This window comes from Anomaloglossus baeobatrachus, chromosome 3, assembly GCF_048569485.1.
Source record: "Anomaloglossus baeobatrachus isolate aAnoBae1 chromosome 3, aAnoBae1.hap1, whole genome shotgun sequence".
Lineage (NCBI taxonomy): Eukaryota > Metazoa > Chordata > Amphibia > Anura > Aromobatidae > Anomaloglossus > Anomaloglossus baeobatrachus.
The window spans coordinates 88,553,163-88,675,058 of record NC_134355.1 but is presented as its reverse complement, the minus strand read 5'-3'; the positions used below and the strand labels follow the sequence as shown (position 1 = coordinate 88,675,058).

Here is a 121,896-nt window from a genome sequence, read left to right as displayed (position 1 = left end):
CTGAGGAGCCCGTGATGCACGGGGGGGGGTGTATAGGCAGAAGGGGAGGGGTTTACACTTTTAAGTGTAATACTTCGTGTGGCCTCCGGAGGCAGAAGCTATACACCCCAATTGTCTGGGTCTCCCAATGGAGCGACAAAGAAATACTTTTTCTAAACATCTCTTTACCTATGCTAGTGTATACAGGAACGGTTATGCAGGGATGAGCAATATACATCCAGAACGGTTCGTGGTTCTGGATGCATATTGGACCTGAGAGGTAGTTTCGTGATTCATAGTAAAAATCCATACAGCTCACACAATGGATGCCACGGTGCTGTGCAGGTGGTAGGTGCTGGTGCATTTAATACAGAACTAGAATATAATTCACAAGTGATAACAAGCCGTGTGCCGAACAAACATGAATTCCAATATGACAGGTTTTCATACAAAAAAATTTAATAAATATTACTTTCCAAAAATTTGTAGCCTTGAACAACACATCAAAAGAGGCAGGGTTTATATAACACTAATATCACAATACAGGGAATCTTCAGGATCTCTGCGGCCAAAGGTTTTACCTTTTATGTAGATGTATACAACGTTTGTAAGCATGGGAGGAGTAATTACGAATTACACGTTCCTTTAAAGTAACACGGGGGTCCACATATGGAATGTTTTTTGGTCCGGACACACAGGCAACTTCGTGTGATGAGTGGTAACACAATGGGAAAAGGATGACAAAAATTTTGATGTTTTTTTTTCGGGGGGGTGGGGGGTGGGGGTAATGGCAAAATACAAATTTAAAAAAAAAAAGAAAAAGTCAAATCAGAAGTGTTTTTTTGACATGGGGGGGGGGGGGGGGGAATGCCTATAACTTGCGCTTATTCATTTGTGATATGAGTAGCAACCACCATCACCACCTCCAGAATGCCTAGGGTATCATTACATTTAGGGGTCTCTTTAAACAAAAAAAAAAAAAAAAACCCACGTGGCCTTTTTGGAATGGTAGGCAATATGTCATGTGGAAAAGCAACAGTGATCACTGGGTTCCTACTGTTCAAGTATTCAAATATCTAGCTTAATAGAATACTCTGGAGTATCAGCAGATTGCAAAAAATAATAAAAAAAAAATATCTACAAGTGGTTCTTTAGTTACAATTTCAAAAGGTGGAAGAAAAACGGAAGAAAAATCAAAAAATGTACAAAATACAAGACTGCGAAGCTTAGAACTTCACACTGTTTGATTTTAATTTTTTTTGTATTTTTTTTTTTTTTAAACATGAACGCTGACATTCCTTGTACATGGATATCTCTACATAGTTCCTCAGACTGCCTTTTAGCAGAATATCTGCCAGACTTTCTCCTTGTTTTTTTTTTTATATAGTTTTTTTATTTTTAATATCAAAGCCAAAAGCAGCAAAAATGTATTTTTTTCCTAAACTCTACCTCTGAAAACGGTTTCATCCTTAACTTACAAAACATTTAAGTGATGCTTTATAAAGGTATTTAACATCTGACAAATGTACAAAAAAAACAAAGAAAAAAAATGCATTGAGGCATGTGCGCCTTTCCTATTCATAAAAAATAAAACTATTTTTAGAACACCTTAAATTTTGGCATATAGTATAACATGTAAGAAGAAAAATTTGAGGAAAAAAGAAAATTGGAGAAAAGAACAAAAACAAAAATAAACTGAAGCCACAAGCTTACAAAGCTATCAAAAACCTTCAACTCTAAACAAGTACATATAAATAAAAAAGAAAAAAAAAAAAAAGAAAGGAATGATATTTAAGGCTCTTGATTATTAAGTTAATAAATCAAATATACACAGTGATTAATAAAAAATAAAAAAAAGAATAAAAAAAGAAAAAATATTTACAGGTCTATACAAAAACTTCTAAGTGACAATTCTTCATTTTACCAGCAACAGCTGACAGTCTCACCCGCCGCCCCCCAATTCCCGACACAAAATACAATAAAAAAAATAAATAATAAACTTAAATTTCGATAGTTGCTGTGGTTCTGAGCTACAAAGGCACTTTCAAATACAGAACTAGTTGTACATTACTATAAAAACCAATATAACATAAAAAAGGAGACAAATATAAATTAAAAAAAGGTATTAATCTATAGACTGTATTATTGTGGACACCAGTCAAAAAAATAAAAAAAATGAAAAAGAAAAAAAAATAGCTGACTGCAAAGGCAATGCTCGATCTTCTGGGATGTTTCAGCTTCGGCTGAATTTACATTAGGGCACTTTTCACTAGTTTTGCATAGATGTGAAATGCAGCACTTGGTATTCCAGCCAACCACAGCAACTATCTCTGCCAGTGTAAGCCAGCTTGTCAAAACTTAAATTAACATAGGGATTCTAAGTAAATAATAGCCTTAGACTCAAATATTACACAACAGTTTAAGAACTAGAGACTCCCGAGCCCTTATACGCAGACACCAGCTCTGCATGGCAGCGCCTCTGTCCGCTATACGATGTACTCCATCCGGTTTAGACTTTGTGCTGTTTCTAAGTCTCTGTTGTCCTGTTTATTTGTCCAGTTTGGCTGTTTTGTGGGAGTGCCATTAGGCGGCTTTTCATCTCTATCTACCAGCGTGTAAGCTGGCTGCTTCACGTATCGGCTCTTCTGCTGGTGTTTATCCATGTCGTCTTCCTCTACTTCGGAGTTGTGTGTCCTTATTTTAGCATTGATTTTTTTGTTTTCGTAGTCTTTGATGGGAACGCTGTTAGCTGCATGTTTTTCAATAGGGTTTTTAATCTGGTTCAGTTGCTCCCTGACATTGTTGGTGGTGTTGTCGTCGGTGGCCGTGTGACTCTGGCTGTTTGGCTTCCTACGTTTCCAGATGCACCAGTAAAAGGCAGTGATCAGGCAGCAAATCCAGGCCACCGTGAGAATGGAGCTGAGCAAAGGCACAAGGAAGTCTAGAGGGAGTATGAAGAGGGGTTAGTATATGGTTTCAAGACACATGAAGTAGAAGACTGCAATTTGATAAAAATTTAAAAAAAAAAAAAAAAAAAAAAAAGACTCACCACAAAAGAACTGCTCAATCCAAGCAAGGAGCTCAGTGCACCCTTAGGCTGGAGTCACACTTGCGATTCACCCACACGTGACTCATGCAAGTCTCGCAGTGCCTCACCCAACACAGCAGCTGCTCCGAACAGGAGCAGGTCAGCTTCATGTATTTCTTTCTATGTAGCTGAGACGCTCCTGTCCAGAGAGTATGTGGCCGTGCCGGGTGATGCGATGCGAGAGTCGCACATGAGTCAATCGCAAGTGTGACTCCGGCCTTAGCATGACCAAAAACAGCTCAGTATGCCTTTCCATCTATTTCTGCACTTCTCTAGCTCCGGTAAAGCCAGAACGGTCAATTAAGGAAGAGGGGCGTGGAGATAGATTGAAAACAAGTTTCTTTGGAAGATTTTATGCTGACAGACCTGCATTAAAGTACACATTCCAATAGGACACTACTCTAAATTTGTAGCATTATGTGATTTTGTGCACCTTTTCAACACCTGAGCAATTTTCACAAGTGGATTTTCTACCATAAGAACTTTCTTCATATAGAACCCATGTGTACATCCCCTAAAAATATCAATTATCCTAATAATTAGTACTCAGAAGGAATTCTGTGCTTCAAACACTACATACAAGTCAATGTTGGAATGACAAATCTGTATGTTAAGAGTCTTCAAAAGTAAAAATTTACCCATTGTGCCCAGCTACAATGATGGTTATCTTCAATAGAAAATCAGACTAGTATAGTGACACTAGGCTAAGGCTGAGCTGTGTGGCAATAGGAGTACTATGATTTGTGCTACAGTCAAGGCCTCACCAACTCATGGGCGTAGAGATGAGTGAACCTGGAGGTTTGGGTTCTGCCGGTTCAGCCATTCTGGATCCAGGCTCGAGCTGAACCACATTGGATGTCACTACATGAGCAGTTTGGCTCTCCGCCCACATACAGCCAGACATACAGATCACTTTCAGGAAGGGGTGGGTTTTTTTTTGTACACACTACATACAATAATGTTGGTTTTACCCCCGGTGCGAACCAAACACCAAGCGTCTCACAATGGGCTGAGCACTGAGCATACCCAAGCACAGTGATGCTCTCTCCAGTGGTTTGGATACGTAAAATGATCCGAAATCTGAACTTGAACACAGATTTTTATTTTTTTTTCAAAAGTCTGTGTTCAGTATGAACACCAAACTTTAAAGTTCGGGTCCACTCATCTCTAGTAATGGGACCTTGCAATTTTTTTTTCAAACTCATTACATACAAATTACAATGAAATCTTGGTATTTCCACAATGTATGATTTTTACTGAGGCCTAACTTTAATCTATTGTTATTTGACTTTGTGCTCTCCCAAATGGGCTTCTTCAGGTAAGGACTAATTTTTATCTGACATTTAGGTCTAGGTAAAAAAAATGGAGAGATAGAAGCTTGGATCCTTCTCCAAACCACCTGAATAAGGTTATAGGGGATCGAAGCCCTCTCAGATACACAAGTAACCACTATAAATTATGGAATTTATGGGGTATATTCTCACCTGTTCTGTTTTTGGTATGTGTTTGCACTCTAACTTCTGCGACTGATGCGATAAAGGTGTTGTTTCCGTCTCTTTTGCTCACGAGGTCGATTATCTTTTCCGTGATGCTCTGAATGGTGCTTCGTCCATTTCTTGTTTCATCAGCAGACTGGAAGTAACAAAAATAAATTTAAAGAAAAATAATCAAAGATTATGTAAAAAAAAGTCATACAAAAATGACAGCTGTAGACATTGCTAGGACTATAGTTAGTGTGCAATACATATTTAGATTTATCGGGTTGTGTAAAGCCCCATATATCTTACTTACTATAGCAACGTGGATCTCATTGTTTGCTAAAGGAGATGGCTCGCAGGTAACGTAGATTGAATATTTCGCTGAGGCATTCTTCAGGATGTTGAGATTCCTCAGTTCATTGCAAATGCTTTCTGTAGTGAGGCCCTGATCATACAAACACAACAGGTTAGTGACATTAGAAGCAAGTCATAAGACAGTGACAGTTTGTGTCACGGAAGTCTAATAACTAAATCATCAATGCTAAACTTTACATCACACGATTACAGACAGAGCTCAACTATACGGAGATACAAGCAGAGATCAGTCATGCAAAGTGGACTTTTCCTAAACTTTCCGGAAAGTATCATATGACATTTTTAACAAGTGGAATACGAATATATTAGATAGCCTCACTCACCGGGGACATCAGATCCTTGTTGAAGGTGAAAGTGATGTTCACACAGTTATTGTCCTGGTAGCTGGCATTGGCGTTACATTTGGTCTTCACCGGCGGCTGACCGGAGGGCCAACATTCCCCGGCTCCAGTACAGGGAGGGACAAAGCAGTGGTTGTCTTTGATGGGGACACAAGACTGGCCGGCAGGACACTCACTATGACCTTTACTGTGTAAATCACAGCGCTGAGGGCCACACCATACCTAATAAAAAAAATATCAAAATGTTAACATATAGTAAGAAAAAGCAAAAACACATCCATTATATAGGATATAAATACGATATAAGTGATCTATGTAGACAAATTTCTTTAATCCGAATTGGATGCAGGTCAAATATTCCTAATTTCTAGTATAGTTAAAGGGGTTATTCCCTACTTTCACAACTCCTCATTCCCCTTGTTCGCCCCCGTAAAAATAAACATGCCTATACTCACCTCTGGTGCAGACGCGGTTCCAGTGATGTCTGAAGTCGCGTTTCTGGGGCCCACGTGAGATTGTTATGACACACTGGTCCTGGGAGCAATCAGCGCTCAGCTTCTGTCTCCCAACCTTAGGACATTTGATAGGATGTGAGCGCTGCGCTGACTTCCTGCTCAAATATCCGAAGGTGGGAAAAAGGAAGCCGGCGCTGATTGTTATGACACACGGGTCCCGTGACAAATGTTATGTGAGCCCCAGGAACGCAGCTTTAGATATCAGTAGAACCACGGCCGCACCAGAGGCAAATGTAAGCTTATTTTTACGGGGGGTGGGGGGGCAAACAAGTGGAATGAGAAGGGGTTATCCAAGCAGTGGACAACCTCTAAGCAATACAAGTAGAGACTTCCACAAATCTGGAAACAAGAGACTTAATGGTTAAAGGGGAATCTGTCAACAAGTTTAACTCCCCACCCCCTTTAAAATCATATATACTATGCGCATGTGGTCCATTAAAAGATGGTACCTTTACAATGTCAGTCAATTGCCTGAATCTTGGGGGGGAAAATCAACAATTTTAGGGTTAAATAAATGAGTTTGGAGCAGTGGGTGAAGGAATTCATTTGACACCCCATTTGAGAATATAAATGGCACCACCGAGTTCTTCTTTCACTGGGCTACATGTGCATATATTGGAGGGTAAGGGGGGAGCTCTCCTATCTATGGGTTCTTGGACAGTCCAACAATCCACAACATTTGCTAATCAGGACATTCCAATGCAGATATATCGTATACACTGCCATGATACAACGTATACAATGTCTGTAAAAATAAACATATTTTGTGCTTTAGACATTATTATCCACATGTGTGTGATGCATTATGCTGCTGTACAATATGGTATATACACACACATACACAGGACATACCTCGCATAAGTCCTTAGGTTTATGTTCTGCCAAGCGAGGAAACATCTGAGCTCAGACGTAATGCATGATCTCCAAGGATGAAAAGTGAAGTGCATAAAAACTAAGCACAGCATATCTTCAATAAAGCCAGCCATGTGTACAGCACGAACAGTGCGGCCCCATCATTGTGGGTGTATAATTACAAGGTGGAAACAGAACATTTAGGCTTTGTTTAAAGACATGTTTTTCATCAATGAAGAACATGTTGCGATATTAGTCTGTGTGAACAGCTCTCTGGTGTCCGCGAGAAGTATAAGCAGCCGGTCATCGTTAGTCTTACCTTCGAGCAGGAAACCCTTCCGTTCAGACACTGGCACGTGTTGCAGTCCTCGTTCCATTTGGCACCATCGGGCATAACATGTTCATTGATTATACAAGGCCGGCCTGTAACTGCAGAAATAAGAGGGTCTGGCTTAGAGAACATGGTGGGGGACCAAGCATTTCTTCCATTAGGTTACGGTTATAGCTTCCATTGTAGGATATTTAAAGGGATACCATAAACAGGACAGATGGAAACAAGTGAGCGGTGGCCCCACTAACAGTTTACTACCTCCCAAAATGCAAACGGCTAGAAAAACCATAGTCTATGCCAATCAAGCATCCTGCTCATCTGATTGGCCGACTAGAGCCATGTAATAGTAGTCCCAGCACTTTAGTATGGATGGTGCCCTGGATGTGAGCACTCAGCTCAGACCTACTGACTTGTTTAACGTAGATCATCAGATGCCCTGGTCTATACTTCAATGTGGTTTAACACTAGAAGTCCCAGAGAGGGGTCATTTAACATTTCTACCATTGGAACCCTATGGAGCTTGAAATTTCTGGGACTTCTACTGTTAAAGCTGGCAATAGATATTTTGGTAAATATCGACTCCTCTGCCATTTTTTTCAGGTTAATCTCCAACTTTTAAAAATATGATGGTGATAAGTGTATGAAAAGTGCAGGTATGACTGATCAGAAGTTAATATGGACCATGCAACTAAGGCTGGTTTCACACTACGTCTTTTTAACATCCGTTGAAAACGTTATTTTAGCGGAAGTACGGATCCAGTGCAAATGCGTTTTAATTTCAATGCATTTGCAATGGACTCGCGTTAACATCCGTTCACCTGCGTTTGCCTGCGTTATAGTGCGGATCCGGTGACTTGCAGTTTTTTAACATGTTTCAAAAACGCTACTTGTAGCGTTTTTGAGCTGCGTCAAAATACTGCAAGTCACCGGATCCTGACTAAACAGCACGCAAACGCAGGTGAACGCTGGCGTGCTGATAGACAGGATCCTGCTTTTGTACTGAGCATGCCCAGAAAGTACTGAGCATGCCCAGAACCAGTCTCGCGTGATCTGTCTATCTCTCTACTCCCTCCCTCACCCTCTCTCTCTCTCTCTCTCTCTCTGTCTTTCCCCCTTCCTCCCCTCCCTCTCTCCCCCACCTGAGAGCTGCGGACACTCGTAACCAAGGTAAATATCGCGTAACCACCTCTTAGTTACCCGATGTTTACGTTGGTAACGTGTGCAGGCAGCCCTGCTCCTAGCAGCTGCAGACACTCGTAACCAAGATAAATATCGGGTATCCAAGGCCGATGTTTACCTTGGTTACCAGCGTCTGCAGCTGTCAGAAGCCTCCTCCCAGTCTAGTTCCCCTCACTCCCGATCACATGACTCCAATGCCCGCCCCTAAACATCCAGTGCAGGATCCTGCAAAATAACAGATGCGTTTGCATACGTTATTTGCTGTAAAAGCAGGATCCGTACTTCCGCTAAAATAACGTTTTCAACGGATGTTAAAAAGACGTAGTGTGAAACCAGCCTAAGTACATCGCCAGAAACTGGGTCAGGGCAAATGTTGTACAAATAGTAAATAGATACGTGTGACGCCATGGCCAAGATGAGTCAGATGATATATGCATTATGTTAACAGTCCTCTAGATATCTTCTTAGTATAATATACAAGAGCATAAGATGTGGTATGTACCTTCTTGACACTTTGGCCCGCTGCGGCCTGGTGGACAGATACAACGGTAGCTGTTGATCTCATCTATGCAGGTAGCGCCAAAGGCACAAGGAGACGACTGACACTCGTTGATATCTAAAAAGGAAATAAAAAAATAAAAGATGAAACTTAAACTCACAGAAGCTCGTTGTGCAACATAATTAAACTTGTCTTTCCCGAGTTTACTTGGCCGTTTACCGCTAATTACATCACGTAACCTTTGTAACAGCAATAAAGCAGAACCACATATACAAATCATTAAGAGCGCTGGCTGCAAAAGTAAGAAAAAAAATAAAGTGATGAAATGCAAGATGTAGTTAAGAGTTTAAGGGCAAAGGTAAGTGTTCTGTCCAATGCTTCCAGGAATTCAATTTATTTACTAGAAGAAACTTCAAATAGTCATGACGACGGCGGAGAACTGCGTGCGTAAAAACTCAGCCACATTCAACAATAATATACAGTGGAACCTTGGTTTACGAGAACAATCCGTTCTGGGAGTGTGCTTGTAAACCAAGTTACTCGTCTAGCAAAGCGAAATTTCCCATAGGAAATAATGCAAGCTCAGACAATTCGTTCCACAACTTGTTTAATGTCCCATCCTGGGACCCTATTGTGTCATAACTAACACACACACACACTCACACTCACTCTTCCGTTCTATTGCCGGCCTCCTGGTTCCTGTAGGTCGCTGGTACAGGATGTGTACCGGATAACCATCACAACTGATGCTGGAGCTTCCGCTGCCAGAGCACTGACGTCAAAGGCAGGAGCCGCTTGCCTCTAATTGGTCAGCGCGCTGCCTTTGAGTAGCGTCTGAAAGCAGAAGTTCCTCAATTGTCGCGATGGTTACCGGATACACATCCTGTTCCGGCGAACTACAAGAACCATGAGGCCAGTGATGGAAAGGAACGCAAGGTGAGCATAGTGTGTGTTTGCGTTTGTGTTTGTGCGGACTGCAAGAGCGGGTCAGAGTGCGGTGAAAGTACGAAACCGGAAGTGTGTGCGGTGAGTATTTGCTCGTACAGCAAAGCTTGCTTGTAAACTGAGTTACAAATTTACAGCAAGCTTTGCTCGTAAAGCGAAAGACTACCACACCAAGTGACTCGTAAACCGAGGTTCCACACACATATATATATATATATATATATATATATATTATTCACACATGGATATATACATACTATACTATGCAAATATTATAATAAATAGAATATATTTTCCCAAAAACACCACATCTGATTTGTTATATTCTGCAGTCTTATTGCCTTAGATTGGAATAGACTGCAGTGCTAGACATGGCCCATAGGCAGGGGTGGCGCTGTTTCTGGGAAAGACCTGTTCCATACACCCACAAAACATCTTTAAAGTAATAAGTAGATTTCTTTAAAAAAAAAAAAAAAAAAAAAGGATTATCTGGTGAAAATAAAAAAAATAAAATAAAAAAACACCTAACCACAGGATAGGTGATAACTTCTACATTGGTGGGGTTCTGATCACCTGTATCCGCACCGATCAGCGGAAGGGGACACATTGATCCTAGTCAGTATGGCGTGGCAGTGCATATGTTTGACCATGGGGCTGCCAGAAAAAGTCAAATGCTGAGTTCAGTAGTGCCACAGACAATGACTAGAACATGGTTTGCTCCATTGTGACACAGATAAAAGTGCCCTATTCTGGTGATTAGATGGATCCCATTGCCACCTAACCTTGGGATGAGTGATAAGAGGGCAAAACCGGGCAGATACTTAAATAAAAGGTTCACCATAAATTAAGTACACTTCCATTATGTGCAATTCACTTCCAGCTTTTCATACAGAACGTGCAGTAATTTTCCCTAAGGTAGACTTATTATTTTCCACTGTAATAAAACGTGGAGCCGGTTCACTTACAAAGACGTTGGACGAGCCGTCCACCTCCTCCCCATCATCATCTTTCCCTTAGAAGTCCAATCTCTTCTTCTGATTCATAAACACAAAAGAACTTCCCTGCCTGCAAAAACCTGCACTCAGCACGCTGGCCGGAGCTTCTAACAAGCAGGCAGCGAGGGAGGGATGTAGTTATCCATACGCCAACTAGACCCCGCTTGGCTGCCACCCAAATCTGAGCAAGCCTATTCATAAATGGGTGTGTGAAAGGTTCCCAGCTGTATTATCACTGGTATGGCTTTCTACAAGGAATCTGGTGTGAAATCTACAGGGATAACATTTGTGACAGAATGCCATTTAAAAATCAAGGCTGGAGAACGCCAGGCTGGATGGAAATTACATTCTGTGCCTTTCCGAGGCAGAATCACAGGGAGTTAAAACCTCAATTTAACTCTTCCTTTTCCAAACATAGAACAAAAGGGAGCTTTGCATTAATGGACATAGACTTCTTACACACCAACCACTACAGGATTGGGCTGGTAGTACAGGGCATACTCCTATATATTGGTCTAAAACCAGTTAAAGGGAACCTGTCACCACTTTTTTGGCATATAAGCTGCGGCCACCACCACTGGGCTCTTATATACAGCATGTTAAAATGCTGTATATAAGAGCCCAGGCCGCTGTAAGAACATAAAAAACACTCTGTAATACTTACCTAACGGTCGCTCGGTTGGCCATATGGGCGTCTCCGTGACGGCGCTGCCTCTTTCGGCCATCTTCATCCTCTTTCTGAAGCCTGTGTGCATGGCGCGTCTACATCGTACATACACGCCGATCCTGCGCAGGCGCACTACAATACTTTGATCTGCCCTGCTCAGGGCAGATCAAAGTGCACCTGCTCAGGACCTGAATGCCGGCGAGTGTGGATGACGTCGGATGAGTCACGCACCGCAGCTAGAGAAGGAGGACGAAGAAAGCCGAAAGGCGGCGCCGGCACCGGAGACGCCTATATGGCTCACCGCATGACTGTTTAGATAAGTATTATAAAGTGTTTATGTTCTCACAGCAGCCTGGGCTCTTATATACAGCATGTTAGAATGTTGTATGTAAAAGCCTGGTGGTGGTGGCCGCAGCTTATATGCCAAAAAAGTGGCGACAGGTTCCCTTTAACCAGATCTTTGGTGGTCAGTTTTCACTTTTGAGGGCCATAATGGAGCCTTGGATAAAGCAAGCAGCCATTTCTGCTATCGGTTTAGGCTGTGGTTTATCTACATCTTGTCAACTTCCAGGGGTCAGCAAAAAATGTTTCTAAAAGAGGTAGTAAATGGCATAATATATGAAGGTCACTTGTCTGATGAATGCCCAACAATTCTGGTCCGTTTACTTGTCTGCAGTGGTAAAGTGCCACCTACTGCGGAGGCCAGCGATTTGCCGCAACAGCGACGTAGTCCAGTTCTATTCAGGTCTGCCTCGTGAAACTGGCGAGTATTTACTAGCTTTCGACTGAATTTTTGCCAATCCTCTTTAAAAGGGGTATTTCACTGTCATGACATGGATGACCTGTTGTCAGAATAGGTGAGCCAATGTCAAATCAGTGGGATAAGATGCCAGACACCCCCATCGATCAGCTGCTCTAAGCTCTGGATCAATGTCAACAATTGTGGAGCTAGCTGAACAGCACAGTGGCTGTTGCTGAATAATGCAGACCAGCACCTATTTGTTTCAGTATGAGCTGTGGTCCAGTTCTCAGCAGTGAACACTGAATGGATGGTTTATGGTGCTGCGCTGTTCAGCTCCGCTACTGCTCTCACCCCATCAATCCGATAGTGAGGACTTGGGATAAATGATCAATATCACAGTAGTAAAATACCCCATTAAGCATAACAAATCTGCACTTAACCATCAGTGAGGTTGGAGGCGCGCCGAGACATATGCATAACCCAGTAAAAAGTCAGTTTTAAATGCGCTCATTACAGAACAGAAAATGCTGATTATATGTTAAAAACAAAAATCAACCAGAAAAAAAAAAACCCACAAACACAAACAAAAACACACACACACACACACACAGCCATGTGTAATACTTACTAATTCTACAGTCGGGACCAGCAAATCCAGGAGCGCATTCACACCGGTACCAGTTATCACCGTCCACGCAGGTCCCACTGTTGTAGCTGAAAAAATTAAATCACGACAGACTTTAATTCTCTGCTATAAAAAAAAAATCAAAGTTTATTTGCATCACGGCAGAAGAGAATTTATAGAAAATTCCAGAGTTTTAGCCAAATATACAACAACACTTCAGCCTTTTGTATATCTAAAAGGCTTTTACAGGTTCGTAAAATTTTCTTTACGACACTAGCTTGTTCCCTTTACACAATCATTATCATATACTTTCTAATAAAGACACAGGCGACCAGACGGGAAACGGTCGGCTCCCCCCCTCCTTTATATATTCTCCATTTTTTTATAAAGTATTAAGGGTGCCTGTACAGACGGGCAGGGGTGCCATTTAGAACATGCACGCCCTTTTCCCAATTAAAGTATGTTGCCTGCCCTCAAAAGGTGTCATAGTTCAAAAGGGCAGCAGGCAGGCACCCCCTCCCCACCTCCGTACTGTGGGTGGTCAGCGCATTTTAGACATTTCTCTTAAAAAGGGTAGAGTTCTCTAGACCGTGCATATTACGCATTTCCCTACAGGAGTGGATTTTCCATGGACTGTCGTATAATATAATATATAATAATTATATAATATAATATATAAAAATATATAATATAAATATTATATATACATACACACACACACACAAATATAAACATACACACATATGCACACAATATTTCATTGCAGTTCTGCTTACCATGGATGTGGGTTGCAGTCATTTGTATCTGAAAAAAACAAAAAAGAAAGTAGAAATTAAACAAAGGCCGCAAACCATGAATCACTAAACAAAAAATCCAATCATGGGGTAATTTTATGTATTATAATAAAATCATGCAAACACAGGAAGAGACCCTTCTTTGCGAAAAGGCACAGGATAAAAGAGAGCGAGGGGAAACAGACAAGTCGTGTAGGAAAGCACGGGGCAACATCTGTCTCTGGTTATCTCGAGCACAACTTTCTCATGCCCAGGTCGAGCCTCTGGTACTTAAAATTGCAGCTCTACATGACTCAGGTGATGCTGAAGTCCACATCAAGAGTTTCTCTCTTCTGGTTTCAATTTAGGGTAAACGGGGTGACAGGATGAGCTAAAAGGTCTCGGCGTGGATGCCCCCCTCCCCCTTCCAGGGCAGCGCAGCACTCAAACTTACTCTGAGAGCACGTCGGACCTTCCCAGCCTTCTTTGCAAACACAAGTGAATGAGTCCCCACGGACTATGCAAGTTCCACCATTGAAGCAAGGATTTGGCAAACAGCTGCTGTTTCTTGCTATGAGGAAAACAGTGCAAAGTAAGCATGAAACTGAGCATGGAACAGAGGTCTTAAGAGCAAACAGGATGTTTCCCTTCCAGTTATTCTCTGAACATTGCAAGCAACAAATGCCCTCCATCTGCGGAGCTCCTGCAAAACCTAAACCTGCAAGATCACAAGTCATAGTGTGAGCGTCTGAGATTTACTAATAGTTTAATGATCGCAATTTCGGTGAGGCCACTACTCTAAGTTTCCTTCCTGTTATTAAAATGGATTGACGGGATTAACAAAAATTTGGCCAAAAGACAGTGAATGCTATAAACTAACATAACCATCATTACTTCCATGATGAAGCTCCTGTTACTCCAGCGATCTCTGATGGTCTACATTTACGACCCTACGTTCGTCACGACGGTATTGCTGATGCCAATCACTGACCTCAACAAGGTGGACAAAACAAAACCACTTAGGCCAGTGATTGGCTGCAGAGGTCATGTGGCTAGATGGCGTGTGACCCATCGCAGAACGTTAACAGTGACCAGTAAGGAGTCTCGGGATTAAAGGTTTGCGGCCCTTTTTGGTGATGACGATGGCAATGCTGGAGTTCATCAGGGAAGTAATTATTTTACCCTTGAGAAAAAATTTTGTTGACCCATGAAATCCTCAAAATTTACAAGAAAAAAAAATAAAAAAAAAAAAGAAGAAAATTACAGATCTGATAGGACACGCAGTTCTGAAACAGGGAGTAGTTTTTCAGAACTTCTTTGGATCTACCTACAACACTTTAGCAACTGATGGGCTACAAACAATATTACGGGTTCCCTAAATGTCTTTTCGGGGCAACAAACTGACTTGATAAATATTGTCCCTTTCTTAGGAGTACTGCAGGATTCATCCATCCAGAGAACTCACCAATGTTACAAGTGGTGCCTTCCCACGCAGGAGAACACATGCATTTAAAGGTATCGCCCTCGTCATAGCACGTCCCACCATTGTTGCAGGTGGACTCGTCACATTGGCTGTGTTCTGTAGTAAACAAAAAAAATAAAAAAGCATGGTTATAGATCCAGCGCTCAAAGAGATCAACATTTATCCTCAATTAGAAACACACACTTACGGGAGTGGCACGTCTTTCCTTTCCACCCATTCTTACATTCACAGTAGAAATCATTAACCAAGTCTCGACAAGTACCTCCATTGTGGCAAGAATTTTTACTGCAGTTATTTATGTCTAAAAACAAGAGCAACAGATATAGCAGATGAAGTCAGGTACAGTCATATTATGGATCACAGAATCAAATCTCAGCAATCTCTAAAAGATGTCCATCTCCAATAGCACATTAAAGGGGACGTCAGGTCTTGTGGAGAAAGTCTGCAGTCACTTTATATTACTGCATTGTTACAGCGTGCACCACACACTTAGGATTTTGTGGTATGGTCGGTGAGAGCAGACTTAACATGACCGCAAGTGAGATTTGCCTACCTCTGACCACATTCCAACTAGACTTGCCCGGCCTCACACAATTCAGTTGTGCTGTGTGAGACCGAGGAATGTTTAGTTGACATGTGACCACATGTATGCAAATCACATACTTGCGATCACGTGACTGAAAAATTCTGACAGTGTGAAGTGCACGTGCTGTAAGAATTCAGCCATCTGCAGTCACAGACAGATTGCAGAATTTCACAAGACAGATGAACCCCTTTAATATCAATAATCATTTCCTATAGTCCATCATAAACCCCTCTGCTAGCTTTTACCTCCAAACATTGGAGTTTAACATTTCAAAAACATTTATAGTATCACTGCTTGCTTAAGGACAGTAATAGGAAATGTTCCTTGGCAGCACCAAGTTCACCGTTACTGCAAATCAATGAATTCTTACTACGACTCACTTATTTCGCAATACGTTCCTTCCCATCCTTCGCTACATATGCACTGGTAGGAGTTCACCCCATCAATGCAGGTCCCACTGTTCTTACACGGGCTGCTTTCACAGTCATTGATATCTACAATGAAAAAGAAAAAACATATATAGATCATATTACCCATGGCAATAACCGAGACATCCCAATAAAGCTTTCAATAATAAAGGGTGCACTTACTTTCATGACAATATGTTCCAGTGAAGCCCTTGTTACATTCGCAGGTGAATTTGCCACCAGCCTGGCTTTTGCATTTCCCATGTGGTCCACACACATTGGAAGAAATGTACCGCACTCCTTCTGGGGAGCTGTTGGAAGCCACCGCAACCGTGCAACTATCAATCACTGCAAGTTCAGAAGAGGTTTCGGTAAAGCATTTTGGGTGGAAATTCCTAAAAGCAGCTTCACAATAATTAAAAAGGAAAACTCACACCAGATTTGGCCACCACCAGTGAGCCCTTATATACAGCATTCCAGAATCTATATATATAATTGCCTTATTCTGTCTGTCTGTCTTGCTCCAAAATTGTGTCCTTACGGTGACACAAAGCCGATTGGCCGCTGGGCTCGCCATAGCCCCGCCCCCCCCCCCGCACGGATTGGCCGCTCGCCCAGGCTCCGCCCGCACACGGATTGGCCTCTCGCCCCGGCACCCTGCACGCATTGGCAACTCGGCCCCGCCCCGCCCCCCTCACGCAATGCACGCTCGCTCTGGCCCCGCCTTCCGCACGCATTCCCCGAACAGACACTGAGCCACGACTCCCAGGTGAGTACTGTACCCCCGGGAGCCCACATCAGCGTACGCCGCCAACCCAGCCGACACATACCCTCGCATTGCTGGGGTTGCCGCCGTATGCTACTGTGGGCTCCCGTGTGAGCGGGGGACGGGATACGCTGGTAACCATGGTAGCATAGTTACCAGCGCATCAAGGTCCCTGCAGCGGCGGAACATAAACACGCACGCACACACACACACACAATCAGATCACACTCACTCTCACACACATCACATCGCATCCACACACTCACAACATCCTGGGATATCACTTGCTTCTCGGCAGCGATACTGTGGAGTGACCTTCCAGGACCTGCCGGAGGATCACATGGCCAGAAGCATGTGGTATCTCCGGATGTTGTGAGTGGGAGCATGTATGTGCGATATCGTCAGTGTGTGTGTGAGTGTATGCGATCGGATGTGTGTGAGTGTGTTCTGATGTGTGAGTGTGAGTGTGTGTGTGTGAGTGTATGCGATCGGATCTGTGAGTGTCGGCTGAGGAGCACGGCGTGCTGGGGGAGGCTGGGAGGGGGAGGCTGATGCTGGGGGCAGAGAGGCTGATGCTGGTGCAGCATGGGGGATGGAGCACGATGGGGAGTGCGCAGCATGGGGATGGAGCACGATGGGAGGTGCACACCTCCCCCCAACACACACACACACACACACACACACACACACACACACAGCCCTACACAGACACCCACACACAGACAACGCTGCACACACACACACACACACACACACACCACCCAACACACAAACACCGCGGCATACATAAATATACGCACATACCACGCAACACACACACACACACACATTGCACAAAACATACCTCCCCCAAAAACACACCACACCACGCTCCACAAACAACGCCACACCCAGACAACACCGCTCTCACCCCCCGCCACACCCAGAACATGTACAGCGCCCTACACAAACACTTGGTAAGTACACACAACATCTATCGCTCTATATTATATAAAACAAAAATCATATATTAACTACACAATACGTAAATTCTAGAATACCCGATGCGTAGAATCGGGCAACCTTCTAGTACTGTATATAAGAGCCCAGGCCGCTCTGTATAAAGTAAAAAACACTTATATTCAATATTCACCTAGGTGGCACTCTGGTTCAGTGGGTGTCACTGCTCTCCAGTCCGTCGCCCCCTCTCTGCGGCGAATCGTTGTCCTCCTTCTACCCAGTCCAGTGTAGATGACGTGTCCTACGTCATCCACACAGGTCGGCATTGTGCTCCTGTCCAGGTGCACTTTGATCTCCCATGCTTATGGCAGATCAAAATACTGTAATGCGCAAGCGCAAGGGAAGGTTAAAGACCGCCCGCGCATGCACACTACAATACTTTGATCTGCCCTTAGCAGGAAAGATCAAAGTGCAACATGCGCAGAACCGCAAAGTCGGCCTGTGTGGAGGACGTAGGACACATGTACACTGGGCTGGGTAGAAGGAGGACGGCCATTGCAGCAGAGAGGAGGCGCTGGTCCAGACCACCCCTCCCCCACAGATGGGCATACTATAAAGTGTTTTTTTTTTTTTAAAAAATATACAGAGCGGCCTGGGCACTTGTATAAAGTATTCTACAATGCTGTATATAAGAGCTCACTGGTGGTGGCTACAATTTATAGGGACCAAATCCGATGACAGATTGCCTTTAAGGCAATACAACATAACACATTTCTAATTGGACTTCTCCAATTCTACCAAGTACATAGCCGAATTGAATCCCAATGACATAGCAATGGAGGCATTACTGCTTTTAGAATCCAGAGAATTAGTATTAAAACTTGTTAAATTACTTGGGTCTCGTAGAACTTTATTATTTTTTTTTCTAAAATCCCAAATGCAATAGGTCAATTCACTTAATTGACCACGGAGGAGACCACCGAACAGACTAAGGATTTAACCCCCTAGACACAGCTGGATTTTATCATCTTGCTGTGAGGGTCATGACCATTTACGCGGTTGTTGCACACAAGTGATGGAGCGGTTGGTGGCAGCCCATGAGACAATGACGGGCACGCATACCTTCACAGGGAGTAGTGCGGCAGTGATCTTTTAGCTGCGAGCAGTTCTTTCCTTCGTAGTCCTCCGAGCAGTTGCAGAAGTAATCAGTGGCCAGATTGAAGCACTGGGCTCCATTCTGGCAAGGGTTGGGCTCACAGTAATCTATGTCCAACTGTAAATGGGAAGCAGAAGCAAAAAACAAAGGTTTTATTATTACCCTATTCAATGCTAAAGCGAGCAGACACTCTGGAATCTGACCTTTTCATCTCGCTGCCTCCATTAATTTTACGTAAAGCAGAATGTACAGCCCTGTTTTCCCGAGATCTGAGCCGACAGATTCAGGATATAAAACAGTCACCAAAAGAGCAGCAGCAAGCAGACAACAAAACTAACACGCAAAACATTTGCGATCTGTTTAACTGAATGGATCCGATTTCTCTTACTCATTCCACCCCCCACCCAGCACTTTATTGGCAGACAGCTGTAAGGAGTATGACTATATAGCAAGCCTGGCTGAACAGGAGGTATTTAGTGTACAAATCATTAGAAAAAGAGGGAGGAGGCGGAAAAAAAAAAAAAAATAAAAAAAAAAAAAAATTGGCCTCCAACCATTCCTTAAGGTTTGCATTTCACCAGTGCTCACCTGACAGAGGTTTCCAGAGAAACCAGCGGGACACAGACATTGAAATCCATTGATTTCATCCTGGCAGTGACCCCCATTCAGGCAGGGGTTGCTGGCACATTCATTGATGTCTTTCTCACAGCGCTCCCCTGCATAGCCGGGTGGACAGATACAGCGAAATCCATTAACCAAGTCCTGCAATTGACAGAAGTTGAAACAAAAGAAACGCTGTTTACTCAGATCCAACAATAACATTTGTTAGAAAAGAAAAAATTCTGACAAAAAAAAAAAAAAATCCCCAAATGAATGTAGTATATTAGTTTTTCCTTCGGCGTCCCGCCATAAAAACAAACACAGGCGTACATGCACAATGGGCCGTTGCGCCGCACATACGTGCACAGATTTTTCTTCTACTGAAATGAGCATTTGTCTGATTTGCAAATCACAGTAATGATTGTGTGTATGCGAAGAATAGCGGCCGCAGAATGACTAATATATACATAAATTACCATGTTTAACTGCGGAAACTTTATAGTATAGAGAAGGCCTCCGAGGATATAGAATGGGTTGTGCTTTTAGGTGCTTTACCCACCATGGTTACAGCAGTTTTTGCTTTTTAATACAATGTTCTTGTTTTTCTTTATTTACTTTTAAAGCAAGTTTCAAAATTTACAAAAAGTATAAACTGACGAACAGTTATTAAAATATTAGGTTGTGTGTAAAAGGGACCAGTCACAATGCACATGCAGCCCGATCTGTGGGCAGCACAGTATATGGAGAAGCTAAACAGAACAATACATAGGGGTTTTTTTTTTTTGTTAAGACTCAATATAACTTGTAATCTTACTTTTTGAAAACCCTGGTGTTTGCATGAGTCTAGTGGGTGGCCCTACTAGTTAATGACCGCCCCCTCTACATGCAGTGGGCCTCTGTCCCCCCCTACGTGCAGCACCCCCCCTCCTACATGCAGCGGCCACACCCCCCCTACAAGCAGAAGGCACCTCCCCCCTACAAGCAAAAGGCACCTCCCCCCTACAAGCAAAAGGCACCTCCCCCCTACAAGCAAAAGGCACCTCCCCCCTACAAGCAAAAGGCACCTCCCCCCTACAAGCAAAAGGCACCTCCCCCCTACAAGCAAAAGGCACCTCCCCCCTACAAGCAAAAGGCACCTCCCCCCTACAAGCAAAAGGCACCTCCCCCCTACAAGCAAAAGGCACCTCCCCCCTACAAGCAAAAGGCACCTCCCCCCTACAAGCAAAAGGCACCTCCCCCCTACAAGCAAAAGGCACCTCCCCCCTACAAGCAAAAGGCACCTCCCCCCTACAAGCAAAAGGCACCTCCCCCCTACAAGCAAAAGGCACCTCCCCCCTACAAGCAAAAGGCACCTCCCCCCTACAAGCAAAAGGCACCTCCCCCCTACAAGCAAAAGGCACCTCCCCCCTACAAGCAAAAGGCACCTCCCCCCTACAAGCAGAAGGCACCTCCCCCCTACAAGCAGAAGGCACCTCCCCCCTACAAGCAGAAGGCACCTCCCCCTACATGCAGCGCTCCCCCCCAACCCTACACACACACACACCAGCCATCCCCCCCACCTCTACATGCAGCACCCCACCTCTACATGCAGCACCTCCCCCTCCACATGCAGCGCCCCCCCCCCAACCCTACACACACACACACACACACACACACACACACACACACACACACACACACACACACACACACACACACACACACACACACACACACACACACACACCAGCCATCCCCCCCACCTCTACATGCAGCACCCCACCTCTACATGCAGCACCCCCCCCTCCTACACACACACACAGCAGCCATTTCCCCCCCCACCTCTACATGCAGCAATGTAGAGGGAAAACTGTCACACTTAACAGATCCACCCACTGGAGTCGAATACAAAACATCAGGGATTTCAATGAATAAACAAGTTGCAAGTTTTCCCACAAATCTATCCAGTCAAATCAGCTCCTCATGCTTTATACTAGCCTTCTTGCAGATCAGATACCATTTTCAAAGAAGGGAATTTTGTTTACTTACCGTAAATTCCTTTTCTTCTAGCTCCAATTGGGAGACCCAGACAATTGGGTGTATAGGCTATGCCTCCGGAGGCCGCACAAAGTATTACACTCAAAAGTGTTAAGCCCCTCCCCTTCTGCCTATACACCCCCCGTGCTCCCACGGGCTCCTCAGTTTTGGTGCAAAAGCAAGAAGGAGGAAAAAGAATTATAAACTGGTTTAAAGTAACTTCAATCCGAAGGAATATCGGAGAACTGAAACCATTCAACATGAACAACATGTGTACACAAAAAAAACAGGGGCGGGCGCTGGGTCTCCCAATTGGAGCTAGAAGAAAAGGAATTTACGGTAAGTAAACAAAATTCCCTTCTTCTTTGTCGCTCCATTGGGAGACCCAGACAATTGGGACGTCCAAAAGCAGTCCCTGGGTGGGTAAAATAATACCTCGTAAGAGAGCCGTAAAACGGCCTCTTCCTACAGGTGGGCAACCGCCGCCTGAAGGACTCGTCTACCTAGGCTGGCATCCGCCGAAGCATAGGTATGCACCCGATAGGGTTTCGTGAAAGTGTGCAGGCTCGACCAGGTAGCCGCCTGACACACCTGCTGAGCCGTAGCCTGGTGCCTCAAAGCCCAGGACGCGCCCACGGCTCTGGTAGAATGGGCCTTCAGCCCTGAGGGAACCGGAAGCCCAGCCGAACGGTAGGCTTCGAGAATTGGCTCCTTGATCCACCGAGCCAAGGTTGATTTGGAAGCCTGTGACCCTTTACGCTGGCCAGCGACAAGGACAAAGAGTGCATCCGAGCGGCGCAGGGGCGCCGTACGAGAAATGTAGAGTCTGAGTGCTCTCACCAGATCTAACAAGTGCAAATCCTTTTCACATTGGTGAACTGGATGAGGATAAAAAGAAGGTAAGGAGATATCCTGATTGAGATGAAAAGGGGATACCACCTTAGGGAGAAATTCCGGAACCGCACGCAGAACCACCTTGTCCTGGTGAAAAACCAGGAAAGGGGCTTTGCATGACAGCGCTGCTAGCTCAGACACTCTCCGAAGTGAAGTGACTGCTACTAGAAAAACCACTTTCTGCGAAAGGCGTGAGAGAGAAATATCTCTCATTGGCTCGAATGGTGGTTTCTGAAGAACCATCAGCACCCTGTTCAGATCCCAGGGTTCTAACGGCCGCTTGTAAGGAGGAACGATGTGACAAACCCCCTGCAGGAACGTGCGTACCTGTGGAAGTCTGGCTAGGCGCTTCTGGAAAAACACAGAGAGCACTGAGACTTGTCCCTTAAGGGAGCCAAGCGACAAACCCTTTTCCAGTCCAGATTGAAGGAAGGACAGAAAAGTGGGCAAAGCAAAAGGCCAGGGAGAAAAACCCTGAGCAGAGCACCACGACAGGAAAATTTTCCACGTCCTGTGGTAGATCTTGGCGGACGTTGGTTTCCTAGCCTGTCTCATAGTGGCAATGACGTCTTGAGATAACCCTGAAGACGCTAGGATCCAGGACTCAATGGCCACACAGTCAGGTTGAGGGCCGCAGAATTCAGATGGAAAAACGGCCCTTGAGATAGCAAGTCTGGCCGGTCTGGTAGTGCCCACGGTTGGCCGACCGTGAGATGCCACAGATCCGGGTACCACGACCGCCTCGGCCAGTCTGGAGCGACGAGGATGACGCGGCGGCAGTCGGCCCTGATCTTGCGTAACACTCTGGGCAACAGTGCCAGCGGAGGAAACACATAAGGGAGCTGAAACTGCGACCAATCCTGAACTAAGGCGTCTGCCGCCAGAGCTCTGGGATCTTGAGACCGTGCCATGAACGTCGGTACCTTGTTGTTGTGCCGGGACGCCATGAGGTCGACGTCCGGCACCCCCCAGCGGCAACAGATCTCCTGAAACACGTCCGGGTGAAGGGACCATTCCCCTGCGTCCATGCCCTGGCGACTGAGATAATCTGCTTCCCAGTTTTCCACGCCTGGAATGTGAACTGCAGAGATGGTGGAGGCCATGGCTTCCACCCACATCAAAATCCGCCGGACTTCCTGGAAGGCTTGCCGACTGCGTGTGCCGCCTTGGTGGTTGATGTATGCCACCGCTGTGGAATTGTCCGACTGAATTCTGATCTGCTTGCCTTCCAGCCACTGCTGGAACGCTTTCAGGGCAAGATACACTGCCCGTATTTCCAGAACATTGATCTGAAGCGAGGACTCATGCTGGGTCCACGTACCCTGAGCCCTGTGGTGGAGAAAAACCGCTCCCCACTCTGACAGACTCGCGTCCGTCGTGACCACCTCCCAGGATGGGGGTAGGAAGGATTTCCCCTTCGATAATGAAGTGGGAAGAAGCCACCACCGAAGGGAAGCTTTGGTCGCCTGAGAGAGGGAGACGTTCCTGTCGAGGGACGTCGGCTTCCTGTCCCATTTGCGTAGGATGTCCCATTGAAGAGGACGCAGGTGAAACTGCGCGAAAGGAACTGCCTCCATTGCTGCCACCATCTTCCCCAGGAAGTGCATGAGGCGCCTCAAGGGGTGTGACTGGCCTTGAAGGAGAGATTGTACCCCTGTCTGTAGTGACCGCTGCTTGATCAGCGGAAGCTTCACTATCGCTGAGAGGGTATGAAACTCCATGCCAAGGTATGTGAGCGATTGGGCCGGTGTCAGATTTGACTTTGGAAAATTGATGATCCACCCGAAACTCTGGAGAGTCTCCAGGGTAGCGTCGAGGCTGTGTTGGCATGCCTCTTGAGAGGGTGCCTTGATCAGGAGATCGTCCAAGTAAGGGATCACCGAGTGACCCTGAGAGTGGAGGACCGCTACTACAGTAGCCATAACCTTGGTGAAAACCCGTGGGGCTGTTGCCAGGCCGAACGGCAGTGCCACGAACTGCAGGTGTTCGTTTTCTATGGCGAAGCGCAAGAAGCGCTGGTGCTCTGGAGCAATCGGTACGTGGAGATAAGCATCTTTGATATCGATCGATGCAAGGAAATCTCCTTGGGACATTGAGGCGATGACGGAGCGGAGGGATTCCATCCGGAACCGCCTGGTCTTTACGTGTTTGTTGAGAAATTTCAGGTCCAGGACAGGACGGAAAGACCCGTCCTTCTTTGGGACCACAAACAAGTTGGAGTAAAAACCGTGGCCCTGTTGCTGAAGAGGAACAGGGACCACCACTTCTTCTGCCTTCAGAGTGCCCAGCGCCTGCAGAAGAGCCTCGGCTCGCTCGGGAGGCGGGGATGACCTAAAGAATCGAGTCGGGGGACGAGAGGTGAACTCTATCTTGTAACCGTGAGACAGAATGTCTCTCACCCAACGGTCTTTTACCCGTGGCAGCCAGGCGTCGCAAAAGCGGGAGAGCCTGCCACCGACCGAAGATGCGGAGTGAGGAGGCCGAAAGTCATGAGGAAGCCGCTTTGGTAGCGGCACCTCCGGTGGCCTTTTTAGGACGTGACTTAGACCGCCATGCGTCAGAGTTCCTTTGATCTTTCTGAGGCCTTTTGGACGAGGAGAATTGGGACCTGCCCGCGCCCCGAAAGGACCGAAACCTCGACTGCCCCTTCCTCTGTTGGGGTATGTTCGGTTTGGGCTGGGGTAAGGATGTATCCTTTCCCTTGGATTGTTTGATGATTTCATCCAAACGCTCGCCAAACAATCGGTCGCCAGAAATTGGCAAACTGGTTAAGCGCCTTTTTGGAAACAGAATCTGCCTTCCATTCCCGTAGCCACAAGGCCCTGCGGAGTACCACCGAATTGGCGGCTGCAACCGCCGTATGGCTCGCAGAGTCCAGGACAGCATTAATAGCGTAAGACGCAAATGCCGACGTCTGAGTGGTTATGGACGCCACCTGTGGCGCGGACGTGCGTGTGGCTGCGTCAATTTGCGCTTGACCTGCTGAGATAGCTTGTAGCGCCCATACGGCTGCGAACGCTGGGGCAAAAGAAGCGCCGATAGCTTCATAGATGGATTTCAACCAGAGCTCCATCTGCCTGTCAGTGGCATCTTTGAGTGAAGCCCCATCTTCCACTGCAAGTATGGATCTAGCTGCCAGTCTGGAGATTGGAGGATCCACTTTGGGACACTGAGCCCAACTTTTGACCACGTCAGGGGGAAAAGGATAACGTGTATCCTTAAGGCGCTTAGAAAAACGCTTATCTGGACAAGCATGGTGATTCTGGACTGCCTCTCTGAAATCAGAGTGGTCCAGAAACATACTCGGTGTACGCTTGGGAAACCTGAAACGGAATTTCTCCTGCTGAGAAGCTGACTCCTCCACCGGTGGGGCTGAGGGAGAAATATCCAACATACGATTGATGGACGCAATAAGGTCGTTCACTATGGCGTCCCCGTCCGGAGTATCAAGATTGAGAGCGGCCTCAGGATCAGAATCCTGATCAGCTGTCTCCGCATCATCAACCAGAGATTCCCCCCTCTGAGACCCTGCACAATATGATGATGTCGAGGGAAAATCTAAGCGAGCTCGCTTAGTCGGTCTGGGGCTGGGGTCTGTGTCAGAACCCTCAGCCTGGGATCCATGAGATACCCCGGGAGGACATTGTTGGTCCAGCTGAGGTGGGCCAGGGAACAAAGATTCAACAGAGTCCCTGTGCTGAGATACCGGCCTGGACTGCAAGGCTTCTAGTATCTTAGCCATAGTCTCAGAGTTTTGCAAACTCCGTCCCCGTCACCTGAACAGTGTTAGCAGGTGGCTCCCCCTGGGCCCCTCTTAGCAGAGGCTCCGGCTGAGTAAGTGCCACAGGGGCCGAACAGTGCACACAATGAGGGTCAGTGGAACCTGCCGGTAGCGGGGTCGTACATGCGGCGCAGGCAACATAATAAAGCCTGTGTTTTGGCACCCCTGCCTTTCGTGGGTGCCATGCTATTATCTTCCCTGAGTAACACAATAGGGTATATAGCCAGAAATCAACTGTGCACCATACAGTGTAAAACATATATACCATAAACAGATAATGTTACACTACTGCACAATGGGGCTAGCACCACAGGTGCTGCTTACCACCCGCCTAAAGCGGTTGTGAGGCCACCAGAGTCCCTGCCTGGGTCTCCCAGACTTTGTCCCCCTCTGCTGCGTTCGAGGAGCTGACAGGAATGGCTGCCGGCGTCCTGAGGAGAGGAGGGAGCCGTGGGCGTGACCCAGAAAGAGCGGGAACTGGTGCCCGCACTGTGCACAGTGAGAGGGGTGGAGTATGCAAAGCATGCTCCAGCCCTCAGTGCTGCTCGTTCTGTGCAGCGTCCCGCCCTTCCCCTGCCTGTCAGGGCTGTGGGTGGGAGGAAAGGAAACTAGGCCGCAAAAAGCCGGGGACTCTAGTAATAAACGCGGCCGCCGTAAAAGCGCGGCCGGCGTGAAAGTCCCCGACGCACTACAAGTCCCAGCCGCGCCACAGTGTTTCCATGGCCGCGACGGTCAGTGCGGCAGTCCCTATACATAAACACACTCAGCAACGCTGAGTGTGTAATGGCACATATTAACCCGGTCAGCGCCGTGGTCCCCGGTGCACTAGCACACCCAGCAAAGCTGGAGTGTTGCTGTGCGCTGTCCCCACAGGGATACAGAGTACCTCCAAGTAGCAGGGCCATGTCCCTGAACGATACCCGGCTCCTATCCAGCAGGCTCCACAGGAGTTGTGGATGAAGCACGGTCTCAGTGCCTGGAGACCGATAGGATCCCACTTCACCCAGAGCCCTGAGGGGGATGGGGAAGGAAAACAGCATGTGGGCTCCAGCCTCCGTACCCGCAATGGATACCTCAACCTTACAACACCACCGACAAGAGTGGGGTGAGAAGGGAGCATGCTGGGGGCTCTATATGGGCCCACTTTTCTTCCATCCGACATGGTCAGCAGCTGCTGCTGACCAATCTGTGGAGCTGTGCGTGCGTGTCTGACCTCCTTCGCACAAAGCAAAAAACTGAGGAGCCCGTGGGAGCACGGGGGGTGTATAGGCAGAAGGGGAGGGGCTTAACACTTTTAAGTGTAATACTTTGTGCGGCCTCCGGAGGCATAGCCTATACACCCAATTGTCTGGGTCTCCCAATGGAGCGACAAAGAAATGACAGGTTCCCTTTAAATCTGTGTCAGAGACTTTGTATGACGCTACTGTTAACAGATCCAACAAAAATATTGGCTTTAAAAAAAAAAAAAAAAATGTATGTATGTATGTATGAGAGAGAGATCTATCTATCTATACACAGCTTGCTGGCCTATTTTGAGAAGTAACAATGATGGATGCCGTGACGGAAATTTGACAATCATCATAATAGTTATCAGGGAAGTCCATTAGGCTCCACTGGTGTCCATCACTTAACGGATTAAGTCACCTTTAGTTCTTCCCAATGACGGAGCAAACCACTTTCCCCCCCCCCCCCCCCAATTTTCATATAAAAATTAAAAAAAAAAAAAAAAAAAAAGTTGTGTGTTCACTGTAGGTAAAGGCATTTTATACCTGTATAGCAAGATTTGTGATAATGCAGTTAATAGAATAAAAAGAAAAAACGTACCCTGCACGTTCCTCCATTTTGACACTGGTCAATGCAATCATTAATATCTAAATAGGGAAGAAAGAAAGAATTACCACCAATTGTACTTGTACCCCGGCCGCTGTATGCACACTTCAACTGCCGGCGACAGAATGCAAATCAATAGTACAGGAGCCAGATAGAGCCTTTGTGGAGTTTCCTGCAGCCTTTCCTTTAGATAAACTTATTCTTAAGGGTGGGACCTTGAAGTCACTTTTTCACAAGCGTTGTAAACTTCACATCATTGTTTTAGCCGTGTTATCAGAATATGCCTATACTACAGACTAATACATTTTGATAAAATTGTATATTTTCTTTCCAGGCGACAACTCCCTTTTTCCTTAAATTATATTAGCCATATATTTTCATCCAGGGTTCAAAAATAGGTAGAGGTTACTTTGTGTCTGCGGAGACAGGAAGGGGAGGACATGTGAACGGTGTACTTACTGATGTCGCAGTTCTGACCCGTCCAGCCGGGCATGCAGTCGCAGTAGTAACTACCGATTAGGTTTTTGCAGGAGTTTGCATTCACGCAAGGTTTAACTTCGCACTCGTTTGCATCTTAAATGAGGTAAAAAAAAAAAAAAGGTTTAATTAGTATATAGATTAGCACAAAACGCTCACACTACATAATCCAGCATGGTTTTCTTGGCCACTTATAGCACTATGCGCAATAGACATTTGTGGTACAAGTTTGGTGTATTTGGTGCATTGCATGGTGCAATAAAAAACAAAAACAACAAACAGCAACAGCAGCAGCAACTAGAGCACCAGCAACTAGAGCACCAGCAACTAGAGCAACTAGAGCACCAGCAACTAGAGCAACTAGAGCAACCGCAGCACCAGCAACTAGAGCAACCGCAGCACCAGCAACTAGAGCAACCGCAGCACCAGCAACTAGAGCAACCGCAGCACCAGCAACTAGAGCAACCGCAGCACCAGCAACTAGAGCAACTAGAGCACCAGCAACTAGGGCAACCGCAGCAGCAACTAGGGCAACCGCAGCAGCAACTAGGGCAACCGCAGCAGCAACTAGGGCAACCGCAGCAGCAACTAGGGCAACCGCAGCAGCAACTAGGGCAACCGCAGCAGCAACTAGAGCAACTAGAGCACCAGCAACTAGGGCAACCGCACCAGCAACTAGGGCAACCGCACCAGCAACTAGGGCAACCGCACCAGCAACTAGGGCAACCGCACCAGCAACTAGGGCAACCGCAGCAGCAACTAGGGCAACCGCAGCAGCAACTAGGGCAACCGCAGCAGCAACTAGGGCAACCGCAGCAGCAACTAGGGCAACCGCAGCAGCAACTAGGGCAACCGCAGCAGCAACTAGGGCAACCGCAGCAGCAACTAGGGCAACCGCAGCAGCAACTAGGGCAACCGCAGCAGCAACTAGGGCAACCGCAGCAGCAACTAGGGCAACCGCAGCAGCAACTAGGGCAACCGCAGCAGCAACTAGGGCAACTAGAGCGACAGCAGCCACAAAAACTACCCTAAAATAAGATGTCTATTAGGCTTCCTAGAGCACTGACTATACGGATGGCTCTGAGCCTGGACAAGGCTATACTATGGCACATTACTGACTAACAATCCATATTGTTTCTATTACTGTACACAATATATTCTAGGAAGGGAAAAGCTTTGGCGGTTTAATTTCCCAGACTCGTACATATATATGTAAAGGCTCTAGTAATCCTACCAGCTTATTAAAGTTCCTCTCTCCTAATTTCCCATAAATATATACAAGAATAACCTTTGAACTGTCTTTCTGCCATTACTCCCTGAACCCCGGATAAAACGGTTCAGCACATTTGCCTGTAAGGTGAGATTTGTAAACCAAAAAATACAGATCTGTTTTAATTTAATGGTATTTGCCCAATTGCTCATTAAGAACAGTAAGAAGCAATTGACCATTTCAAGAGGGGGGAGGAGGAGAGGGGTGGGGGTCTTCCTTCACTATTGTCAGGCAGATTAGAGAGTTTCATAAAGAGAACGTAGACAACTCATTCTTCATGAGATCATCCACATTTTGGAGCCCAGCTGTAAAGTCCTGGGTCTGTGGGAGTTGACACGGCTGAAAAGATACAGCAACTTTCCCACAGGACCAAGCAGGGGAGAACGTAGGTTCATGTTAAATGCTTTTCCAAAGTACACCACTTAGTTTAAGCATGCTCATTTATTTATGGTTAATGCTGTAACCAAGCCGAACAGCGCCAGAGGTGCTCACTAAACTAGAACATGGACAATTCCTGCGCAGCGGAGCCTGCCAATAAATAAACCCGCGATACTATTCCTCTAATAGAGTCATAAAAAGGTAGATGCAAAAATTAGACCGTAGAGACACCACCTCTTTAATTTGGGTAATCAGAGCGATGATGGTGCTTACCACTGTGGAAGAGGACACATCTTTCTATAGACTAGTTATGGGGGGGATACAGTCTACATGTAATCGAAAAATAACGTCTACACAAACAGTCCGTTACACAAGAGACACCCCCCAACCCCCACCCCAGAAACCTATATAGCGCTCTCCCAAGACAAGGAACTGAACGCCAACACCTCTTGCTTCTGGGGCGTCAGTATAATAAACTATATTCACATCTTCATAAATGATGGCAGAACACTCGAAGAAGCCATTACTAATGGATCTTTACAGGTTGAACCTCAGCGCTAGGAATATCCTAGTATTAGGTCGTTACAAACAAAGCTGGAAAAGCCTCTTTTGAAAACTACACAACTCCTTGGCGCATTACCCAGCAATATATTACATAAAAACACATGCTCTGGTACAAAGTGTAACAAATAAAAACCATAAAACATGCAGAAAAGGTCAAAACACACAGGCATTTTTTTCCATTAAATAAAATAAATTTTTACCTATTTGACAGGTCTTTCCAGTCCACTGGGAAGGGCAAACACACCTAAACCCATCTACTAAATCTTGGCAAGTTCCACCATGTCCACAAGGATTCGGGGCGCAATCATCTATGTCTACAGTGAAACCAATAAAATAAAATTAATTGTATGTAGCTATAGTCATGGAGTTATTAAATATCATCACTAGAAATGGAATACATACTGATGGAGCATGTCGGGCCGGACCACCCTGGAGCGCAGTTACAGTCAAATCCCCCAATGGTCTCCAAGCAACTTCCACCATTGTGGCAAGGATCAGAGAGGCAGGCATGTTCAGCTGTAAACAAAAAAAAATAAAAATAAATATATATAAAATATATGTACACGTACATACATACATAGTTTACAAGAACAAAAAAAAATAAAAAAAAAAAAAAAATTTTGCCTTGTATGAAGACCACCTTGTTCTGCAAGAAGTGACCAGCACTAATACCGCAATATCTTATTCTCATTACAGTGCTTGGTTTAACACAACTTCAAACACCAAGGAAATAATCTTTCATGCTAAGCTGACCTGATCAATGTGCCATAGCTTAGATCAGTGGAATCTGAGCCAGGACTAAAAACACAGATTCCCATCATAGCATTAGGAGGAGAAGTCACCACACAAACAAGAAAGGGAGGAGAAGGGGAGAAAATGCTTAAATGGGGTTGACAGCTTATAATTAAATGTGGACATGTATGTATGTATGTATGTATGTATGTATGTATGTATGCATGCATGCATGATACACAAGAAATATTTTATATAAAGTTAGAGAACGAGAAAACTAAAAAAATAAAATGATATATTATGCATAAGTTTTTTTTGTTTGTTTATAAAAAAAATGTTTTAATATATTAAGTATTAATATAATATATTTAAAGTTTCATACATACAATCTATCTAATGTTTTTTTTTAAATATATTCATACTTAATTATTGTAAATATTAAAGTATATTATTTTTAATTAAAAATTAAATATATTTTATTAATAATGTTTTAATAAATATATTTTTTTTAATAAATATTTTTACAAAAAAAAAAAAAAATTACCAATTTCACAATTCCGTCCCGAATACCCCTCTGTACAGGAACACTCGTACTTGTCTGGACCGGTATTGCTGCAAGTGCCTCCGTTTAGGCAGGGCTGGTATGTCCCACAGGAGTTTAAATCTGCCAATAAAGATGGCATGCATAGGTCATGGATGAATATCGTGAGAGAGAACCATCCTAAGGTATTTTGATGACAGACAAAGATTTATTAATGCACTCAATGGACGTATATTAATGAACATTGGCTCTGCAGCTGTTCAAGGTTGGAATGCAATTTAACGGGAAACACACACACACACACACACACACACACACACACACACACACACACACAACTTGGCATAAAAAGCAAAAAACAGCTTTACTTGGGGAATGTGGCGTTTGCTGTATGATTAGCATACCTTTGTCACAGAGCTGACCACCCCAATTCGTTTCACACAGACACTGCCATGGTTCAGTGCAAGTGCCATGGACACATCCTGGGTGAGGAATGCACTTGTCACAGTACTGTCCCTGCCATCCATATTGGCATCTGGGTTTGAAGAAGAAGAAAAAAAAATATTTAAGTACAAAAGGTTTATACAATTTGCCTTCAGAGCGCAGGAATCTTTCCCGCTTGCATAAAAATGGATTGCATTCCTAAAGAGTGTTTTTTGGTTCTCTCTCGTAAACAAACCTACCAGTAGTTTTGCCAAGGTCTGTAAGCCAATCTTTTTACAAAAGAATAACTGTTCTGGGAGACCCTGCATGGTGCCATTGAACACAAGAATACTCTATTCTCAGGTCATTCAAATGAGACGGGGAGGGTGGGTGCTCCCTACAAATCAATCTCTAGGCAATGTCAGGGTGGACAATCAATTGCGTGGAAGAAGAAAAAAAAAAAATCCCAGAGAACAATGGAAATGCCGCGTTCTTGCCGGCCGACTTTTCCTGCTACATTTCTGTACCGTGTGTCTTTACAAATGTGCGCGCTGCATAAACAGCCACTCATTTTCTGTGATCCATGTTTAGAAAAATTAATTATATCCGCTAAAACTGAGAGGAAGCCGCCATTTGGAAATCATAACCACATGAAGCGGCGAAGATAGGAAACAGACGTGCAGAGTTATAAAAGGCTAGTGGGGTCTTCAATATTACATCAAGGATTCCTAAGCTAAACACTCCTTCAATGCCCAAGACCAAAACTTCCCCCAAAGCGGTCTTTAAATTTGTAAAAATAAACCATTAGATAGAGGTCACCCAGACTTCAAATACAAGTCTGCAAGAGCAAATCCCTATCATGGGAAAGCTAGAGCGTTCTGAAGTAGGGGGAGGAAAAGGAAAGGGGGTCACTTTAACCCTCCGCTTTACTGCTTTTTTAACAGTAAGCACCGATGTGATCTGATGCAGGTGAGCCAGTGTTGGCACAACGCCACCGGTATGGTTATTACGCCCTGAAATTGGCAAGCGCTTCTGTAGTGGCACTACCAAGACTCCTAATGTAGATGCATATTACTATCTCTATAGAAGGCATCAAATCTGGCGGATAAATGGGAACTGAGTCCGGCAGGAGGATCAGAGATTAAAATGCTCCGACTTTCTGACCCCGTGAAAACGACCTTGCCGTCCCAGTCCATGGCGAGATCGGCCACCTTGGTTTTCCTCCATGTCAATTAGGAGCCTGTAACTTAGCTTTTTTTAGTGTTATCCCAGCCAATGACATGAATACATTGTTCAGGCTTCTCGCCGACAAGAGGACGTATGTAAATAACGCGTGGGAAAGTTGCACCTTAAACAAATACTATAGGAGCAGTAGCGCATGTCTGAGCATGGAGTGGGAGGCGAGATGTCGAAAGAGAAAGGCCTAAAATCTGGAAACAAAGCCTGTTCTTATAGTTATACAGCAAGCCATGTTTATCTAAGTGACAAGTGCACAAATCATTAGGGTCTGTGCACACGTTAAAGTATTTACTGGAGACATTTCTGCTGCAAATAGTAAAGTGTTGGCAAAAAAAAAAAATGCACTTTATGCTTTTTTTTCCTCCAGTCATTAGATTGAGTTTTTGCAATGTTTTTCACCCAAAGAATTGACGTGCCTACAAGGACAAAATTTAAAAAAAAAAATTAAATGTATGCCGTACATGAAACTTTAGGCATTGCATTTATTTTGGTGGAATCGGGAAACCTTTCAGTTTTTTATGTCATAAAATCATAGAATGGTAGCGTTGGAAGGAACCTCAAGGACCATCGGGTCCAACCCCCTGCGAGTGCAGGCTTTCCTAAAGCATCCCAGCTATATGTTTATCCAGTTTCTGCTTGAAGATTTCCATTGATGGAGAGCTCCCTACCTCCCGTGGTCGTCTGTTCCACTCCCTGACTGCCCTCACTGTCAGAAAGTTTTTTTCTAATGTCTAATTTGAATCTCTCTCCTTTTAGTTTCATCCTATTGCCTCTTGTACTTCCTTCTGCTAATGAGAATAGGGTAATTCCAAAATTGTTAAAAGTGTGCAGGAAAAAACAAAAAAAAACAAAACACTGGAGTGGTGCTTTAATCTAAGTCATCTGCCCCGGGTCTTATATCTGGGATCTGTGTGTATTCAGAGTCCATCCCATTGGTTTTCTCCAATTTGTGACCAACTGGATCTCTACAGTGTTTCATGGAGTGCGCTGGAGGTCACAACTCAATTCAAGTGTATGAGAGCCTCATTATAGCCCTCAGACTTGGACTGAGCACTTTTGACATAGCTTCTCAATTCAGGACAGTCAGAAGTTACTGTGATAAGATGACGCCACCAGACCAAAGAGACTCCATAAAAAAGGTGAAGACACCAAAAGATGAATAAAAAGATAGAGGGCAGAGAACCGAGATTTAAAGCAGCACTCCAGAAGTGAAAGACAAAAACCGCTGGAGTGGTGCTTTAACATTTGCACATAGCCTTCAGGGCACTTTACACGCAGCGATATCGCTAACGATATCGCTAGCGAGCATACCCGCCCCGGTCGGTTGTGCGTCACGGGCAAATCGCTGCCCGTGGCGCACAACATTGCTTACACCTGTCACACTACTTGCCTGCTTAGCAACGTCGCTGTGGCCGACAAACCGCCTCCTAAGGGGGCGGTTCGTGCGGCGTCACTAAGCGGCCGCCCAATAGAAGCAGAGGGGCGGAGATGAGCGGGACGAACATCCCACCCACCTCCTTCCTTCCTCATTGTGGGCGGCTTCAGGTAAGGTGAGGTTCCTAGTTCCTGCGGTGTCTCATGTATCGATGTGTGCTGCCGCAGGAACGACGAACAACCTGCGTCCTGCAACAGCAACGATAATCGGGAAAGGAACGACGCGTCAACGATCAGGTAAGTAATTTTGATTGTTAACGGTCGTTCGTGAGTTTCACACGCAACGACGTCGCTAACGAGGCCGGATGTGCATCACGAATTCCGTGACCCCAACGACATCTCGTTAGCGATGTCGTTGCGTGTAAAGCAGCCTTTCACCTCATGATCAGAGTCACTGTTTCCAAATACTCAGAGCACTTTTCCATGACAATAAGTAATGGCCTGAATTACTACACTGGTCTCAACACCAATTGCATAAAAACTTGATAGCTATGGAAAGATGGTTCACCTTCCCTTCTTCGTGCTTGTGTTACCATGCAGCATTTTTTCCCCCCTTTAAAATATGGAGTGTATATGGTTTATAATTGAACCATTAATAAAAGTTAAAAAAAAAAACAAAAAAAAAAAACCCCAAAACAGCACTAGTACAAATTTTCTATGACCATCGTAAACCTAGAATAGTTACCTGGAATTTCCCCGATGCGGTTAATGCCAGATTAAAAGGAATTGATCTGTGTACATATCTACATAATCCTGACTCTATACATAACCGTCATTTACATTCGATGTTTACGCTTCCCGCGATTCTGCAAAAGCTTAGCTTTGCCATAAAGATGAAAGATAATCTGTAATTCCAAGCCATCCCAATATTTTAATTATTAAATTGTCCGGGTATGTATAAAACCTGCTTTCCATTGTATCAGAGCCAGAAGACAGACAACTTCAAAGCTCAGCAACAAACAGAGTCTACTGACAAGATTCCATCTCAGCCATTAACCTCTCAGCACTCAGATGCTGGCTCACAAGAGCCCATGGACCCAGAGATTTTACTAATCCTATTCTAAAGAATGCCTCACTTTTTGCCTATTGATAGACTTGGTGTGGGGGATGGATAGTACAAAGTGTTAACCCCTGTAATGACACTGAGCTAAGACGTCCACTGGCAAGGAGCCCATTATAGCTCCTACACAAGGATGTGTGTCACAAATGTCTACAGGAATTTAGGTCGAGACTCTACACTTGTTTTGTTACGTTCCAAAGTCTTTATATTATACTTTACCTGCATTCTCCAGGAACCTTGCAAGTGCCATGCTTCGAGCTACAGCCTTGACTGCATATTGCTAAAAAGAGAAAGAAAATCCTATAAGTGTAGAGTAGTAGATATCACAAGTATCGATGCACACTGTCCAAGGATGGAGAAAAATCTAAGAAGAACTAAGATGACTCCTTTATTGGTCGTGCAAGAACAATATTCATAGACATCAATGGAAAACAACCCCAAATTTTAGGCACCAAGAGTCAATTTCAAGGCACAATCTGGCACAGTGGAACCTTCGTTTAAGAGTAACTTGGTTTGAGAGCGTTTTGTAAGACAAGCAAAGCTTTTTACAAATCTGTAACTTGGTTTAAGAGCAATGATTTGCAATAAGAGCAAATACTCTGTACACTTTCGGTTCTGTCCTTTCACCACTTTCTGGAGGTAAGTTTCTGTACATATGTACTGTATACAGTATACCATTGTACAGTACATTATATACTATATAGCATGTCTATCAATTTCCAATAATCAGTGTATATGGTATTGTACTTTATTGATAACCAGTACAGCACATTGCTTGTACTGTACCATCCGCACACGAACAATTCTGTTGTAAGCTAATGTACAGTTTAATTTGTTTTATTTGATTTTACTCTATACAGTATTTTGTATTAGTGTATTGTTATAATTTTATATGAATACAGGACATTGTGTATTACTGTAATAAGTTTGTATAAATACAGTAAATATTTTTGGGTTGTGGAACGAATTGTCTGTGTTTCAATTATTTCCTATGGGAAAATTTGCTTTGATATAAGTAACTTTGTTTAAGAGCGCACTCCCGGAACCAATCATGCTCGTAATCCAAGGTTCCACTGTACTTAAAATGTGACCAATTCTTTATAAAAGTAAAACAAATTAATAAAAATAAACTCCACAATCTTATATACCTTTGTTACATTCAAGTCCGGTCCAGCCTTCCAAACAGGTCTTGTTGCCATTTTGGTCACAAGTGTGATGCCCAAAGAAGTCATCTCTGGGTCGGCAAAATTTATTGCAGCCAAATCCATAGTAATGTTCACCACAAGTTACTCTGATCTGGTACTCGAAATGGGCCATTCCAGCGATTTGCTTGAGGGTTTGCCATTGTCGGCTAGGATTGATCATACCGGAGTAGGTGGCCTTGTCTATGATGTCGTCATCACGCTCTTTAAACATAAGAAAAAAAAAATATATATATATAATAATAAATTTATTCTTCTAATATATAATGTACTGAACAAAAATTTTAAAGTTTTTTTTTTTTTTTTATTATTTGGGAGGATTTTACTTTTCCAGCATACTATGGGCATGCCAAGACAAACGACATCTCCTTCCAAGACATGCATCCGCCTAACATTATAACCAGAAATAATATTTCACAGTAGCCCGGAATATTGTATACATCTGTGGTATTTCACTCTGTACCCTGGACCTTATGACTTAAACGATCTGACACCGTCTTACGACCTGCAGCAAGCCCTGCTTTGACTGCAAAGTGAAGAATTATCATAAAACATTTAAATTAACTTTGCACACAGTGGAAAGAACAGCACGAGGGCAGACCATTTAGCATTAGCAAACAAGAAATGGTAAGGGCCTTCTGTAAGAAACAAGAAAAAAAAAAAAAAAAAAAAAGGGAGAAAATGTTCAGAAGAGGCACGGATGACAATTTTTTCATATAATTTTATATGCATGAAAAAAATATTTTGGAGGGACTTTAAGATTTTACTATTCAATATGGGTATAATAAACATAAAAAAAATATAAAGAAGTGCTCAGTCAGACCAAACAACTAATTAGCTTTACCTTTTCATGCCCTACAATGTAGGACCTACAGTATTTCTATATATTTTTTTTTGTATCATAAAATATAAAAGCGCAACTCCACAAATTTGCCATAATCCTTCGAGGAGGACAGTTATGTAAGCGTTGCACAACCTTGGCTTGCACCTTCCCTCATCATCCGACATTTCAAAACATTTTCATAACCAGTAATGTTAGTCTACAGAGGGAGCCGTCATCCGCCAGATCAACCTATCAGCACTTAGGCGGATAGCTATGGGAATACCATTAGCTTGCAGGAAAAAGAAGAAATAAAAACAAACTTCTATCACTAAACTCTAGCCGTTTGACTTGAAGGTCAAAAATTAGTCCCCACTGCGGTCTCTTGATGGGAATGAACTGTTGCTATTCTTTTGTTTATTTTTTCTGTGCCGTGAAGAAATGTAGAGAGGGAAGAGTTTGAAGAACGAAAAAAAAAAAAAAAAAAAAAAAAAAAAAAAAAAAAGTAACCTAAAGAAGAAACAATGTATAAAAGATCTTGGTATTCCTAAATCTGTAGACAAGTTGGCCATGCACATCGGGAAGCTAAGAGTTCTCGCCCCATCCGACAAGGTTGGACATCCTTGAGTTTGCAGTAGGAAAAGTGGTGCAAGTTGCTGTCAGACATAGCTGGAAAGGCTTAACTTCCCAGGTACAAAAGGATAGGGCAGTGAAAAAATAAAATATATATACACATTTTCATGACACCGGGGGAGAATTGAGGTGCTCCAGATTGGCTGAAGCCACCAGTCTATGTCCATAATATGTGTAACACCAGCTTAAGTCCTCATTCAGACGTCAATGATATTTTTTGTTTCCAAAAACGGTCAGAGTTTCACCAGTGTTTGTGATCCAGGCTTCAAAAGAGATTTTCCCATATGGGGAAAAAACAAAAAAAAAAAAAAAAAGAAAAACCAAAAACCAAAAAACACAACACATTACATTACTATGGGTAGCAAAAGCTTTGTAATCGGCAGCACACAATTTGCAGGTGAATGCCATCCTTCTGTTCTTTATGGACCCAAAGATTCCATTGCCACCTACTGCTTGGACTCTGCGGATTTCTATATTTCATGCAGAGGCCATGTCTGATTCAACAGGAATAAAATAGAAGTAGAGTATTGTGACATATTCCAGAGGATTTTATAATAAAGCAATATAATTTCCCTAAAATCAAGTGGTGCTACAGGGAATGCCGGCTTGGCCGCCATGATTCTCCACCATGTACATGAGGCATATAGGTCTTCAAGATGTCTTGTCTAGGGAACGGGTGAATTTATTGCGATGTCTGTGTTGCCTTCTGATGTACATACTCCGAACTCTTGGGCTCTCGCATCCAATCTTTTCAGAAAAGTGATATCTGTTGATGATCAGTGAGGCAAACAATAAGATATCTTATCAATACTAACCATTCGTGTCATTATTGTGATCCCATGCTTCAACCACCAAGGTGTAAGATCTCTAAAGAAAAAGAGGAGGAAAAAAAAAAAAAAAAAAAAATTGAATAAAAATGGATCACAAATATACAAAGACGAAATATAATTTATTAATGCAAGAGAAAAAAAAAAAAAAAAAATTAAAAAAAAAACCACACCAAAGAATTCATGAAGTTTAGTCTACGCATGTGTTTGTGTCAATTGAAACCAAAAATAGGCAACAGATTACATGTAAATCAAACATGATCCTCTTTCACCTTCTAAGCTAACTTATCCAGACTGATTCAGCAGAGACCTTTCACCTTAAAATACTCATCATTGTCAACACTAATGAGATTCATGTATTTTACTAAAAACAAAAAACACATTTAGGGTTAAAAAAAAAAAAATAAAATAAAAATAAAATTGCACCAATTCTAAAAAGTGGAATAGCCAAGATTAAAAAAAAAAACAAAAAACATTGAAATGGGTCTCTAAAGATGACAAATATGTGCATATTCATATAGTTTTCTGCAAACACTAATTCACTGAGCATCTGAAGTGAAGTCTCCTGGGAGTTTTTGCTTTTCAGCACCTCTTTGAAAGCTTTGTCTGCAATAGACCATCACTGCTCCCACAAGTATCAGGTAACGAGAGAAAGAACTGATGAATATTAGTGAGGTTGGAGAGAGGAAAGCTTCTTTAATACAAAGCCTAGGACCTAAGCATTCAAAACCTTTAGGGCACAGCTATGTGTCACATTTATAGGCGCACTAATCTGGCCAGGAGATCTCATACATTCCTGTAATAATCATAAGCATCTACTGCTTAAACTGACTCCTTAGCTCTGGATGGTTGCCAACCATTGTATACAGCCACCTTTTATCTCTGCTCCCCAAGCCGGGGAGGCAGAAGCTTCTCGCTCGCTCTCCGCTCAGCACAGGCTTAAAGTTTTTGACGAGGTTGAGATACAATGGGACCACTTTAAAACGTGTCTTTAAAGGAGACTACAAGTGGCTAAATCCTTTTCTGTAGTCTCATGCGAGCAAGTTAGAGCTGGTGCCCAACGAGACAGGAACTGAAGTGATAAAAAAAGAAAAAAAATCCGACTTGGCTCAGTCATGGTAGTAGCTGAAGATCCCAAACCATTTGGAAACGAATGGAATGCGGTAATTACATAGAAGACAAACCAGAAGCACATACAGCATTTATGGAGAAAGGTAAACACCTTGAAGGTGTAGGCATAAAGATAACTTCAAAAGTCAGCATAAAGCTACTTCGAATAACTTGACCGAGCATGCCGTCTTTGAAGGAAAGCCCTTCTTTGTGAGGCTCCACTTGGAATACAGCCTAAATATGTTTCATAGTCAAAGAACAGGATTCCATTTTGTTCACAGATAACTGTGGGAAAATTCAGAGACGAGTAAGCAAATCTTGACGAGCCCAGACATGTTCATAGTTTGATACAAAGGCCACCGCCAGGGCCATTTACCGGGTTATGAAGCTATATTTTCCAACTATTTACAGCACATATTATATTTTTTATGGGCTTTTATTCGACTTGTACAGTCCCGGGAAAGGCAATCTGCAAAATGTTCACAACAATTCACCAAATCGTTGCTGCGTTATTACCACACCTTCATTCTTGAGAATGTAACAGCGATGGGATTGTTGCTTTAAAAGACCGAAGTTAATTTGTAGTGGGTGATGGGCAATACACGGAAAAGAAAGCCTAAAGTATTTATACATATAACAAACCCTGCTGATACGGAGAGCGAAGAAGAATTAGAGGTTTGATGTGGAGATTTCCAAAAATATTACACATCAAAGTCAACAGCCATCTTTTATTTTAGTCGAAAGGAGAGGAGAAGCAGCACCGTGGCACTAGTTCGGGTTCGAGTCTCAGAACCTCGGCTCAGGGCTATTAAAACCTAATAAAAAAAAAATGGAAAAAAAAAAAAAAAGGGATAAAGGCCACTTTACACACAGCCACATTGCTAGCAATGTCGCTGGTGAAAGTACCCGCCCCCGTTGGTTGTGCATCACAGGTAAATCGCTGCCCATGGCGCACAACATAGTTAGTCCCCGTCACACGGACTTACCTGCCTAGCGACGTCGCTGTGGCCGGCGAACCGCCTCCTTTCTAAGGGGGAGGGACGTTCGGCGTCACAGCGGCGTCACTAAGCGGCCGCCCAATAGAAACGGAGAGGAGCAGCCGGGATATCCCGCCCATCTCCTTCCTTCCTCATTGCCGGCAGCCGCAGGCACGATGTTGTTCCTCGTTCCTGCGGTGTCACACATAGCGATGTGTGCTGCCGTAGGAACGACGAACAACCTGCGTCCTGCAACAGCAACGATATTTGAGATTAGAACGACGTGTCAACGATCAACAATATGGTGAGTAATTTTGTTAGTGCGTTTCACATGCAACGACTTCGCTAACGAGAACTGATGTGCGTCATGAATTCCGTGACCCAACGACATCTCGTTAGTGCTGTCGTTGCGTGTAAAGCCCCCTTTAGGATACGTTATAAATCTATAAAATACCTCTTTTTTGGTACCTCCTGGGTCATTTTCTCAACTTTTATTTCAGATATTGTTCAACCACAATACAAGTGTAAAAAAATGACATCAACTCAACCAAATCCTAGTGGTCCAAAATGTGTAATGTACACAAATATTATAAACAAGCGTAAAAAGAAAAAAAAAAAAAAAAAAATTTATAATAACTTAAAAACACTAAAACAAATAGAACCTCTAAGTATTTGATTTAACAGTATTATGTGAAGGTCTTTATAGACATATCACACTGTGTCAGCGTGTACCCGCTGATCGTACAACCCCCTCAGTTTCACCATTTATCTTTTAACAATGAGCGGAGCACTCGGCCAATAATTTATATCTGCCAAGCCTGGAATGCCGAACTGATGTTCGTGCCAAAAAGGTATAACTAATTACTAACTGAAGATCCAATCGGGCGCCGCACTCCACATCTGCCGGCCTGGTTGTGTGAAGCTCTAGGTCAACTTCTGTTTTTCACCCTAGAAAATTCCTGTGCACTCTGGTGTATGATTTTTTGGAGATATCTCGGTTAATCTTTTAGGACAAAAAGTGCCCCCTTTTCTTCCATTAAGGAGATAGATACCAAGTCACAGAGAAGAAAACAAAAACAAACAAAATAATCTAGAGCCACTTTTTGGATACTGTTCAATATCACTTTTTCTATCATTTATTGCTGATTTTTTATATCTAGAAGGTTTACTTTTGCAAACAAAATTTTTTTTTTCACTCCCTATGCATTTTCTAATTAATAACCACCATGTGTACATACGGCCAAGCAATAAGTAGCCCGGCAGGTATGAAAAATGTAAGCAATCTGAAGCAAAGCAGACCGACTTGGGCCACAGACAGGCAGTAAATCTTTAAACGGAATCGGTCACCCTTTTGCAGTTTTTTTTAGTTATTAATATGGGCATACAGGTGGCATAAATAGGTGAGATTAGCTATACCTGTATGTCTCCCGGATGAAGGGTCGTTTGGCAAAAATTCGGTGTTATGATCTTTTGGGCTACGGGGCGTCTGCTGCCCGGAAGATAAGCCTGCCTCCAGTCTTCATTATACAGGATTCCTCCTCCCCTTGTCTTCAGTGTTCCTGTGAGGTCATTTGTGTGGCCAGAAATCCCACGCCTGGGTATTCTCCCTGCCATCTCTCCCCTGCAGTGAAGCAGCAGTGACTCCCCGTCTCTTGCGCACAGCAAAATTGAAGCATGTTCCCATAGAAAGGCAAAACAGTGCAGTGAGGGACACCAGGCAGAATGCGTAGGCGCGAAAATTCTGGTCACCTGACATCATAAGGACACCAGGGAAGAGAAGGGGAGGAGGAATCCTGTATAATGAAGACTGGAGGCAGGCTTACCTTTCGGGCAGTGCGTGCCCCATAGCCTGGAAGATAGAAGATATAAAAGGATTTTTGCCAAACGACCCCTCATCCAGGAGGCATATAGGTATGGCTAATATCACCTCTATGCCTATAACAACAACAAAAAAAAAAATAAATAAAAAAAAAAAATGTATGTATGTATGTATGTATGTATGTATGTATGTATGTATGTATGTATGTATGTATGTATGTATGTATGTATGTATATTTATTAAAAAGGGTAACAATACAAGATTACCTTTAAGGCCGCTTTCACACTTCGGTTTTTTGCTGTGCGGCACAATATGGCGCTTTGCGGAAAAACTGCATCCGTTTTTTTCCCACCAGGTGTGTTTTTTCCACATAGACTTATTAGCGCCGGATTGTGCCGCATGGCATATTTAGCCGATGCGGCAGCCGGATGAAACGTTCAAGTGAACGTTTTTGTCTACGGCGAAAAAAAACGCATTGTGCCAGATCGGCGCGATTTACAATGCGAGCGTATGGACGCTGGATGCAGCATCCTGCGGCAAAAAACGCATCCGGACGCGGTTTTTTGCTCTGCGCATGCTCAGTATCAAGCCCCATCCGTCAAAAAAATGGACGGGCCGCATGGAAAAACTTATGCAACGGATCCGTTATTCTCGCCGCATCCGTTGCATAGGTTTTTGAGCCGGATTGAGCCGCACTGCAAAAACCGGAGGTGTGAAAGCAGCGTAAGAGTGATCTTTAATTGGATGAAGGCTGTGGAAACAAGTGAACACACACACACACACACACACACACACACACACACTAAATCTGCCATGTGCCAGAGATGATGCAGATGTTTTTAGATCAGTGTTTAAATGGCCGTCCACGCCATGCACACAATTTGCAAAAATCATAAACACACATGATTTTAGAAATAATGATATTTCTAATTAGTGTTATTGGAATTAATCTCACTGTATACCCTGCTCCAGTTAATCAGTGATCTGGGCTTTCATGTAGCATTTGATGCCCTGCATGCAGCCCAAGATCTAATACATACCAAACGAGAGAGAAAAGCTCATTCACAATTATAATGGGAACTGTTGGTTTAATAATGGGTGAATGAACACTCACATCCACCCGGCTGCATTCAGGTTTACTGAACATCTCTGGAATGAAGGCAACCAGCAGGTTTTAATGTTCCCATGACCATAGATGACCTCTGATAAATATACATCCAACCCAAATAATAAAACTGCACACAGTCAACATATTCAAATGAGAGATCCACACAGTGTCAAAGATCAGCTGTGCACTGATAATGTCACACTTAATTAGCCACTAGAGGTCTGACCCCAAGCCAAAAAAATGCCCCTCCAGGAATATGTGGAGTGTGGGGGCCTTAAAAGGAATCTTCATTTCAACCAACTATATAAATCAGGAATAAAAGGCTTTAAATAAGTAATAAAAACATCCACCTTATTCAAAATATGTATATTAGTTAATTTAGGAGTTGAGCAACTGTAGCCAAAGTCAGGGACTAAAGGCCACTTCACACATAACGTGATCGTGAACAAGATTGTTGCTACGTCAGTTTGTGACACAACAACGACTTCACTAACAATCTCGTCATGTTTGACACGTACCAACGATCCGCCCCTGCTGTGAAATCGTTGGCTGATGCTGAACAGCCTGGGCCATTTTTTGGCTTGTTGGAGTCCTGCTGGGCAGGATGGATCTGTATGTTTGACACCTGGCAAACGATTTCATTAACGACCTAGATGAGTGATTCGAGATCGGAATGGTTACCACAGCTGTTGTGTGACAGGGACCTGACGATTTACAAGATCGTTATACGGGTCGCATGCTCATTCCTAAAGTCTGTGTGTGTGACACCTCACATATGATTTCACCAACGACTCAGCAACGATCTGGGAATTGACGTAGTAGCAATCTCGTTCACGATCTCGTTATGTGTGACTAGACCTTTAGCCCCCATACACATTAGATAGCCAACCGCTGACGCTCAACTTCCCTATACACCAGAATGCTCAGCCCCCAGAGTTCTCTGGCAGCGAATCATCTGTACACCAAAACAAAAGCTTAGCAGATATCTGGCAGGCCGGATCCTTCTCCTACATCATCTGTTGGGTTAGAGTTTAGAGGCCCCCATACACAGACTGGATGCGGATGAAAACACACACACACACACACACACACACACACACACACACACACACACACACACACACACACGTTATTTTTGAAGAAGGCAGTTATATTTTTTGGCAACTTGATCCATAAGTGCTAGAAAACCCAACTAGTACCATGTTCACACATTGCGCCTTTTTCCCCAGCGTTTTGATCGGTATCCAAAACCAACTATCTTGGCAGTAACCCAACTGGCATCACAAACCGGTCATTTATTTATTTTTCGTCTTAAATTTTTTTTTATTAACCTCTCAGGCCTGATCAGCACTTGGACCGACATGACATGCACCAGCCCCGGCACATGAGAAGCCAACCGGGGCGACACAGATTCCTGTCTTTGTTTTTTGCAACACACACACACACACACACGAAAAAAAAAAAAAAATTAGATGCAAAAACAGTGTGTGAACATAGCCTAAGGGGTACTAAAACATTAGGGCATGGTCACACAATGTCTTTCAAGCAGATGTCACCTTAAAAAGGCAACAAAACAAAAAAAAAAAAAAAAACACAAACAAAACAAAAAGCACAAATATACACACATACACCTATTGCAATGTGTAAATTAACTTGTGTATATGTTCAGTCTTTTTTTTTTGTCTCTTAAAGGGAACCTGTCAGGTGCAATATAGACCCAGAACCACAAGCAGTTCTATGTCAATATCGCTAATCCCTGCATCTAGTAGCATAGATAGAAATACTTTCTAAAAATATCTTTAAGGCCTCTTTCACACGTCAGTATTTTGCATCCGTGTTTTTTCAGTGTCAATGTTTGTATGCTAAAACCAGGAGTGAAACTTACAGGGAAGAACTAATTGACAGACTGACTCCCGTTTTGTGTTTTGGAGGCAGTCCTGGTTTTGGCATACAAATACTGATGACACACTGACGTTTGAAGGAGACCTAAAGATCTTTTATGGTATGCTACTGAGGTCAGGGTCTAATCATAAGGGCGTTATATCCCCCGACTAGTTCGCCCTCTTAGCATGGCAGCACACTCACAGGGGCGTACTAACATGCTATTCAATGCAGCATCACCAGTGGTGACTCACGCACCCGTGTTCCCTGTGACCACGCTTCTGAAGTCTCGGCACTTCTGGTCTGAGAGCAGCATAATGTGGAGCCCCGAGACCCTGATTCCAGCGATGTGTCACTTACCAAGCTCTTTGCTGTCATTTTGATACAATCAATGTTCTCTGCTCCAGATCTAGCAGTTATGCAGAGCTCATGAATATGCTGGACTAGCTGACAGCAGGCAAGGTAGTCCTCTAATGATTTAAAAAAAAAAAAAAAAAAAAAAAAAAAGTTTAATCAGCAGGACATCATCAACACTACACTAAAGCATCCCAGTAAGTGACATCACTGGAATCAGGATCTCTGCAACTACATTATGCTGCTCTCAGATTAGGTGGCAAAACCTGGTGACAAATTTAATTTCAGGATGTGAAAACTGTTAAGTGGCTACAAAGAAGTGACTTGACCCTTCTTCTTTGACATACAGTAATATGGGAGGGGGGGGTAGTTTTTGGAAAATAAATAAATCAATCAATCTTTAATTGATGCAAAAATTTTTACCTATTTACTTTGCTAAAATTTTGAAAAACATGACGCTTACCGAGGAGGAGTGGTGTGGGGCATGATGGATGAGAGAGGTGCCAAATGCATGCGCCTCTTTAATTTGGCACATCACACACACACACACACACAGCTCTTCATCTAGGCTGGTATGTAAAATGCCAGTTGGGATGGAAAAAAAAAAAAAAAAAAAAAAAAAAAAAAAGACAGCAAATAGCTCAGTAAGTGACACGTCGCTGGAATCAGGGTCTCTGTCTCTACATTATGCTGCTCTCAGATGGGGGGGGGAAGCAAAAACCTGGTGACAGACTCTCTTTAATAACACATTTGTCTTGATTGTCCGTATTGCTATAAAGTTACACAAATTTGAATCCAGGAAATTGAGACCTTGTAGGAAATGTAATGGCGGCGATATTTTTTTTGTCATAGGTGCAATCGGAAATGCTTCAATACAAAATCTGTAACGGGGCCTATATGTGGCCATTACGTGTCCCCTTTAGGCACCAGGTGTGACGGCTACCTATAGCCACCGCAGCCAAGCCCCTGTTGGTTGTTATCCAGCTTTCCTAGAAACAAATACGCCTAAACAATTTTAAAACTATGGGAAAGAAGAGGAGAAACACTTGGGACGAGAGGGAAATGCGTGTTAAGAGACCAGATTGTCACAAATTGAAATCACACATTTTCCCAGCGTTCCCTGCACAGGGATAATAATGACAGACACGCAGTTTCAGGCGCTGGCTGCTGCCTTGCCTACGAACAGACACTAAACACTACGTCGTCTGTATATGCATCATGTAGTTGCAATTTCCACATACTTTGCCAAGAGCAGAGCTTTCACCAGATATAAGAACGCACCTAATCATGTCACAGCGAGGGAGCCCGGCCGTAAGCCGTACAAAGAGGCAACAAAGCTCTGCTCGGGCCTTGTCCGTGAAGTGCTGACTGGACGGAAAGCCTGCTTTCACAGAATTCCTAGAGAACCAAAACGAAAAGTGATGAGCAATACCATATTTACTGATGGGGCAGCAAAATAAAGCCACTTAGTCATCAGGTAACATGAGCATCCACCAACAAACCACACATCAAACGCAGGGCTCCACTAACAAGGAACACATGTGGCACGCCATCAGAGGGGCACAGCGAGAAACCCAACGCCATCACTAATAGTACCAAAACCACATCCATCAACGACTGCAATTAAATAAAGTCATTAGCCAAGTTGTGTGTGTGTCGGAGTAGCCAAAGCCACAAACCAGCAACCGAAATCATGAACTTGTACGATACAGAAGCAAATGTCTTGCCAAGTGACGGAGGGCAGACAAATGCCACTATCCAGACTGTGCATGTGCTGGATCCCGCACACTGGGCTGATCGGAGATCTGGCAAGCCCTCTGGAATAATGAGTATCCTGTGAATACATAATGTGCTAAAGTTGCCATTGTGTGAACTAAGTCCACGGTTTGTCTGGGAGCCGAGCTGTGCTGAGTCTACTGCTGCTTCCTGTTGCTTGTCCTGTATTTGCATTATTTTTGGATGGGCCCCCATTATGTTCTGTAATCCTCGGTGCAGTCAGAATGGCCACACTATTGTTCGTGGTTAATATTAGCAGTCATTGCTTGTCTGGGTGGCCAGACGACAACGTATCCTAATCACAAAAACTAGCATGTATTAAAGAGAGTTTGTTTAATGATCAAAATCAATAACCGGGTTGAGATTTACCAGTATTCCTCATCTGTACAGCAGTGAGATTAGGGGGTGGGGGTAGAAGATGCCTTATTATTAATATTTATACACTTCATCTTTTATTAGATATAGTCTGTTTCTCACAATCTTATGTAGTGCAGTGCACTGCTATATTAATATTGAGGAGCATTAGGGTACTTCCACACTTGCGTTCAGCGCAGTCCGTCACTATGGAGAATAGCACAGTCCGTTAACGCACTGCGCTATTCTCCATAGACTTGTATGGACGATGCACTGTAACGCAAGTGTCAGCGTTGCATCCACTGGATGACACAGCGTCGTTATTTTGACGCTGCGTTGGGCAGAGGGAACGCAGCATGTAACTTTGAGCGGCGGAAACCTTTATTTTTCACTGTGCATGCTCATTTTTCATTTATTTTTTTTTAAAAATCACAGAAACTTTATTTTCCCGGTGGCCGAACGTTCAGCTGAGCGCCCGGCTGCCGGCATGTGAGAGCGCTCAGCTGAGCGCCCGGCCGCCGGGTGATCAACTGATTGTTCACAATAGTCTGCTGCCAGTAAAGCTGTAAAGAAAAAAAAACAAAAAAAAACAAAACACACCTTTGTTTTGTAGTACGATCCGTTGCATTCGCTATGCCATTATATGCAACGCATCCGTTGCAACGCAATGCAACGGATGCCGTTCAACGCAAGTGTGCAACTAGCCTTACTCTCGGAGGGTGTATCTACATGTCACAAGGTAAAGATGGAGAATCTGAGCACATACCAGCTCTATGGAGTTTATAAATGACATTTTTAGCTTTTTTTGTTTAGTGAACTTCATTAAAAGCACCAGCCAAGCGTTTTTCCCCCCTAGCCGTGGAGCGGTGCTTTAAATGTAAGCCCCCTGTCATACACTCACCCTCCAGCGTCCTTACTGACATCGCACCGGTACTGCAGCGCCATCTTGTGACAAGAACTTCTGACTGGCCGGAAATCAGAAGTTGTGTCATAAGTGCTCAACACAAGTATGAGAGCCAGAACGAGGCTCTTAGATGTATCGTGTTGTGTTCTCCAGCATGCTCCATGAAACACTAGACTAGAGCATGCTGGCAGGTCACAAATCACTAGAATCCGACGGAGTGGCGGCAATAGCAAAGTGGAGCCGCATAAGGGGAGTATCAGACGGGGCAGGAGGCATGCAATTAAAAAAGCACGACTCCAGCACATTGACCTCTGTGTGACCAGGTATATAGCGCACTAAACCAAGCTGTGACAGAGATTTCTGGCTCACACAAAGATCATAGCATGGTTTGCATAGTCTAAAGAGTGGTGACATCACTCAGAAGAGGAGTGGAGCAGCTCCAGAAAGTGGAGAAGGTAGCAATATGCGAGTATATTAATATGCACGCACACACAATATAGGGTGCTTTCACGCATCCTTTTTTTAAGCCATCAGGCAAAATCCGGCGATTTGCGGATAAACCGGATCTGGCGTCTGTTGCCGCCGGATCCAGTTTATTAGTCAGACTTATATTAGCGCCGGATTGTGCCGCATGGCATCGCGTTTCATCCGGCGGGTGCCGGATCTGGCAAAATTTTTGTTTCTGGCTGCCGGAAAGGACGCACAAGGGAACTTTTTTTTTCACCTGCAAAAAACAGCGCCGTGCTGTAAAATGAAAGCCTATAGGCGCCGGATCCGTTTTTTGTAAACTGAGCATGCTCAGATGTGCAATTTCCTTTCTGGTTAGAAAATCTGTCGGTCTCTCCCTCTCACCCCCTCTCTCATACTCACTGATCACAGTCGCGGCGCTGCACAGCTGTCACACTGCTACCGCAGCGCGGCTTCACCTGCTTTGAAAATGCCAGCCGCTCATTATTCCATCTCGTATTCACCGCTTCCCTTGCCCACAGGCACCTATGATTGGTTGCAATGAGACAGCTGTCACTCAGCGTGGGGGCTCGTCTGACTGCAACCAATCACAGCCGCCGGTGGGTGGGTTTATATATTGCAGTAAAAAAGGCGTGTGGTCCCCCACCAATTTTGATCCCAGCCAAGATAAAGCCACTCTGCTGAGGGCTGATATTCTCAGGATGGGAAGCCCCACGTTATGGGGAGCTTCCTAGCTTAGTGATGGCAGGTGTCTATGAGACACCGAAAAAATCCTTTATTTGAAATATAAGACATATAACACCCTCTTTAACCACTTAATTAATCCCCAAATACCCCTCCAGGTCCGACGAAATCCACACTAGGTCCCACAACGCTTTCCGCTTTGCTACATCGGAAGCTGAAAGGAGCGGCCATAGAGCACCGCCGCTCGCTGTGAGCTCCACGGAGCAACTGCAGTGAGTCGTGCTGTAAGTGGTGACGTCACTCAGGTTACCCGCGGCCACAGCTGGATTCCTGGTAAAAACTGCTACAACGGATCAATTTTTTTTTTACCGGATCCGTCGCATCAGTTTTACCACAATCTCCAAGGCATCCGTCACAAAACTGATTGTGCCTGACAGCAAAAAACGGATATATGTGAAAAGAGGCCTTACTACATACACAAAAAACAACAAGCGAGTGCTTTTTTTTTTTTTTTTTTAAAAAAAAATAAAATAAAACAAATAAATGAAAAATGCTGGAAAAAAATTCTCAAAGATGCAAGTTTGGATAAACAAAACTTCATAATCAAAGTGACTTTTATTGTGGCCATAAATTCCTTACCCACTATTTGACATTAACCCGCCATCTTAAAAGAATCCCACCGATAATTAAATGCACTAGTTACAAAAAGGGTGGCAAGGTTAATAGATAGAATACCAGCTGGCCAGCCAAGCACAACAGTCAGGTTCACACACAGCAGGCAGGAACAAGAGCCCTTTCTACTTATTTACCTGAAGTGCAGAAACTGGGTTGCGCTGGTAGAAGAACTTCACAGAGCCCCCATTTTTATGGTCCATTTCTTACACTGTGGATATGTGGTGCACCGCCTGTACGAGCGTCATCCCCTGGGACTATAGACCCAATACTTATCTACATTATTTTTACACCTCCACTCCACAATGAAGAAGTCTACCATGGTTGTTAAGCAACAGGATTAACAAAATGCTTAAAAAAGGGCACCCAGGCATCGTTTTAGCCTTCCTTTTAAGCCTCTTCACACGTCCATAACACGGTACTGGTGTATGTGCATCAGTGTTTTTCACAGATTGATGAATTCAATATAAAGCATGTACAGCACACAGATACTGCACGTATTTTTTCACCAACTCATATGTGTCGCCCAGGGAAGGGGGTACTCCGGTCCAGTGCGGTTGCAAATGGGAAGGTCACTCTGGTGGCCGTTGCCCGGTCCCGTGCCCTGGGGCTGCTCTTGTAAAAGGGGAATTATTTAAACTAGGGATAAAAGTTAGTGTATGTGACGCAAGCTGCGGGTTGCGGTTAAGGGTGTAGAACCGCCGCTGCTGAATGTGGGTACTTCCAGGGCTGGTGGGTGGTGGTTGCAGCAATGATGTTGGGCCCTCTACAGGTAGAGCCGTGCCTGGGAGATGTAAATTGCAATAATAAGGGAGGCCAGTCCGTAGATTTAATTAAAAAACAGTCCTTACTCACTGTGGACCCTCAGACGGCTGGTTCCGGTCCCTGTATTGCAATTGCCAGTTGGTGACCTAGGTGCTTTGTCCCCAGCACTCTCAGTATAGTTGAGACCTCGAAGCCTGGAACTTTGGGGGTCCCCCAGTTGTGATACAGCGGTCTGTCCGTTCGACTGGAAGTGCGGACCCTATGGGGAGGTTAAGTGTCCGAACCCCGATCCTAGTTTACTGGTGATGCCCCCGGATCTGTAAGGTCAGTGAGGCCCTTTTAGAGCCCTCACCGTGCAGGCAATTATCAATCCGTGTAGAACTGGCGCTTGATCTAGGGCCCTGTGCACAGTGCGTGCTCCGATCCCAGCGATACTTGTCCGTACCCGCCCTGGCGACGTCTCTCCTGTGCCCTCGGGTCACCGTTGCACGGACCCAGCTCGAGCACGTCCGCACACCTCTCTGTGTGCCACAGATCTCTCCGTTTCTGACAGTGTGTGTGCGCCCTCCCAACCGGCTGGTCAATCCCAGGACTCGTTCCTAACTCTAGGCGAACATCCCCTTACTTGATTAACCCTTAGCCCCGGTGTGGAGTGGAGAACTAGGATTTTTGTTGCGCTTTGGTGGTATCGGCACTGGTACTCCAGGTCCCAGGGAGTAGGTCCTGCATCCCCAAGAGGATGCAGTTCCTTTTAGTGCTACACATACTCCTGTATTGGCCCATTTCATCCACGATACTGGACAAAAACACCTAAACATGCACCATAAGTTAATGGATACAGGTAGTATCAATGAAAAAAACAAACAAACAAAAAACGTATACAACACGTACATGTGAATGATGCCTAACCTTGTATATATAGAGCATGTCTGAAGCATAGTCTGCTCACTTTCATAATTTTGATGTTTTTGGAAACCTACAGCGGTTACAAGAGGCTCAAAAAGCCTGAACATGAACAGCGATGTCTCAGTTTTGGAGTATTATTCTGAGTGCATTTATTTATTTAGTTTAAGAAGTGGACCTGCTCCAGATCCAGCAGAAAAAAACAAGACGCTGTGTGAAAATGCCCTAATAAGAAATTTGCTCAGTAAAGTGACCCTCAACGCTTGGAATGAAATGGGACTATATATTTCTCATCTGTAGTAGTGCCCTCCATTTAGCTCCAGCTTTCTTCTTCGCCTCCTGCATACAAGATGCCGCCATAGTGACTTGGGAAGTCCAGTGGAAAGTCTGAACCTTGCCACCCATACCCTAACTGTGCTGGTGTGGTTCAGACTTCTCAATGCTCCCTACACCACTCCGGCAGCCATCTTGGAGGAATGAGAATAAGAAACCAGTCTTTGTGGAGGAGACAGCTGGACGCAAATTGAGAGAGCACCTATTGCTATAACTAGACAGGATAAATTAATTGTCACTTTTCAGAGAAAAGGGGGAAAGGTCACTTCAACTTTGGGCTAAAGGCTAGGTTCACACACTGCAAGACTACAATAAACAACTGAGCTGCAAAATCAGATGCAACCCATGTAACTACAAAGATCCAGCGTTTTTGCCCCCCCCCCCTTCCCCCAAAAAAAAAAAAAAAAAGTATGTGTTTGCTGCGTTTTTACCACATTTTGTCCAATGCGTTTTTAAAGTCAAATCTAGTACGGTAATTGGAAGGGCTCAAAGAGTATGGAAAACCGCAAAAAGAATTGACACGCTGCATCTTGGGTGCATCTTCAAAAATGCCGCCAACAAAAGATGCAGTGTGGACAGCAAAATTGAAATCTCATAGACTTTGCTGGGAGACGGATATGCATGCATTTAGGTGCATCTTTGTGACCTCAAAAACTCACCAAAAGGGGCACCCTGTGAGCATAGCCTTAGGAAAAAAAAAAATAAGTAAATCCCGCACCTTCGGCATGCGTTTTTTACTTCAACTTTGCCCAGTGCATTTTTTTTTTATGTCAAATCTATTGAAAGGAACGGCTCAAAAATGTTGGCAAAAACGCAGAAAGAAAAGACATGCTGCATCTTTGCGGTCACCACAAACACAAGGCCAAAAAAACCCCCCCCAAAAAAACAACAAAACAAACAGCTGCAACGTGTGGACAGAAAAACTGAAATCTCAGATTTTGCTGGGGAGGGAAATGCAGTTTTGGGAGCAAAACTGCATCCAAAAACGCGTAAAGAAAACGCAGCGTGCGCACAATGCCTTAAAAAATAAAGATCTTTGATGCCAAATGAAAAGGGTTGCAGACCAAAAACAAAGTGAGAATGTTAGCTCTGCATCATTTACACATCCAGTACTTTATCTGTCCAACTGAGAAAGGTCACAAGGGTGTAGAACATCAATTCCAATGTAAACTGGAGGAGGCGGAGGAATGCGTGTACAATTCACCAGCGTTTAATATGTGATGTATTACATACAACCACGTAACTGTACAAAATAGCTGAAACATATCGGGCCTGAACCACCAAGGTGTTCATGCCAGAACTCTGCATAAAACACTGACTTGTCACAGGAATCATCTCTCAGCCAGTAGATAGAAGAATAATAAAATTCGAGAATCCTCAACAGTTTTTAATGGCTAACTGCAAAGATGGTAATAAATAGCAAGCTTTGGAGACTACTCAGGTCTGGAGAGCATCATACCATGCCTGATGAAGACATCAACCACCGAGGACTGAAAGTTTAAATATTTTTGAGTTGTCAAAGCATTTTGACATAAGTTGCCCAAAAATTTACAACATATTTCCCACACATTCCGTCCACTTTTGTCAAAACGGGCAGAACTGTGGCGTGGCAAAGTCCACGTGGAAAATTCAGCAAAATTTACACCACTGGCATAAATTATGGCAGTAAGGCACTAGTAACCTTTCTGAGGAGGTTTACACCAGTTGTAAGATGTACCCAGTTCATTAAAGTGGAGTGCACCGTTTAGGCCTAAGACACACGGCATGAAAATCGGAGCGAGTGGAATGCGATAAAACATCGCATTCCACTCAGACCAATATTACTCTATGTGCCAGCACCTATGAGTGATTATTTTCTCAGCTTTAATCGGACCGAGAAAAACAGTCGCAGCATGCTGCAGGTGCTATGCGATCCTCTGTCTCTGGCATCCATTCAAGTCTATGGAGCGAGAGAAACATCGCACTGCACTCGCATTACACCGATGCAGAGCGAGAATGGTAATAGCCGGTAATGGAGGAGAGAAGGAGATAAATCCCTCCCGCCCCTCCTCAGCGCCGCCCCCCCTTACCACCAGGAGTGGTCTAATTGGACCTCAGTCACAACGGCACTCGGCTCCCGCTGTGCTGCCAGCGTGAGCAGAGTATCGCAGTAGTCGACGTGTGGCCCCGGCCTTATTCCGGCTGTATCTTCATGAAGGCCAGTTTAAATAATCAAATCAGAAAAAAAAAATAATAAATAAAAATAAAATACCCATTTTGTCCACATATAGATTGTGTAAGCAGAAATACAGCAGTGACAATATATGCAAACTAAACTACAGCTACCAGCATCCTGCAAAATGGGAGTTATATATGTATATGGATTAACAGACCGCATAGTCCAACAACATGATGATTCAGCCATTAAGTGGCAACTATCTAAAGAAAGCAAATGCCTTGTCTGATAAGGATTGTGGACGACATTAAAAGAAGCCGCTTCCTTGTTAGATAGAAAGTTTCTTTGAGTGATAAAATACCGGCTGGAGGAGGGGTGAGGGAAGACATCTTTGTGTTTTGAGATGCCGCTTTCTGCCTTTCTGCACTTTAGAGAAATTAAAAAAAAAAAAAAAAAGAAAAAAAAAAAAAAAAGTCTTCATGTATATTCTATTTTATTTTAAAATTAGAGATCATAGCAGCCCTCATATTGTCCATAGCAACGAATCCTACTATAGCACAGGAAATAAAGTGAAATGGGCGGTTACCGTGGACAACAGGCCCTGTGTTAGTTCTCACATGAGGCCTACTCTAGATTTATAGGCCTGTTCTGTGTGACATCAGAACTATGGCAAGGAAACAAGAGGGAGGGGAGTGGGGTAGATTTATTAAACTGGTACAAAAGGAAAAGTTCAGTATTTGTCCTAAATAACTATATAATCGCACAGCCATCTTGCTTCTTGTCTGGTGCAGATACGACAGTTGTCTGTATCACAACACACCATCATCAGGTCTACGCAAGAGCTGAAGGTTCAGCGCAAGTCGTTCACAGGAATGGCTGCATCTTTGGGTAAAATAATTACTTTAGTATTGAAGTTTACTTTTAAGTACAACATATTTCAATAACCCCCATGGTACCTAATCGCCATGCAAGGGCTTTGGTGCAATATAATATTAAAACCTCATTTATGTACGTCTCAAATTGAGGCGGAGAGCAGACCAAACATGTCCTGTTCTTAGTATTGGGGAAGAGATGGGGCAGTGTGGCACCCCAGACATCCGTTGGCCACAGTGATATCACCCCTGTAACCTGTGGTGGTACCAGGTCTGGCGGTAGTTTGAGTTCCCTACACAGAGAACCCCATTGCAGTCACACACAGCCTGATCCCTGACCAGAGGGGGAGCACGAGTACCTATGTTCAAGGGGCATCTGTGAAAGGAATAGAGGACGCATGGAGAAGGAGCTCTGGGGCTTTTAGGAGTACACAACAGGACAACGCCAAAAGCGGGGTACCAGCGCCCTAGTTCGTCCAGGGATTGCAGACCCTGGGGACTGACAGTTTACATGTCTGCTGGTCATTTGTGTAGGCACAGTAGCACAGCACTATAGAAAAGCCCAGAGTTGTGGGGACTAGGCCCACACCACTTGCAAGGCTTGATTGCCTGCTGAACTGGAGGAATTACATAGGAGGAACCAGGATAGCTTGCAGGCACCTGAGGCTCCACACAAGAAAAAAAAAAAAAAAAAAAAAAAGAAGGGCAGGTAGGCATTCGACTCTCACTTTGTAAGTGGATCCCAGCTGCTTCCAGACTGGTAGGAGACCGGGCACCTGACCTCCTCTGTACTGTAACTACAAAAGTAAAAAAGGGATCTACCCTAGCTGGAGAGGGTATACCACTAGGCTGATCCACCATCTACCTTTGAAACCATCACTGCAGCCCCTGGCCACCCGTGGTCAAGACTCCAGCTGGCGTCACAACCTACCTCTCCTATAAATATCCCGTTTGTCCGGTGAGGGCCACAGCTTTTGGGTACCGCCACAGTGAGCTAATCCACCAGGCCTCCAGCCAGCTGAGTACCCTAGGCCCTTGCGACCATGACAGCAGTAATGACAAATAATTTGACGGGAAAACCAAGGTCTTGTTCATACACTGCAGTTTCAAGATTGGTTTTTATTTCTTCCAATAAATCACCACAACTAAACCATGAAAGAACCACAATGGTTGGACTAAAATAGTAATCTAATGAGTATACAAAGCACTGACAATGGTTTCTTTTTTTTGCTGAGGCGGTCTGCTGAAATTCTTCATTCTGCAGCCTCGGACATACAGAATTAGATTACTTGAGGCCGCTATTATAGGCCTAAATAAAATCAGTTCATCGCAAAACCAATACAAATATAACAGTCCCCTAAGTGACATAATGTGATTAGGAAGGATAAGAAAAAGGCAAAGCAGGGACAATGTGAACACACTGCATACTCTGTGCAGTATAGCCGGCCATTCCCATTCGCAGGTGCAAGAAAGTTTAGCGGACTTGTTTTGTCCCATGTCAGCCTGTAGCCTAGCAACATTACGTTTATTTACAGCCCCCTATTCTCCGAGCCCATTACTCAAGACTACACAACAGAGAAGTCTGTTATCCAATCCATGAATTAAGAGATCACAAATGCTGAGAAAGGACGATGGAACGAGTAGTGTCCCACCGACATCAGTCTAGGCAACAGAGTTGTAGCAATGCAAGAAAAAAGAAAAAACACGAAAATATTACCAATCCACAGCAAGAGAAGTTGCCATATAGTGTTCTTGCATCCAGTCACATGAAACACTGCCTCCTTGTGGCCAACAAATAACAGAAAAACCCATCTAAGACAGAAGGATACTCTTGTTTTTTGGTACAAAAATGCTTAGATTCCAGAATTAATGGTTCATCCAAACATCCTTTTAGGACACATCACTTGTCTCCCCCTCACAGATAAGAGAACAGTAGCTCTTCATAACTCCATACCACTGAACATAATAAGTTGTTCAGGATCAAACACCTGAATTTATTTCCTCAGGTTAGTAGGCAAACATCCGAATGAGCCCGTCCTTCAAAGCAAGAATGGGAAAGAAAGTCAAATGCCACAACAATGGAGGCACTACCTGCGTTGGCAGTACTTCAAATACCACAGATTTTTATAAAACCTTTTATCCCTTTGATGGTAGTTTTTGATAACAGTTTTATCTCACTGCAAGCAAAACCTGGCTCTTTTTCTCCACCAACAGAGGCCATTTGTGTGAACCGGGGTATTGTGCCAGTATCTGGCCAAACCTTACTTCCAGTTCTGCGCAGGAAGCCTGAAGACTGCAAAAGGCGCAGTACTCTCTATATAAGAAGGGAAAAAAAAATTTCTTTCTGCATTCTTTTTATGGATGTTATACGATATTTTTGTAAATCAGATTGCTGAATGCAAACGTCCACAGAGACTGACAACGTAGCAAGCGCCGAACATGTGATTGGTTCCATACTAGTCTCTTACAACAGGGGTGGCCTCATTACAAAAAATATCTGTGGTCCCATTGGGCAACAACAAGGTTGAAAGCCTGAGATTGAAAACCACCGGTAGACAAAAGAAAACTGGCCTTTGAGCCAATTAAACCCTCCTCAAGGTTAAGCAGTGGATGCCCACACACCAGGAAGGGGCGATATCCAGCTCATTTAGCCACCAAGGCTTGTCATTAGAAAAAAAACAATATAATTAGTTCAGCAGTTATGGGATTTTTGTTTGGGGTAAAAACTTCTTGATTTATAAACGCTAGTAGTTAGAATCATTACAAATGGGAAAAAAAGAAAAAAAACACACAACAAGAAACAGAAAGACATAATAAACAAGACATGTTGGAGCGGTAAAGCTTGTGCACAACAGAAAATAGACAGTTTCTCCTTGTTGAATTTGCAAATTATAAGCAAACACATATGATCCTCAGCCATCCTTCACCTGATCATGCCCTACAACCTATACATGGCCTCGAATAAGGAGGTCGCTCCGGAATAGGGAGCAAAACGTGGACTACCAACGTGCTCACAAAGTGTCGTATTGTACCCAGAGAAATTCAATTTTTCTGAAAAAGGAATTTTGGAAACTTTGCAAAGAAAAAAAAAAAAGTCTGCGACACTAAAGCAATGATTAATACGAATGGCACTCCTTGATTCAGTGGAGTTTGCACACCCACCCTGCAACACCTGGCTGGGATCGAAGGACACAGCTGGAGGGGAAGGGTAGGGCAACCACTGGAACAGGCAGGGCGTTTAGAGATACGGTAGGTACGACAATACAATATAAAGTCCTGTGCCTCCTGGATGGATGCCAAAACCTTCTCCTAAAAGCATGCGAAGAAATGGATAGCTTACACCAGCAATAACAAGTCTCTCCGGAATAGCAAAAGGCATTTACCACCCTGTCTAGCTCGGGTTTACCCATGTAAACCACATGCAAGTCCATGTGTCATTCAGAAGGAAGTGGCGCAAATGAAGCATTTAAAAAGCACACGGAAAATACCATTGCTGGTTGTAAGCAAGACCGTGACAGACAGGTGTATCGACAGATCCTACAGTCCAAAAACAAATGCTCCCAATGGGCATTTGAACCCTCCCAAAATATGGCAGAACCCTACATTTTCCAATAACTTTAATACAGCTGTGGACATATTAAAACTACAAAAAAAGGAGGGGTGAATTGGAAACCTCAGGCCAGCCGGACACTGCTAGAGAGGTTTAGAGCAGATTAGTCCACTTCGAGCTCATCAATGCCACTTGTACAGCAGACCGAACTTCTGACCTCCTAATACACTCACAGTCAGGGCAATAAGCCGCCCATAGACGGGACAATTCTGTAGAATGCGTGAAGTTGTCTTTTGAGTGTTAGAATAAATTCCCATGAACAAAGTGACAATACACACAACTGGAAACCAGAAGAGAATAACCGGAACATATAACATGTGTGAATGGAACCGATGGTTCACGAGGTGGCACATATACTCTACGCGAACAATACAACGGATTGGGCACATCTTACAAAGGCGGGCACCTCTGCCAAATTAGATCTGTTGGGGGGCATCATGATGAGGGCCTGGAACAGGTATTGTAGGGTTTGTGGGCAACTTTACACAGCATTCCCATACTGGGCTAGAGGATACACATGTTTCTAGGAGCAGCTCATACTATTCCCAGGCACTCCTCCCTCTCTCCTGGGTCACATACTGGAGATCACAGTCCACTTCTCTACTCCCTCCTCTTCCAATTGTGTCCCTGTCTGTATCTCAGGCTATAGTAGTGGAATTAACCCCTTGCCCACTGACAGCTGACGTCTTGATCCTTTACTAACTACTTGTAAAGCCGCCAGGAAGGATCTGGGCTGCATTTAATCTTGTGATAATGGCATGTTCCTATTATGCAATACTGGAGTCCCAAAGTACAGTACAGCGGACAATGCTGGCACCGCAGTGGGCATAACAGCAATTGCAAAAAATAAAAGAAACAACATTAATGTGTAAAAGTAAAGAACACAATGTAGAAAAAAAAAAAAAGGAAATAAAACTTTTTATAAGTGACTCACCGGCCATGCAAAACTGAATGGGAGCACAATCCTGTTCTTTTCAGTATTCCTGATGAATTTAAGGTTGAAGGAATTCCCTCCTAGGACAGGGGTAGATCCAGAGCCGAAACTGCAAGGGCCCCCAACAGACACCCTGGATTGGTACTCCTTTAAGCAAACTTTAAAATAAGTATCACATTCATCCCTGGTGCACTTTCTATCAACTGGGTTCCTGGTGCCATCGCAGCAATTGCTATTCTGCAATTCTCCATTGGGATTTTGCATAGATAAGATTTCCAATTCGAAGAACCCTGACGCTATAGACACCTGTTACAAAGAAAAGACAAAACACCTATGATCAGTGTTAGGACACACTAAACAAAAAAGAAAAAAATGCAATCAATATAGGCACTAATTGCAACAAGGTGCATCTTAAAGGGACAATACACCAAAAAATAAAATAATATATTATATCCTCTGTGCAAGCAGTGATTTTCCATCAGATGAGTCCAGGTCTGCCTCCTTGATCACTACTTTATCTCCACTTCTGATCACTTCCAGAAACACATTGATCAAGCATGGCTTTGGACTGTAGGTGTAGTGTCCCTTTAAATGCATGCATGCAAAAAAAAAAAAAAAGTACAAGTGCACTCTTTGCAACAAGGTGCATGCAAAAAATAGATATAAAAAGTAGGACGATGATGTGATCCTCCAGCGTGGTGGGGCATGGAGCTCCATACCTTCAGTGGGAGGCATAGTGCAGCAATGATGAGCCTGATGGAGGTGTCAGATATGAGGGGTCTCCTCCGTAGAAGCATTGCCTCTTCTGCAAGTGCTGCCCTGAAGCCTCTGATGGCTGGGACCGCTCCACAGCTCTGATATAGGCTGCTGATTTGCTCATGCACGAGTGGAGGACAACACACTCCTCTATTGTCCTGAATGGCAGCAGCAGCCTCCTTTTATCACTGGATCCTCTATTATTAATATTGATTCTGCTCCTTTTCTCTTTTTGCAAATCAGCTGCAAGCGTTGGATGAGACAGACAATGAGAGCTGGGAGCAGAGTGCAGGCTGCCCGAGAGACTGCTCATCTATGCAGAGGCAGCAGGAGGAGCAGGAGGATGGAGCAGTTAATATTCATGATGCTGGGTGGTCACAGGCTGCACCCTGCCCCCTCCTCCCCTCTGCCTGCACCTCCTCCTCCCCACACACAGGGGCTGGAGCAGAGACAGCGAGGAAGGGTCTGTCTGTAGGTGAGGGAGACAGGTAGGAAGTTAGGATTAGCTGGCAGCAGACAAGGTGCCAGTCACAACAAGGCAGGGAAATAGCAGGCAGCTAGTGCAAACTTGTGCCATGACTTCTGGGAGAGGAGGAGGGGGGAGGGGGCAGGCTGGGGACGCACTGATTGCTGCAGACATTGCACAAGTGTTCACCACAGTCACACTCGATTCCCCAGGGCTAGCATTTCACGGCTCCATGTCTCCTTCTTGTGAAAAGACTAAAGGGACAGCGCTTTGTCACAAGCTTAGGGCTATGCGAAATGTGGCTATGATACATAGGATGGGAAATGGAAGGAGAAAGGGGTTGGTGTGGATGAAATATATACGGTGCCTTAAAGGGGTTTTCCCATGAGCAAAGTTAATTTTAAAGTTAATTTTAATCAATAGATCTTGGAATAATAATAATTTCCACAAGTGAATATGACTGAAAAAATGTCCCTGTGCTGAGATAATCCTATATATGTGCCCCTGCTATGTACTGTGTAATGGCCGTGTCTGACCGTACAGGTGAAAAGGGTTTGGTACCGTGTTAGGCCCCCTTCACACGCACGTGCCAGGTCCGTGCCCGCATGTACCAGAGACACGGCACACGTAAACCCATTAAATATCGGCCGACGCGGTGGCTCAGTGGTTAGCACTGCAGTCTTGCAGCGCTGGGGTCCTGGGTTCAAATCCCACCAAGGACGCTATCTGCAAGGAGTTTGTATGTTCTCCCCGTGTTTGCGTGGGTTTCCTCCCACAATCCAAAGACATACAGATAGAGACTCTAGATTGTGAGCCCCAATGGGGACAGTGTTCCTCATGTATGTAAAGCGCTGTGGAGTTAATAGCGCTATATAAATGAATAAAATTATTATTATTATTAAAATTAATGGGCTTATGTGCACGCACGTGTTCAGCCATTGGCCCGTGCCTCCAGAATGGAGCACACGTGAGCCCGTGTGCTCCATACGGAGGCATGTCCATTTTCTCCGGCAGCATGGGTGTCACGCGGCCCGCACACGTACCACACGGATGTAGTGTGGATGCGGGCCCACGTGACACACGCCAGAGAAATAAAAAAAACACACACTCACCTCCACGAGCCCTGCAGTCTCTGCCGCGGCTGTCACCTGCATCCGTCCCCCAGTGAATTTGAACAGCGCATCTTCTTCACTGGGGGCCGGAAGCAGCGTCAGCGGGGCGTGGCCTGTGCCGGACACTCATTCAGCACCACAGACAGCTCCGGAAGAAGCAGGTAAGGCGGGACTATCCATTCTCCGTGTGTTATTACGTATAACACACGGAGAACACGCATGTGCCACAAACACGGCACACGGGGAGCAAACCACCCCTTTAATACGTACGGGAAAAAACGGTACGTTTTTTTCACGTGCGTGTGAAGGGAGCCTTAGCCAGTTGAAGGGACATGAGATGTCTCGAAAGCTTGCTTTGTAACATCACTTTATTTTATTTTAGTTAGCCATTAAAAGGTATCATAAGATTATAATTTTGTTCCTGTCACTGAGAACATTCAATAATGACCATACAGGGACATGGTCTGATCATTCCATATCTCCTGGGCCTGGGAGGGCTGCAAAAGAGAATTTAGACATTACAGCTGATTCTATTTGTGAGGTAAAACACTCCCCTGCTACGTACTGTGTAATGGCCGTGTCTGACTATACAGGGACATGGTCTGATCATTCCATATCTCCTGGGCCTGGGAGGGCTGCAAAAGAGAATTTAGACATTACAGCTGATTCTATTTGTGAGGTAAAACACTCCCCTGCTACGTACTGTGTAATGGCCGTGTCTGACTATACAGGGACATGGTCTGAGCATACCACATATCATGGGCCAGGGAGGGATGCAAAAGAGAATATAAACATTACAGCTGATTCTTTTTGTGAGGTAAAACTCTTCCCTTATTTTTAAAAATGTTTTATCTCAAAGAAAGAATAATTTGCGATCCCCTGCTGTAATGTCTGTATACTTTTACTTCCTGCACGGCCCAGGAGGTGTGGTATGATCAGACCATGTCCTGTACGGTCAGACACGGCCATCACACAGTACATAGCAGGAACACATATATAAGATTATCTCAGCACAGGAACATTTTTTTTTAAATGTATCTAATTATGGAAATTATTATTCCAAGATCTTTTGATTAAAATTAACTTTGTTCGAGGGACAACTCCTTTAAGTGCTCGTGTATGCTACCATATACCATCATGTAGTACAGAGTCTCTCGACTGTTACTAAGGCCCGTTTCACATGTCAGTGAAAAACACAGACGTTTTTCACTGGCGTGTAAAACACGCACATGTCCCTCCGTGTGCCGTGAATCTCGGCACACGTGGGTTGTCTAAGTGCAATCCGGGCTCCGTTCTCCGTGGCCCGTGATTGCACTTAGAAATCAACTCACCTGCGCCCGCTCCCGCTCTCCGTGGTGCTGAACCCTCCCGCGGTGCAGCATCCGGCCGGCGCTGACCCCTGCAGCAGCTGCTTCCGGGTCGGCTGTGTCGCGCATAATGAATATGCGCGACAGTAATCAGCCGGCTTAGAAGCAGCAGGGAGGACGGGCTGCAGAGGACATCGCTGGACGCCGGGTGAGTTAAAATGTTTATTATTTTAAAAGCACGTTTTTTTCTGGCACGTGTTTCACGGACCACACCACTGCGTGGTCCGTGGAACATCAGTGATGCCAGAAAAAAATGGACATGTCTCCGTGCGTCAAACACGCACACGCGGGTACGCTGCACGGAGACACGTGCAGTGACAAATCACTGACGTGTGAGCAGACCCATTCATTATAATGGGTCTGCGTATGTCAGTGATTCTGGTACGTTTAAAAAAAAGCACAAACGTCCCAGAATCACTGACGTGTGAAAGGGGCCTAAAGAAGTGGAATACAATTGTAGACTGCTCCTTGCATTTATGGTTAAAGGGAACCTGTCACCAGATGTTTATTATACCTATCGGTAGATGCGGAGCAGGCTGGTTGGATGGGCGTCTCTGTTCTCCGGGTCCGCGTCTCCTCTTTCGGCCATCTTTGTTCTCCTTCTGAAGTTAGTTTGGTGACGCGTTCTACGTCATACAGAAGCCGACATTGAGGTCCTGGTCAGGCGCACTTTGATCTTCACTGAGTAGAGCAGATTAAAGTATTGTAGTGCGCCTGCGCAGGACCACAGTGTCGGCTTGTGTGTATGACATAGAACACGTCTCCAAACTAACTTCAGAAGGAGAACAAAGATGGCCGAAAGAGGAGACACCCATCCAACCAGTCTCCTCCACACTGACCGTTAAGTGAGTATTATAAACATCTGGTGACAGGTTCCCTTTAAAAGGTTATTCCCTTCTCCAAAATACTATCCCATTATGTAGTAGGAGTAATAATATTAGCAAATACCTCCAATTAGAAATGTAGTATAGTTCTCCTGATGTAGTCATGTCTCTTACCTCATGTGCAGGCATGGCAGTAGCGTAGGTATCCATGGTTATGAGGTTACGACCACTACCAACCAACTAACTCTCCCTATATGCGTGGCCATAACCTTAGATACCTAAGCTCCAGTAAGGCTCTGCACATGAAGTAGGTGATATAGCTTTTTAGAAGAACTATACTACATTTATAATTGAAAGTATTTGTCAGTATTATTATATTATTATTACCACACCCACTACATATTGGGATAGGATCTCGGAGATGGGAATACCCCTTTGGGTATGTGCCCACGATCAGGATTCACTGTGTTCAGAACACAGCGAGTCCTGATCGGCGGGGCCACATGTCTCTTCCGCAGGAGACCGCAGCTGTCAGTACCCCCTTTCAGGGTTCCGTGCGCTGCGGTCTCCTCGCTGTGTTCCCCCTACGGAGGACGCATGCGATTCCGCAGAAAACAATTGACATGCTGTTGTCTGGAAAGACGCTCCGCAGGTTAGTGTTTGCTGCGGAAAAAAGAAGCACAATGGGCATGGGATTTCTAGAAATCCATCCACTGTGCTTATACTGTACAACGCAGCGTTTTGGACGCAGCTGAAGCATGCTGCGTCCAAACCGCTGCAAACACTGATCGTGGGCACGCAGCCTTTAAGTTCCCACAGTGAGTTTTTGATGCTGTGTTTTTTTGCTGCACCAAAACCACAACGTCTTACAGTTCCAACGATGTAGATGGTAGTTATAGAAATCTTCTACCCACTGCGCTTTTTTTTTTTTACGTATCGTAAACTGACCTGCGGTGCTTGCTTCAAATCCGCAACATGTCATTTTCTCTGGGTGGACGCTGAGTTTTACGTATGAATTTTCCACATAGAATTGCATTATAAATGCAGAAAAACTTCAGGTACAAAACCAATACATTTTCAGTGTGTTTCCACTATGAAAACGCTCCAAATACAAATGTAATCCATACAGGGCTATGTCAGTGAAGTTTAGCCAAACACCAGGAAGTATCAAAATCAAAGTAGCTTTGTTTAAAACATGGCAAAAATTGCAGCATTAAAAATTCGATAAAAACGGATGTAAAAAAGGCAAGGAACCTAATTTACATAATAAGTGCAGAAAATCTGCAACATCAAGAACTCATGAATTACTTGTATATAGCCTTATATATATAGCCTTAGGGGTACTTTGCACGTTGTGACATCGCTACTGCGGGGTCAAACTGAAAGTGACGCACATCCGGCGCCGGTAACGACGTCGCAACGTGTAAAGCCTAGATGCACCAATAAACGATCACAAAAGCGTCGTAAATCGGTGATCGGTGTAGTGTCAGTCATTTCCATAATTTCGCTGCAGCGACAGGTACAATGTTGTTCCTCGTTCCTGCGGCAGCACACATTGCTGTGTATGAAGCCGCAGGAGCGAGGAACATCTCCTTACCTGTGTCTCGCCTGCAATGAGGAAGGAAGGAGGTGGGCGGGATGTTTACGTCCCGCTTATCTCCGCCCCTCCGCTTCTATTGGCCGCCTGCCGTGTGACGTCGCTGTCCTTAGGAAGGAGGCGGGTCGCCGGCCAGAGCGACGTCGGAGGGCAGGTAAGTGCATGTGAAGCTGCCGTAGCGATAATGTTCGCTACGGCAGCTATCACAAGAGATCGCATCTGCGACGGGGGCGGTGACTATCGCGCTTGGCATCGATACAATCGGCTAGCGATGTCGCAGCGTGCAAAGTACCCCTTACACTTCATTCACGTGTCAGAGAAGCTTCCCTACTTATGACAGTATTCATCCTTAGGGTATGTGCCCACAATCAGGACTCACTGTGTCCTGGACACAGCGGGTCCTGACCTGTAGGGCCGTGTCTCCTCAGCAGGAGAACGCAGCTGCTCGTACCCATGATCAGAGTTCGGTGCGCTGCGGTTTCTTGCTTGTGTTCTCCCTACGTAGGACACATGTGATTCCGCAGCAAACAATTGACATGCTGCGTCTCGGAAAGTCACACCGCAGGTCAGTGTTTGCTGTGGAAACAGCAAGCACAGCGGCACGGGATTTCTAGAAATCCATCCACTGTGCTTGTACTGTACAACGCAGCGTTTTGGACGCAGCTGAAGAATGCTGCGTCCAAAACTCTGTGAACAATGATTATGGTCACGCACCCTTAAGGCCATGTGCACACGATGAGTATTTGGTGAGGATTTTTTACCTAATTATTTGTAAGACAAGACCAGGAGTGCAACAATAAGGGCATGTGCGCACGTTGCGTTTTGTTTTTTTGCGTTTCTGCAGCGTTTTAAGCTGCAGCGTCACATTGTCAAAATGCATGCGTTCTGCTTCCCCAGCAAAGTCTATGAGAATCATGCAAAATCCGTGCGCACGTTGCTTTTTTAAACGCAGCATTTTGATTGTCAAATATTTGACAAAATCTCTGCGTTTAGAAAAGCAGCATGTCAATTCTTTTGTCCGTATTGGCAGCGTTCTACATCCATTGAAATCAATGAGTTGTAGAAAAACACTGCCAAAATGCTAAGCAGTGCGTTTGCACTGCATTATTGTTGCGATCCGCATGTTTTTTTGACATAACAAAGGCAGGTCTTTTGTCTTTCTCTCTCTGTCGGAGGGTCTGTCAGTCGGTCTCTCTCTCTCTCTATGTCTCTATCTCTCTGTCCATGTCGCTCTCTCCCTCCCACCTCCCTCTCATACTCCCCGATCCACGATCACCGGCGCGGCGCTGCACGGCGTTCACACTGTGGGGGCTTCTCTTTTGAAAATGCTGGCAGCTCATTAATCCATCTCATATTCCCTGCTTCCCCTGCCCACCGGCGCCTATGATTGGTTGCAGTCAGACACGCCCCCATGCTGAGTGACAGCTGTCTCACTGCAACCAATCACAGCCGCCAGTGGGCGTGTCTATATCAAGCAGTAAAAAAAAAAAAAATTAATTAAAAAAAACAAATGACATGCGGTCCCCCCAATTTGGATACCAGCCAGGGTAAAGCCACACGGCTGAAGGCTGGTACTCTCAGGATGGGGAGCTCCACGTTTTAGGGAGCCCCTCAACCTAACAATATCAGCCAGCAGACGCCCAGAATTGCCGCATCCATTAGATGCGACAGTCCCGGGACTCTACCCGGCTCCTCCCGAATTGCCCTGGTGCGGTGGCAAACGGGGTAATAAGGAGTTAATGGCAGCATCCCATAGCTGTCACTAAGTCCTAGATTAATCATGGCAGGCGTCTCCCCGAGATACCTTCCATGATTAACCTGTAAGTTAAAGAAAATAAACACATACATCCAAAAAATCCTTTATTTGTAATGAAAAACAAAAAAACATCCTCTTTCACCACTTTATTAACCCCTCAAAAACACCTCCAGGTCCGACGTAGTCCATGCAAGGTCCCACGACTAGGGCTGAGCGGGCCTGGGCTGTAAATGTCCGGATCCGCGCGGTTGCAGCACTATTCCTGGGCCCGATCCGGGCCCGGGAATCCGGCTGCACGATCCGGAACCGGCATTTAATAAAAAATGAAAAAAAAAAAACAATAAATAAATAGCGTTTCATACTTACCAGACTTTGTCATGGCGGCACACTTGCTTCCGGGTCGCGCTTTCACTTCCTGTGCTGTCACACAGTTTTCCGTGTTTTCCCCGCCCACCGGCCGTCCTCTCAGCTGTGATTCGTTCCTGGCTGACGCGCCCCCAGCCTGTGACAGTGTCTGCCGTGAAGTCATCGCTTTTCGCGGTCAGTACTACGCTGCACTCAGAGCGGGCAGCCGTGCTCTATGGCTGCTCGCTCTAACATGTAGCCGAGCTGAAGTGGCGTGGGACTTCTCCTGTGGATTACGTCGGAACTGCAGGGTGTTTGGGGGTAATAAAGTGGTGAAGGAGGAGTGTTTTGTATTTCTTTATCGTTCCTTTGGGAGACCCAGACCATGGGTGTTTAGCTTCTACCTCCGGAGGACACACAAAGTACTACACTTAAAAGTGTAGCTCCTCCCCCTGAGCTTATACACCCCCTGGTGAGCAGACCCAGCCAGTTTATTGCTTTGTGTTCAGGAGGCATACATCCACACATGCATTCTCATATGATTTTTTCCTTTTGGAACGAGATTGAAGAAGTGCGAGTCCACTTCTGGACCCCCGGCATGTCCCTTCTCACCCCACTGTGTCGGCGGTGTTGTAAGGTTGATTCCTAGGCTGGAGCCTTACATGCCGTGCTCCTTCACCATCCCTCCTGGGCTCTGGCTTGAAGTGGGAGCCAGCACGGTCTCCATGCTTGGCAGGAGACCGGTCTCCATCCGCAGCCCTTCAGGACCCTGCTGGACCGGAGCACTCATCCCCAGGGACTTGGCCCTGCTTCTCAGCAGCTAAGTACCTGAGACGTTTAGATTTCGGGGTCCCTGTACTTTATTGTTGGGGGAGAGTGTGCTTATTGTGTTTACTGACATTTCCGGCGGGTTCTCTAGCTGTCGCCTGAGAACCGCGCCGATGGTGCCTGCGCGTCGGCCGCGCCGCTCAAATTTAGGCCCCGGCTTCGCCGGAGGCTTAGTTTCTGTTTCACTGCCCTCGCATGTCACTCATGCAGAGGGACAGGCTCGGCTCCTCCCGGCGGCCGTTCTGTACAGGGGAGGGACACTCCCCACTGCAGCGTGTGTCCCCTCCCCTGTAGGTCTCTATGGCCCTCCAGGTCCCGCTCCTCAAGCAAGTCCCGCCCCCTCTCTTCGCTCCGGCGGCCATTTTCTCAGCGTTCTCTCTGCGATCAGTCATTGCAGCGCTGGTCTGCAGCATCTCTGCTGAGGTGCTGTGCTTGGGGGTCCGGGCTTCGGGATCTGGAGGGCACACAACTCTGCTCCAGCGGTCTGGTAAGCCCCAACCGGTCTCCGGTTGTGGACCTCTGTATATACTCTCTGGGGTTCATTCTCTGGCAGAGCCCCCACTCCAGCAGCATGTCTCACACGAGGAGCAAGGCCCCAAAGCTTTATGCTGTATGCGCTGCATGTAAGCTCCTGCTGCCTGAACCGAGCACCTTCCCACATTGTGATGCCTGCTCTAACTTGGCGGTGCCACAGCCTGGAGTCTCACCCCCAGTGGTTTCTCAGGCTGCTCCTGCTCCTGTGGCTGAACCCCCAGCTTGGGTAGAATCCTTTTCTAGGTCTATCTCCCAGTCTTTTGCTAAGTCCATGGGACTTCTGTCCAGGACGTTGATGAATATGCATCAGCCCCCTTCACAGGGTGCCTCTGCTGCTAGGGGTCCCTCAGGACCGGAGCTCACAGAGGATTCATCATCAGGGCCCAGACCCCGTCCTCCTAAGAAGAGACGCAGAGTTCCCTCTCCCTCCTCCTCTCGTGGTTCTGATTCCAGAGCTGACTCGCAGGATGAGGAGGATGCCTTTACAGGGGGCTCGGAGGCTAACTCCATGTGCCCCATTAATCTGTCCGAAAGTGACTCAGATCTTAGTGACTTGATTGCTTCTATTAATTATGTACTGGATCTCAATCCGCCAGTATCAGAGGAGCACCAGTTTACCTTGCCTAAGAGAGCAAAGAGTGTGTTCTTTAACCACTCCAGTTTTCAGGCCGCTGTGACCAAGCCCGGGGCCTGTCCTGACAAGCGCTTCCCAAAGCGTGGTTCTGATGACCGTTTTCCCTTTCCACCTGAGGTGGTCAAGGAGTGGGCTCAGTCCCCAAAGGTAGACCCTCCGGTGTCTAGGCTCGCAGCCCGGACCATTGTGTCGGTGGCTGATGGCACTTCCCTTAAGGATTCCACTGACCGCCAGATTGACCTTCTGGCCAAATCCGTGTATGAAGCGGCGGGGGCCACGTTTTCTCCGACGTTTGCAGCAGTGTGGGCTCTCAAGGCCATCTCTGCTTCTCTAGAGGAGATGCATTCCCTCACCAGGGAATCTATGCCCGAGATGGATGCCTTAACTTCCCAAGCTTCGGCCTTTTCATCCTATGCCATGTCTGCCATGCTGGAGGCTTCTCACCGCACTGCGGTGGCTTCGGCTAATTCCCTCGCTATCCGCAGAATCTTGTGGCTTCGAGAGTGGAAGGGAGATGCTTCTTCAAAGAAGTACCTTGCTGGGCTCCCTTTTGCTGGGTCCCGGCTGTTCGGAGAACAGCTGGATGAAATTATTAAGGAAGCTACTGGCGGGAAGAGTACTTCCATGCCTCAAACTAAAGCCAGGAAACCTGCCCAGGGTAGGAATCAGTCGAGGTTTCGCTCCTTTCGTTCCTCCAACTGGTCGTCCTCTAAGCCCTCGGCCTCGTCCGCTAACTCAGCCAAGGACCAGAAATCCAACTGGCGCCCAAAAGCGCGTCCACAGAAGACCGCAGGAGCTGCTGCCACTAAGGCAGCCTCCTCGTGACTATCTGCCCGCTCCAGCAACGTCCTTAGGCGGTGGCAGGCTCTCCCACTTTGGCGACGCTTGGTTTCAACACGTCTCCGATCAGTGGGTGAGAGATATCATCTCCCACGGCTACAGGATAGAATTCTCTTCCAGTCCGCCAAACAGATTTTTCTCTCAACTCCCCCCTGCTCCAAGGCCGTCGCCTTCTCACAGGCCGTGGCAGCCTTACAGGCCAATGGAGTAATTGTACCGGTTCCCGCCCGGGAACGGTTCAGAGGTTTCTACTCAAATCTCTTCCTAGTTCCCAAAAAGGACGGTACCTTCCGGCCCATCCTGAATCTGAAGCTTCTCAACAAGCATGTTCAGGTGCGGCGCTTTCGCATGGAGTCTCTGCGATCAGTCATTGCCTCTATGTCCCAAGGGGATTTCCTGGCATCCATCGACATCAGAGATGCCTATCTGCATGTGCCAATTGCAGTGTCACACCAGCGTTGGCTATGTTTTGCAGTAGGAGAAGATCACTTCCAATTCGTGGCTCTCCTCTTCGGGTTGGCCACGGCCCCTCGGGTATTCACCAAGGTCATGGCAGCAGTGATTGCAGTTCTGCACCTCCAGGGGTTGGCAGTGATTCCTTACCTGGACGACCTTCTAGTCAAGGCTTCATCCAGCGCAGACTGTCAGCAGAGTGTCTCGCTCACTCTCTCCACTCTAGCTCAATTCGGGTGGCTGGTCAATCTGCCCAAATCCACTCTGACTCCGACCCAGAGTCTCACGTACCTAGGGATGCAGTTCGAGACCTTGACGGCACTTGTGAAGTTGCCCTTAGTCAAACAGCAGTCCCTCCAGCTAGCGGTGCGCTCTCTGCTGAGGCCCCGCCATTATACCCTCAGGCGTCTGATGCAGGTGCTGGGTCAAATGGTGGCGTCCATGGAGGCTGTTCCCTTTGCCCAGTTCCATCTGCGCCCCCTGCAGCTGGATATTCTCCGCTGTTGGGACAAGCGACCTTCCTCCTTACACAGGTTAGTGGCTCTGTCGCCACAAACCAGGAGCTCTCTTCAGTGGTGGCTTCGGCCTCTCTCCCTGTCCCAGGGGCGCTCCTTCCTGGCCCCGTCCTGGGTGATTCTCACCACGGATGCCAGTCTATCCAGCTGGGGAGCGGTATATCTCCACCACAGAGCGCAGGGCAACTGGACTCTGTCCGAGTCAGCCCTTTCAATCAATGTGCTGGAAACCAGAGCCGTGCTTCTAGCTCTCCTAGCTTTTCACCACCTGTTGGCGGGCAGGCACATTCGAGTCCAGTCAGACAACGCGACAGCGGTTGCCTACATCAATCACCAAGGCGGTACACGCAGCCGCTTGGCGATGTTGGAAGTATAACGCATCCTTCAATGGGCGGAGGACTCCAAGTCCACCATATCCGCAGTCCACATCCCAGGCATGGAAAACTGGGAGGCAGATTATCTCAGCCGTCAAACCGTGGACGGTGGCGAGTGGTCCCTGCACCCGGCAGTGTTTCAGTCAATCTGCCGCAAATGGGGCACTCCGGACGTGGACCTAATGGCATCCCGTCACAACAACAAGGTTCCCGTTTACGTGGCTCGCTCCCACGACCCTCAGGCATTCGCCGTGGACGCACTGGTTTAAGACTGGTCCCAGTTTCGTCTGTCCTACATGTTTCCCCCTCTAACTCTCTTGCCCAGCGTTCTGCGCAAGATCAGAATGGAGGGCTGTCGAGTCATCCTCATTGCACCGGACTGGCCCAGGCGAGCTTGGTATCCAGACCTGCTCCATCTATCCGTAGAGATGCCGTGGCATCTCCCGGACTGTCCAGACCTACTCTCACAAGGTCCGTTTTTCCGCCTGAATTCTGCGGCTCTCAAATTGACGGCGTGGCTCTTGAGTCCTGGATCTTGACGGCTTCTGGTATCCCTCCTGAAGTCATCTCCACTATGACTCGGGCCCGTAAGTCTTCCTCCGCTAAGATCTATCACAGGACTTGGAAAATTTTCCTGTCCTGGTGTCGCTCTACTGACCATCCTCCTTGGCCATTCTCCTTGCCGACCCTTCTGTCTTTTCTACAGTCCGGTCTGCAGCTAGGACTGTCCCTCAACTCTCTCAAGGGACAAGTCTCAGCTCTGTCAGTTCTGTTCCAGCGGCGTCTCGCTCGGCTGGCTCATGCAAGGCGCGTCTCACATCATTCCGCCTTACCGGCGGCCCTTGGATCCCTGGGACCTTAATTTAGTTCTCACGGTTTTGCAGAAACCCCCCTTTGAGCCTCTTAGGGAGGTCTCTTTGCATCGTCTTTCACAGAAAGTGTTTTTTCTGGTGGCCATAACTTCCCTCAGGAGAATCTCTGATTTGGCCGCGCTCTCTTCGGAGTCACCTTTTTTAGTTTTTCACCAAGATAAGGTGGTTCTCCGTCCGACTCCGGATTTTCTTCCTAAGGTGGTCTCTCCTTTCCAGCTTAACCAGGACATTACCCTACCTTCCTTTTGTCCGGCTCCTGTTCATCGCTTTGAAAAAGCGCTGCATACTCTGGATCTGGTGCGTGCGCTCCGGATCTATGTGTCTCGCACCGCTGCTCTTAGGCGGTGCACTTCTCTTTTTGTGCTAACCACAGGTCGGCGCAAGGGCCTCTCTGCTTCTAAGCTGACTTTAGCCCGTTGGATTAGATCGACCATTTCGGACGCCTACCAGAGTTCTCAGGTGCCTCCCCCGCCGGGGATCAAGGCACATTCGACCAGAGCTCTTGGTGCCTCTTGGGCTTTCAGGCACCAGGCTACGGCTCAACAAGTCTGTCAGGCTGCCACTTGGACTAGCCTGCATACCTTTTCGAAGCACTATTAAGTGCATGCTCATGCTTCGGCAGATGCGAGCTTGGGCAGACACATCCTTCAGGCGGCTGTCGCCCATTTGTGAAGTTAGGTTCTGCCTACTTCTTGCCTTTTTTCGGTTTATTTCCCACCCAGGGACTGCTTTGGAACGTCCCATGGTCTGGGTCTCCCAAAGGAACGATAAAGAAAAAGAGAATTTTGTTTACTTACCGTAAATTCTTTTTCTTATAGTTCCGTATTGGGAGACCCAGCACCCTCCCTGTTGCCTGTTGGCAATTTTCTTGTTCCGCGTGTTATCACCGGCTGTTGTCGTGGACAGAGTCTCCGGTTGTTCCGGCTTTTGCTCTGTTCTACTTGTGGGTGGCTATTCTCCTTAAGCTTTTGCACTAAACTGGCTGGGTCTGCTCACCAGGGAATGTATAAGCTCAGGGGGAGGAGCTACACTTTTAAGTGTAGTACTTTGTGTGTCCTCCGGAGGTAGAAGCTAAACACCCATGGTCTGGGTCTCCCAATACGGAACTATAAGAAAAAGAATTTACGGTAAGTAAACAAAATTCTCTTTTTTATTTCAAATAAAGGATTTTTCTCTGTGTCTGTGTTTATTTACTGTCACTTACAGGCAGGGCCGGATTATAGGCGGGGCAGACGGGGCTCCCGCCCAGGGGCCCCCACCACAAGAGCTTCTGAGGGGGCCCCCACCACCATCAGTGTGGGCGCCATTTTATTAACGCCGCAGTGTGGTTCAGGACCGCACTGTACCTTTAAAGAATTTCAATCCCGGCCGTCACTTTTCTGCAGACACGCCCACTGCACGCTCTGTGGGCTGCGTCTGCTAGGATGACGTCACCGCGCACCTGTTGCTGCTTCTAAGTTCTTGCCGTAGAGGAGCTTGTGGGAGGACCGGAGGTCTCAGTGGATCCCGGTAAGTATGATTAATCATGGTGCCGGCCGGGCAGGAGACTGCAGTGAGGACGGAGCAGGACGCCGCTGATAACTCCAGACCGGTTCCATAGTGTCAGCGGCAGCTCTGCCCGGGATCATTGTGAGTTATTGCCGGAGTCTGAACTGCAGCAGATCAGGTCGGGCTGTCAGTGCCGGGTCATCGGCTGCAGCCTCATCTCTCCCTTGCAATAACTCACACTGATCTCCAGCACAGACAGCACTACACAGAATCCTGCACTGATCACATCTGAGCCTGCAGCACACATTACACTATATGGCCCATATTACATATAGAATATGTGAGGTCCTGTAGGTCCAGGTGTGATCAGTGCAGGGGATTGTATATCTGTGTACATGGTATACCGCATCCAGTGTACAGAGTAGTGTGATATACTGTGTACACACATCAGATGGTATATAATAATGTGTATATTGTATAACATCTGGTGTCTGTATCACAGTAAACCCGGTCAAATTTCGGGGGGCCCACTCGCGGTGGCAGGAGTGGCGTAGCGCTAGTAAGGGGGGCCCGGTGCCCGCGCTGCCTCCCCCCGCCGAGGATCGCGCTTTCAATTGTATCGGCATCGCAGCTGCCGATACAATTGAGAGCAATGATGAGATGGAGCGGCGCGCTCTCTCTCATGATTCTCGCTGTGTCTGTCGGCATTCTGACAGCTCTGCAGCAGAGCGTGGTGACGTGATCACTGCGCGCCTGCTGAGAGGTCAGAGAAAGCGACAGCAGTGGACACGCTGAGGAGACCGGAGGAGCGGGGGAACGAGGAGAAGTGAGTATGTACAATCACTGTGGCCAGACGACCATGGGGGTGCATTAAATGATATGGGGGCTGTATACTACATGAGGGTGCCTAATGCTATCTGGTTCTGCACTGTGCTATATATGGACTGTATACTACATGAAGGTGCCTAATGCTATCTGGTTCTGCACTGTGCTATATAGGGGCTGTACACTATATGAGGATGCCTAATGCTATCTGGGTCTGCTTTTTGCTATATACGGGCTGTATACTACGTGAGGATGCCTAATGCTATCTGGCTCTGCACTGTGCTATATAGGGGATGTATACTACGTGAGAATGCCTAATGCTATCTGGCTCTGCACTGTGCTATATAGGGGCTGTGAACTACGTGAGTGTCTAATGCTATCTGGCTCTGCACTGTGCTATATAGGGGCTGTGTACTATGTGAAGGTGCTTAATATTATTTGGTCTGCTCTGTGCTATATAGGGGCTGTGTACTATGTGAGGATGCCTAATGCTATCTGGGTCTGCACTGTGCTATATAGGGGCTGTGTACTACATGAGGGTGCCTAATGCTATATGGGTGTGCATTGTACTATATGGGGGGCTGCATAGTGCCATATGGGGGCTGCATAGTGCCATATGGGGGCTGCATAGTGCCATATGGGGGCTGCATAGTGCCATATGGGGGCTGCATAGTGCCATATGGGGGCTGCATAATGCCATATGGGGGCTGCATAATGCCATATGGGGGCTGCATAGTGCCATATGGGGGCTGCATAGTGCTACATGGGGGCTGCATAATACTATATGGAGGACTATGGGAGCTTCATAACACTATATGGAGGAATATGGGGGCTGCATAATACTATACCCCCAGAGTTGTATGTCCTCTACACCACAGAGCTGTATATCCCCAGAGCTGCATGTCATCCCCCACCTCAGAGCTCTTTGTCCCCCCCACCTCAGAGCCACTGCCCCCCTCTAGAGCTGTATGCCCCCCATTGCTATGTACCCCTTTCCTCAGTAATATGGATGTCCCCAGTAATGTGTATGTCCCCAGCCTCTCTTGTGATGTATATACAGCAGTGTTAGTGTTCTCTGTGCGGCCATGTCTGTTAGTGTCAGCCACCAATCAGCGTGGCACAGACACGTGCCCAGGAGGAGCTGGATGGAGACAAGCGGGGAGGTGAATGAGGCTGTTGCCGGCTTCCCAATATTAAAAATTAGATAAAAATATAAAAATGTGTCTGTGTGTGCATGTGTGATGCGTATCTATGTGTCATCTATGTATGTCGGTGTGTATGACTGTGTCTAGATTTATGTCTGTTTATATGTGTTTTTGTGAATTTGTCTTTAAATATATACTGTATGTGTACGTATGCCTGTATGTGTATGTACAGTATCTGTGCATGTCTATGTGTGGATGGGGCCCACTGAGACTTTTTCGCCCAGGACCTACAAAAACATGGAGCCGGCCCTGCGTGTACCAGTCATGTATTTTCCTGTACACTGTACAGGGGCGTACCTTTGGGGGGCATGCGGCATATTTGTCCCTGCACAGCAATCAGGGGGGCACCATTGAAAAATGTGAGGCAGCAGTATGGTGGGAGAAAATTGTAAGTGGACAGTATTGGGAAAGAAAAGTGTGCGGGGCATAGAATGGAGACTGGGTAGTGGGGGAGGGGGGATAAGCAGTATAGAGAAGGGGCAGCATGGTGGCCAGTGTGAGGGCACAGTATGGAGGGCACAGTATGCTGAGGAGGGGGAATGTGAGACTGAGGTGCAGTATAGTGACTGGATAGTGAAGGAGATAGGCAGTATAGAGAAGGGGCAGTGTGAGGGCACAGTATGGAGGACACAGTATGCTGCGGAGGGGAATGTAAGACTGAGGTGCAGTATGGTGACTGGATAGTGAAGGAGGTAGGCAGTATAGAGAAGGGGCGGCATGGTGGCCAGTGTGAGGGCACAGTATGGAGGGCATAGGATGCTGAGAAGGGGGAAAGTGAGACGGAGATACAGTATAGTGACTGGATAATGAAGCAGGTAGGCAGCATAGAGAAGGGGCAGCATGGTGGCCAGTGTGAGGACACAGTATACTGAGGAGGGGGAATGTGAGACTGAGGTGCAGTATGGTGACTGGATAGTGAAGGAGGTAGGCAGTATAGAGAAGGAGCAGCATGGTGGCCAGTGTGAGGACACAGTATGGAGGTCACAGTATGCTGCGGAGGGGAATGCAAGACTAAGGTGCAGTATAGTAACTGGATAGTGAAGGAGGTAGGCAGTATAGAGAAGGGGCAGCATGGTGGCCAGTGTGAGGGCACAGAATGGAGGACACAGTATGCTGCGGAGGGGAATGCAAGACTAAGGTGCAGTATAGTGACTGGATAGTGAAGGAGGTAGGCAGTATAGAGAAGGAGCAGTATGGTGGCCAGTGTGAGGGCACAGTATGGAGGACACAGTATGCTGCGGAGGGGAATGCAAGACTAAGGTGCAGTATAGTGACTGGATAGTGAAGGAGGTAGGCAGTATAGAGAAGGGGCAGCATGGGGGCCAGTGTGAGGGCACAGTATGGAGGGCACAGTATGCTGCGGAGGGGAATGCAAGGCTAAGGTGCAGTATAGTGACTGGATAGTGAAGGAGGTAGGCAGTATAGAGAAGGGGCAGCATGGGGGCCAGTGTGAGGGCACAGTATGGAGGGCACAGTATGCTGAGGAGGGGGAATGTGAGACTGAGGTGCAGTATTTATATCTAAATGCTACAGTTCGTGCTCTACTGTTATGGTTAAAATGTTAACGTTATTGGGCCCCCACCAGATTTTCTGCCCAGGGGCCCCCACCAACCTTAATCCGGCCCTGCTTACAGGTTTGTGTGATGCAGGTATCTGATAGACGCCTGTGCCATCACACAAACCTAGGGTTTAGCAGCAGCTATGTGCCCCTGCTAACCCCTGCTATTACCCCGACTGGCACCGCATCACGCCAGCGGGAAGAGCCGGTATCGCACCGGTATGTCGCATCTAACAGATGCGACATACCGGACGGCTGCGGGCTGAGGATATACCAGCCCCCGGCCGGCGTTATCTTGGCTGGATGTGAAGATTAGTGGGACCGCACATCGTTTTTGTTTTTTTTTTACTTTCACCGGAATCACAGGTGCGAGGGGCTCTGGCAGCACCCGGCAGCCTCGCACCTGTGACCCCGGGCACTGGATAAACAGCACAGATACTGCGCGACGGCTGGGGCTGCAGCCGAGCGCTATAACTGTGCTGCCGAGTGTGTTTACCACCGTGACCGACAGTGACCTGCTTTCCCCGCCCACCGGCCGTCCTGGCGCCTGTGATTGGTTGCAGTTAGCTGACACGCTGCCACTCAGGATGGGGGCGTGTCTATCTGCAACCAACACACGCCGGTGGGCGGGGAAAACCATGAATATTGAATTGTCGGCTCCGGAAGGTAACAGCGTGACCCGGAGTGTGTCGCCATGACAGCGCCTCGGTGAGTATGCTGCGCTCGTTCCCAGCCCCCTAGCCCCTCCACAAACGTTTTAACCCTCCGGATTCCGGTCCCCATTGACTTATATGGGCACCGAATTCCGGAGCGGATCGGACTTATTTTTAAGCCTGTTAACGACCCGCCGGCCCCAGATTATTGCCTTCCCGCTCAACTCTACCCACGACACTTTCAGCTCTGCTACATCGGAAGCTGACAAGAGCGGCAGTAGAACACGACCGCTCCTGTCAGCTCCATGCAGCAACTGAAGTGAGTCGCGCGATCTGCTGTGCTGTCACTGAGGTTACTCGCGGCCACCGCTCTCAGGTGGAGGACTGCAGCTGTGGCCGCAAGTAACCTGAGTGAAAGCACAGCTGATCACGCGGCTCACTGCAGTCACTCAGGGGATTTGCGATCACAGGTGAGTCCTTCACCTGTGATTGGAAATCGAGCCGCGGCGCACAAAGTCGCGCGATCACAATGAATTCGGGTGAAGTTCATTCGAGTTCTTTCTGATCGTGCGGCACTATCTCGCAGCCAGCCATGCTCTTTTTGACCGTGCGGTCCCACTCGGCTCTGCTGAAAGTCTATGGGGATGCAACAGAGCCGAGTGGGACCGCACTGTCAAAAATCTGCGTTCTGGATGCTTTTCCCACTCTGTCTATGGCAGAGCAAGCATCCAGAATGCAGGAATTCTGCAGTTACAATGTGTCTCAGAACGCAGCTTTTCAGCTGTGTTCTGAGGCGCACATGCAGTGACTTACATGCTGCGGAATAGAACGCAATGTGCTCACATAGCCTTAATGGGCCTCAGGACAATTACAGATGCCTGCTGTTACATCTCGTGGCTCTCCTGAGGCAAGGACTGAGGCAGTCTCCCATTCCTTGCCTGCCACGAGCGCTCCTGCTCAGCAGCACCGAAGGTCTGCCAGACTGCGCAGTGTGCAGGAGATACCTTCTCAGAGAGGCAGCAGAAGGGTGACACCTAGTGGTTCTCCTGTTACAAGGAGTGAAGCGGTCTCCCATTCCTGGCCTGCCGCAGACCCTCCTGCTTAGCGGCCCCGAAGGTCTGCGAGGCTGCACAATGTGCAGAGGTTTACTGCTCAGGGAAGCAGTGAGACTCCCGTTATCTCTGCACATTGTGAGACCGAGGATCCCGCCTCTATTTCCCAGAGGCAGGAGGGTGAGCATGTGCAATGCGTGGTGGGTCCTGATTCGCTCACTGACGTCACACGGCTTGATGACAAGGCTGGTGACGTGGTGAATCCTGACTGGCCAGGCTGGGACGTCGTGGACCCTGATTGGGTCAAGTCCGTCATCTCCGCCTCGCGCCCGCCCTCGGGTGGAGCTGCACCTCCTTAAAAGCTCCCCCTGCCATCATGGCGGTGCGCAACCGTCCTTCTATGTTTGGATGTCTGGCAGTGTGCTGCCATGCCACTGCTCAGGCATTACTGTCTCTTGTGGGCTTGGCCCTTGCTGCTTAGGCAGTACCTCGTTTGCAGGCCGTGTTCCTGCCTTGCTGCTCCGGCAGTATCCCCTTCAACAGGCCGTGTTCCTGTCCCAGGTGAGCTCCTCAAGCCTCCACTTGACTCACCTGGTTATTGAAAGCACACGTGCGTGGGCACCTCTGTGCTACCCTCGTGCCATATTCTCGTGACTTCCACTGGCACACGTGCGTGGGCACCTCTGTGCTTCCCCGTGCAACAGGTACACCGAGCCGTGAGATCCCTGCCATACAACCCTCACGGGTTAGGGCAGATCGGTGTACATAGATCGTCTGTGACATTCCAGACGATCGCTAGCAGCAACCCGCTCACTCTTCACCCACCATAGCGGCGGTCCCTTACACCGCACAGTGGACCTTGACCGGCGGAAGCTGTCCATTTCCCATCTTGGCACGCTTCCCCGGGTCCCCCTCGTAACACCTGCCCTACTTTTTCTCTTTGTACCAGCATTTTTATCTAATAATGGTGGTCCACTTTGAATAGACCCCTCTTTACTTAAAAGAGGCACACTATAGCGGGGTATACACGCTACGATATCGTTAATGAATTATCGTCGGGGTCACATTGTTTGTGACGCACATCCGGCGTCATTAACGATATCGCAGTGTGTGACACTTATGAGCGACCTTAAACGATCGCAAAAGCGGTCAAAATCATTTGCCGCAGAGAGGTCGTCCTGAAACAAAAAAGCATTTTCTTTTTTTTAGCGGTGTTGTCCCTCGTTCCTGCGGCAGCACACATCGCTGTGTGTGACACCGCAGGAGCGACGAACATCTCCTTACCTGCCTCCACTGGCAATGCGGAAGGAAGGAGGTGGGCGGGATGTTACGTCCAGCTCATCTCTGCCCCTCCGCTTCTATTGGACGCCTGCCGTGTGACGTAACGTTGCAGAGCAGGTGTGTGCATGTGACGCTGCCGTAGCGATAATGTTCGCTACGGCAGCGATCACACAATCACACTATCGCACGTACGACGGGGGCGGGTGCTATCACGCTCGACATCGCTAGCCGATGCTAGCGATGTCGCAGCGTGTAAACCCCGCTTATGAGTAAACGGTTAGAAGAGGTCTCTTTGGCTGATGTAATACATGATACCAATAAGATTGAAAGTGTGTATGGCATGAATGAACTAATTCCTCCAGAATGAGAGCTGCTTTGCTTTCGTTTCCCTCTATATCATTCATATACTTTAATAATGCATTTGGATTGAAGTTGTATGAGCCATAATGAGTTTGTCTGCTTTTACAAAGAAGCCATATTGGCTAGCAGTTTGTTGTCATGCATTTGATTTTCTAACCATACTCAGATTTCTGACATTGCTATGAGGAATTGCAACTGAGCACAAATTGTACCCATGCATGTAAAAGGACAACCATCCGATCTATGGCAGGACCAAGTCCACCAAAGTTGGAGTTAAGGCTGCTTTACACGCTAAAGCAATGTCGTTGGGGTCACGGAATTTGTGACGCACATCCGGCCGCGTTAGCGATGTGACACCTATTAGCGATTTTGAATCATTGCAAAAAACGTTCAAAATCGCTAATCGGTGACATCCCCCCTAATCTCAATTATCATTGCTACTGCGTGTACGATTTAGTTTGTCGTTCCTGCGGCAGCACACATCGCTATGTGTGACACCGTAGGAACGAGGAACCTCTCCTTACCTGCGGCCGCCGGCAATGAGGAAGGAAGGAGGTGGGCGAGATGTTCGTCCCGCTCATTTCCGCCCCTCCGCTTTGATTGGGCGGCCGCTTAGTGACGTCGCTATGCAGGTAAGTATGTGAGACGGGTCCGCTCGGTTTTGTGCGCCACAGGCAGCGATATGCCCGTGACGCACAAACGATGGGGGGTGGGTACGCACGCTAGCGATATCGGTAACGATATCGCAGCATGTAAAGCGGCCTTTACTCTTAGCTCGTGATTCTCTATTCTGCCTCAAAGAGTTGGGTCTCAAAGAGTTTGTCTTTTTAACCACTAGGAAAATGTCCACATGATAAGATTGCAAGGCAATTTTTCTTTGCTGCAATCTTCCACATTTGATGTAATAACGTTGCGATTTTTCAGCAGTTTTGGAAAATCACAGCAAAAAAGCATCTCAGTTGCATCATGTGAAAATGGCCTTAACAGGGATGATTGAATACGTCAAATATTCGGCTTTGCGAATAATTTCCGAATAGGTCACCGATATGCGAATATTCGATCCGCATTGTAAGTCTATGGAAAGCCCGAATAGTTCCGAATAGTTGTTATTCGGGTTTCTCATAGACTTACATTGCACATCGAATATTCGCAAATAGTCGAATAGCGGCGACATATTCGGAAAATATTCGCGAAGCTGAATATTTGAGGTATTCGATCATCCCTATCTAACAACTCATGTAAACCATGTTACTATCAGTGTACCTATGACATTAGTAGCAGGGGCAAGATGGAATTAAAAACTCATGCTACAACCAGTCTAAAGTTTGTACTGACCAGTAACTTAAAGTTAACCTTTTTTATCTAACTGTAAAGAATAAAAACAAAAATACAAAAACAATGTATTCACCACAAAAAATAATGTAAGGTAATGAGTGATTCAATCAAGAAAGTGATGCTCCTTCCATTTTCCAAATAAAATAGTAAGCTTTATTCCAACATCTTAAAATTGTGACATTCTCAACTATAGCCAAAAAGATTTAACCTCTAATGTGACAGTTGTGTAAAGGCCGCTTTACACACTGCGATATCGGTACCAATATCGCTATCGTGGGTACCCGCCCCCATCGGTTGTGCGACACGGGCAAATCTCTGCCCGTGTCACACAACATCGCCTGGACCCATCACACATACTTACCTTCCCTGCGACGTCGCTGTGACCGGCGAACCGCCTCCTTTCGAAGGGGGCGGTTCGTTCAGCGTCACAGCGACGTCACAGCAGCGTCACTGAACCGCCGCCCAATAGAAGCAGAGGGGCAGAGATGAGCGGGACGAACATCCCGCCCACCTCCTTCCTTCCGCATTGTGGTCGGGAGGCAGGTAAGGAGAGCTTCCTCGTTCCTGCGGTGTCACACGGAGCAATGTGTGCTGCCGCAGGAACGAGGAACAACTTCGTTACTGCTGCAGTAACGATATTTGAGAATGGACCCCCATGTCGCCGATGAGCGATTTTGCATGTTTTTGCAACCATGCAAAATCACTCATAGGTGTCACACGCAACGGCATCGCTAAAGCGACTGTATGTGCGTCACAAATTCCGTGACCCCAACGAGATCACTTGAGCAATGTCGTAGTGTGTAAAGCCCGCTTTAGGCCATGTACACACAGTGAGTATTTGGTGAGTTGTTTTACCTCAGTATTTGTAGCCAAAACCAAGAGTGGAACAATCAGAGGAAAAGTATAATAGAAACGTGGGCACCATATCACCCACTCCTGGTTTTGGCTACAAATACTGAGATTAAAAAAAAAATCAAATACTCAACATGTGCACATGGCCTTAGGTGGTATTGGACAGATACGGTTTTAATGGGATCAATTAGATTTTTGTCTAGTGTTTGGTGTTCTCCATGGTACAAATAGGGCTGAAGACTACATTAAGTGCAAACAATACCATGTTGTTATCTCTATAATAACTATACAGATGTCAAATTGTAAGGCTGGTTTCACACTACGTTTATTTAACATCCGTCCATAACGTTTTTTTAGCGGAAAAACGGATCCAGTGCAAATGCGTTTTCACTTCAATGCATTTGCAATGGACTCGCGTCCACCTGCGTTCGCATGCGTTTGCGTGCGTTAGACACAGGATCCGTACTTTTGCGTTATTTTAACATGTTTCAAAAACGCTACTTGTAGCGTTTTTTACCTTTGTTAAAATAACGCATCTCACAGGATCCTTCACATTGCGCCGCGAGCTGCAATGCATTTCAATGAGCGCTGGATCCTGCCTAGCAGAATACGTTGAGTTGCGTTGTAACAGGATCCTGCTTTTGTACTGAGCATGCCCAGAAAGTACTGAGCATGCCCAGAACCAGTCTTGCGTGATCTGTCTCTCTCTCCTCCTCCCTCACCCTCTCTATCTCTGTCTTTCCCCCTTCCTCTCCTCCCTCTCTCTCCCACCTGATAGCTGCGGACACTCGTAACCAAGGTAAATATCGGGTAACCACTTCTCTTAGTTACCCGATGTTTACGTTGGTTACGTGTGCAGGCAGCCCTGCTCCTAGCAGCTGCAGACACTCGTAACCAAGATAAATATCGGGTATCCAAGCCCGATGTTTACCTTGGTTACGAGCATCTGCAGCTGTCAGAAGCCGGCTCCCAGTCTGGCACGTTTAGTTCCCCTCACTCCCAATCACATGACTCCAATGCCCGCCCCTAAACATCCAGTGACAGGATCCTGCAAAATAACAGATGCGTTAGCATGCGTTTTTTGCTGTAAAAGCAGGATCCGCTTTTGCATCAAAAAAACGTTCCTGACGCATGTTAGAAAGACGTAGTGTGAAAGCAGCCTAAGACGGACCTCACAGCTTGCTTCTTGTGCAAGCACTCTTAGTACAATATGTGTGCACCATGGAATTTACTAATGCTCATCCCCAGTGATTGTATATATAGTGTGTAAATTGAATGACCATGAACCCCTGTCACACGGAGATTCTTACAAACTTCACCAACTGTCAAGGCGGCGTCAGGTTGTTTTTTCAGACTACAGATTTTGATACTCCACTCAATAACTTCTCTGGTGTCTGTGATCAACGCAGGCAGACCCATGCATTGACCTGACAAGTGGTAATTCAGAGGCAGGCTAGCAAGAGTTAATCTGTGCTAGTCTGCTTGTTAGTGTCCTTTGATCACATGTTGTGGGAGAAGCCAACTACATCTGCTCCCCTCCTCTATATGCCTCTAGAGCCTTCCACCTATGCCAGCTGTAGTTTATCTTACCTAGTCTGGTGAGGTGTTGTGATCAAGACTATCTGGTGGTTGTTATACTTGTTGCTGAGTGCGGCTGTGGAGTTAACCCTTGTTGCCTTTTTGCTGTTACCTTCCTGCTTTTGCTTTACTCCTGAGTCTATCATTGTCTATTCCGGTGTGCGTGCAGTGTGTCAGAGTTTTGATTTCCCCTTGTATGTCTTTATCTGTTTTCCATCACACTCCTGTCCTGTCCTTTCCTGGTGGGAGGGGGATATCAGTACTGGTCAGGAGAATAGCCAGGATTGGGACTCGGGCATCTCCAGCATCAGGAGTAACCCTGACGTTAGGGATAGTCTGGATCCCCTAGCATGAGGGACAGTATAGGAGTCCCTGTACCCCACTATCCTAACAGTCACCTCGTGACAACCCCATTGTGTTTACCAGAGGGTCATGTTGCATCCCAAATGGCTGACAACTCTTGCCCACATCTTGTGCCATTTTGGGTGAAGTTACCACTTGCCACGTCTTAACCCTCAGCCATTCCTTGCATGATTGTACCAGCTACAGGTCTGTGGTAGCCTAGACAGATTATCACGCATGAGTGGTCTTAAAAATGCTTGTTTTATGATCATTTTCAGTGTAAACAGGCTGCCAATGAATGAGCAAAACACTCATTCATCAGGTGAAATGATCAAAATCATTCCTAACTTTGCATCGTCCTGTGCAAATACTTCTCACACTACCGAGAACAATGACAGCTTATAGGAATGAGTGATCTCAGTGCGCATAGTTTACTTTAGTCTGCCTGTGTAAACAGGCTATTAAATGACCACCAACCAGGAAAGGTTTACCAATTGACTGTCGTTTGGTGCAGTTGATCACTCAGTGCACATAGGCTGCCATGGTTCTCGGCGGTGATAGTCTTGTTTACACAGGACTATGCATCGCCAAGAACGATGATCTTTTGTGCTGTGCCAAAGATCATTTTTATCTGATCAACAAGTGTCTTGCTTGGTCGTCAGTTGACGACCTGTTTAGACTGAAAGATAATCGAGAATCCATTTTTTTTTTTATTGGGGTACTGAATTTATTAGGCAGGGGTTATCCATTAACGTGCAACACCATTACATGCATACATGCATGCAATATGATTGCAATATCAAGTAAGTGGCAAGTGTGTGTAAATAAGTTTGAAATGCCTTACAGGCAAAACTGACGTGATTTTTGTTTCTTAAATGATTATTGCAAATGGATGGGGGAAAAGTTTATATTCTCTGTTAATTCTGACTATACGGGCATTTTCTGGGATTGATTAAAGCTCCTAGTATATTGTATAATCAGCAATGTCACATCTATATCCAATAGCGTGAGATAAACCCCAAAAAAGACCTCAAGTTAGCTTTAGCTAAATAAGGTAATATTGTTATAGGGACATATTCATTTTACATTCTTCAGGAGTTTACATTATGGGAAAATTCAATTTGTTTATTCAGCAGCTGCCAACTTTCAACTTATGCCAAAAATGGTGCCCTGTGATTTGGTTCCATTGGCATTGTAAGGGAAAGGTTTTTTTTTAGAAAACACATACTTTCCAATGTTTGATAGAGGAAAATGTGTGTGTGGTGGGGGGATGGCCTAGCAAGAGTCATTTTCCTAATTTTTTGTCAAATGTTTTATCATAAGAACCTATTGCATTTGTGTATAATCATTTTTTATCTATTAATCTAATACAGTGACATGAAAAGGTTTGGGCACCCCTAGTCAAAATTACTGTTATTGTGAACAGCTAAGCAAGTTGAAGATGAAATGATCTCTGAAAGGCATGAAGTTAATGATGACACCTTTCCTTTGTATTTTTATTTTAGGGGAGTATATATATATATATATATATATATGTATGTATGTATGTATGTATGTATGTATGTATGTATGTATGTATGTATGTATGTATGTAGAGATATAGAGATATAGAGATATAGAGATATAGAGCTATAGAGATATATTCATTCATGTTTTGCATTTTTAAATTAAGAAAAATGGAAAATGGGTCGATTCGAAAGTTTGGGCACCCTACACGGTTAGTACCTAGTAGCACCCCCTTTGGCAAGTATCATATCTTATAAACGCTTTTTGTAGCCAACCAAGCGTGTTTGAATTCTTATTTGAGAGATTTTCATCCATTCTTACTTGGAAAAGTCTTCCAGTTCTGTGAGATTCCTGAGTCGTCTTACATGCACTGCTCTTTTGAGGTTTAGCCACAGATTTTCAATGATGTTCAGATCAGGGGCCATTGTAAAACTTTCAGCTTGCACCTTTTGAGGTCGTCTATTATGGATTTTCACATGTGTTTAGGATAATATCCATTTGTGGAAGCCATCCTCTTGCCAACTTCAGCTTTTTTACATATAGCGTTATGTTTGCATCAAGAATTAGTTGAAATTTCATTGAATCCATTCTTTTTTCTACCCGTAAAATGTTCTCCATGCCATTGGCTGCAGCAGAACCCCACTACATGATTGATCCACCCCCATGGTTAATGGTTGATGAGATACTCTTTTCTTGAAATTATGTGTCCTTTTTTCTCCACATCAATCATTGTGGCCAAAGAGTTCTTTTTTAACCTCATCGCTTCACAGGACTTGTTTCCAAAATACATCATCTTCTTTAGATGTTCTTTTGCATACTTCTGACGCTGAATTTTATGGTGAGGATGCAGGACAGGTTTTCTTCTGATGACTCTTCCATGAAGGCCATATTTGTGCAGATGTCTCTGAACAGTAGAACAATGTACCACAACTCCAGAGTCTGCTAAATCTTCCTGAAGGTCTTTTGCAGTCAATCAGGGGTTCTGATTTGCCTCTCTAGCAATCCTATGAGCAGCTCTCACAGAAATTTTGCTTGGTTTTCCAGACCTTATCTTGACCTCTACTCTTCCTCGTAACTGACTTTTTTTAATTACATTTCAAACTGAGGAAAGGGCAACTTGAAAACACTTTGCTATCTTCTTATAGCTTTCTCCTGCTTTGTGGGCCTCCACCATTTTCATTTTCAGAGTGCTAGTCAGCTGCTTAGAAGAAGCCATGGCTGCTGTTTTTTTGGCACAAGGTTAAAGGAGGCTTGGTTTTTATAAAGCTATGAAATTTGCATCACCTGGCATTTCCTAATGATGATAGTGAACAAGCTATAACCATAACAGGTTAAATAAGGTCTGAAATCTTGGTCAAAGTTATCTGAGCACACAAATCTCCAAGGGTGCCCAAACTTTTGCATCGGCCCATTTTCCTTTTTGTAATTTTTAAAATGTAAAAGATGAAAATGCATTTTTTTTTTGCTTAAAATACAAAGGAAATGTGTGATCTTTAACTTTATGCCATTTAGAGATCATTTCATCTTCAACTTGCTTAACTGTTCACAATAACACTAGTTTTGACCAGGGATGCACAAACTTTTACATGCCACTGTATAAGCAACTCATTCAATAGCACAGAACAGGAATCCAATTAACATATCTGCTTCTATATTGTATGAAGAAGAACATGAATTCATGACCACCGTGATTGGATGAAGAAGAGCATAAATTCATGGCCACCGTGATTGAATGAAGAAGAGCATGAATTCATGACCACCGTGATTGGATGAAGTATAGTATGAATTCATGACCACCGTGATTGTATAAAGAAGAGCTTGAATTCATGACCACCGTGATTGGATGAAGAAGAGCATGAATTCATGACCACTGTGATTGGATGAAGAAGAGCATGAATTCAAAACCACCGTGATTGTATTAAGGAGAGCATGAATTCATGACCACCATGATTGCATGAAGATGTTCATGATTTCATGACCACCGTGATTGTATAAAGAAGAGCTTGAATTCATGGCCACTGTGATTAGATGAAGAAGAGCATGAATTCATGACCACCATGATTGGATGAAGAAGAGCATGAATTCATGACCACCATGATTGTATAAAGAAGAGCTTGAATTCATGACCACCGTGATTGGATGAAGAAGGGCATGAATTCATGACCACTGTGATTGGATGAAAAAGAACATGATTTCATTAATACTGTGATTGTATGAAGAAGAGCATGAATTTATGACCACCGTGATTGGATGAAAAAGAGCATGAATTCATGACCACTGTGATTGGATGAAGAAGAGCATGAATTCAAAACCACCGTGATTGTATTAAGGAGAGCATGAATTCATGACCACCATGATTGCATGAAGATGTTCATGATTTCATGACCACCGTGATTGTATAAAGAAGAGCTTGAATTCATGGCCACTGTGATTAGATGAAGAAGAGCATGAATTCATGACCACCATGATTGGATGAAGAAGAGCATGAATTCATGACCACCATGATTGTATAAAGAAGAGCTTGAATTCATGACCACCGTGATTGGATGAAGAAGGGCATGAATTCATGACCACTGTGATTGGATGAAAAAGAACATGATTTCATTAATACTGTGATTGTATGAAGAAGAGCATGAATTTATGACCACCGTGATTGGATGAAAAAGAGCATGAATTCATGACCACTGTGATTGGATGAAGAAGAGCATGAATTCAAAACCACCGTGATTGTATTAAGGAGAGCATGAATTCATGACCACCATGATTGGATGAAGAAGAGCATGAATTCATGACCACCATGATTGGATGAAGAAGAGCATGAATTCATGACCACCATGATTGTATAAAGAAGAGCTTGAATTCATGACCACCGTGATTGGATGAAGAAGGGCATGAATTCATGACCACTGTGATTGGATGAAAAAGAACATGAATTCATTAACAACGTGATTGGATAAAGAAGAGCGTGAATTCATGACCACTATGATTGAGTGAAAAAGATCATAAATTCTTCACTACCGTGATTGGATGAAGAAGAGCATGAATTCAAAACCACCACGATTGTATGAAGAAAAGCATGACTTCATGGCCACCACGATTGGATGAAGAAGAGCATGAATTCATGACCAGCATTATAGTATGAAGAAGAGTATGAATTCATGACCACCATGATACTACCATAAAGGATTTTCTCTCAAAACATAAAGCATGACCATGAGTCACAGTAGAAGATGTTATGGAAAATAAATTCTTAAAAGATCTTGTAACTAAAGTAAGTAAAAAGATTAACCCTCATCTGGGATGCAGTCTTTTCCTTTGTGGCATCCGGATGAGGTTAGTCTTCACTTCTGTGGCCAGCATCTTGAGCACATGTGGCTTTTACTAGGCCCTTAAATGTTATGATATTGTGGAGAGATAACCATTATGTCAGCATGTAAAGCCCAGTGACTAGGCCTCAGTCAAAGTATTGGTGTTGCAGGGTCTAGTAGACCCCAGATGTGTCCATGATGTAGCATCAAGGATGGAAAGGATGCCTGTACTAATAAAACTAGGGATTTTGTTGTATATATCAAGGGAACAATAAAAAAATGATACCTCTCTTTTCATAATCCAACATGTCAAAGCCACATGTGTAAAGCCACATGGAGTTGCGTTCTTACAAAATACATTCTGCAACACTATTTGGTGACTGACATGGCTCTCCTTGTGACGATCTTTACGGCCATCTTGTAGATTCCCATGGGGTTATCACACAATTTGTAAAGAGATTGGATTGGGATTATCACCTGCTTCCATTCTGCTACATAATTTGGCAGTTTTGTGGTGCAGGAGTCATGTCAATAACCTTTTTGATTTAATTAGTACTGAACAAAAATATGGGAATGAGATGTGTATTAAACAGGCAGTTTTGAAGGGAATCTGTCACCAGGTTTTTGCTCCCTCATCTTAGAGCAGCATAACATAGAGACAGAGACCCTGATTCCAGAGATGTGTCACTTACTGAGCTGTTTGCTGTCATTTTGATAAAATCAATGTTTTCTCTGCTGCAGATCTAGCAGTTATACAAAGCTCATGAATATGCTGGACTACTTGCAGCACGCCAAGCAGTCCTCTAATGATAATCTACTGCTGATTAATCGGTGGTTTTATCAAAACTACACTAAGCAGCCCAGTAAGTGACACATCACCGGAATCAGGATCTCTGTCCCTATGTTATGCTGTTCTCAGATTAGGTGGCAAAAATCTGGTGACAAATTCCCTTTAAGGAGGTGATAAAGTGATAGGTTGTACAGGGTCTGAATTTATTCTCAAGGCACGAACTAAAACAAATTAGTATTAGCTAGCAATATAGGTGGTATTATGTGGAAATGGGATTGCCCTATTATGGGAATTGTATGAAAGTATTATGTTAGAAACCGCATATAATTTGCATACTGAAAAGTGGTATTTTGTGGACTGTATTATTACCTTGGAGACATATGGCGGTATACCATTATTAATTTGATTAATAACACAAGCATATTGTAAAATTTGGAAATGGAATGAACAGGCTGACTAATTTAGTCTATTGCCCAATTCTTTTTTTCAGTTAAACCAATGCATTGTTAAGTAGATTTTCTGTAATAAAAACTGGTTTTCACTGAGTTCTCCCAGAAATATATATTTGGCTTACTCTCATAGACTGAAGAGACTTTATGACATTTACTAGTGATTTTACTGGTAGATACTACGACTGATAATGTAATATTTCTCTAAAATGCATGAAACTGGAGCGCAATGCCAAGGAAAGCCAATTTAGAATCAATGTGCCAATTTTCCAGCATATTACGGCCTGTGACCTTCGACGGCCACTGTAACAGCTGTGTCCAGTATTTTAGCCTTTACATGACTCTTATTAGCAAGTGAAACATCCGCCTGTGCCATGTGCGGCCAGTCACCTGAACACATTGTCATAGAAAATTTAGCAGAATTATTTTCACAGGGTGATCGTCGCACACTCAGGTTGTCGCAGGTAGCCTCAAGCTATCGTTTTGTAGTGAAACACTAGCATGCTCAATACTAAGCTTTTTATCTCTAATGCCAGAAGGTTTGATTATCCCTAGATCTTTGCTTTCCTTTGAACTCTTGCAAAGTCTGTAGACTCTCTAAATGCCATGTCTAGATGTAAAAAGCTGGAGCGAGGGAGATTCTTTGTAACTAATATGGGGTTCCAGCTTGAGGCACCCATTCTTGAAAGAGACTCCATTTCAGAGACAGTATACTTTAATTTGGGTGTCTGTAGGATGTAGTAGTAATATTCAACTTGTGATTGCAATGGCACCCATAGAATGGCCCCGAGGGCAAAAGAGCGCCTAAGATCCTTGAGGAATACTGTTGATTTGGTACAAGTGAATGGACTCAAACAGAAGTAGAGCTCATCATTTAAGACCTAAAGGGTGCTTTACACGCTGCGACATCGCTAACAATATATCGTCGGGGTCACGTCGTTAGTGACACACATCCGGCGCCGTTAGCAACATCGCAGCGTGTGACACCTAGGAGCAACAATCAACAATCGCAAAAGCGTCAAAAATCGCTGATCGTTGACATGTCGCTCCTTTTCATATCGTTGGTGGTACATGCCGCTGGTTGTTTGTCGTTCCTGCGGCATCACACATCGCTATGTGTGACACCGCAGGAACGACGAACATCTCCTTACCTGCGTCCACCGGCAATGAGGAAGGAAGGAGGTGGGCAGCATGTTCCGGCTACTCATCTCCACCCCTCCTCTGCTATTGGGCAGCCGCTTAATGATGACACATTGAAGGAGGGATTGTTCGGCGGTCACAGCGACGTCGCTGAAAAGGTATGTGCGTGTGACGCTATAGCTAGCGATGTCGCAGCGTGTAAAGCACCCTTAAGGCAAAGATTGTGTTTATTTGGGACTTATAGGTGTCATGGCTCCGTTATATATGGAAACATTTTATATCTAATCTCTTCTATGTTAGTAAAAACTAGGAATGCCTGATAATTTTCATTATGGGGATGTATTTATTTTAGAACTACAAGTGCATCATGGACGGAGACCGGCTGTGTATTATATGTATATGTAGCATCCAGGGGGCAGGGGTCGTCAGGCACTTAGGATCTAGTACCTGCGTTACTCGTCACCGGGCTGGTGTGATGATCTTGCATGTCGCGGTTGCCTGCCCAGCTTTGTGCCCCGAGGTGTACACCAATAAGGAGGGAAGATGATGGGGGTAGTAGTAGGATGAATGTCGTGATGCCAACTGTGGTATGCGGCCAAGGGATTAGCCGCCGCTACTGTCGCTGTCTTCTGGGACTGATGGTATTAGCTGCCAGAGATGGTATCGCTCCCCAGAGGTGGAGCGGGCCCCAGGGAGGATGATGAGGGTGGTAGTGATGATTTATGCCAACGTATTTCAGAGTATAATCACTCCTTCATCAGGACAATCACACCTGTGCAATGATCAAGCTGTCTAATCAGTATCTTAATATGACACACTTGTGAGGTGCAAGGATTAAGGGAGCATTGTTACCGCTTAAGCTGGGTTCACACTAAACGACAGCGACAACGACGTCGCTGTTACGTCACCATTTTCGATGACGTAACAGCGACCTTGTAAGTCGCTGTTATGATCGCTGCTTAGCTGTCAAACACAGCAGAAGCAGCGATCATAACGTCGCTGTGCTACATGTGCAGAGAGCAGGGAGCCGCGCTTAGCGCTGGCTCCTTGCTCTCCTGCAGCACACATCGGGTTAATTAACCCGATGTGTGCTGCAGCTACATGTCACAGTTCAGAGAGCAGGGAGCCGCGCGCACTGCTTAGCGCTGGCTCCTTGCTCTCCTTGCTACAGTATACATTGGGTTAATTACCCGATGCATACTGCAGCCACATGTCACAGTGCAGGAGTCGGCACTGGCAGCAAGAGCGGCGGATGCTGGTAACCAGCGTAAACATCGGGTAACCAGGGAAAGGTCTTCCCTTGGTTACCCGATGTTTACGCTGGTTACAGCTTACCGCAGCTGCCAGTGCCGGCTCCTGCTCGCTTCATTTCGTCGCTCTCTCGCTGTCACACACAGCGATGTGTGTGTCACAGCGGGAGAGTGACGACCAAAAAATGAAGCTGGACATTCAGCAACGACCGGCGACCTCACAGCAGGGGCCAGGTCGTTGCTGAATGTCACACACAGCGACAGCGACGGGACGTCGCTGCAACGTCACAGAAAATGGTGACGTAGCAGCGACGTCGTTGTCGCTGTGTGTGACACCAGCTTTACTGGCTCCTCCACTCAGATCAGCGTTTCATTTCTCCTCCTTCCAAGATGGCCAGCACAGTACCATGGAGGCTAAGGAGTATCATAGTATCATAGTATCATAGTTTTTAAGGTTGAAGGGAGACTCTAAGTCCATCTAGTTCAACCCGTAGCCTAACATGTTGATCCAGAGGAAGGCAAAAAACCCCAATGTGGCAAACAAGTTCCAATGGGGAAAAAATTTCCTTCCTGACTCCACATCCGGCAATCAGACTAGTTCCCTGGATCAATACCCTGTCATAAAATCTAATATACATAACTGGTTATATTTAAATTTTTCAAGAAAGGCATCCAGGCTCTGCTTAAATGTTAGTAGTGAATCACTCATTACAACATCATGCGGCAGAGAGTTCCATAGTCTCACTGCTCGTACAGTAAAGAATCCTCATCTGTGATTATGATTAAACCTTCTTTCCTCAAGACGTAGCGGATGCCCCCGTGTTCCAGTCGCAGGCCTAGGTGTAAATAGATCTTTGGAAAGGTCTCTGTACTGTCCCCTCATATATTTATACATTGTGATTAGATCTCCCCTAAGCCTTCGTTTTTCCAGACTAAATAACCCCAAGTTTAATAACCTGTCTTCGTATTGCAGCCCCCCCATTCCTCTAATAATCTTGGTCGCTCTTCTTTGCACCCTCTCCAGTTCAGCTATGTCCTTCTTATATATCGGTGACCAGAATTGTACACAGTATTCTAAGTGCGGTCGCACTAGTGACTTGTACAGAGGTAGAACTATATTTTTTTCATGAACACTTATACCTCTTTTAATACATCCCATTATTTTATTAGCCCTGGCAGCAGCTGCCTGACACTGTCCACTAAAGTGAAGTTTACCATCCACCCATACACCCAAGTCTTTTTCTGTGTCTGTTTTACCCAGTGTTCTACAATTAAGTACATAATCATAAATGTTATTTCCTCTACCCAAGTGCATGACCTTACATTTATCTACATTAAACTTCAATTGCCACTTCTCAGCCCAATCCTCCAATTTACATAAATCTCCCTGTAATATAAAATTATCCTCCTCTGTATTGATTACCCTGCAGAGTTTAGGATCATCTGCAAATATTGAAATTCTACTCCGCATGCCCCCAACAAGGTCATTTATAAATATGTTGAAAAGAAGCGGGCCCAATACTGACCCCTGTGGTACCCCACTATGAACTGAGACCCAGTCCGAGTACGTACCATTAATAACCACCCTTTGTTTCCTATCACTGAGCCAGTTTTTAACCCAGTTACACATATTTTCCCCTATCCCCATTATTCTCATTTTATGTACCAACCTTTTGTGTGGCACCGTATCAAAAGCTTTTGAAAAGTCCATATACACAACATCCACTGCATTTCCCTGGTCCAGGCTTGAACTTACCTCTTCATAGAAGCTGATCAAATTAGTTTGACAGGATCGATCCCTCATAAACCCATGTTGATACTCTGCCATAAGGTTATTTTTCTTGAGATACTCCAGTATAGCATCTCTCAAGAAACCCTCAAGGATTTTACCAACCGTAGAGGTTAAACTTACCGGCCTATAATTTCCCGGCTCAGTTTTTGTCCCCTTTTTGAATATTGGCACCACATTTGCTATGCGCCAGTCCTGCGGTACCGACCCTGTTATTAAGGAATCTGAGAAGATTAAAAATAATGGTCTATCTATCACAGAACTCAATTCCTGTAGTACTCTGGGGTGTATGCCATCCGGGCCCGAAGATTTGTCAACCTTAGTGATTTCGAGGCGGCGGCGTACTTCCTGCTGGGTTAAGCAGGTAATATTCAAGGGTGAATTTATGGCATCACTGGTCATGTCATCTGCCATGGCATTTTCTTGTATAAAAACCGTAGAAAAAAAGTCATTCAGCAGGTTGGCTTTACCCTCATCCCCTTCCACCATTTCACCAAGACTATTTTTAAGGGGGCCAACACTATCGCTTTTCAGTTTTTTACTGTTTATGTAGTTAAAGAATATTTTAGGATTATTTTTACTTTCTCTCGCAATGAGTCTCTCTGTCTCAAACTTAGCTAACTTAATTTGCTTTTTACATATTTTATTTAATTTTCTATAATTATATAATGCCTCATCACTACCTACCCTCTTTAATTCTTTTAAGGCTTTCTGTTTTTCTTTTATTGCTTCCCTTACAGCTCTATTTAGCCATAGGGGTTTCCTCCTATTTCTAGCATGTTTGTTCCCATAGGGTATATTTTCTGCACAAGCCCTATTCAGGATGCTCATAAAAGTCTCCCATTTGCTTTGTGTACTTTTATTACTTAGTACATCATCCCAGTTTATTGCACTAAGATCATCTCTCAACCGTTTAAAATTTGCTTTCCTGAAGTTTAGTGTCCTTGTAGCCTCTCTACTATACATCTTACTAAAGAATACATGAAAACTTATTATTTTGTGATCACTATTCCCCAAGTAACCCCCAACTTGTATATTTGATATGCGGTCTGGCCTATTGGTTAGTACAAGGTCTAGTAGTGCTCCCCCTCTTGTGGGGTCCTGTACCATTTGTGAAAGGTAATTATCTTTCATTGTTATCAAAAATCTATTTCCTTTGCTGGAACTGCAAGTTTCTGTTCCCCAATTTATATCAGGATAGTTAAAGTCCCCCATAATAATTACCTCTCCGAGACTCGCTGCTTTATCAATTTGCTTTATGAGGAGATTCTCTACCTCTTCCATAATATTCGGCGTCTTATAACACACCCCTATCAGTATTTTATTATTCACTCTCCCCCCCCTTATCTCCACCCATAGGGACTCTACATTCTCAGTACCCTCACATATGTTGTCACGCAGGATGGGTTTTAAGGATGATTTTACATATAGACACACACCTCCCCCTTGCTTATTTGTACGGTCATTCCTGAATAGGCTATAACCCTGTAAATTAACAGCCCAGTCATAGCTCTCATCCAGCCATGTCTCTGATATCCCCACTATATCATAATTTTCTTCCAACAATATTAATTCTAATTCCTCCACCTTATTTGTGAGGCTTCGGGCATTAGTGTACATGCACGTTACGTATGACTCTGTACGTATATTCCTGCTTACTGTATTGACTGTCCTAACCCTTCCCCCCCGTACCACCCCCAATTTCATTACTTGTGCCCTGGTCACTATCTGCACTACATTCCCCTTCTATAAAGTGAATACCCTCGCCCCCCCATTCCTAGTTTAAACACTCCTCCAACCTTCTAGCCATTTTCTGCCCCAGCAGAGCTGCACCCTCCCCATTAAGATGCAGCCCATCCCTAGCATAGAATCTGTAGCCAACTGAAAAGTCGGCCCAATTCTCCAGGAACCCAAAACCCTCTTTCCTACACCAATTCTTGAGCCACCTGTTAACCTCCCTGATCTCTCTTTGCCTCTCTGGTGTGGCTCGTGGCACAGGTAGTATTTCCGAAAATACCACCTTTGAGGTCCATGCTTTAAGCTTACAACCTAATTCCCTGAAATCATCTTTAAGGACCTTCCACCTACCTCTAACTTTGTCATTTGTGCCAATATGTACAATGACCGCTGGGTCCTCCCCAGCCCCTCCCAGTAATCTGTCAACCCGATCAGCGATGTGCCGAACTCGAGCGCCAGGAAGACAACACACTGTTCGGCGATCCCTGTCTTTGTGACAGATTGCCCTATCTGTCCCCCTAATAATTGAGTCCCCCACTACCAGTACCTGTCTTGCCTGCCCTGCACTCCTATTCCCCCCCTTACTGGAGCAGACACTCCTCTGGCGTTCAGAGGTCATGCCTTGCTGCAGCAATGCTACCCCTGTAATGACATCCCCCTCATCTGCCAAGTTGGCAAACCTATTGGGGTGTGTCAGTTCAGGAGTGAAGTAGAAAGGCTAATCTGAGCCTCTTCTTCCTTTCCCATCACAGGAAAGCCAAGAGAGGTGGAATAAGACATACCACTGTATTCCCCATGCCATGATGTTGGCCTTTTGGAAGCAGAAGAAATGGAAAACTGATCTGAGTGAAGGAGTCAGCAGCAGGTAAACGGAGGACACCAGGTTGGGTGACTATATATATGAGAAATATTTAGCCAATTTTCAGTCTCAGGGTGGAGAATTGATTTCATTACCATTCACAGAGTGTCAAATCTAAATCAGCATAGTGGCCTTCCCTGATCTTAGGTCTATCGGAAGGGCCATAATTCGCAGTTTGGCTACAACTGTGACACAAGATTTATCAGTAACATGGTTTAAAGCAATGGTCAACCTCCAACAGAGAGAGGATGCTCATTATGTTCATACAGTGGGTGTGATAAATTATACAAACATTATTATGCAATTCATTAAAGTGAACTGAAATATCCCTATTCATTTATTAACCTGGGAAAGGCACTATATCCTATATGGGACCTAGCCCCTAAAAACGACATGTAGGCTACCAGTTAGGCATCACTTGGTTAAGGGGGTTGTTGTTCCACTATTAAATAACTTATTCATTGTATTTATAAAAAATAAATAAAGTTTGTGTACTATGAAGTAAAACAACCCAGTGGAGAGGTCTGACATTTGCATATATAGTGTGTCACCTCATGTGCACATCCAACTATAGAACGCTGATGGACAAACGTTTAGTCACTCTCCCCCATAGTTAGGTCTCTATCTATTTTATTCACTGAAGATCAGGCGATAGAAACAGATTTCTGCCCTGGATGTTAGGGAAGGATCAGTGCTTCGGTGGTAGCAGGAAGTATAGTCTTTTATTATTGCTTCTGTAGGTGAGAAAAGGGTCTAGAATCCTCTATACGCATTGGATTAAAGTCAGCCAAACCCACAAAAATCAGTGGCATCAACGGACAGCCTATGATGTATTGAGGCCTCCAGACTGTTCCCTGACCAGTGATGACGGAAGTAGAGAATCATCCAGCCCACTGAACAGATGATCCTTTTACTCACCCTGGAGATAAGCCACTCCCAGAGGAGTCTGGCTACAGCTCTCTCATAGAGAACACGTCCAGATCCGCGCAAGATACCTAGTATCCGTGCATTGACCCTGGGCCCAAGGTTCTCAGGGAACTCCAGGTAATTATCCAGATCCAGACACTTGGATAATATAAAAGGAAAAAGAAAGAAAATAGGGATAAGCAGGAGCATTATACTTATCGAGTCCATGGCGCACCGGTAACACTACCTTTTTTTAATTATCTGGGTGGCCTGGAGAGTAATGAGCAGCCTTGGAAGAAGTGTTACAGCCAAGTGGAAGACTCGGTAGTATAATACTCCTACTCTAATCTCCCTAGCCCTTTCTACCACCATTTTAAAGCACATGATTTGGGTCCCCATAGACTTATATGGGCAATGACATCCAGTCAGTCCCGAGCCGGATTTTTTTTTAAAAATCCGGTTGCACCTGCCGATTCCGGATATCTGCGGGTTTGCCCATCTCTAAACAGGAGCGCTCGGTTGAGCCAAGATTTACTGTGTATAAGGGAATCGTGTGAATGAGGAAGTCAGTAGCGCTCAGCTGAGAAATAATTTAGCTGAGGTCTATCTAATGTAAATAGGAGGCCTCCCTTACCAGCTGACAGAGGGGGAAGGAGACTGATTCTGTACAGAGGTTTTTGCTAGGAGCACAGAATTGTAGCATCCATAAAACTAATTTTAGTCCACTTAAATGTCTGATTTTCAATGATTTGTTTCGCGTTTTCATGCTTTATAATTTGCCATGTAGTTGTTTTATGTTGTGAAACTTCCTATTCCTCACTTTCCAGCACCCATTGTACCTAGTATTTTCCAATGGCTTGTCTGCCTCAAATTAAAAGCCCACTGTTATACCTGTATGCAGTTTGCCAGACAGGAAAGCAGGAGCAGACAAAAATCTGCCTTCACTTGCTGTAATCTGTCTTCTTGTCTCTGTTGATAGAAATGATTATGTAACGCCCCTGTAAACGGGTCGTTACAGGGTATTAAATGTTACCCCATTTTTCCCGGGCAGGAGGAAGAAGGGTCCCCACAACACACACTAACATCACACTGGCAGGAAGGAGTTAACAGCATTTGCAGCATGAAGTTTGTTCTGAGTCCATGACTCATCCTGTCTCCTTAATGAGCAGGTGGCTGGACACAGGCAGGTCCCCATGACAACCAAGGGGAGGGGGGCCTGAAGGAGTGAGTTTAGTGCAGAGCACACAGGAGTTTTGGGCAGAACGTCAGAGGCTGCAAGGGAGAGCAGACGTGCAGAGAACAGCTCCTGTTGAGGAGATGCCACGAGACCAGGGCTGATAACACCTAGAGGAGGGGAATGGAGCTGAGGACTGGGGTTCCCTGGAGCAAGTTGTACCCGGTGGCGGTTGTGTTAGGTCCGCTACCGGGGATAAGAGAGACAGAGAGGTGGCGAGTTCCCAAGATGCTCTATGCCACGGGGACGGCACTAACGCACCGAAAGGGAGAGACCCCCAGAACACCTCACCGGACACCCCTTCCTCCTACCTGCCCGGGACCGACCAAAGGCTACAGGCGGCGAGGACCAGCACCCGGGTGCGATGTGAAACGGACTTTAAATAAAGAACAACTGGAACCGCACACCGTGACTGCTGTGAGTAATGCCGCCAACCTGTGCCCCCGGTGTCCCTGAGGACTGTTGGCCTGGGTCTCATTAACCTCCCGGGGCTCCCCCGCTCCACCCGTGGGGAGCGATTCCATCCGGCTGCCCGTAACACCTGCCCCGGAGAGAGACCGCGCAGCGGCGGCTTAACACCTGGCCACAAACCACGGGTGGCGCTGCAAGCACCCCCCCGTCCTCGTCCCGTACCGTTTCCTGGGGAAGAGCGATGGCAAGCCCCCCCCAGGGACCCCGTTACCCTCCTTCCATCCCCCTTGTAACACCGGACTGACGGTCGGACTTTCCTTTTATTGAAACCCGCCGGGGGTCACAGAAGCCGGGTCGGGCCACTCACAGCCGGACCCCGAATACCACCGGCCCGGTGACCGTGCGAGCCCTGCAAGCCCCGGCGTGGGCGTTTCAACTACACTGTACAATTGGTAGTGGACTAGGTTGGACATGTCATTGGTGCAGCCGCACAGGGGTCCAAGAGGTTAGGGGCCCATTTGTACCTCCAAAAGAGTTGGAATTGCCACTATAATGATTTCTTAATCTGAAAAGGACACATATATTGTTCTTGCACAAGGGCCCTCTTCTGTCTGTGTCCGCCAGTGTAGTGGACTGCAAATTAGATATAAGAGAGATACTAATGGCCGTCACTTTGAAGGTTTTTTTTCCCCGAATGGAGCATAATATTATAAAGTGATTTTCAGGACCATTTAAACAAAGTTGAACACTAAAATTTCCCATAAACTTCACTCTGGAACACTCTTTAGGCTGTAATTTATTCCTCCCCTTCTATACATACATGCATGCTCAGCTTTGCTCAGAGTGTGTATCTTTTCTATGAGGAGAGAGGAAGAAGTCATTGCCAGAATTCTCTGGCAGTGGTTTAGCTCCCACAGAAACATAATAATGGGCATACAAAATTATTTTCTTTCCAGTAATATCTGCTATCCGAGGTAGTTGAGACATCTCAATATTCTTTAGATAATCATTCGGTCATGCCAAAATTGTTGGGTTTGGCCAACTGTTGTCTACTACATGGGAACACCTTAACGTTAATCATCCTCATGACTAAGGGTACCGTCACACTTTAGCAACGCTCCAGCGATCCCACCAGCGATCTGACCTGGTCAGGATCCCTGGTGTGTCTCTACATGGTCGCTGGTGAGCTGTCAATCAGGCAGAACTCACCAGCGACCAGTGACCAGCCCCAAGCCAGCAGCGACGCGTGGAAGCGATGCTGCACTTGGTAACTAAGGTAAATATCGGGTAACCAAGCGCTTGGTTACCCGATATTTACCTTGGTTACCAGCACACACCGCTTAGCGCTGGCTTCCTGCACTCCTAGCCAGAGTACACATCGGGTTAATAAGCAAACCGCTTTGCTTATTTACCTGATGTGTACTCCGGCTACTTGTGCAGGGAGCAGGGAGCCGGCACTGGCAGCCTGAGAGCGGCGGACGCTAGTAACCAAGGTAAATACTGGGTGACCAAACAAAGGCCTTCACTTGGTTACTCAATATTTACCTTGGTTACAGCTTACCGCAGGCTGCCAGACGCCGGCTCCCTGCTCCTGTACATTCAGATCATTGCTCTCTCGCTGTCAAACACAGCGATGTGTGCTTCACAGCGGGAGAGCAACATCCAAAAAATGAACCAGCACTGTGTGTAACGAGCAGCGATCTCACAGCAGGGGCCAGATCGCTGCTCAGTGTCAGACACAGCGAGATCGCTAATGAGGTCACTGGTGCATCACAAAAACCGTGACTCAGCAGCGATCTCGCTAGCGATCTCGCTATGTGAGAAGTACCCCTAAAGGCAGAATTAGATAAGCTGATAATGGAGGTATAAAGATTTGTAAGAAAGCTTATCAGTGTAAACATTCCGATGATCATCCTTTCAATGAGGAAACCGCTTGTGCATCCGCTGACCAAATCGTTGACCATCATCATCAACAACACATCATCCAATATAGCTGTATAATGTGTCATGTGATGTTCAATGTTGTACTCACTGGGTGTCATGGCAGCATCGGACTCTGTTCACACTGCAGAGTCCGACAGGCAGCCTGGGATTCCTTAGTTGCACAGCCTGTCATTGGCGTCAGCTGGGTCTGGCTGTAATGCTCTCCAGTTCAGCAGGAGTTAATTCCTGCTGGGAGCTCAGGCTGCTGATTACCATCCTCAACTGCTTGCACCCTTTATAAAGTTCTGGATTCTGAGGCTGAGTGCCAGAAATAGCTTTTGCTTCCTCGGTTCCTGTGGTTTTCCTGTTCTATGGTGATCTACAGTTGCGGTTCTGCGTGGTTTGTGAGTTCTCCAGTTGTGCATTTATTTCTTACCCCCTTTACGTTACTCCCCAGTTCTCATACTGTCCCTACTTTGTGTTTGAGTGCATTGTGCATGAGGTTTTGTTTACCCTTCTTTGTGCCTATTTGTGGAATTTTGGTTACTTAGTTTCCGGCCCACTCCCAGGGTGGAGGGGAGAGTATCAGGGCTCAAGCAGGAGACAGGGCCACGCTGGGGGCTCTAACCTGGCTACCATTGAGCCTACCTTCCAGCTAAGGGACAGTGCAGGGGCCCCAGTCTTAGGGTCAGCATAGGAGCCCCTGTTCCATCTGTACATACCCTGGTAGTGTGTTTTGAAAACATGAAGCTGTATGTGGACACAAAGATTGTAATAACAATGGTTATTACAGTTTCTTTTGGCTCATTAAATGGGCCAGTACATGAGCACCAATAAACTTCTATAGAGTCAAAATCAGCCCATCAGACCACAGAGGTAACCCATAACAGAAAACTGACAAAAATCTGGTCATCCAAATATTACTATTTAACCATCATTGACTATTAGTTGCGCTTTATCTTTCTGGCTAATGATGAAAGCCCATGGATATGAACCAGCACAATCTCTAATTAGAGCTTACTTTTTAAATAAAATGTAAAATAGTTTACAAGCAATATCAAAAATAAATGCAAGCACAGATCAATAATAAACTGTTTATTGTGTTGTAAAAAATAAAAGACATAATTATTGGCGCCATGATCTGTGAATGTAAACATAGCGCAACTCTCATGAGGGCCATCGTTAGGCAGCAAAAATACTTCCCACCAGACTAGGCAACTAATCATTAGATCCTCAGCATGTATGATAGCGTTTCAAAGTTGTTTTCTTCCATTCATGTTTAGTTAACATGAAGAGTTCTATTTGCATTTTTGGTGTAATGGTTGTTCAATTGTCCAGGTCGGGGAAAAAGTGTTTGATTTTTATAGAAAAAGCACCAGAAATGTTTATTGTTTGTGTCTAGCATCGTAGCTCGTTCCCATTCAAGTGAATGGTGCAGAAATGCAATATTAGACAGCCCGTGAGCAGGGGCAGCACTTTTTTTGGAATAAAGAAATACATTTTTTTTAATCCTGGGCAACAAGTTTGGAATAAACATGACCCTCATGTGTTTAGGCATTGTTATAGAGGTTTGCTTGGCACGATTATTGGGAAGGGCACTCATTTCCTGATAATAATGAAGTGTAAATAGGCTGGAAGAAGCAAATTGCTCGTTATTGGGTGAAATTTTATGTAGTGCTGACCAGTCCGTCATACAGGCACTGTATCTGTGTGACTCACACCCAGGGCCGGCGTCACCACCCGGCATACCCGGTCAAATGCCGGGGCCCTGTGGACAGTCCTCTGCTGGAAACTGCGGGTGCTGTCCCTTTAAGGCACGCTGTCCACAGTGTTCCCTGTAAACTCCTTGTCTGAACTTCATCTGTGGGCGGAGCTATCGCGCAGCGTCCTGCTCCAGTCACTGTCCCACAGATGAAGACAAGGAACAGTGCCAGCCAGCGACCCCCAGCACAACGCTGCCCTCCAGCACTGTGTCGGCCCCCTCTCCACAGTGATTTGAGTGGTATGTTCTACAACTCTCCCCGCCCCCGATTTATGGGCCCCAGTGAGCTGCATGGGCTTTTTCCCCCCCAGGAGATGTTTATCCTGGCTCCCCCTCCCCCCCAGAGATGTATGTCCTGGCCCCCAACTATGTGCTGTCCCCCAAAGCTGTGTGTTCGGGCCCCTCAGAGCCGTGTGTGGGGCCCCCAGAGCCGAGTGTGTGGGGCCCCCAGAGCCGAGTGTGTGGGGCCCCCAGAGCCGAGTGTGTGGGGCCCCCAGAGCCGAGTGTGTGTGGGGCCCCCAGAGCCGAGTGTGTGTGGGGCCCCCAGAGCCGAGTGTGTGTGGGGCCCCCAGAGCCGAGTGTGTGTGGGGCCCCCAGAGCCGAGTGTGTGTGGGGCCCCCAGAGCCGAGTGTGTGTGGGGCCCCCAGAGCCGAGTGTGTGGGGCCCCCAGAGCCAAGTGTGTGGGGCCCCCAGAGCCGAGTGTGTGGGGGGCCCCAGAGCCAAGTGTGTGGGGCCCCCAGAGCCGCGTTTGCACATGTCTCAGATCATGTCCCATCATAATCTAAAACCCCTTGCATTAAAAGATAACTACAACAGTAAGTGTGTGTCTGGGTGAAGCAGAGCCGAGTGGGTGTCCGGGTGAAGCAGAGCTGAGTGGATGCCCGGGTTAAGCAGAGCCGAGTGTGTGTCCGGGTGAAGCAGAGCCAAGTATGTGTCTGCAGCAGAGCTGTGTGTGTATGTGTGCAGTAGAGCTGTGTGTATATATACTCTTTGGGCAGCAGAGTGTGTATTTACTCTGGGCAGCAGAGCTATATGACTGTGCTGTTTGGGCAGCGTAGCAGAGATGTGTGCAGCAAAGCTGTGTGTATATATAGTCTTCGGTCAGCAGTGATGTATATATATGCAGCAGAGCTGTGTGTGTGTTTGTGTCTGTACATATGCAGCAGAGATGTGTGCAACAGTGCTATCAAGGGGTGTGTGTAGCAGAGCTGTGTGAGTGTGTATGTATGGATCAGAGCTGTGCGTGCGGCCCCCCATAGCCATGTGTGCAGCCCCCCAGAGCCGTATGTGCAACCCACCCCAGTAATGTGTATATCCCCCAGAGCTGTTTGCTACTCCAGTAACATCTATGCCCCCCAGTAATGTCTATACCCCCTGCCCCTCCTGTGATGTATATACAGCAGTGTCAGTGTGCCCTTGCCGCGGCTATGTCTGTTAGTGAGGACCAAAAGAAGAATAATTCTGGCACACTGAGATGAATAAGAGCATGAAAATTTTTTTTCTTTGAATGCAGAATCAATTTTATTAGTGCAATAAAGATAAATTCATCCAACGTTTCGACGTCTTAGGCTACTTTCACACTTGCGTTGAACGGTATCCGTTGCATTGCGTTGTGTAACGGATGCAACGGATGTGTTGCATATAGTGACACAACGGATGCAACGGATGCTGCAAAACAACGCAATTCGTTTTGATTTTTTTTTTTTTTTTTTTCCCAGTTTTACCAGCGGCAGACTATAGTGAACGATCAGCTGATCGTTCCCTGCAGCCGGCCGCTGGGTGATCAGCTGATTGCTCCCAGTAGCCGGCCGCCGGGTGATCAGCTGATCGCTCCCGCCCGCCGGGTGATCAGCTGATCGCTCCCGGCTGCCGGGTGATCAGCTGATCGCTCCCTGCAGCCGGCTGCCGGGTGATCAGCTGATCGCTCCCGGCCGCCGGGTGATCAGCTGATCGCTCCCTGCAGCCGGCCGCCGGGTGATCAGCTGATCGCTCCCTGCAGCCGGCTGCCGGGTGATCAGCTGATCGCTCCCGGCCGCCGGGTGATCAGCTGATCGCTCCCTGCAGCCGGCCGCCGGGTGATCAGCTGATCGCTGTCACTTGCCGGCGCCCGGGCATGCCGGCGGGCGGGCGCTCAGCTGAGCGCTGTGACTTGCCGGCGGCCGGGCATGCTGGTGGCCGGTCATTCAGCTGAGCGCTGTCGCTTGCCGACGGCCGGGCGCTCAGCTGAACGTTCGGCCACCGCGAGCCAAAATAAAGTTTGATTTAAAAAAAAAAAAAAAAAAAAAAAAAAAAAAAGAGCATGCGCAGTGAAATCCAGAGGATTCCGCTGCTCAAAATAACGTTACATGCTGCGTTCCTCCCGCTGGGCGGAAGCAACGGAGCGTCGCCCAGCGGAAGCAACGCAGCTCCTTTTGGTACAATCCGTCAACCATACAAGTCTATGGGAAACAGCGGAATCCGTTAACGGATTCCGCTGTTTCCCAAAAGGGCGGATTGTAACGGAAGGAAAATAACGCAAGTGTGAAAGTACCCTTAGTCGTTATCAAGGATAGAATTATCTATCAAAGAAAACCATAGAAGATACATCATTACATGATTACAAAAATACATCATTACATGATATCACAAAAACTATGAAGAGAATTTTCACAATAAGCATCATATAGTGACTGATGCCGTCAACCAACCAATTATTTCAAGTAGCACGCGATTCCTGGTGGTGTACAATGACATAATTGCAACACATACATGACCTATTAGGTTGAAAGGTGCACGGTGTTAATCTTATTAGTACAGCAAGCATGAACCCACCTATATCATAATGGGGAGACGTGAGTTCAGTAGGAACTGGATATCACCAAAAGGTATGGGTGATCATGAGGTTACGATCCTACGTCTAAAAGGAAAATACATGATATGTGATGCATCACAACAGTAGGAAACTAATACAACACACATATCTTCTCATATATGGCGTACTGAGAGTAAGTGAACAGGACTGTTTATAGGCCTCTTGTACTGGCCTAGGGTGGTGAGCAGAACCCAGATCAAGACAATCTGCGGTTGTAGCTGTTACTAGATGGGAATTAACCTGGATATGAGCCTCACTCAAGTATACAGTATAGTGGACACTCTAGTGTCAGGGAGTAACACATAGGGGCATATTACATATACGAGATAGATAGATATACTACCTGGAATAATGCGTAGTGTTTGGTAGTAGGTGAGAGGAAAATAAGAACCCCTCACTGAATGGTTCACTGTAACCTCCACTTAATGCATGTACTGAAACAACATGTATAAAACAGAGAAGTTACATACAAGGACGAGTAACAGCAATATGGAATACATTTGTATAGGTCTCTACCTCATGTATTGGTACACGGTAACCTGAAAACCAGAACTGGAGGTAATCCGTGACAGTGGATATGTCTAGAAGAAGGCCAACACGAATATAAATATCATATAGGTGTGCGTCAGACAGCGTGACCGGGAAAACAACATCCATGCAAGTATATTATATGGAAGCAAGTATATTAGATAGACATACTTACCTGTAACACAATGTGAGTATAGATGGCAGCACAAAAAGACTCTCTCACTGACTGGTTCTCAGTTACCTCAAAGACATACATATGCTGTAAATGACACATATGAAAAAAGAGTTCATACATAGGCAGAGTAACACCAGTATAAGGTACATATCCTCAGGATTGCACTGGCTAATAGTATAAACTACCTTTAACAGGCAATCAGGGGGAAACCATAAGGAGCTGTAACCGTAGGCAAAAGGCTATCTGTCCCTGTGGGACTAAAAAAGACCATGTGAGGCCAATCAATCAAGAATAATGTATACTACAAAAAAGAGACCAGTGACATAGTACTAGGGGAGCACATACCTGGTAAGATATATTGGGCACAAAGAACAAACTGGCCAGCAGTAAAGTGAATGGTTCTGAGGGAAAAAAGAACATGGGTGGCACTATCAGTAGTAGCCCATATGGCGTGAGGTGGAAGGAGAGCAGATGAGACATACCTGGCGGTGGTGGCATAGGGTATAGGCCCCTGGGAAAGTGCGACCGGCTGTGTTGCTGGAGCCTATTTATCAGGAGGGGAGGTGAGCGTCCACAACCCCACTTCCGCAGTGTGCTGTCCTAGAAACCCATAGAAACCTATGTTGCTCTAGTCTCTAGGGATATTGATCATACACTGAAATCAATTAATGATGGGCACTACAAGATTAAACACAATCTTACCATTGAGGAAAGTCGCGCCATACAGAGTCTTAAAAATAATCCGACCATTGTTATCAAACCGGCTGATAAGGGAGGGGCCATTGTGATACTTGACAAGAGGTACTATATTGATGAGATTCTGGGCCAACTTGGGGATATTGACACTTATTTACCCATTCAGCGAGATCCCACTTCTCGCATACAGGGACTCATCAAGGGCATCGTTGACTCTTATCTCACCAATAATACCATTGACCAAGGTTTGGCTGAATTTCTGATTAAACTCCATCCTGTAGTACCTGTGTTTTATACATTACCAAAGATCCATAAAAACATGAATCACCCTCCTGGCCGCCCGATTGTGGCTTCCACAGAATCCGTCTTGTCTCCACTTGCTATTACCGTTGAAAAGATTCTTACCCCCCTCATACCCAGAATTAAGTCGTATCTGAGGGACACGTCTGACTTTTTATCACATCTGCAATCCATTGGACCATTACCACCCGATTGCCTCTTAGTCTCTTTTGATGTGAATAGCCTCTACACCAGTATCCAACATTATGATGGCATACAGGCAGTTGAGTGGTTTCTCAGCAAACACAGCACCTATTCTCCCTCACAGAATAAATTTTGCTTGGATCTCCTCCGATTGGTCTTGGAGAATAACTTCTTTCTCTTCCAAGATCAATTCTATCTACAGAAACGGGGTACCGCTATGGGCTCGAATTTAGCACCCCCTTATGCTAATATATTTATGGAATACTTTGAGGAATCTTGCATTTACCGACATGTTCTGTGGTTAGAACACTCTGTGAGTTGGAAAAGGTATATAGACGACATTTTCATGATTTGGCGCGGTGACCTTTCTTCTCTATTGCAATTCTTTACTGACATGAATTCCTTCAAGCTTGGTCTCTCCTTCACCATCCATCATGACAATCACAAAATTAATTTCCTGGATACCATGGTCATTCTGTCAGGGGGTTCCCTCAGTACTGACTTGTTTGTTAAACCAACCGATCGCAATAGTCTGTTACATTACACCAGTTGCCATCCCCGTCACACTAAACAAGGACTCCCCATTTCTCAGCATAGACGAGTCGAACGGATAGTGTCTGACCCTGTACAACGAGGTATTAGAGCTATGGAGATGAGTGACAAGTTCCTCCAAAGGGGATACCCCAGTGAAATTGCGGATAAAAAATCTTCCCACAGACCCACCAATGACAGAATGGCCCCTCGTATCACATGCGTGAATACATATCATCCCTTTTCTCCCCTAATTAGGGGCGTCATATGTAAACACTGGCCACTCCTCGGTAAATCCTACCCTGAGGTTAGGGAGTTCGACTCACTTCCTTTATTCTGCAATAAGAGACCCCGCAACCTCCGGGATAACTTTGTCAGGGCCGACATTGGTTCTGATAAGTCCATATCGAAACAGACCTTTCTTGGTACTCCCAGAAAAGGAAATTTTCCTTGTCATCACTGCGTGCAGTGTAACAACCTTACCAAAGGGGACACCTTTACTCACCCTCTGTCGGGCCGCATCTTTCCTATACGTGGTTTTTTCACGTGTGAATCTTCCTTTGTGGTTTATTTGATCAAATGCCCTTGCGGTCTCGGGTATGTTGGAGAGACCACCCAACATATCCGGGACCGCATTAGCAAACACAAATCCACCATACGATGCAAACAGGTCTTTCTGCCTATTCCATATCATTTTATTACACAGGGTCATACCATTGCCCAACTCAAGTACCAGGTACTTGAACACGTCCCTTCCCCTAGAAGGGGCGGTAACCGCATTCGCACCCTTAAGGAGAGGGAGTCTTTTTGGATCTTTACCTTGAACACTCTAGAACCCAAGGGTCTAAATAGGGAGCACGACATGTGTTTATGATACCATGCCTATTGCCACTTTGTCCCTTTTATACATGATGGTGAGATGCAACCCTGTCTGCAATCTAGTGACACCAACATTGTCTATGGGGTTGGAGATATATTACATGGTGACTCATAGTGATCTCTTTGTTTAGCTTTTTGCGAGATTTCAATGCAAGGACTGTAAAACACCAGTATGAGGGTTTAGTCATGACATGATTTTTCATTTATATAAACCTTGTCTCTAATCTTTTTCTCTCTTTGTTTATAGGCACCCCCTATTTGATCCCACACTCATCGGCACCGGCATCTGGTCTCCACTGTATAATCACCATCTTCACCTGTGTAAGAATGACACCGGCACTATAGATGTAGCTATATTACGTACTCTCATATATCCCCCACACACATACACCCTGGCTTGTGCTCTGTGCCCGGCTCGTGCGTTGTGCAAATAGCCAGGCACGTCGCACGGGCGGCGCGCATTCCACCAGTCAGTTCACCTCCATCCCACATCCTTTGAGCCAGCTTACACGCCCCCTGTCCTCCGTCCTCCTCACTGTTCTGTTGGTCGCCCCCTGCGCATGCGCGGTGCCGACGACGGCACTGCGCATGCGCGGCGTGCGTTCCACGGACAGCACACTGCGTTCCACAACCCGGAAGTGGGGTTGTGGACGCTCACCTCCCCTCCTGATAAATAGGCTCCAGCAACACAGCCGGTCGCACTTTCCCAGGGGCCTATACCCTATGCCACCACCGCCAGGTATGTCTCATCTGCTCTCCTTCCACCTCACGCCATATGGGCTACTACTGATAGTGCCACCCATGTTCTTTTTTCCCTCAGAACCATTCACTTTACTGCTGGCCAGTTTGTTCTTTGTGCCCAATATATCTTACCAGGTATGTGCTCCCCTAGTACTATGTCACTGGTCTCTTTTTTGTAGTATACATTATTCTTGATTGATTGGCCTCACATGGTCTTTTTTAGTCCCACAGGGACAGATAGCCTTTTGCCTACGGTTACAGCTCCTTATGGTTTCCCCCTGATTGCCTGTTAAAGGTAGTTTATACTATTAGCCAGTGCAATCCTGAGGATATGTACCTTATACTGGTGTTACTCTGCCTATGTATGAACTCTTTTTTCATATGTGTCATTTACAGCATATGTATGTCTTTGAGGTAACTGAGAACCAGTCAGTGAGAGAGTCTTTTTGTGCTGCCATCTATACTCACATTGTGTTACAGGTAAGTATGTCTATCTAATATACTTGCTTCCATATAATATACTTGCATGGATGTTGTTTTCCCGGTCACGCTGTCTGACGCACACCTATATGATATTTATATTCATGTTGGCCTTCTTCTAGACATATCCACTGTCACGGATTACCTCCAGTTCTGGTTTTCAGGTTACCGTGTACCAATACATGAGGTAGAGACCTATACAAATGTATTCCATATTGCTGTTACTCGTCCTTGTATGTAACTTCTCTGTTTTATACATGTTGTTTCAGTACATGCATTAAGTGGAGGTTACAGTGAACCATTCAGTGAGGGGTTCTTATTTTCCTCTCACCTACTACCAAACACTACGCATTATTCCAGGTAGTATATCTATCTATCTCGTATATGTAACATGCCCCTATGTGTTACTCCCTGACACTAGAGTGTCCACTATACTGTATACTTGAGTGAGGCTCATATCCAGGTTAATTCCCATCTAGTAACAGCTACAACCGCAGATTGTCTTGATCTGGGTTCTGCTCACCACCCTAGGCCAGTACAAGAGGCCTATAAACAGTCCTGTTCACTTACTCTCAGTACGCCATATATGAGAAGATATGTGTGTTGTATTAGTTTCCTACTGTTGTGATGCATCACATATCATGTATTTTCCTTTTAGACGTAGGATCGTAACCTCATGATCACCCATACCTTTTGGTGATATCCAGTTCCTACTGAACTCACGTCTCCCCATTATGATATAGGCATACCTCCCAACTTTTAAAGAAGGAAAAGAGGGACAAAGTTTGCGGCGCGCGTAGCGCGCGGCGGCAAATTTTTAGGCCACGCCCCCTAACCACACCCATTTCACAGTCACGCCCATATCCACTCCCCATCCACACCCATTCAGCACAAACACGCAGGCAGCCGGCGGGCCTCCAGCACGGACACGCAGGCAGCCAGCGGGCCTCCAGCACGGACACGCAGGCAGCCGGCGGGCCTCCAGCACGGACACGCAGGCAGCCACAGTGAGGCGGCCGGTCGCCTTCACAGACAGGCGGCCGGCCGCCTTCACAGACAGGCGGCGGGCCGCCCGCACAGAGAGGCGGCCAGCCGCCCGCAGAGAGAGGCGGCCGGCCGCCCGCACAATGAGGCGGCGGGCCGTCCGCACAGACAGGCGGCAGGGGGGCGCCCGCACAGACAGGCGGCAGGGGGGCGCCCGCACAGACAGGCGGCAGGGGGGGCGCCCGCACAGACAGGCGGCGGGGGGGCGCCCGCACAGACAGGCGGCGGGGGGGCGCCCGCACAGACAGGCGGCGGGGGGGGCGCCCGCACAGACAGGCGGCAGGGGGGCGCCCGCACAGACAGGCGGCAGGGGGGCGCCCGCACAGACAGGCGGCAGGGGGGCGCCCGCACAGACAGGCGGCAGGGGGGCGCCCGCACAGACAGGCGGCAGGGGGTGAGGGGGGAGGGAGGGAAATCAGCGCTGGGGAGATTAGTTTACTGTACCAGCAGCAGCACAGGCAGCGCTCCTCTCTATGCCACGTCTACTAGGATGGTAGGAGGGAAAAGCAGGGAGGCGGAGAGAGAGTGGGTGGGCGGAGCCCGGGAGCCGGCCGTCCCGCCCGTGGCAACGGGACAAACAACGTAAAGCGTGAAAGTCCCGCTGTATCCGGGACGGTTGGGAGGTATGCAGCATGTTAGAATGTGTACATAAGATCCCGCTGGTGGTGGCCGCAGCTTATAGGCCCCAAATCTGGTGACAGGTTCCCTTTAAAGTGAACCTGTGAGGTGCAATATGCACTCAGAGCCAGGAGCAGTTCTGGGTGTATATTGCTAATCCCTGCCTAACCGTCCCTGTATACACTAGCATAGATAAAGAGATCAAGAACAAATATTTTTAAAGATCTTATATCTTATGCTAATGAGCGCGGGGACTAGTCACAAGGGCGTTACTTCACTTGGCTAGTCGGCTCGCATAGCATGTTAGCATGTTATTACGCCCCTGTGTGAGTACTAACACGCTATATGAGCCGACTAGCCAAGTGAAGTAACGCCCTTGGGACTAGTCCCCGCGCTAATTAGCATAAGATATAAGCTCTTTAAAAATACTTTTTCTATAGATGCCTTTATCTATGCTGGTGTATACAGGGACAGTTAGGGAGGGATTAGCAATATACACCCAGAACTGCTCCTGGCTCTGAGTGCAGATTGCACCTGATAGGTTCCCTTTAAAGGGAACCTGTCACCAGAAATTTAGCAAAAAAAATAAAAGATTCCCCTCTGCAGCTCCTGGGATGAATTCTGGAAAGGTTCCTGTTGCTATTGTGCCCCCTTTGAGACCTAAAATAATACTTTATGAAGTCTTACCTTTTTGTATGCAAATCTGTTTTTATGGTCACGGGGGCGGGCTGCCTGGCGTCCGTTATTCCCCCTCCTGCCGTTGTACGCCGTCCCCCATTGCTCATTTCCATACATGAGGACGCCTTCCTCATGTAACTGTCCTCCTGAAGTTTTGTGCATGCCCAGTGCCACTCTCGCGGGAGTAAGCACTGTGCAAAGTGTGAACGCTTTTGAGGTGATTGCGCAGGCGCGAGATTATGGGCGGCGCTGTGATTGTCATCAGCAGCGTCATCCAAGTACCTTCCCATAATCTCGTGCCCGCGCTTCTCACTCTGCCTCCACCGTTATGCGCAAGCACTGGCCATATGAACCACGTTACCTATTACCATGGGCGCGAGATTATGGGCGGCGCTGTGATTGTCATCAGCAGCGTCATCCAAGTACCCGCCCATAATCTCGTGCCCGCGCTTCTCACTCTGCCTCCACCGTTATGCGCAAGCACTGGCCATATGAACCATGTTACCTATTACCGTGGGCGCGAGATTATGGGCGGCGCTGTGATTGTCATCAGCAAAGTCATCCAAGTACCCGCCCATAATCTCGTGCAAGCAGTAATAGGTAACATGGTTCATATGGCCAGCACTTGCGCATAACGGTGGAGTCAGAGGGAAAAGTGCGGGCACGAGATTATGGGCGGGTACTTGGTTAACGCTGCTGATGACAATCACAGCGCCGCCCATAATCTCGTGCCTGCGCAATCACCTGAAAAAGCGTTCACATGCGCAAAACTTCGGGAGGACAGTTACATGAGGAAGGCGTCCTTGTGTATGTAAATGAGCAATGGGGGACTGCGTAAAGCGGCAGGAGGGGGAATAACGGACGCCAGACAGCCCGCCCCCGTGACCATAAAAACACATTTGCATACAAAAAGGTAAGACTTCATAAAGTATTTTTGTAGGTCTCAAAGGGGGCACAATAACAACAGGAACCTTTCTAGAAGCAGCCCAGGAGCTGCAGAGGGGAATCTATTACTTTTATTGTGAAATTTCTGCTGACATGTTCCCTTTAACTGGTAGGGGAGCCAGGATAAAGCAGAGCTGAAGCTGTTGGGAAGCTAGGACCCAGCAGCTCTGCTCCACAGGCAGGAGACCACTGATCGGTAAGCTAATAGAAGCCTGCAGATGCCACTCTGCATAGGTTATTGTCACTGCTATCTGCAGGAGATAAGTGCTGATTGCACGGTCTCCTCAGCTTCCTGACTCCCCGCGTGTCTGCAGCAGTGAGAAGCCGCACACGGGGAATCAGAGAGAACAGCTGCAGACAAACGCAGGCTCCGGGACTGGGGGGGGTCGGCTCTGCTGCAGGGGGGGGGGCTCTGCTGCAGGGGGGGGGTCGCTCTGCTGCAGGGGGGTCGCTCTGCTGCAGGGGGTGATTCATACCTCAGCAGCAGTCACAGGAGTAGGTGCACGCTCGGCTCTGTAATGAATAGTAGAAGGGAGAAACAGTGAGGCGGGGCTACAGTGGGTGGAGCCGGGATAAACAGCCTCACGGGCGGGATCCGGGATCAAAGGCTCAGAAGAGGGACTGTCCCGCTGTATCCGGGACGGTTGGGAGGTATGTATAGGTGGGTTCATGCTTGCTGTACTAATAAGATTAACACCGTGCACCTTTCAACCTAATAGGTCATGTATGTGTTGCAATTATGTCATTGTACACCACCAGGAATCGCGTGCTACTTGAAATAATTGGTTGGTTGACGGCATCAGTCACTATATGATGCTTATTGTGAAAATTCTCTTCATAATTTTTGTGATATCATGTAATGATGTATTTTTGTAATCATGTAATGATGTATCTTCTATGGTTTTCTTTGATAGATAATTCTATCCTTGATAACGACTAAGACGTCGAAACGTTGGATGAATTTATCTTTATTGCACTAATAAAATTGATTCTGCATTCAAAGAAAAAAATTTTTCATGCTCTTATTCATCTCAGTGTGCCAGAATTATTCTTCTTTTGACTGACATTTATTCTTTCTGGGCACCTAGTTTATACACAGTGAGCCAGACATAATTTTTTACTACTGTTAGTGAGGACCATCATGCAGCACAGCCACATGTCTAGGAGGAGCTAGATGGAGACAAGCGGGTATGTATCTGCATGCATGTATGATGTGTATCTATGTATGTCAGTGTATATGACTATAGATTTGTCTGTTTATAAGTATTTTTGTGAGTTTGTCTTCAAATATGTATATGTGCGTATGCCTGTATGTGTGTGTGCGTGTCTGTATGTGCGTGTCTGCGTGTGGATGGGGCCACTGAGACTCTTCCGCCCGGGGCCCACAAAAACCTGGAGCCGGCCCTGCTCACACCCTACACAAGTATTATCCATGTGCATTTGAAATGCTACCAAAACCCTTCATGTATTGGTAGGGGTGTGAGTGGTGGTTACATCAGCATTTTGCACCTGTGCTGCCTTGGTCTTTACCATTGAGGCTGCTGTATCCTGCAGTGCATTAATCTCTTAAAGGAGTGGTTCACTAGTCTGCAATAGTGGCCACATCCCTGTTAAACTGATAGGGAAGGATTTTTCTAATTACCTTGTTCAGAAAATTCTTCGTTTGAGCAGTGCTATTGCAGTCCGCTCATCCCCATGAAGTGACCCCAACGGGCTCCTTGACCTCTGGGATCTGGTGATGTCATGTCAACTTCTAGTTGACCCGTCATCACTGAGCCCGGCCCCAGTCTACGTGAGTGACAGGGCTGTGGGTGAGTTTCACTGCTCGTCACAACCCAGCATCACAGCGCAGCATCTCGCTCATGCTCTCCTTCACTGTAGAGAGCCGCAAGCAGGCACAATGCGTGACGAGCGGTAAAACACCGCCCACAGCCCAGTCACTCAGGGTGACTGGGGCCGGCCTCGATGTCAGGAGAACTAGAAGTTGACGTGACATCACCGGATCCCAGAGGTCATGGAGCCCTGGGGTCACTTCGGGGGGATGACGTGACCGCGATAGCGCCACTCACAGGCAGCACAAGTACAAAATACTGATGTGCCCACCACTCACACCCCTACCATACATGAATGGGATTAGTAGCATTTCAAATGCACATGGATACTACTTGTATAGGGTGTCAGTCACACAGATAAGTATAGTGCACAGTGTCTGTATGATGGGCTGGTCAGCCACTATTGCAGAGCAGATAACCACCTCTTTAAAAACCGCTGATATGCATAGATACAGCTGTTGTTAAGAGACCTTAATCCATGAGTGGTTATGTTCAGAGTTTCGCCTGAATCACTTTTTTGAGGGGGGTTTACCGGAACCCTCGACATAAATGCTCAGCGCAGAACAGAAAAATGTGATCCCAGCCTTATACTAAAAATGAGCCAAAAATTATCTGTACCCCAAAATGTTACAAATAAAGCTCCTAACTTATCTTCCAAAAAAAACAGCTCCCACTCAGGTCCACTATCTGTCACCAGAAATATAGGGGATTCACAAGTTGGTGGTAGAACAAAGAATTTGGAAAAGCGATGGCTCCCACCCCCTCAAATAATATTCAGTGAAATCTGCGCAACCAAATCCGACTGCCCCCTCCTTCTGTGCCTCTCTGTGCCTAAACCGCCCTAAGCAACTATGTGTGTGGCATTATTGTCATGGGGAGCGCGCCCTAATAATAGTCACTGCAGCCATATATGATTTCATTGTTTCATTGAGAGATGCAATTTGTACAGTTGGGTCACTTTTGAGGTTTTTCGGCTTTTTTGGCACTTCTTGGGCCTTAAGGGTGCTTTACACGCTGCAACATCGCTAGCGATCTCGTTAGCGATGTGACACGCCAGATCGTAGATAAGATTTGCCGAGATCGCACATAAGTCATTTTTTGTAGCGCCGGTCACATGTGCGATCTCGGCAAATCGTATGTGCTATCTGGCGTGTTACATCGCTAACGAGATCGCTAGCGAGGTCGCAGCGTGTAAAGCACCCTTTACAAATGCAACACAGAGTTCAAATTTGCATTCCAAAAATTAAATAGCGATATTTGCTTTCCGAGTCTTGCAAGTGCCCCAACATTAGTTTTTGACCACATATGGGGTTGTTCGGGAGAAAATGCATAACAAATTATGGGGTAAATCTCCTATTACCCCTTGTGTGAATCATAAATTTTGATTTTAAAACTAATTTTAGTGGAAAAAAAAATATATTTTTTGTTTTCACATCTAAATGTTATAAAGGTTTATGATTCAACTTTGGCATCAAAATGCTCCATACACCCCTTGATGAATTCTTTGAGGGGTCTGGTTTCTAAATTGGCTTCACTTGTAGGGGCTTTCTGTTGTTTTGGCATGTCAGGGTTTCGGCAAAAGCCACATGGCATTCACAATCCATTCCAGACAAATTTACGCTCCAAAAATAAAATTGTGCGCTTTCCTTTCTGAGACCATGTGGACAAACTGCAGTTTTTGAACCCATATAAGGTATCGTGGTGTTTGGGAAAACTTGGCTTACAAATGAGGACTCTGTTTTCTTCTATTATCCATTGTGAAAATTACAAATTTGGGGCTAAAACAACATTTTAATGGAAAAACATGATTTTAATTTTCACATCCACATTTTAAAAAGGTTCTGTGAAACACCTATGGGTTTAATATGCTCCACACCTTTAGGCCGGTGTCAGACGAGTGTACAGCATCTGATGGGATATGCTAATGACACTCGGTTCAAACTCTGCTGCGAGCGTGGCCGAGTGTCATTATACTGTGCTCCGAGTCTCTCACATGCAAGAAAGAAGGGCAGTGAGCCCCATAGGGGTGAGCAGGCCCATGACGATCGGGAGGGTGCAGGGTAGTAAGGAGTTAAAAGGTTTTGGTTGGGGATGAGGGAGATAGATGGGGGCATGGGATTGGTGGTTGGTACTGGAGGGGGGATTGGTGGAGAGCAAGGAAGGGGTGGGGGCGTAGTTTGAGGTATAAAGAGAATGTAAAGTGTGTTACTTCCCCTTTCGTCGCTTGAACTTTGTGCCCCAGGACGTTTGTGCTGCAGCCCACTGCGATGGCTGACCTGGCTGCTTTAATGGACTTAGTGCGTGGGGCTGCTGAGGTCCTGGGTGCTGACGTACTACGGGATCAGCTGGCGGCGGTTTGCGGTGCTGGAGCGGTGATTCCTGCTGCTCCTGCGCCCGGGCCTGTTCTACGTGCTCGGCGGTCACGGCCGCCGGTGCGCTACTCCCCCAGTGGAGGGGGGAGAAGGAGATCAAGGATCCCCTTCGGGGACCCTCCGGCACGAGGGAGCCCCGCGTCTGCTGTGGTGGAGCTGCCGGCTGCCGGGAGGAATCCTCGCCGGAGATCCCGCGGGTCGGAGGTGGGCGGAGCTTCGGCGAGGCCTACTTCCGGTCCACGGCCTGCAAGGTCCCGGAGCGGAGTAGCGGCAACCCCCGGTGATGTGCGGGCCGGGGGTGGAGCCCAGCGTATCGGATTGGCGGTGGAGACTCCCTGCAGACGGCAGGGGAGCGACTCAGGACGGATAGTGGAGGTGGAGTGCGGCGTTTCAAACATGAGTGTTCCGGATGTGGAGGTTCTCACTCCCTGGCAAGGTGCTTTAAGAAAGGAAAAGGAAAGGCGGGGGAGGGGTCTGGAAAAAGGGAGGACGCCAGTGAGGGTAGAGGCGATGCTTCCCTATCTAAATAGGTACCCGGACGTTAGAGCGGCAGAATTGTTGGCACGTGGTTTTACGGAAGGTTTTCGGATTCCGTTTGAATCTGAGGCGCCGGTGTTTCGCCCGGGGAATTTGAGGTCCGCAAAAGAACATCCAGCGGTGGTGAAGGAAAAGCTGCAAAAGGAGGTGGAGTTGGGGAGGATGGCGGGTCCATTCCAGGACCCGCCATTCTCCAATTTAAGGATTTCCCCCCTTGGGGTGGTGCCTAAGAAGGAGCCGAACAAATTTCGGCTCATCCATCATTTATCTTATCCGGAGGGATTGTCGGTGAATGATGGGATATCACCAGAGTTGTCGGCAGTTTCTTATGTATCCTTTGATAAGGCATTGGAGCTGGTAAGGGCTGCCGGGCGGGGGGCCCTAATGGCAAAGGCGGATGTGGAAGCAGCTTTTCGTTTACTTCCGGTGCATCCAGAGAGTCTTCATCTCTTGGGGTGTATGTGGGAGGGGGAATACTATGTGGATCGCTGCCTGCCGATGGGCTGTTCCATTTCGTGT

At 46.0% G+C, this 121,896-nt stretch overlaps 1 protein-coding gene across 1 annotated transcript; it reads right to left on the bottom strand.

Moving 5' to 3' along the window:
- Nucleotides 1–202: 202 nt before the first annotated feature.
- On the bottom strand, nt 203–62,150 carry JAG1 (jagged canonical Notch ligand 1). Its single transcript, XM_075339289.1, has 26 exons — nt 61,841–62,150; nt 61,122–61,427; nt 39,431–39,482; nt 37,109–37,366; nt 36,180–36,240; nt 32,209–32,339; nt 31,808–31,927; nt 30,934–31,047; nt 30,732–30,845; nt 28,302–28,415; nt 27,837–27,883; nt 19,310–19,483; nt 18,688–18,838; nt 16,044–16,208; nt 15,834–15,947; nt 15,055–15,168; nt 14,850–14,963; nt 13,839–13,955; nt 13,388–13,415; nt 12,615–12,700; nt 8,641–8,754; nt 6,948–7,057; nt 5,244–5,483; nt 4,859–4,990; nt 4,552–4,699; nt 203–2,920 (listed from the first exon to the last, which is right to left on the bottom strand). The coding sequence occupies exons 1-26, from the start codon at nt 61,916–61,918 to the stop codon at nt 2,466–2,468; spliced, it is 3,657 nt and encodes a 1,218-aa protein (XP_075195404.1). The 5' UTR covers nt 61,919–62,150; the 3' UTR covers nt 203–2,465.
- Nucleotides 62,151–121,896: the final 59,746 nt, after the last annotated feature.

Coding starts and splice junctions, on each gene's coding strand:
- JAG1 (XM_075339289.1), bottom strand. CDS start 61,918: ATGCTTCTACGGAGGAGACCCCTCATATCTGACACCTCCATCAGGCTC. Junction 15,948..16,043: donor TGGAACATATTGTCATGAAA/GTAAGTGCACCC, acceptor TTTTCATTGTAG/ATATCAATGACTGTGAAAGC. Junction 13,956..14,849: donor AGGCACCACTTGTAACATTG/GTGAGTTCTCTG, acceptor TTTTCCTCATAG/CAAGAAACAGCAGCTGTTTG.